We start from the raw sequence: 110978 nt of genomic DNA on the forward strand, positions 1-110978 counted from the left end.
CAGATGATAGATAGATAGACAGACAGACAAACAGACGATGATAGATAGATAGATAGATAGATAGATAGATAGATAGATAGACAGACAGACAGACAGACAGACAGACAGACAGATGATGGACGGACGGACGGACAGACAGACATGATAGATAGATAGATAGATAGATAGACAGATGGATAGATAGATAGATAGATAGATAGACAGACAGACAGACAGACAGATGATGGATGGATGGATGGATGGATGGATGGATGGATAGACAGACAGACAGATCATAGATAGATAGATAGATAGACAGACAGACAGACAGATGATGGATGGATAAACAGACAGATGATAGATAGATAGATAGATAGATAGATAGATAGATAGATAGATAGATAGATAGATAGATAGATAGATAGATAGATAGATAGATAGATAGACAGACAGACAGACAGATGATGGATGGATGGATGGATGGATGGATGGATAGACAGACAGACAGATCATAGATAGATAGACAGACAGACAGACAGATGATGGATGGATAAACAGACAGATGATAGATAGATAGATAGATAGATAGATAGATAGATAGATAGATAGATAGATAGACAGACAGACAGACAGACAGACAGACAGACAGACAGACAGACAGACAAACAGACGATGATAGATAGATAGATAGATAGACAGACAGACAGACAGACAGATGATGGATGGATGGATAGACAGACAGACAGATCATAGATAGATAGATAGATAGACAGACAGACAGACAGACAGACAGACAGATGATGGATGGATAAACAGACAGATGATAGATAGATAGATAGATAGATAGATAGATAGATAGATAGATAGATAGATAGATAGATAGACAGACAGACAGACAGACAGACAGACAGACAGACAGACAGACAAACAGACGATGATAGATAGATAGATAGATAGACAGACAGACAGACAGACAGATGATGGATGGATGGATAGACAGACAGACAGATCATAGATAGATAGATAGATAGACAGACAGACAGACAGACAGACAGACAGATGATGGATGGATAAACAGACAGATGATAGATAGATAGATAGATAGATAGATAGATAGATAGATAGATAGATAGATAGATAGATAGATAGATAGATAGATAGATAGACAGACAGACAGATCATAGATAGATAGATAGACAGACAGACAGACAGACAGACAGATGATGGATGGATGGATGGATGGATGGATAGATAGATAGATAGATAGATAGACAGACAGACAGACAGACAGACAGACAGACAGACAGACAGACAGATGATGGATGGATGGATGGATGGATGGATGGATGGATGGATGGATGGATGGACGGACAGACAGACAGATCATAGATAGATAGATAGACAGACAGACAGACAGATGATGGATAGATAGATAGATAGATAGATAGATAGATAGATAGATAGATAGATAGATAGATAGATAGATAGACAGACAGACAGACAGATGATGGATGGATAGATAGATAGATAGATAGATAGATAGATAGATAGATAGATAGATAGATAGATAGATAGATAGATAGATAGATAGATAGATAGATAGACAGACAGACAGACAGACATATGATAGATAGATAGATAGATAGATAGATAGATAGATAGATAGATAGATAGATAGATAGATAGATAGATAGATAGATAGATAGATAGATAGATAGATAGATAGATAGATAGATAGATAGATAGATAGATAGATAGATAGATAGATAGATAGATAGATAGAAGCAAATGCAATAGTACTTCAACTCATTTGACACAACTCAACGATGTCATTATTTCTCAGTGTGTTTATGCTGTTTATTACAGCATAGATTTCCATGATCTCAGGGTTGTTTTTGTGTGGAAGATATTTCTGAAACCCCAGGAGCGTATAGAGGAACAGAAGAGCGATCTGAAGGACTCGTGTGGCTGGATGCTGTGATGTGAGGCTATAGGGGATAGAGGTCAGAACAAAGCCTTTGTTCCAGCGCTCTGCGTCGTACCTGCGTCAGTGCTGTTTGTGAGCATGTGCCCTCCTCCCGGCTCCAGGAAGAGGAGAAAAGCTCACGAGTCAGGGTTTTGTAAACATTGGCTTATTGTGCTTCTCTAATAGCAGGGAATTCACGTGGCTCAGAGGCAGCATTTCATTTTGTTGACATTGAAAGATGTGTCACTGGTAGATGAAACAATGCCAAAGGGAAAGAACTTGAAAATAGATAAGGACTATAAATATATAAATAAATGTGTTGTGTGTGGGTTTTGGCTGTCTTATTGTGGGGACAATGATTAGATTTAGGGACAGATTTAACTAACATCTTGCGCCTGCGCAAACCCTCTTTTGGTGTTAAAAAACTGGTCAGGACTTACTAAAGACACAGTGAAAAATCAGTGCTTAAAAGGCGTGGACAGGGTTATTTTTGCGGCTGAACTTATTGCATATGCATTTGTAGGAGTTTCCCTTTCAGGCGTTACATTTATGGGAAGAGAGTATTTAAATGAATCACGCAAGGTGAGTTGCTAAGGTTTTGTAAGCAAAATTATGTCTAAAAGACGTCTTTGTCACAAAAGTCGTATGTTGAAAATACTAATAAAAAAAAATTATGACGTCTTTTCTTGACGTGTTCTGCGCGTCTGATATATACGTTCGTACAAGGTTAAAAACTAGTTCAAAGGTCTCATTTAGAGATAATTTATACTGTTTCTGGACCAAATAAACACTCTCAGGATGCATTGAATTAAAACTCATGTTTATTTCAATGTAATTTCCATGTGAAATTGCAAAGCAAATCACAGACAGTTTGTGTTTGTCCAAAAATCATGAACATAAAGGAAACATCTTTAAATCACACATCTTTGGATCATGAGAGAAACCAGATCTGAAGGAAAGACTTTCTGGCTCAGACACTTGTGCTGTCCTTAATCACAGACAAAAAAAAGAAAGAAAAAAAAGCTAACGCAAAAAGAAAGGGGACCAAGAGCCCAACTAAAGCAAACACTGATCACCACAATGGTGACTTCAAATGAAACAAATATCAACATCTAAACCTCTGTTAATTCTCACTAAGATCTTCTAATGTCTGACAAAAATAGTCAATTTATCTGTATTTTATGTTTGTGATTAAGTGTCTGAGCCAGAAAGTCTTTCCTTCAGATCTGGTTTCTCTCATGATCCAAAGATGTGTGATTTACAGATGTTTCCTTTATGTTCATGATTTTTGGACAAACACAAACTGTCTGTGAATTGCTTTGCAATTACAAATGGAAATTACATTGAAATAAACATGAGTTTTAACTCAATGCATCCTGAGAGTGTTTATTTGGTCCAGAAACAGTATAAATGATATCTAAATGAGACCTTAAATGATGTTGAAAATATGTCCGCAATGACCACATTTGAACTAGTTTTTAACCTTGTACGAAGGTTCCATGAACATATGTAAAAAGTGAATAGTTGGATCAACTTAAAAAAATTACTTCAATTGGTAACACCTAAATAAATTAAGTTTTCTCAACTTAAATTATCGTGAAAAACGTGATAATTTAAGTTGAGAAAACTTAATTTATTTAGGTGTTACCAATTGAAGTAATTTTTTTAAGTTGATCCAACTATTCACTTTTTACAGAACACGTAAAAAAAAAGACGTCATAAAAATGATTTATTTATTGAATGATAAAAACTATTTTTGTGACAAAGACGTTGAAAAGACGTCTTTTAGACTTAATTTTGCTTAGTTGTCTGTTTAGTAAATCTGGCCCTTATTAAAGACCCATATGCATGCAGTTGCTAGGATGATTTGGGTGGTTGCTAAGGTCTCCATATGGTTGCTAGGTGGATGCTTAGTGGTTCAAGTCCATCTACAAATTTCTATGATATTTGAAGTCTGTAAATAGATTTTCTTAGGCTACTCTTGGTTTTGTCTTGTTTTCCAGTAGGCCTACACATATTTACTGTAATTGAGAATCAAAATGACTTGAGATTTTTTCTTAAGATTTCTTTCTGAAATATTTATCAAAATTAAGTGAGTTTATGCTACTAATGTGAGTTTATACTACTAATGGGGTCAGAAAAAGAAACTTAAGACTTTATATCTTATGTCATTTTGTTTCTCTCAAGTAAATGAATCTTGATTTAAGAATTTTTAGATATTTGTATTGGAAAAGAAGACAAAAATAGTGAGGAAGAAAATCTCTCTTTTTTGCAGTGTATGGCTCAGATCCTTCCATCAGTGTAAGTCTTTGTAATTTTTTTCTTCGTTTCATCTTCCGCCAGTAAAAAAAACACATAAATATGGTTGCATAAACTAAAACTCGGGTCGCCGGCAGCGCAGAAGCCAATGAAGCTGTCGGCTTCAACCAATAGCCACCATTGTATAAAAAAAACACCCTCAACAAACACGTCACCTTGAAAAAATCACATCACCCGGAATCCATATGTTTTGTTCGATGCACACAGAATCAAAGAGTAGCCGGAGAAACAAGTATCGCCTGAGGAATCTGAAGTCAAAGGCCTGACAGCTGAAGGAATTCATATTGGGAACAAATACAACAAACCAAAACACCACCATCCATGTTTTCCAGATGTACTGTAGGCATGTAAACCGTAATTGAGCTGTGCTTGTAAACTTCTTCGGTCTCGTATTGATTTATGGCTGACGGCTACTGTGACCCCCACTGCAATTCAGCAAGAGACTTGCATACAGAAATGTGTGCTGGAAAATAATAAATGAAACATCACAAAACATCTATTTAAGACTAAATATCTATCCTGTTTTGCTTTTTCACTCCTCAGACATTCTCAGGATGATTTGAATAAGCTTATTGATTTACCATTATCTTCAATGGGAATGAGAAATCCATAGCTTTCTCTTTAAATAACCATCAGACGTGCTCAAGCAAATGTGGAAGATGTGCAGTGGGAATTGCAGTCAATATAACATGTGATACTCTTATCAAATGTGGTTTGTTTGAAACAAAAACAAGATTTGACCTCTGTGACTATTTGCTTATCTTCAGTTTATTCGTAAACAAACTAATTTTAGTATGTTTGTGGGTCATACATAAATGAAACATAAGACATAAACATAAAACATAACATTTTTTCTAAATGCATGTATTCAAATTGAATGAGAACAAATCTGTTCATTGTGAAAACAATTACATTTATTCCGTTAAAAATTATGAATGTGGTTTAAATATGGCTAGCTGTGGAACAAGCAAAATTCAATTAGTTAAAAAGTATAAGATTGAAAGAAATTGTATTTATTGATGATAATATATCAACTTTTGCGCTTTTAAAACACATTCAGTTTATTCAGTTTGTTTACGTGAGTGGCAAATATGCATCACATTAAGTTTATTAGTTTATATTAAAACTGTGTAATCCAAATGAATGGAAATTTTAAATGCAATTCAAATTCCTAAATCAAATTATTATATTGAGTGAGTGATTTTATGCATACATGGTTCTGGAAGCTTCCAGCTAGATCAAGCAACTTCATTAAGCTGGAAAAAGCTATTCTTTGTATTTGTGTGCAATTGTACTATTTTACATGTTGGTGCTATGAAGAAAAACTGACTTGTCAAGTCACCTTTATTTACTGTATATAGTGCTATATACAATACAGATTGTTTCAAAGCAGCTTTACATGGATAAACCAACACTATCTCACGACCAATTCGTACGAATTCGTACGAATGATAAAAAGATGGCTAATTTGTACGAATTCGTACGACCTCACTCGTACGAATTGTCTAAACCCACGTGATGGGTAGGTTTAGGGGCGGGGTCAGGGGTAGGTCATTCGTATGAATTCATACGAATTGGGCAATTCGTAAAATATGTACGATTTTGCAAAAATCTTACTAATTCGTACGAGTGAGGTCGTATGAATTTGTACGAATTAGCCACCTCGTAGAATTTGTACGTTTTCCCGTGAGATCGGGTTTGATAAACATAGGAAAATAATTATTCAGTGATTCAAACATAATTCAATTCTGCTGTAAAGCAGCTCTAAAAAGACAATAGTAAGTCATTATTCGGTTGAAATCAGTAGTGTTGATTAATTTCAGTTCAATAGCTGTGTAAAGTTCAATAATGAATTGAGTTCAGTTCATCTATAAATCAGCTCTGGAGATGATGTCTTCATCCAGCTCTCATCCAATAGCGTCAGAGCATTCAAGTCAATAATACTGCAGAATATAAAGTGTCCGCCATCAGGAAGCCAAAGGGCGGCAGTGGCAAGGAACACAAATTCCATTAGGTGACAAAAATGGAGGGAAAACAAACATGATTAATTCCAGGCTGCATCTCAAGTCAGATTGTGGATTGATATCATTCAGAATATGCCATCCAGCTCCTTCTGCTTGAAGATTGGGATACAGTACATTATTTGCCAGCATGTGGTGGGAGGGAGTTGAATCTGGCCATATAGGGTCTGTGTCGAGGACTTGTCTGGTTCTGGTGGTCTTCGCTGAGGATATGTGTCTCTAGGGCTCGTCTAGTGATCTTTAAAGTAAACCATTTGTGATTTGCTTAAAAAGAAAGGAAGACAATCTATTCCTGCTTGACAATTCCAAATTCCACTGTCTTCATTGTAATTCCATGTGATTGTATCTTTTCAATCACAGTTTGAAACAAAACACCCCCATCCAATCACCAGCACGGGCTACTCGACATTCCCTGGCAGATTCCCACACGCCTGCATTTCCATATAGATGGAGCGCCACATTAAACTGCATTGTATTGTCCATTTATCCTATCACCGTTTGTTCCAGATATTCTTTTTTAATATTCTTCATCTTCCCCACCCTTCCCTGGCACATCCACGATCGTCCTTTTATTATGTGTGTGATTGGTTTCATCTGCCCAATTGAATGCGCTGTGCTGTAACCTCGGCTAAATGGTTATAGGGCACCGAGAACTCAAGGTTGCAGTGTGGAATAGCTGCATTGACCCTGAGACCGGATGGTCCGCTGTCAAGGCTGAGGTGGACAGAGAATCCCTTAAGCTCCGCTGCCAGGGAAATGAGAATTAAAATGCAAGGGGAACAGTCAGATAGTCTTTCCCGAGAGTCACGGAAGAGAAGGGCAAAGCCAACTCCACACTTGTATTGTACACATTTGCCGGTCTAGATTTGCATGTCACTGCCCAGGGGAACATTTTATTGCTCAGAGGTTGCAGGATACTTAATAGAGACCTCAGTTATGTTTTATTTATGTGTCAACTTTGCCTGCTGTGAGAAATTCCTTTGGGGAAATCAATGCAATTGAGACAATCATTGGCATGCTGTAAGTGTTTTGAGCTAAAAAAGACTTTGGGATCTTGGCAAACATAGACACAGTTTGAGATGTTTTTGCTCTTCAGATAGAAACAGGTTAAATTACTGTAAATAGTTGTAACCTAAATTATTGTAGGCCAAAACCAGGAAACGGGTTAGCATTTTAGCACTGAAGTCAATTGGTTTTTTGAATGGGTTTTTGGTTAAAGGCTTGAAATAAGGTCTGGGGTGAACACAATCTCAAGATATGTTCATGTTTTATTCTACGATATATAAATACATCAGTGTTACCCTCTTGTTATTTTACTGTGCTTACTGTACTTGTCTTGAAAAAGGTGGTTGTTAATTGGGACTACAGAGGTTGTGCAAACTATTATAACTTGAACTTTCACAGAAACTGTTTCTAAACAAAGACTGAAATAGTTGTCGGAAGCTTAGTGGTGACCTTCAAGTCATGTGACTGTGGTGTAGTTCGTTCATAGCCTACGTTTAGCTTTTGACTTCTGCCGATTGTATTTACGCTTCAGAATTCATAAATGTTGTGTTCATCATTATCATGATATCATATCTTTTGTGAGTCACAGCCCTTACTTTCTGCAGTAATCCAAAAGGGTTTTTGGCGAGGGAACCAGGGTGATGCTAACTTCAGGGTTGGCCTATAAACATGTCATATCTGCACCACTCTATTTCTAAATTGACTGTAACCCAATATTCAGGTTGATTCTGTAACATCAAATGATATTTTTGACTAAAGTCAGACCAGTTCATTTAGATGTTACCATGCATATGAGTGTATTTATCAGGACAAACATCTGAGGTGACTTAAACGCTCTTAAAATAAAGGTTCTTTACTGGCATCTATACTGGCAAACCTTTAAATTCAATTCCCATTCAAATCCCTCTTTTTGTGTGTGTGTGTTCTGTGGAACACAAAAGACGATATTGAACAACATTGGTCCAAAATTTTAACCCCTTTGACTTAAATTGTATAGACAAAAACACTGAGACACAATACCTTCTTTTGGTTTAGAACGACATGAGGGTGAGTAAATGATGACAGAATTTTTAATTTGGGGTAGGTGATCCCGCAACAGTCTCCATTTGATCTCCATTTAATCTAATTGCTGCATCTTAAAAATAAAGGTTCTTTATTGACATCTATGGTTCCATAAAGAACATTTAACATTTATGGAACCTTTCCACTGCACCAAAGGTTCTCTGGATAAAGGTTCTTTAGATTATAAAAAACTGTCTTTGCACTAAGAAAAAAATGTATATTTAAAGAACTGAAAGGTTCTTTATAGGAACCAAAAATGGTTCTTCTACGTCGCTACAAAACCCCCCTTTTGGAATCTTTATTTTTAAGGTGAAACATGGGATATCTTGTATGTGATTTTTCTTTCCTACGTGTGAAATCGCCAGCATTATTTTCCATGCAGAATCAAAATGCTGCACAACGGCTTTGATGGCGATCAGGCCAGCACATATTCAGCTGTCCCACCACTCTTTATATTTCTTCACTGACAGACAGTATACAGTATTTTAAACCAAAGTCAGTCAGCGTAGATGGATGGTGAAGAGAGCATGCTTCAGTGCGTGATACAGTATTGACAGGTCAGCCACGGCAGTCCTGCCAGATCCCAGTCTGCACCCTGGGGAACTCCGCTGTCTGTTTTGGGCCCCCTCCCCCTCTGCCGACAATCCCAACCCCCTTTCATGTGCTCTGGGGGAAGAATAGCGGCACGCCATGGTACTTTCTGATGAGCCCGCAATTCCTACCAGCGATGCGCATGACAATGACATAGTCATCTTGATAATTGATAGAAGACTAGATTAAAGTGCAACCAGAAAATTAACCGAGACACTATATTTTATCTGACCAATCATGTAATAATTGAAAAATAATGGAAGTTGAAGCTCGCAGCACTGGGAGAAAATTACATGGATGCATTCTGACTGCATGCATAAAGCTTTGCAGCGCTGAAGAGTAAATTGGAAATTCATTTCTGATGTTATCTCATTTCTCTCTTAAGGCTTGTTGTGTGGAAAATCTTGATTATCATTAAGTAAAGCAACATTGCTCTTGAAAAGAATGCATATTTAACTTCTTCGAAAATGTATTTTCTGTCAAATTGCATGCAGTTTTGTACCAGAACTTAATGAGCTCCCACTGAGCTGAGATAGAATGCCTGTAGGCCCCTCTTAACATTTTCTAATACCCTTCCAGTCCTCGACCAATCCTCTTCCATGACCCTTTATAGTGGGATAAATGAGACGCTTGGTTGGGCAATGGAGACTACACTTATAGTCTGGCACACACTGTGCTCTCTCTCTCTCTCTCTCTCTCTCTCAATCCCTTTCTTTCTTTAGCGCTTTGGTGCCTGGCACTCAATAAGTGGAACCCCTATTTTGGGTGTTCTGTGAATGAGATTCCATACATGGAAAAGCTCTGCAACAATCACAGTTTAAGATCTCTTTGAGAGGTTTCCATCCAGTCAGCTGTCTTTTGCTGCCAACCGGAGAGCTCTTGAAATGGTTAAGGTCATTGTCATTATCATGAGCTGTGTCTGAATTCCTGTGCATGTACTGAATTTGATAAACTGACTTCTCGACTCACTAATGTATACATGCAGGTGTGTATACTGCATCCGCCATGTTAGTATTGTTGTTCTTTAGCCATATGGTGCTTTGACCTGTGACGAATGAAAATAATTTACTCAGGCTGTGTTAAACAACAGAACAAAAGTGTCCATTTTAGTTGAAAATATAAGTTAATATAATCTCAGTATACTACGTCATCTCAAAATAGCTACTGTTTCATACAAATCCAGATATACTAATTTGACAGACTGCTTTTTGAATAAGCTATACTTTACTGCTCTTGAATAATACCTAGGTAAATATGCATATTCAGATATAGGGACTCATTATAACTTTAATTGATAACTTACATGAATTTGAACAGATGTATATCTGAGAGAATGAGAATTGAGGCTGACCAAAAAAATTAACAAAAAGCGTTTAACAACACTGAATTTGTTGGATAAAAGTGTGCAGCTCCAAATATGTGTTAGATTCTTCTTCAGTATCACTGTAAATGGAAGATAATTACGGCATGCTGTTGACTAAATGAGTTGAATACTGAAAGTGACAGCAGGAAGTTGTGGCTGATTTATTTTAATGCTGTGCATGATGGACTAAGATTGCAGGCATGCTGTGATTTTATAGGGTTCAGTTTTAACCTTATGTTAAATTATACTTCATTTACCTGTCGTCGATATTCACATTACAGCAGGTGTTGAGCAACCAGTCTCTGTCATTAATATATTCAATCATTTTCCACTCTCTGTTTCTACGGCAGCAGGGTGTGTTTCTCTGAAGAGAAATGCAGCGCGACGATCAATTTCTCTTCGTCAAAACACACCTTTTTGCTCAAAAATTGTGCCACATGGTGTGTTTTTGTGTTAATATTGTAATTTGTGTGTGAAAAAATGTAATAAACCCGCAAGAACACGATATATTTGCCCTTTCTTTTTCATGGCCATATATGGAGCTTAGATTGGCTGTTGACGCTTCAACCTCATTTTAACCCTTTAGTTGCTGAATTTTATTCGCTGGTAAAAAATAATAATGCAGATAAAGATGTTAATTGATGTACTTTAGATATTACGTTTCAAGGAATGTAATTTAAAATCCACAGCTGCTAAATTTTGCCTCATATTTCCGCTTTATATACAGTTTTAGGCAATAAAACTGCATACATTAGTTGTAGACTGTAAAAAATAGGTGTTAATGCCTTCAGCTAATGAAGCCTACATGCTGGTCGTGAAAGAGTGGTTAATTTACCTTCTGGTGTTAAACTGGGGTGCCTTTAATAGAATATAGCTCGTTCAGAGGTGTATATTTGTTTTTTTTGTCGCTATATTTGGCCACTGTGTGCGTTTTGCATGGTAAATAAAGAAGGAAAAGTAAAGTGTATTTTGGCGTGGCATCCCTTGAGGGGGGCGTCTAAAAATGTATACAACCCTTATTGCTTCAAGTATAGTGCATTGCAGATGATCAGTAGCTAGGCTACAACATGTTTCTAATGCTGTGATAGATCGAAAATAGCCTACACAACTTTTTGGTTATAAAATGCATGACAACTAAATGTGATTGTGAGACTTTAGCGTTGGATAGATAGATAGATAGATAGATAGATAGATAGATAGATAGATAGATAGATAGATAGATAGATAGATAGATAGATAGATAGATAGATAGATAGATAGATAGATAGATTCAAAGTGGCTAGTGCGATTTTTTTAACCAAAGCAAGCTTGTCAGTATTCATTCAGGCATATTTCCAGGTTCTTAATTACAGCAAGCAAACATCGTTTACACACACTACTGCTTTATATTCGGCACAGTTCTTGTCAACCCCCTCCTCGCGTGACGTCACGCGCCTGCCTTGGCTTATTATTGCATGAACTATTTTCTGTAGTAGCAGCAGCACTGAGCTTTTCCAGTGCCCGCCGCTTAACGTGAAGACAAATACGAGAGAGAGAGAGTGAGGGAAAGAGGAGGGGTGAGTGAGGGACAAATTAATCTTGGGCCACAGCGGTGGCAGAAGAACGCGAGACAGTAAAGCGTTGCAGACAGTGAAGATTTTATTTTGCTCGTTCGCCTCAAACGGGCGGCAGAGAGACGGAATGGATCTACCTGCCGTCGGGGAGCACGTCTTCGCGGTGGAGGGCATCGAAAAGAAGCGCCTACGGAAGGTAAAACAGCCGCGAACTGGAACTACCGTAAATGGTGCAGAGGATATATTTGTTGTTCCTGTGCTGTACCCAACACATTTTCATCGTTTTTCAGGGCAGAATCGAGTATCTGGTGAAGTGGCGAGGATGGTCAGCCAAGTAAGTGTTTAATTGGTTTATAGGCGTTATTTTTTTTTTAGACACATTAACAGAAAATGCCGCGCGATGTTGGTCTTGTTCGTCCGGTAACGCTAACGTTACCCCACATCGGTCGTTTAGAATGGATTCCATCACAATATGTACCATCGTTCTGCCATCGTACTGACATTTTACTTTGTATATGTAGTAAAATCGTATATTTATGGCTCGTATGTTTACATTTTCAGCAGGCTACTAATGTATTTTGTTCGCGCACTGATCTGCTTAACATGTTACGATAGCTAAATTTGATTGCAACATTCGTTGAATTTAACATGTGATTTATTACAATATCATATTTTCCCGTCAACGTTGCAGATATAACACATGGGAACCCGAGGAAAACATTCTGGATCCGCGCCTTCTTGTCGCTTTCCAAAACAGGTGAGATGGAGGACGAATAACTGAACTTGTGGTGATGCCCATATATGGTCACGGGAGGCGGGGCCAACTCCCTGCACTGTGTAGCTGAAGATTAATGGTAGCCCCATGGGTCAGGTCTGCCTGCTACAAAGACTCTCTTGATGCTTGCCTTTTATCCAGTTTTGGAAACACTCCATTGTTATTACCCGTGCAAGTCGTACAAAATGAACGTGCCATTGTACATTGACCAATCAAGATTTAATTTTATTCCGGTCAGTTCCAGGGCAGTGGTTCTCAACTAGGGGGCCATAACCCTCTGGGAGCCTTATCAAACTTGTCAATGCATGGTGACTTATATTTATTTTTAATTAATAATTTAAATAACTGTATAAATATGAATGCTCCCTTAACAACTGTTGTTTTTTATTCAAGAACACACAGTTATAATAACTTTTGTGATCACTAAATTAATTGCACATTTAAATTTGAATATACAGACATTCCTAATTTTTGAGAACAGAGGACTTTTAATATTGTCTTAAGTCAAAAAGTTTGAGCAGCACTGTTCTTTGGAACAAGTTTGCTGTTCTTTGGAACAAGTTTGAGAAGCACTGTTCTTTGGAACAGCGCAACAACTTTTGTTTTGGAACAGCTTATATCAAATTATTTCATTCATACATACATACATGCATATATGAAAAATACATCAGTAGCTGTGTTCTCACAAGTGGACACTCATGTCTATGATCTAATCTGCTGTCAAAGGTCTTGTGATGTTCACACACCCTTCTGAGCCCACTGTTCTGTTCTTAAGATAAAAGTAGAATGGGTATCAAAGCATTCCAGACACTAAAGGAAAAGAATTGTTAGGTTCAGATAGCAGTTTTCGCAAAAAATTTGTTGAGTTTCACTCTGGTTTAAAAGTGTGAGAGTGTCGTGTTACCCGTTGTGCGCTTGTTTTGTGTTGTAACCTGGTGATCAAAGAGATTGTCTGTGGCTTGAGATCTGAATCTTGCACTGCTGTTGTTGAGAAGAACACTCTTAAAAATAAAGGTTCCAAAAGTGGGTTTTAACAATAGAAGAACCATTTTTGGTTCACCTTTCAATTAACAGTTCTTAAAAGAACCACTTTTTTTCTTAGTGTGAAGAACATTTTAATAATCTCAAAAACCTTTACCACTATAAAGAAACGTTTGTGCATTGGAAAGCTTCCATTGATGTTAAAGATTCTTCGTGGAACCATCAATGCCAATAAAGAACCTTTATTTTTAAGAGTGAAAAAGAATAATGGTTCTGTTAACGGATTAATGAATGTTCCTTTAAGCATTTTAACATTGTAGCTTTAGTTTTTCTTATAACCCAACAGTTTTGAGAATGTTAAATATGTTGTGTTGAAAACTGTGGATTTATATATATTTTATGCACTGTTTTCAGAGAAAGGCAGGAGCAAATGGTGGGATATCGAAAAAGAGGGCCTAAACCCAAACACCCCCTGGTCCAGGTACATCAGCTTTTACAGCATGTGTTATTCCAAATGCAGTTTTTATCTTCCAGTCAGTGCATAAGTTGGTGATATTTTTGCAGAAGGTTATTCATGTGCACAATCTGAATAAAAATTCCATTTCATTATGAATCAATAAAAGGCTCCTTTCTGTCTGCATGCATCTTGATGTACTGAGGTCCTATATGGCTTCAATTAGCTTCAGCAGTTGATTTTACCTATAAAATATTCATGAGAATGGCGTTTGCAAGCTCAAAACATAAATTCACATAATACGACTGCCTACACTATTAAAATAAAGGTTCCAAAGGGGAATTTTCCATAGAGGAACCGTTTTTGGTTCTCTAAAAGATGAACCTTTCAGTGAACAGTTCTTAAAATAACCATTTTTTTCTTAGCTTGAAGAACATTTTAATAATCTGAAGAATTTTTCCCACTATAAAGAACCTTTTGTGGAATGGAAAGATTCCATGGTTCCAAAGGTTCCATCAGTGCCAATCAAGAACCTGTGTGAAAACCCCTAGAGTAAAGCTAAATGTGTTGTAATATAAATAACATATGATGAACTTCCAGTTCATTTGAGATGTCAATAAATATTCTCTCTTTGTCCCTAGCTTCCTGCGTTTGCTCGTAGATCAAGCATCCTGGGTGGTCTTCAGGACACATCATCACTGGATGAGGAGAACCAACCCAAAGTGGATTCCCTCCAGATCCGCTCGCGGCCGCAGCACTACCAGCTGAACAGTAAAAAGCACCATCAGTACCAGCCCAGCTGCAAGGAGATATCCTTAGAACAGCATTTGAGCGGGAAAAAGAAACACTTCTACCAGCTGAACAGCAAGAAACATCATCACTACCAGCCGGACCCCAAGATGTATGACACGCCACTCACGGGACCCAAAGAGGTCAAGGGTCAAGACCCCTCCAACAAAGGCTGGAACCTCCCTCCAGCCTTGCAACAGAAGTGGATTCGGAACAAAGACACTGGCTGCTTGAGTAAAGTGAAAGATCTGTCTATCGAGCTCAAGGGTCTGCCGGATGATGATAGCAGAGCGGAGCGGGCACTCAAAACCAGTGCCAAAGAGTTTGCCCTTCCTAATGGCATCAGCAGCAAGATGAAAATAATCAAGAACAAAAACAAAAACGGCCGAATTGTCATTGTGATGAGCAAATACATGGACAAAGGTGTGCATTCCTCCAAAGTAAAAAACAGGGATGTTTCTGACGTGGAAGCGCGACATAATGAGGGATCTACAATGATTAATACGGACAATCTGTCTGATGGGGAAACGGCAGATCAAGGAGAAGGCGGTGAGAATGGTTCTACTGAGAAAAATAGGAATCATTCTTCAGCTAGCGAATGTGTTCCTGAAAAGCCCCTTGAAAATATTGAACTTCCAAAAGACAAGCCTGCAGAGACTGAACCAAAAGCGATGGATATATGCGACCAGCCGAACTCCTCACCCACGGCAGCAGAGAAAGCTGTCCCGTCGAACACTGATGCCAGCACGAATCCCCTTAAGAGGAAGCTGTCGGAACCCAGTGAGGACGTGAGGAACTCTAAGCAGTTCTTCTGCTACAGGAGCATCAGTGCGCCAAACACAGTGCTTTCTTCCCCTCAGAGAGAACCCATAAACCTGCATTACAGGGGCAGTCACGTCGCCAGAACGTACAGTTATGACTTCAGCGACACCGTTCCTGAAGAGCCTATTGATTTAAGCTGTGGTCCAACCAAAACGCTAAAACGGTTTCCCACCGGGGAGAAGACTTCAGAAAGCTCAGTGCAAGTGGAGAAAACAGACAGCCATTTGAAACCGTTTGTGGGTAACGTTATAATCACAGACATCACTACGAACTGCTTAACTGTGACCTTTAAGGAGTACGTGCAAGGAGAATGACAACAGTACGTTGGGACTGTCATTTATTCATTTGAACAGCTCAAAGATGATTCATTTCAGATGCACTGATCATAGCCATTCCTGAAGATATATTTACACATTTATTTAAACACATAATCCATATATAGAAACACCATATATATGTAGGGTTTGTTTGTTTAGATACCGGTTGTATGTTTTTTAACACATTAAATTGGGATTTCGCAGCTGTTGAAATAGAATTTAAAATCCCATAACTGTATAGTGTGTAAAACTGTTTATAAAACTTTGGATAATGAATTTTTCTACCTGAGAAAATGTCTGCCAATTGGAGTAAGCACACTGGTGGATGTGGAAGAATTCAGTGAAGATTGATGTTAAATGCACTTACATCTTTCAATGTTCATGTCCATCGTGGACCACGTTTTCTTTCTTCCAATGTTTTAAGATTTTTTTCATTTGTACATATTGAGATCTATACATTCTGAGTTGCTTGGAAAGGTGTCATCATAATGTACATGAATGTACCTTAAAAAAAGTATTTTTGGATATTAGCGTAACTGATTTTGTTTCGCTGAAACATTTTACTTGACTGGATTTCCAGATGCTGTTGGCCTGTGAGGTCTAACCGTGTGCAATGCTAGAAAAAAACAACTGGATTGTTTGATGTTCCCTATCCGTAAGACGTTTAAGCTGCACTTTATCATCTCCTGGATCTCTTTTGGTAATTAATTCAATAATAATAATAAATCCTTAATGCAGATCAATTCTGTAACAGCAGTGTAACTATGGCCAGAGATCATCAGAACATGCAAACCGTTACATATGACCAGAAAGTAAATGTACGATTGATGCTTACATTGGACAGTGTAATGCTATAGATTTTGTATGTATTGGGATCAATTTACAGTTGACGCAATGTACGCAATGAGATGTACAGAATGTAATGTACAAGTTACACAATAATGCCATCAAGGTTCAGGCCATTTATATGCATAACGGCATGTTTTATGCACACATTGAAGAGTCAGTTTGAAAATGCTTCTCAAATCAATATTAAACTCTGTTCAATAATAAAAACGAATGATTTGTTTTATAATGTGTCAGTCTGTGTTCAATTTTTTTTTATAATGATTTTTATTAGGTCATATTGACTGCATATATAGACTTAAGGAAAACATAATCGGCAAATTTACATTTTTTCTAATATGTTATGCACTGCGTCCGAAATCGATACTTCCCTATCCCTACTATGGTATGCGAAAAACTACACCAACAGAGCAGTATGTCCGAATACATGTTTGGAAAACAGTTGGCAAAAGAGAGTTTGGAGTGCGCATTCAATGGACACTTTATTGTCCCATGAGGCCAAGGGAGAAGCTTTATGAATGACAGTGAAGCGACGCAACTGACGCTGGTAGGTCACGTGACAGTAACAACGTGGCGGATGTAGCCTAGTACGTCCAGATTACATTCATATAGCCTACTACTACCCATATTCATAGGCCCACTATATAAAACGTACCAAAAGGGACTTTGTAACGTACCGTTTTAATGTTCGCTGAAGTAAGCTCAAATTCAAATGTAGTTGGCTTCCTACTCATTATGCAATTTCGGGCATAGCAAGAGGCTCTAATAAATTAGCATTTTTCTTCCTATGCTTTTATGTTCACACTGTTTTATTTGGTTGAATATTGTATATGGTCTAATGAGATTTCCAGAGCTGTGATTAATGAAATTTTGCAATGCTGCCTCCTAGGTGCAGTACTATGTTCATAAAGCACTTATGTCTGTATGACCTTGTTCACAATCACAGCAGCGCCATCTTTGATTTTTAACGGGAATGAATCAAGCGAGGCTGTAAGTGAAATGCATAGCATAGGCTACGTCTCTTCAGTGGGTTGTACTAATATTTAATGTGTTTTTGGATTGTTCTGCTGACGAAACACTGCAAAAATAGGCTCCAAGAGAATTCAGTAGGCTAGACAAGAAACTCCAGCCAACACAAGCTGTGGAAAATTATAAGTGGGTTACCATTGAAAACACGGTAAGTGTATCCCTCACAGCCTCGCTTTCATACCTGTCATGGCGCTGCAGTGAATAAGGTCTATAGACCAGAAAACCGCACATCATAGGCTCGTTTAGGCCTAAATAATTAATGGAAAGTTAATTGATTGCTAGAAAATGAGCTATCTAAAATACATGCATGCCATCTTTCTGGATGACTTAAATAAATCCTACTGCATTTTTTTTTAAATCAAGAATAGATCATCTTATTAACAGGAAAAGTGGAACCATGGATCCATAGGCTAATGTCCTCTTGTGAGTTGTAGGCTAGATGTTGTCATCATAATTCTGCCCCAAAATCCTGTTCCAATAGCATATAATAATGCATTGAGAGAAAGGGGGTGTATTCTGCTTTGCTTGACGTATTCTATTCTATTCTATTCTATTCTATTCTATTCTATTCTATTCTATTCTATTCTATTCTATTCTATTCTATTACTAGGTCTTGTCAACTGTTTCCGACAAACATCGAATGAGTTGAAAAATAAAATTATGCTAAAAGCAACAAAATATACAAATTAAATGACAAACAAATTAAAATTATTTCCCCCCGAACCTCTCTCTATGTTTGAGATTTAATTTATTAGGCTATAAAATAAAAAATATGTAGGCCTATTAAAAATGTATAATATGATAATTAGATTAAAACAAATAATTATAATAATTATAATAAGGACTGTTTAAGATCTGTGGAATTAACCACAACGAAAGCAATTAACGCTTTAATTTAGCTATTCAGTTTCGTTGTTTATTTTTCGTGTTATATTTTATAGGATGAAATCCAGTTATTTCCCGTTGTTTGTATCACTGTTTAAAGACGGTAAAAAATAAGCTAATTTACCATTAAATTTAATTTGACACATTGTCTCTCTTTTAGCCTGAATTTAGAACACTTCATGTCATTATTGTCATTATAATAATAATAGCCTAGAATTTTTTTTCGATTTTTTTAAAGTCTTTAAAAAAAAATCTAATTGATGGTGTGGTTTCTTAGGCCTATTTAAATGCGTAGCCTAATAATAATAATAATAATAATAATAATAATTATTATTATTATTATTATTAAGGATGTTTTTTCCGATTAATTTGAATTCATCGAATCGAAACAAATAAAAAAAAAACATGGAGAAAACGGAAAACAATATAATCTAATAAGTTTATTATCCATTGCATCGAAAGAATCGGATTAAAATCGAATGAATCTTTAAAATCAATAAAAGATTAGTTGCCGTTTATCAGATCGCAGATCTTTTCCACTTTAGCACTGAACACAATAAGGCTTTAAATGTCACGTGTGTGTAAAATATAATTTAATATTTTTATAAAGAAAAACATATTGACTGATTTTTTTAAAAAATTTAAATGGCTTGATAGTCAAACGACGGGCTTAAAATAAAAACCACTAAGCCTACTGTTTGTCCGAAACAGTCAAGTTTATTGTTTTAAAATAATTCTAATTATTTAGACTATTCTAATTATTTTATTAGAAAGAAAGAAAGAAAGAAAGAAAGAAAGAAAGAAAGAAAGAAAGAAAGAAAGCTACACATTTGTAATTTCCAAATTTCGACTGAAGCCAAGCTTTATACCAGGCTATAGCCTATTATTGATTTGAAATCATTATTAAAATCTTAAAATCGTTTAATAAGGATGAGAGCCCTGTGGTTTATTTTTTATTTTTTTATTATTATTATTATTTTTACAATAGGCTATATCAAAATTAGGCTATCTGCCAGCAACCCGAATATATATGGACAAAATGACCTAGACTATAGCTATATTTATTTTCTTGCCTGCAGATTCGGAGCGCGCGGGTAAAATATCGATACGCCGCAGCACGCTATGGATTCATAACTAGGCTACAACTGTTATGCATTTACTTTTATTCTAATTTTTTATTTCGTTATTTGTATTGTTTTTAAACGTTTTTTCTACTGTTATCTGACAGGGGATGGCATGACATGGCGGGGAATACGAAGCACAGATTCGATTAGCCTTTTTGCGTTTCGTCCGTGTGCGTTTAAAATGAAGAATGAGCGTGCGCATGTGCAGATTTCAGTCCTATTAAATAAATAAAAAATATAGCCGAAATAAAACTCAACAATAGGCTATAGACTCGCAACACCTGTTGTTTTGACATCGCAAACAAGAAACCTGCCGTGTCTCTATAGACGCCCTTTCTGCTAAATAAATATGCGACTAATAGGGGACTTATCAAAAAAAGCCCTGACTCCGGTTAGTCTAGACTAGTATACGAAATAAACACGACGTATTTGCTTTCAAAACAACACTCATAAATGACACTTTATCCGTGCTCGCCTCGTCCTCTAGTGAGCTCCGCGATCACATGACTCCTCCTCCCCGAGCGGCAGCTCCACTCACATAGCAGAGCCGTCCTGCAGTGCCATGGTAACAGTTTAGAACGTGATGACGTCTCTTCGGATAGAGTATTATGGGCTATCGGGGATTATTCAGGCTGAGGCGAGAAAAATAGCTGCGAGGTTGAAGTAAACATGGAGCTCTCAGCCGTCGGGGAGCGGGTCTTCGCCGCCGAATCCATCATTAAACGGCGCATAAGGAGAGTAAGTGTCATTACCAGCTTGCTCGTCGGGGCTTCGGCTTTGTTATAGAGGCGCCTGGTTATTTGTTTATGTCCGCCGAAGTGACATTTTATTCGCGATAGGTTAGCTTAGCAGCGTTAGCTTGCTAATCTGAATCTCCCTGTGCTTTTACCCGCAGGGCCGGATGGAGTATCTGGTCAAATGGAAAGGCTGGTCTCAAAAGTGAGTGGTAATGACACGTTAACGGCAGCTGTTGTAACGGAGGGAGCGGTTTCAGGCTCCCCGAGCTCGCTGAGCGTTAGCACGGCTGCAGCACGGACTGTGTAACGGGGCTCATGAGAACGTTAGCTGACAAGGCCAGTGATGGGAGACAGTCAAGATGCAAGCTTTATTGGCTGGTTAAAACGGTTCATATTGGGGAAATCACGGATAACATATGTTTATGTAACAATACGTTTATTTATGAATCAAGAAATATTATGCATGCACAGTAAAAAAAAAAAAAAATCTTCTGAAGTGATAAGAAAATGCACTGATTAGTAATAAATGTTTTTAAAAATGCAATTTGAATTGTTTTTTGGTCGTTATGATTTGCGAATAATTAAACATTCAATTATTGGTGCAGATACAGCACCTGGGAACCAGAGGAGAATATTTTGGATGAGCGTCTTTTCGCTGCTTTTGAAGAAAGGTAATTTAATTTTTCCGTTAATTCTGTAATTCCAGTAGACAAATTGAATGTTTTGGATGTTGTAAAATAGCATTTCTTTGATTTCTTATTTTATTCTTTCAGAGAGCGTGAAAGGGAGATGTATGGTCCAAAAAAGAGGGGACCCAAACCAGAAACATTTTTAATGAAGGTGAATTTTTTTTATATCTTTTTTTTTATGTTTTTTCTTGGCTTTCTGTTTAATGAAGTGTATAACTTTTTTAAGTTACTGATTTTTTTTTAAATGTTCTGCATACATTTTTTTTTATCACATTTGAAAATTTTTATAGGCAAAAGCTAAAGAAAAAGGCAAAAACTACGAGTTCAGACGAGAGATGTCTAGAGGAATACAGGTGTCGTTCCCGGTAGCAGAACCGGTTGTGACTCCCAGAGCCCGTGAGGGACTGCGGACTGTTGTGCCAACGATTTTCCCACCGAGCACCGTCAACAGAGGCGAAAGTGTTCGTGTGCATCCACCAGACCCTGAGAGAGACCCACTGATGACGCCAGTTCACCGCCCGCTGGATTTTGCCAGCTCACCAAAAAAGCGAGGACCAAAGCCAAAGTTGCGTCCAGCTGGAGGTTCATCCAATGAAGGCGTCAAAAGAAAGGCAGATGAACCGTTATCTTATCGGCCTTCCAAAACCGAGAGATCAGGAGAGACCTCTAACTGTGAAGTCATCCGTTTAACCCAGAAGTTCCCAGCAGAATCCCGCCTCGTTCAGAAGCAGATGGGAAGCAGGTCGAGTGATGTTAAATTCACACACGGTGGCACCATCTTAAAAGCTGGGCTTGGTGTTTTGGGACATCGACGGAAGGAAAGCTCAAGTGGTGTCACAAACCAACCACCCAAGATGAAGCATCCTCCCAAGAACAATGTGTTTCGATCCACCGATCAAACCAGAGAGCAACTGTCTCTGAGTTTTGTAGATGAAACAGACCAGTCCTGGTTGCCTTGTTTGAAGAATATGGAGAAAATCGTTGTTACTGACGTAACAAGTAACTCCTTGACTGTAACCATAAAAGAGAGTTCAACGGACAAAGGTTTCTTCAAAGAAAACAGATGATGTGATTTTTAGTCTATGTGTGTGTATGTATGAAATATTGTAATCGAACTAGAAACGACCTACATTTCTATATCATTTGTAGTCTATAAATGTAAAGTCTTGAAATCATGTACATAATGCAAAACAAAAAATATATATATAGAGTCTATCTTTAGCCTACATTTCCATTCACATTTTCTATGAAAATGAAGCTTATTTTTCTATTTCCCAAATTTTTATGTAACGTTGGTTTCTTCTTTTGGTTGCCTTCTTCAGCTTTATTATGAATGTAGGCATAGATGCTGTTAACACATATTAACGTTTCAACTTAATGCACCTTTTTAATGGACACATCGTTTAGTCCCTCTTTTATGAACTTTGTATTATTTTCTGGTTAGATTTTGTATATATATTAAGGTCCAAAAAGTAAAGCACACCATTTAAAAAGAGAGAAGGGAAATAAGCTATAAATAAAATTACGCCAATTTTAGGCCTAAATATTTAAGGCACAATAATTCAGGCTCTAGAATCGTATTTCGTTATTTTTCGTTTTTCTGTTGAATATATAATTGATGTGTCTGTTCTGTGTCTTAATATTTCATTATAATGCTGTTTTTAGGCCCCGTCAGAAACGAACGATTGTTTGATTGGTACAAATCATTTCTAAATTGCTGAAGTAGGCCTACTCAAGTAAGCTTGCAGCCATGAAATAAAATAAAATAAAAATAAATTACAATTATATGATGTAAACTTGTTCAACGGGTAAACTTGTTTAGTTCAGCCTTTTTGCAGAGAGGACTGTGTATCAGAGCTCAAAATCGAAAATAAAAATGTAATTTAGCGGTGTCTAGGAGCCTTTTCCATTATTGATTTTAAACATTTTTCGCGCAAAGTAAATCCGCGTAGCCGTAGACCGTTTTTATCTAGCTTTATGTTAATTTAATTAACTAACACATATTGTTATAAAAACGGAAAGCTCTATACGTCGGGGTTTTCATTACAGTCTGTGCCTGTAAATAAAGACTAAAGACCTCATAGTGAACCGATAAATGATAGCTTAAACAGCAGTCGGCCTATTTCGACACGATTAGATCGTATTTACCGAGAACCTCGCGCGCTTTTAACGACTTTCAAAAACATTAAACATTGCTTAAGTTAGGGAGTAAAAAAAAAAAAAAAATTGCGACTGGTCAAAACTTACCATGTTCATTCGTCGTCGTAAGCTCACATTATCTATTCTGAAACTCCGTGTCAGCCTTATTTCTATTGTATTATAATCGATGTTGTCTTAAACAATACAAATTTATTTGTTTTATTTTAGGAATTGTATTATTAAGAATAAAATGCCACCGCACTGCCACACGAGTGTCGCGTTAACAAAAGAAAAACATTTGTAGGCAATAGCCTAACTACAATTTGTAACTTCTGGATTTATTTATAAAATAAATTCTTTATAAAATAGGCCTATAATGGATTAGCGTACATATAATGGACATTATCACTAGGCCTATATTTCCAGTAATGTCACAAAAATTTTAATTAGCGAGATGATTTTAAATTGAAACGATAATAAGCGCTTGGTGAGGAAATTCAGTCCACCAAAAGCCACAAGATGTCGCCATGAATGAACTTGATACAGCAGATCTAGTCCAATCCTCTCGATAACACGTGCATCACTGATATTGTGATTTTTGCGTCAGAATTAAATGTTCAAGAATACACTGATATATAACAGTCACAGATGTTCGATGTGTCAAATGTCGCCGTGTTTGTAGGCCTATAGGCTATACTGTGTATTTTCATTGGTTTAATTTTGGACTTGTCAGTGTTTTGTGTTTTATAGTTCAAATGTAAAATAAATAAATAAACGCTTCTGAGGCATGAGGATTCCACAGTCAATATAACACTTGAATAAATGTTAAAGTTTGAGTTTTTAAATGAACATTTGTAGGCTAGGCTACTTGTTTTGTTTTTTTGTTTTGTTTTGTTTTTTTAAGAAAAAAGCTGCGATTTTTTTTTTTTTTCACTTCAATGTATAGCTTGTAGATTTGACAATATCTTTGCACTTTACGGCCCCTCCACCAATTGATGTTTCTTATCTTATGCAGTGACAATCAGACATTTTAAGCGCAGCTTATTTTGCCGCTTCTATTGTCGAGAATTTCAATAATAAAATCACCGCTATTCTGCCAAATCAGAATTTCAGAAGGGTAATAATATTAAGATTATATGTCGGTATTTAGTTTTTTCGAACACGTTTATAAGTTGTAGCCTACGTTATTTCAAGGACTTAGGCCTATGGGACCGCAGAGCGCAATTAATGTGCGCGCACTCGTTTGATAGGCTACTCTTTTTCTTATTAAATAGCTTTCAATATGAAATTCAATATTTATTATTATTAAAATAGTATTAATGTAAGCTGACCTTATTATAAATCTATATTTATATTTGAATATATATATATATATATATATATATAGCCTATATGTATATGTTATATATATATATATATATATATATATATATATATATATATATATATATATATATATATATATATATATAACATTTTATATACGTTGTTAATAGGGCATTTATATTTTGAAATTGATAATATTTTAATGTGCACAGGCTATGTCTTATGCATTATTTTATTTTGTAAGAAACTTAAAGTGTTACTCCACATGTCCAATTCATTTACTCAGCTGATGACTAACCTAACTAACTAACTAACTAACAGACATAAATGGCAGGGTCATCACCTTTGACATGGTGCTTTGAAAGGTTCCCAAAATGTGTTCATGTATAACCTGTGTTAAATCCATGTTAACAGGCTCAAACACGTACCACCACTTTTGGTAAATAGGTTTTTATAAAAGCATGGGACTTGTTTTTATATATTTAGTAAGAACCTTTTGAGCTCTCCAAATATGTGAAATCTGTAAAAGAGACGTGTGTTGAAGCGTTTTATTTAATTAGCTATACTGATTAATTTCAACACATGGATAGAGAAAAGCATTCAAAATAATGTGCATGTATGACATAAAGCAATAGAGTGTGTAGATTAAAGTGTGAATATCATTTATTTGATTATATTAGAATGAACACTGCACATACATTTTCAATTTAAAATGTAAAATTCTAAATATTAACTGAACATCCTTTCCACATATTTCTATCTTCTCAGAGCAGGATTTACAAATGACTATTAGGCCTATATCTGGTAAAGAAATGTGAATTAAAAATTAGATACATTCTTAAAAGAGGAGAATTAACAAAATAAAAATCGAAGGTCTGTTTGAAAGATGTACTGAATATTACTTCATCAGTAGGCGGGTATTGTTGTCTCCAAGTAACAACCTGAGAAAAAAAAAGTGGCTTAATAAAATCCCTTAATTCAGTCAAAATGGAACAATATGTCTGATGTTAATGAGGATTTCAGTTCTTTCTGGGGAAATGCTTAGTAATCTCACCTGACTAATGCAGCAGCAATAAGGCCTCCAGTAAGGGGTCCTACCCAGTAGATCCAGTGGTGAGTCCAATAGTTGGTCAGCACTGCAGGACCAAGCACTCTTGCAGGATTCAGACACGCACCAGAAACATCACCCCTGAAGCCCACAGAAGATGTTAATCTCCAGACCACACACAGGAAATGATGTATCACATAAACAATGAACTCACCCCGCGAGCACGTTAATAATGACTGTGCAGCCCACCAAAAATGGAATCAAAGGACTCTTGCTCTTGGCATTAACTGCACCCAGCAAGACCACCAAGGCAACTAGACACGTCATGGCAATCTCTCCAAACAATGCCTTCACGATATGGTCATCAGCCTTGAGAACCGTGAACGCGGCACCTTGAGCCTTTGCATATTTCTCATTTGAGGTCATTCCCTAAAAAGAAATCCAAATCCATTGAAGTGTGACTGGTGAATTTAATGTTGCATGCAGGAATGGCTCAATGACACATATATCTCACCTTGGCCATGACTGCACCAAGTAAACCTCCGCTAAGCTGAGAGATCAGGTACGGTGCCACCATTTTCAGCTCCATTCCACCACAGAAGTAGACGGCTACGGTGAATGACGGATTGAAATGAGAACCACTGTGTCAGGGGAAAAGATCATTGCATTATTCATCAATAAGCAGATGCTTTTTATCCAAAGCAACTCCCAGGACATGTTTAGTACTGGCAGAAACCCCTGGAGTAAACTGACCTGACTACATCAGTCAAGACACAGCAACCCAAATGTGCAGGTTTTCAAAGGGGGTCCCTGGTGGTACTGCAGTGGGTCGGTGGATTAATATTTATTATATATATATATATATATATATATATATATATATATATATATATATATATATATATATATATATATATATACACACACACACACACACACACACATTAAAGTATTACATTTGTAATTATGATATATACATGTATATAGCCTATATATATTGCATATAAAGTATAATTTATATAGGCCTATATATACACACAATTACATATTCAATATTATATATGTATATATGAAGAGTTCAGATGCAAAAGCCTCTTAAGTGCCATCTGGAATTTTCTTCTAGAATGATCATTTTTATAAAGCTTGTATATTTAAGTTCAGTAATTTCACTTAAATGACAATTAATAGATAATTTGCATTGCCATTTAAGTGAAATTATTGAACTTAAATATACAAGCTTGATAAAAATTATCATTCTAGAAGAAAATTTCAGATGGCACTTAGAGGCTTTTGCATCTGAACTCTTCATATATATATATATATATATATATATATATATATATATATATATATATATATATATATATATATATATATATATATATATATATATACACACACACACACATTAGAGTATTACATTTGTAATTATAAATATAATATCAATTTAATATAATAAAAAATTATATATACATGTATATAGCCTATATATATATATATATATATATACACACACACACATATATATATATATATATATATTCAATTTATTATTTATTGAAATTGAAATATACATTTAATAAAAATTTCAAATATATTAAAAAATATTTTATATACATATATATAATTTAAATGTATTTATATATACAAATATGTAATTTATATTTGTATATATGCAATTAATATTAAAATATAATTTGTAAATTATGTATGTTTAATAATGTATGTGTTTTGTGATAGATTTTTTATATTAGTAATAGTAATATATATATGGAATGTTCTATGAAGAGAAGGGATGAAATGTTCATAACAGTGATTAGCTTTGTTTGAATGTAAATCCACGTAAGTCTATCCAACATAATATATCCATGAGTACAAAAATACATTTCTTCTCACCTGATCTCTGCCATACATGCAATCAGTACCGCCACTGCGAGCCCATGAGCCAGCGCGGGCTGGAGTCTCCCGGCATCCTCCACGTTTTCAATCACAGACACACATCCGATGAACACAAAGAAGGTGGTCCCCACCAGTTCAGCCACACACGGCTGGAAGACCCGCTCAAATAGGTTCTGCTCTCTCGCAGTATGTTGTCCCACCTTATCCATCAGAGCTTTCTCCATGTTGTGAAGTTCCACTTTGCCTGCTTCAGCCATTCTTTCCGAGGCACGTATGTCTCTGAGAGTTGTGTCTCACATCTTAGAGGCCGTCTACTCATCGTTTAAATGTGAGTGTCATAAAGCTAGCATTAAACTGCTCAATGAACTTTGAGGGCAATTGATGATTGAAAAGACTAATAGTAAATGTAAAATGCTGACCAGTGGTAAAGAAAATAATACTGAACGAGATTAAAATGTAACATGCTTCTGCACTCGGCTAATTTAGACGAACCTGGAACTATTTAAACGCCAGAGAGTTTAACCTGTGCTGCAGCATGTCCTGGATACATGGATTACAAGGGAAACTAGCTCAGGTTTAGATAATTACCTGACACAGTAACTTAATAATGGAAATGTATTTTCCCACCAAAAATAAAAATGAAAAGTTAAAGGTTAACCAAATAGTTGAGACTAAAAGTCAGTTACATTTACATTTTTAACTACTAGACCATAGCCTATGTATATATATAATTCTTTATTTTTTTAACATGAAAAACCCTGAAAGGCTAAAGGCCACTCAGCAGCATAAAAGTCTAATCAGTGGTTCCACTAATTCCAGTCCACTGAAACATTTGCTCCCTAAAAAGTCCCACAATGCACAATAAAAACCAGGGAGCATCGGTGCTCACTATGGTTGCATCCGAAATCGCATAGTAGGCAAAAAGCAGTATGTGACAAAAGAAGTATGTCTGAATGCACAATAAAAAAAGAGTAGGCAAAAAGTCCCCGGATGACCTACTACTTCCAGTGAGATTCTGAAGTGTGCATACGATGGACACTTTACTATCCCATGAGGCCACAGGAGAAGATTTATGAATGACGGTGAAGCGACGTATAGCCTACCTGACGTTGGTGGGTCATGTGATAATGACAACATGGCGAATGTAGAATGGCATACTACACACATTCATACTATATAACATACTTTTTTGGCGGCAAGTAGTCGGTTAGTAATTAGCTAAAGATAAGTAGGCTATACATACTCAAGAGAGTATGCGATTTCGGACGCAGCGCCCGTGAGTGTTTAGCGTGTCATTTGGGACAGGGCCTCCAACTGACAGAAAAGTAAATCCATATCATATATTATCATATCATATATTATATTATCATATCATATATTTTAAAGACATCTTTTAAAGAAAGAACATTTTCCCAAGAATCAACACAGACATTAGAAGTTGGGGTATTGACAAGAGAGAGTGCCTTTAGTTCGAGTGGATTAGTTTATGGCAGATATTTTCCTTAAGCCTCATTAAGTGAATTATCAGATGTGCAACCCACATTTAATATTTTATTATTAAGACACTTTGTTTCTGCGGCCTGAACGGAATACAGAACGAACTTTAAATAGTTGAAAGTGAATGTGGACCCCAAACAACAGAAAACAAAATGGCATGCATTGGACTATGAGATCCCCATTTATTTCCACATATAAACTTTTTTCTAAACCAGTTCTAGACTGCACCATTGGTGTTAATAATATTATTTTAAAAAATGGCTCAACTTTTAAAGATTTAATATTGGGTATTTAGTACGTTTAAATTATTATTTTTTTAATAAAATGTGCTACGTATGAGAACAACTGCAAATGTGAAACTTAGCTTTTGTCAGCTATTCCGCTTTGGACTGAGGATGGCGCTATTACAGAGGAAAATAAATAATGTGACTTCATTAATGCATCTTTAAAGAGCGTGAATTAGCCTATTATTTGCATTTTACAATTACACTTTTTTGTCCAATAAACAAATTCAAGTTATCATTAATCTTAGCCTATAACATGATTATCATTCGGTTATTTGAACCAGAGTTTTAACCATCAAGTTTAATCAGACTCCTTCAGTCAAGAAGGTGTCATGTGTCACTGTGCTCCACAATAGGGAAGTGACCTGCACTTCCTATTTCCTCAGTGTTACTGCAGCCCACTGACTAAACCAGAAATTGAGAGGATGAGAAACGAAAGGAACACGCTTGACGCACGGTTTATAAATGAATACGAGCAGTAAATGACACAAACTCTCAACTTCGGATCCAGTTGAGCGCGCGCAATGGGAGCGTCGCGCGTGCGGGCGTCAGTTTGAAATAAACAGCGACATAAAAGTTTTATATGTTGGTGGATGAAGAAGAATCAAGATGAAGAAGCAGTTCAACCGCATGAAACAGCTCGCCAACCAGACTGTTGGGAGGTTAGTGTGTTATATACGGATTATTTTGAATATTTCTACTCTGGTTCGTGTTAAAAATGCACACTAAAGTTGGGAGTGTCACTGTATGCGCGTGCACAGAGCAAAAGGAAGGTCTGATGTGGTCAAAGTTATAAACTACACATGCTGTTTGGTCATACATTTTATTTTCCATTGATTTGACAGTTTGACGTTATGTGTAGAAGTTTGGATTGTCTCCCATGTAATTGCAGAACTGAGATTGAAACATTTTGGGCTTCTGTATTTTAGGGGCATATCTCTATTGGGACCATCAAACATCTATTTGACTGAAATAATACATGCAAATAAATGAATTGTATAAGTGTAAATAAATTAACTTCATATAGGTGGTTAGATAATTCTGTATACCCCTTTAGCAGTTATTAAGGGACATTTTATTAGGCTAAGGTAGCTACTATAAATTAGTAGCCTACTGTGATTTTGCTCATTCAGCAATTGGGATGCACCATTATATTGAAAAACTTACAGATAATTATTTCATTCTATGGACAATATATAAATACTAGGCTACTTTGTCGCTCACTTTATTCCTTTTCTTTGTCAATTTCAAAATAATGTTATGCTTAAGTGAATTAAGGTATCACAACATAATGTACAGTATAAAATATGGATTTAAAATGAGTAGATACTTAGAAAGTTAAGATGAGAAGGTTCCTGTGGTACAGATTAAAGTGACTTAAAGTCACCATGAAATCAAAATTGACAGTTGTTTATTTATGGAATATAGCAGTATTTATTGATTTATCTGTGCATGCCATTATTTAGTTTTGAATTCATGTGCCCTCATAACCTTTAGTCAAAATAACTTCCCCTCCCACATCTCTCCTCCTCTGATGTGTTAACTGGCACAAGGGCGGGATCAACCTGTCACTCACACAAAATCAACCAATAGCAAACCACAAACATCCAATCAATTCCACATGGACAAAATCAAGCCCCGCCCTACATTTGTTCTTGTTTGAGAAGCCATTTGACGATATACTTCAGGGAACTTCCATTTCATGCCGACTTTACATTAACATTTAATTTTTTAATCTAATATCAAAAAGTAGTTGGAAATGAGTGCTCTTAAGTTAAATATAATTAAATAACCATATTAGCCTTTCCACCGTTGTGCCAAACCGTTGTCTTTGCTTAACCGTTCCGTTCCGTGCCGATCCGGTCCAGCCAGTCCGGATATGGTTTAATTTTCCACTGTGAGACTGATAACGGAGCTCTTTCGAATGTAATACTGTGAGTTGTAAATATGAGTTATACGCTATAGAGGACGATTAGATATTTATTTAAATTTTATTATTAATTTGTTTACATCGCTCAAATAGCGAGCTTGGCCAGGTATGGAGTAACTGGCAGCCAGGCAACAGGCAAGTGACCAATCCTGGGCTGCGACGTCACTACACGCATTCTACCAGCACTGTTCGCCAACCGTGCAGAGAATTCAGGGCGGAGAACGGTTGATAATCCTGCCGCGCTCAACCAAGCTCAAGTGGAAACGTAACTGGAACCGTTCTTAGAACTGTTCAGCCTGATGGTGGAAAAGTAGCTATTGATAACCAATGTTTTATATATGTTGTGCATTCCTAGCAATAATTAAATATAGTATTTTTACATTTTTATGTTGAAAGTAGTTGCTGGGCATTTTTACGAGGTTCCTAAGGGTTTCTGCTATGTTTTGCAACATGGTTACTTACTGTTGCTTGCCTTTTTACTGCATACAGAAGCATTCTGTTGATCTCTGCAGAAATCACGAAACAAGCTCGCTCAGAAACTCCCAAGAGGAACTTTGAGTTGACTTGACTGGTTTCCCTGCAGAGATCTTTCAAGGGCCTGTCAGAGAATGACCGAAGTTGCCTTCCCTTGCATATTTACTTGTACAGGGGTGAAAGGGTTATGTTAGGTCAAAATATCTTAGAGGCTTTTCATTATGTTCATATTGAGCTTTTTTTTGTAAACATTACATTTCCATATTGTTTTTGCCAAGACATTGTTTTTACAATGTCTTTATTTAGATTCACTCTTCATCTCAGAGTTAAACATCCGAGGCAGCTGGTAGATTCATCACTCGCTTGTCACAATCTATCAGAGCGTCTGATGCAGAATGCAGATCCGGGGTAATCCAGAGTCGGAGGTATAATAGTCGGGCCAGCTTTCATGGCGGCTTTCCAGGCCAGAGAGACGCCACGTTTCGATACAGTCGGTTAGGTTACGGCTCCATTTAGTTTGGCTTCTGCTGCAAAGAATACACTGTCAGAGATTTTACAATGCTTGAAATGCATTGGAATTGCTCTGTTTTCTGTGATTTATGTAAAGTTTCTGATATTTATTTCAACTCTGTTAACTTTTAGTCATTGTTATAGTTGGAGATAATCTGCGTCTTTAGTGAGACTTGAGCACAAAGTGATTTGTAGTGAAGTTTTAAACTGTGGTGCAAAAATCTAGTTGTAATTTGTAAATGTAATTGATTTTGTATCAGATGCAAATCAGAAATGGCTTAAAAATACACAACTGCATCCTAAACATTGTACTCTGAAAAACAAAAACAAATGTTGGTGCAGACAGCAAGGCTCTACTCATCAAAACTGTCCATTTAGATACAGGATACTTTTAAACATGCTGATGAACATTGAATTTCCTTCTTTTCCTGAAACCAAAACCAGATGTTCAATGAGCTGGTCGGATGAAAATCATGGCAAGAGTCACTCTAGAGTCTAAAGAGTCTAAAGCTTTATTATATGTCATTGAACAGTCGTTTAAAGTTTTCTGGTCTTTAATAATGTTCTCAAAACGTTATACCATATTCATGAAAAAAAAAAAAACTGAAGCATTTTAGTTGGACGCCCATCTAACGTTTTTTAAATGTTACTACTCGTTTCAGAATGTTCAGAGAACTTTCAAAAGTAACATTCCCATTCAGAAATATTGTTTTCATAACTTAAAAGTTTTTTGTTTTCCGCGTAAAACCGCTGTATTGCTCATGCCAGGCCAGTGGTTGGCGAGGTCACTTTGTAAAGAAACACTTGACTGAACATGCATGCGCATGACGTCACCGTTTTCACAAATTCACGTTTTTGTAGTTTATGTGGAGACGATAACGGTATCGTTTTCAAAAAACGTTTTCAGGCCCCCAAAACGCCTTCGTTGTGTAAATGAACAGCCAAAACACATAAAAAGTTCTCAGTTTTTAGTTGAAAAGGGTGTCATGTAAATGACCCCTGAGAATATATTTTGTTAGCTGGGAGTTCTGGGGCCTCATTTATAACCATTGCGTACGCACAAAACAAGCCCTGAAAAAGTAGCACGCCACTTCCGACGCAAAAGTTGTGATTTATAAAAACAAACTTGACAGGAAAATTTGCGCAAACCTCCACGCAAACTCTGACCCATGCGTATGACCAGGAGCAGTTTGGCGGGGGTCAGCCCTATGTTCCCACAACCCTATGTTCCCACGGCCCTATGTTCCCACATTTCTAAGAATTGTTTTTTTTTACGATTTGTCTAAACCCTAGTTACGGGTAGGTTTAGCGGTGGGGTCAGGGGTAGGCCATTTGTGGGAACATAGGACTGTGGGAACATAGGGTTGTGGGACCATAGGCATGATCCCGTTTGGCGATAACCGTTAAACATGTTATTATGTGGATGAATATAATGCATATGATATCCATAATAAAACTAGGCGTTATAAGCTCCATATAATGATTATTTAGGGGAGGAGATGCATGTGGACAGTACACAATCTTCCGCTGACTGGGATTTATAAAGGGAATTCAGTGCAGGTACTGGCGTACGCACGGCTTTATAAGTCTGAATATTTATTGTCGTACGCCATTTTTGCCTTTCGGGCGCACGCACACTTCTAGTAAGGATCCTACGCACAGTTTTATAAATGAGACCCCTGGAGATTCTAGTGCAAGCGGTTTTTAGTTTTGCTGGGTGACCAAATACCAACTAACAGAGATTTTAATCTTTTTAATTAAGCGTATTGCTTATTAAACCTCTTGTTTTGTCGGGCCAAAAGCTGCAACGGTCTGTTAGGGATAATGTAGAGCACCGTTTTGCAAGATTTCAGCTCCAGTGCAGTTGATCAGATGCTGTATATTTACATTTAAGGTTTCAGATTCTGCTTCACTATGATCACAGAATAGAATACATTACTTATTATGATTCAGTTCACCTTGTGCGAATCAAATTACTTAGAGATATTTTTCTGTTCCTTAAAGGATGTTTTGATGGGCTAAAGCTTAGATCTTCATAGATCTTTATAATAATAGTGTCTAAACATGTTAGCTGGGTGTTGGTCTGCTGTATTGTCAACTTTGAATGTGTGTGAAATGTTAGCTGTGGTATTTCTGGAGGTTGATACCCAACCCCATATGCAATGGCTGAACACAAGATCAATGCTAATTCAGTATTGATGGAAATCTAAAAATTCTCTCCCGCATAATGTGAGGTCATTCTCAGCCTGTGTAACGGGATCTTGGGGATATTTTCTCTTGTTACATGACCAGTTTTGTGGCTTTTTTCTAAGTTTTCTGTGCTGAATGTGGTTTGCTCTCTTTTAGAAATAAAATGGTGTCTGTGACATTTAAAATTTAAAATCTATTGAACCAAAAAAATCACCATGGTGCCCTTGAGAAAGGTCCTTATGCCCTGATGGATCGTTTGTGCGTCAGTTGGTGCCATCACATGAAAGTTGTAGACATAAATAACAGTTGCGCTGGTTGTGTGGTGTTAAAGATTCTATGCTATAAAAAAGATTAATGTTTGGTTTTTTAACTCTAGTTCTGACTGATCTTCACTGCTGGCTCAGCAGTTTTAGCACATGGGAAAAAACACTCAGCCTTCCAGCCAGTTTCTGAAGTAAAACTATCCTAGTTTTTGAAGGCTAGCCATATGTACACCTTTTTAACAGACAATTATTCATATTAATAGTATTATTATTCAAGAAAGGAATCTAAAACAAAAACTTTTACTTGTTGAAATCATAACAACTTTAACTAAAATAAAATATTTAAAATGTATATTTTATATCAGCTAGTTGACAAGGCAACATTTCCCATTTTCATTTAGTTTAACTTGATGTACTAAAAAACTAAACTGAAGTAAAAAATCTGTACAAACTATAAAAAAATTATAAAAATGACAGAAACACAACAAAATTATAAAACCTTTAACTGAAGTTAAAATGCAAAATATAAACATAAAATATAGTTCAAAATATTAACAAAAACTATAATATTATCTCAGTGAAAGTCAAATAAACTGATAATAATAAAAAGGCTTATTATTATTTAAATTAACTTGTGAGAAGCCAAAATGCAAAAATCGCATCTTTAAGACATTATCCTTTTTCTTGTTTGAAGCATAAACCGCAAATACAAAACCAATGGAACAAGTTATTTCAAAATAAAAAACACATTTTTGATAGGATGCTACTTCTCATGCTACTTTTTCTTATTTTAAGGATATTTCGATATTTTTCCTGGAATTAAAGATTAAAGGCCTGTTCACCCCAAGAACGATAACTATAACTATATTCGCGTCCACATGAGCAGACAATATTGTTCTGTTTATTATTAAGGCGCACTGCAGTTTTTTCGTCTGCCGCTTTAAATGCTCTTCTTTAAAGCAGGATGGATTCTGATTGGCTGTCAGTGTTTTTATCGTTCCTCAGCTGGAGACAATCGTTCTGAATAGGATTCCAACGTAGCCTGGCTAACGTCAGACCTCTTTCTCATTGAGACGTGGTGTGGGAACCACATGTTCATTTTCTAGTATTTGAGGCGTGGTTTACGAATGCCCAGAGCCGTTTATTGGGCGCTACGAATGTCTATCAAATGCGCTGTACGTAGCTCATAGCCAATCGTTTCAATTATACCAGATGACGTATGTAGAGCGACAGAAATTCGACGAGGTAGAAGACGAAATAAACTTGCGTTCTAAACTACTTAGAACACTATCTAAGGCTGCATCGAAAGGTAACTTCGCGTCTGATGCCATGTTGGATCTATAGATATAAACAAACTGCTTCGGTGTGTCGCATAGACGTCATCATCGTCTTGCTGTTCGCTCCCCGTTCTGTGTTTGGTTCCCTTTTTGAGGGGAAAATCTGGTCCATGGTGTCCAGGCTGCCTAGCAGCGTGAATAAAATCACGCTAAAATCGGCAGCATGGGGAAACCCAGGCTAATTCCAATGATAGTTAAATTTAGAATTATTTTTAGATCTATATCTCTCGTTATCGTCCTTGGTGTGAACAAGCCTTAAGACTTTTTTCCAGTGTAAAGGGCATTTTCTTTTTTTAGCTCTGTTCAAAATAACACGCATAACTGTTACACATAACTTTATATAAATAAATGGAAAATGCTATCACAGATCATGCCATGTGAACGTTCAGATTGTACAATGTCAAACGTGGCATAATGTGTAATAGTTTTATGGTCTCTCTCTGGTCAAAGGGAGTTCCTACTCATTATTTATGAAGCTCCGCCCTCTTCTGCTGACAAGAGTGTGTGAACCCTAAGAAGCCCCGCCCCCTTTACTGCCGTTGCCATAACAAACAATGTGGAATGCAGAAAGCAGGAAGTGGATTTTTTTCTTTTTCTTTGGAAGTGTGCCAAATCAATCGTTTGTTGACACAGTTGGAAAAATAAATGATTTTCCATTTAGAATATTGATCTGCAATGGGTGTTTCGGATAATTTGTTTTTACATGTGGAGTGAAGGCTTGAAGGCTTATTTTGGTTTTTTGGTTTAGCATCTTTTTATAGTGATACTGGCCTAACCTGCTTTCACAGTCAAGCTGAAGAACTTAAAAAAGCATTGCTCGTTATGTAGTCTGTCCTTATAACCAAACACTTTTTCCTTTCTTTTGTTCACAGAGCAGAGAAGACAGAAGTACTGAGTGACGACCTTCTTATGGTGACTATTTTCTCCCTCCATGACTTTATCACAACCATGAAAGACTGCACAAATCATCTAGCATTCCAGTGTGATTTTACTATTATTTGTATTTCATTATTTCATTTTATTAATATTTTAAATTAGCTTTTATTTTGACATTTTCAGCTTCCATTTTAATTCCAAATACATTTTTAATAATTTATTTTTTTCCACTTTTTAGTTGTTGTTTTTTAAATGTCACTTTTTAGGTTTCATTTATTTTAGTTTAATTTTTAGTTTTAGTTGGTAACATTTTTAAGTGTCATTTAATGTTTCATCTAACAAATACATTTAATTGTATTTCAGCTTTATTTCAATGAACAAAAAAGTTTTTAATAGCTTTGGTTAACGATAATAATCCTGGAAGCGACTACATTATTACTTTGGCCAAATGTAGACACTAAGCATTACTTTAGAAAGTAATAATTTGGGGATCATGTTTTATTTTACGGCTCTCTTGAATACCTGATTCTGATTGGTCCATCGCCACATTGGCCGGTCAAATATTTTTGTATACTACTGTATATAATGGTGTATAATATATATAATTAATCATTGTCTCTAGCACATGTCATTTGATGTCTCTCATGTTACTCCACAGACTTTTTTCTCACACATAATCTCAAATCAATATTTATGTATTGGTATTTTAATATTTATGTCCATTTATTCGATGAGTAGTTGTACAATAAGCAGGATAATGTACAGCCAACCAGTCATTTATGGCAAAACAAATGATTTCGGAGTGAAACAAGACTATATTTTGTGATATAGACCAACTGACTGTACATTATCCCTTACATATATTCTGTATGTATTCATATGGTATCAATATTGAACGTATATGAATGAATATTAAGACATATTGTGCTCTAGCATCACATAAGCTCTTATTAATTGTTAATGGGTGGATTCCCGGGCGTGTGTCTTTTGCTTTCAGTAATAGAAATACTATTTGAGTTGAACTTTGATCCTTAACATTCATCATCTTCTTTCCCACAATCTCTCGTCCTTCACACCCCTCCCACTCCTTTTTTTTCCTGGCATCTTGAAGATAGCAGAAAAGCAACTGACTGTCTGAGACTAATTGATCTTATTTAGGCATTTCTAACGTCACAATGGCCATGTTTGCACGAGTATGCACACAGCTACGGCTGCTATGAACAAAAAGTAGCCTGAAATAGCTCGAAAAGCACCAAGCGCTAGCAGCTTTGTGATGGCGTATGTAGATGCGGGTCGTTATGATTTTAATTTCAATATACTGCATGACAGCCATAATCTTCCAAAGCAAACAATCTAAAAACAAAACAAATCAGTCTAATCTGTCACTACCTCATTGTTGAAAAAGCCTCTCATGTTCAGACATGTCTGTGCACAACTGAAAGGGAAATCATTGAGACTCGACGGACTCTCGCCAGAGCTTTAAATGCTGCGCCTTCACCTTCATTCATGCATTCCATGTCCAAGGGTCAAAGTTTAACTGCCTGGTTGCTCTACGTCTTGCAGGAGGGAAAAGGAACATGATAATGGGCCATAAACTCCCTCTTGAAATGTCTCAGACGGAGTGGTTTGGAATGCTTCCTGGGTTTTGAAGGTCTGCCAGATTAAAAGGCAGTGGTGTTGGCAGACGGCCCGTGTTAAAGCTGGTTTCCCTGGTCGTGGTTGGAGTTCTTGAGATCCAGCGTTGGGGAATAACACTGCGAACTGCTCTATATTTTTCAGTTGCTGGTTTCAAAACAAAAACGAGCTGCTTTTTTCGACCAAAGTTAGCAGTGTAGCTTCACTAAACGGTGCTTTTATGACACATTGTATTGCATAGACAGCTCTACAACGGGTAGTACTAAAGCAATAATCATACACTCACCTAAAATATATTTTCTCTCTTATATAGTATTGGAATGTCCCTTTTCATTTTAGTTTGGATGATTCATGCAAATGAATTGGTCAAAAAAAGATTCATAGATTAATTCCATTACGTCTCTGCTTTGCATTTTATGTCTTGTTTTGTAGCAAAATGTTTTAAAAGTCCCCTTTACATGTTTATATGTTTGTTTATGGGGTCTACTACTAGAGTAAGTTTACATCATTTAATGTTCAAAAAACACATTTTTTTTTTTATAATTTACATTGTTGCAGCACCTGTTTTCACCCTTTGACTGAATGCTCAGTTTTAGTTTCGATTTCTTTAAATCCCGCCTTCCGACAAGTGCAGTCTGCTCTGATTGGTCAGCCAGCCCCAGTCTGTTGTGATTGGTCTGCCGCTTAGAGCGTGTCGGAAATGTAACACCCCTTACCATAACCTGCGAGTATCATCTTTGGAAGCTTCCTGAGGCGCTGTAAACACTATAACTACGCTAAATGGTGTCAGTTTTGTCGTATGAGTCCGATAATGACAGTCAGGAAGAACAAGCTCATAAATCCAGAACCACTTTCGCAAGCACAACATTGTAATGTAAAAAAGCATAATGGGTTCTCTTTAAAATACTGTGTTTTTAGTATGCAGTTTCACACTATGCAGTTTCCGTTTTTCTCAAACAGCGCCCCCTAGAGTCGCTGTGGAGTACTTGTATTCAACGTTACTGTCGTAAATACCACTCACCGTCTCTGCACTCTTCCGACTGCGCTTTCTTCGTCGACTCTGCCATGATTCACGTCTGAAATGCGTGCTAGTGTCTTCCACAGAGACTTCTTCATATGTTCTTGATGTATGTGACGTCGTGCCGTGCCGTGATTCTCGCGAGATTTGTTGGGGCGCCACCTCTCAAACTTGCATTGCTGGTTTTGCCAGTGGCGTCCCCCCCTGCTTTGCTATCGGGATGATTCGCCCTACTACGAGTTAATTTACCATCAAAATGATTTCGAAGCTGTTATATTAAGGTACAAATCTTGCATAGTGTGCCTTTAAGTCTAAAGTGTCATCCATTATTGCAAAAAATAAGAGATCATTTATATCTGATTAAATATCATCTATTATGTATGTTAGTGATAGGCCTATACATCATCCCCTTAAATGGCTTCAATGTGGTCATTAGTAGGTTGCAGTGTATCCGACTACTCATTTAACAGAATAGCTTGACTGTAGTTTAAATTCTGAGCAGCTTGACTAACGGCCGTTTCAAAGCCTTTGAGGTCTTGAGTCACTCTCAGTTAGTGTGTTTCGACCCCTGCTGGATGAGTTGCGGCCACAGGTCGGTGTGGCCTCGTCATCATTTCCTGTTTGTCTCGTTTGCTTTGCTTGGAACTGTGGGGCTCTGATCCGAACATCTGTACTGCAGCTCTTTTCCTCTTAGTTCTTCCTTTTTCCTCATTCCATGTACAAACCTGTATCTGAACACTGATAACTGGTTGATGGGAAATGAGTGGAATGTTACATTTAATATGCAATTTTTAGCAGGAACCAATTTTAAGATGTATGTGTGTGTGGATGCCAAGACTGTTTATTTGATCAAAAATACCGAACAAACTTTCATTTTGTAAAATATTATTACAATTTACTATTAAATAACGTTTTTCCATATATTAATATATTAAAATGTAATTTATTTCTGACTGTGATGTTAAAGCTGAATTTTCAGCATCATTACTCCAGTCTTCAGTGTCACATGATCCTTCAGAAATCATTTTTAACATTTCTTATTATTAACGATTTTAAAAATGGCTATGCTGCTTAATATTTTAATATTTGTTGAAACAGATAATTTAATTAATTAAATTCTAAGTATTAAGTATTACTGACCCCCCAAAGTTTTTACCCATGTATATGTGTGTGTGTTAATGCAATAGGTATCTTTTTTTACAGCATTTATTTCTCTAGGTTGCTCTCATAAATATTCTATTGTTAATTATTTTTAATTATTGTTTATTCAGAATGCATTCAATTAAATAGTTCAATTAAATGTTAGTTTATGCTAGCGTATAATAGTGTGTGATGAGGTAGAGATTAGCTAATGTTAACTTGTAGAACCTTGTGTAAAGTGTTACCAGATCATTGTTGTTTTCTTTGTTCTGCACTGTTGCAAGCTGCCCTGTGCAAACTGTGACGGGATTGTGAAAACAGCTTTAATTCGGTGCCCATGTTTGCAGCATAAGATGATTGGCATGATTCCTTTAGTGAATGAGACGCTAAAACACACAAATTTTGTGTGCAAAATAAACGGTGCGATTCTAGGTCTAAATGAAGGTTGCATATATCGGTTCTTTTCTATGCAGAGAGACTTCTGAATCGGGTGTCTTTGTGGTGAGCTTTTATAGAAATGGGTTTGAGTTGCAAACAGAAGCAGCGTGACTGAGATGCTGAAAGGAGCAGTCATCTCACACGAAGGGTTTCAGTTCCACCCCGACTGTCTGAAGTTATTTAAGGGACTGTCAGGCACACTTTGAGGATTCGCCTCTTATACACGTGAGAATGAGAGAAAAGAAAAAGTCTCTGCAAGAAAATACTCAGCCAGTTTGGCAGCTTTCTGTTCCCGAAAACAGAGAAGAGAAGAGAGATGTTTCTGCAAGAGGGAGGGGAAGTTGCTTTGATTAAAGATTGTGAGGACACAAATAAAAAAGAAAGAAAGAATGATGTGCATGGATAAATCACTTATAATAAATACTGCAATTTCCATAAAAACAAACCAGAATTGTCCGTGCGTTTTGATTTTATGGTGAATTTAAAGGTGTTGGTTAAAATGGTAGATGTATTGTTTTTTTCCAAATAGGTTTCCCCAAAACTTCAGTGGTTGGACAAACAGACTTTATGCCGTTGGTTGAGCTGACATTGCAGTATGGGGCTGATAGGGATGCTCAGATATTTTAATAGTGGCACAGTTGTTCAAATTTACAGGAAATTCAACCTACAATTGGCTGACTTATAGTTGTCTCTTATAGTTAAGATTTAAAAATACATATCACCTCTGCACACAGAGCTCAGGGTTTGAGGAAGAAAAGAACCAGATCAGATAGAGAGTAGGAGGTGTGAACTGAAAATACATTTGACAGAGTTTTTCTCATATTGAAAGATGTAGGTAAACAGCCAGCTTTTCTCTAAGCTCCAGCCATTTGTATGTGCTAAAGTGCACAATTTGCTGGCGCAGTGCAGACATTTTTCTTGCCTGGTTCCTCATGTTCACTGTAACTTTAATTCGTTAACCATATTGTCCTCTTAAAAAGCTTTTCCAGTCCAGGCTCTGCTGTAGCCACTGTTTATGACTGCGGGTCAAAAACATAAACTGATGGCCAACTCAATGAAGAAATAACTAGAAAGCACTATTTTTCTGGAGATGACCATACTTTTCATAATAGATGCACAAAAGATTTTTGTTAAGTGCCCCTATTATGCTATTTTTAAAGTTTCTAATTGATCTGCTACAATAGGTTTACATCCATCAAAGGTCAAAAAACACTTTGATTTTGCATTATATACATTGCGGCATCATCTCTTTTCTCACAGTGTCTGAAATGGTTTGATAAAGGATTTAGTCTCTAAACCCCTCTGTCTCAAGAGCCTACTCTGCTCTGATTGGTCAGATCTGTTGCACAGTCTGTTGTGATTGGTCTACTCTGCTCTGATTGGTCAGATCTGTTGCACAGTCTGTTGTGATTGGTCTACTCTGCTCTGATTGGTCAGATCTGTTGCACAGTCTGTTGTGATTGGTCTACTCTGCTCTGATTGGTCAGATGACCCAGTCTGTTGTGATTGGTCTACTCTGCTCTGATTGGTCAGATCTGTTGCACAGTCTGTTGTGATTGGTCTACTCTGCTCTGATTGGTCAGATCTGTTGCACAGTCTGTTGTGATTGGTCTACTCTGCTCTGATTGGTCAGATCTGTTGCACAGTCTGTTGTGATTGGTCTACTCTGTTCTGATTGGTCAGATCTGTTGCACAGTCTGTTGTGATTGGTCTACTCTGCTCTGATTGGTCAGATGACCCAGTCTGTTGTGATTGGTCTACTCTGCTCTGATTGGTCAGATCTGTTGCACAGTCTGTTGTGATTGGTCTACTCTGCTCTAATTGGTCAGATGACCCAGTCTGTTTTGATTGGTCTACTCTGCTCTGATTGGTCCGATCTGTTGTGATTGGTCTACTGCTTACAGCACGTGCTGAAAAAAGAAATGCCGATTACCATATCTGAATTTCAATTCAGGATCTTCCTCAGCACTTGATGCATAGTGATATGAACAGTGACAATGGTTTTGTTTTTATTATATCAGTTTGAGCACGAGTCCTCATCCTTTGGAAGTACAGCATAGTGCACTTGCTTTTGAAGAAATCAGCGTCTTCTCGACATGTCGACGACACAAACCAAACTCTTTCAGGCCTCAGCTACAACTACAGTGTTTGAGGGTCAAAGTAGGCATTGTTTGCGGGCAGCCAATGAAGATTTTTTTTTTTTTACAAAACTACATACAGTAGGTTCAAGCAGAAACTGAGACTGGAATGACTGATGACTCATTTCAGGTAGTTCAGATTCGGTTCTTTCTTTTGGGAGATAATAACTCCATTTATCATGCAGTTTGATCTTTAAAACTTTGCAGACCTTTTACATTCACAAACAGCAAACATGCATGAAATCAATTAAAAGTGATACTAAAGACATTTAAAATATTACTAAAGATTCCGTTCTTTCTATTAATCGAATCCTGAGGAAAATATTAAGCAGAACAACTGCTTTCAAAATTGATAATATTCAGAAATGTTTCTTGAGCATCAAATCCTCATATTAGAGTGATTTCTGAAGTATCATGTGAAGACTGGAGTAATGATGCTGAAAATTCAGCTCTGACATCAGCGCTTTGCCAGAATCACAGTCCAGATGAAATGACTGAACAGGCTTTTTGCACATTTATAAGAACAGGAAACTGAAGGGTGGTGATGTACAAGACCCACAATACTTTGCAAAGACTCAAGTGGTAAGCATTACAGGAAATGCAGAACAGGTGTGCATGCAACCATGATAATGGAACATTGTTGAATGGAACTTTTGATGATGGAACTGGGAACTACTGAAGTCCCAATACATTTTTAATTTGAATCAAATGTGTGCATTAATACAGATTGAGCGGCGCCTGGAAAATATGCGATTGGTCTCCCATAATGCACACAAGAAGATGACCATGTGTCTGCAGGGTAACATGGGCACAGATGCAGAGAAGAGACATGTAAGTAACAGCTGCTTTTATATTTTCAAATGCCTCCTCAGTACACACTTCTGAATTGTTGTTTTTCTCCTCTTAGAAAAAGCTTCCTCTTACGGCCCTTTCACAATCCATGGTGGATGGAGGGAATCAGCTCGGAGACGAGTCTTTTATCGGGTGAGTTTATTAACTCTTTGACTGACAAAACCATCCGCCTGATCTGTGATTCATACTCATAATGAGAAAACTTTGAATGTGGCCAAACATCCCTGAGTCATCTGTTTTTTCAGGCAGGCGGGTTCATTTATGGTCATGATCTGTGAAAATACATGGAAGCATCATGATTATCCAACAATATTTGTTATCCCAGTAAACTGCATAATAGTCTGGTGTAAAATGCTAAATTATTATTGTTCATGATGGAAAATGTGACCTCATGCTGCTTGACTATGATTGGTTCATGTTGTTTTTAGCAAAGTTGTTTTTGAATTATGCTAGATTTGTTTGATATTATTTTAAGGAATGTCTTGCAACCATTGTATTTTTCCCCGGGGAGAGATGATATTTTTGTCCATATCGCCCAGCCCTATTATTTAGCATCGGTTAATCCATGCGACCAGGCAGCATGATGTTAAGCATGTTTGTGTCTACAGGAAGATGATGGAAGTCTGTGGAGAAGCTGAAAACAAACTAGCCTTTGAGCAGAGCCAACATGAAGTTCAGCTGGAGAGAGATATTCTAGACCCGATCAACCAGCTAGCAGAGGTACGTAACGCCAAAGACCCGCAAATAACCAGATTTTTGAACAGGCAATGTAGGTTATATCTCTATGTTTGTGCTTGAAGGTGGATATTCCTAACATCCTGAAGCAGAGGAAACATTTAGCCAAGCTTGTGTTGGATTTTGATTCTGCGAAAGCCAGGTGTGTATATATACTACTGTTCAAAAGTTTGGGTTCAGCTTTTGTTTTGTTTTGTTTTTTTTCCGGAAAGAAATGAACACCTTTATTCAGCACGGATGCATTAAATTGATCAGAAGTGACAGTAAAGACATGTATAATGGTATAAAATATTTCTATTTATCATATTTATCAAAGAGTCTATATTTATCAAAGAGTCATGAAAAATTGTTACAAAAAATAATATTAAGCATTGATATTGATTATAATAAGATTACGAATATTAAGAATATTAAGCATTGGTGTTGATAATAGTGCAACTGTCGGGTTCTGGAAGTAATAAGGAAATTGGTTTTGAACGATAACTTATAAACCTTTAAAAAAAGCCTTACTGTTAGCTACGAGGTTGTTAATCGATGGTATTTGCTTCTGTTGAAGCCGCCAGCCCGCATTATTTCAACTTAGTTTTAATCGTGTTTAACAGCGGAGTTCATGGTGAAAAACTACATTAACCATGATGCTGTACAGAAAATTACACCAATCAGAGAGTCTTTTTATCAGATTTTCATATATGTTTTTGCTTCAAATCAAAGTTTGTTGTGTTGTAAATCACCTTGTAGCTGATTGGCTTGGTTCATGGTTTATAACGCTTTAATGAAGACTTTAAAAAAAAATCTAAATGAATGGAAAAATACTTCCGGAACCAACGCCACAGAAAAGGGGGATGGGCGCTTATTCAAACTTCTGCAAACAATGCCGGAACCAGTGTCACTGTAGTAAAAAACAAATCTTGAGCATCAAATCAGCAGATTAGAATGATTTCTGAAGGATCATGTGACTGAAGACTGGAGTAATGATGCTAAAAATACAGCTTTGATCAGGAATAAATTACATTTTAAAATATATTAAATGTATATTTTAAATTGTAATAATATTACTGTTTTTACTGTAGTTTTTATCAAATAAATGCAGCCTTGGTGAGCAAAAGACCCCTTTGAATAACATTAAAAAAAATCTTACTGACCCCAAACCTTTGAATGGTTGTGTAAATGAATGAAACTATAACCACACCAGCGTCTGCTGATTATCTTCTGGTGCTTTGAGACATTTGATGAAATTGCAATGCAAATTGCTTGGAATAATTGAGAAAACACTTTAAACTCCTGTAATACAGGTATCACCAGGCTTCAAAGGCATTTCCGTCAGCTGCAAATACTCAAGCAATGGCTGCCAAAATTGACACACTTAAGGAGGAGATGGATGAAGCTCAGAACAAAATGGAAATATGCAAGGTATGAATCAGATTTTATTGAGTTTCTGGGTGACTTTAGGTAGCACATTGAACCTAGTCTGATCTTGTTTTGTCTTTAGGATCAACTAGCAGCTGAAATGTACAACTTTTCCTCCAAGGAAGGAGAATATGCGCGCTATTATGTGTTGGTAAGTCATTTCTATGAGCTTTAGGGAAGCTTGAACCACACAAGAAAAATGATATCTGATAAGGTCGAATTTATACTGAAATAATAAATTTAACTTGCAAATTTATTAGTTGGAAACTGGTCAAAGTTCAGTGGTATCAAATACTTTAGATAAAAAAAGACATCGAGAGGCGTTTCAAAGATGGCCGCCGACTGAAATGACTTGCCTGAAATGTTTTTTTGTGTTATTCATAGATTTTCTTACTGTATGCTAGTAGTTAGCATGTCTAACCAGTAGAGTCAATTTAACTGTACAATATTTTACAGTATATACCCAGTCAGTAGATTAAAGGTCATTTAGTCACAAACTTTTCTTCCCTCAAAACAAAAATAGAAAAGTGAGGCTTGTTTTTGTCTTGACAGTTGTTAGAAGCTCAAGCTGAATACCACAGAAGAGCCTTGGCGTCCATCGAGAGCGTCCTGCCCACCATTCAGTCACAGCAAGGTGTGATATTTACTCTTCACTTCCTGGACAGAGCATCGGCTGGATAAATGTTTCATATGAATCACTCACAGCACTTATGAAATCATGGCCTTATTAAAGGGTTAGTTCACCCAAAAATAAAAATTCTGTCATTAATTATTCACCCTCATGTCGTTCCAAACACGTGAGACTTTCGTTCATCTTCAGAACGCAAGTTAAGATCTTTTTTAGTGAAAAATTTGAGAGATTTCTGTTTCTTCATTAACTGTCTATGCCACTACCAATTTCAAGCCTCAGAAAGGCTGTAAAGACATCATGGAATTAATCCATGTGACTCCAGTGGTTTAACCTTCATTTTATGAAGCGACGTGAGTGCTTTGTTTGCACAAAAAACATAATTTACTACTTAAAAATATTAATCTCCAACGTGCGTTCACAAGAGCACCACAACGCATATGTGTTGTGTTGACACGAGAGCAGACGTGAACGTGCGTTGGATGAACTAACCCTTTAATAACAATTAAACAGAGTGTATTATGGAGTGATGTGTGTGCTGAAACAGAGTCAACAGTTATCTGATCTCTATTTTGTTCAAACTTTCACAACTTATAAACTAAAAGGGTGAATCTCACAAAATCTGACCAAAACATTTTTGCTAATGCATATTTTACCCAAAAATAAGTAAAAAAGAAGGAACAAAGAAAAGTACGCTTTTTTTTGTATTGTGACATTATTGTCACAATAATATTAAAGGGACACTTCACCCATTTGCATCAAGCCTTGTATCGTTAGAAACCCAGTCATATTTTTGAATGGTCGTGCATTATTCCCTTATTTTCCCCTGAGACGGGAAAAATAAGGATTTCAGTGTTGCAGTTCCTGCTTACAATGACGCAAAAATCATCATTTTGCGTCATTCTAAGCAGGAAGTCCCATATCTTTATAGAGGGGGACATTTTCCCCTCCAAATCTTATTAGTGTAATGCAAATTAACCTCAGTAAAATATATATATAAAGAATGCTTAAAATTATGCATAATAAATAATTATATTGTAAATTAATATTAATTTATTATATTGTCAATTTATTAGTATATATATTTTTCATATCACAGTAATTGAATAAAAGCTTGATTTTATTTATTTACAATATATAGAATATGTCTGAGTCATATTCACTCTAATATAGCTTATATTGCCTAAATAAAGTTAGCTTTTTTGCATTTGTGACATTTATTTTCATGACAGTTAGGCACATTTTCCCTCAAAATTCTTAGTCAATTCTTGTTGTCATTTGTTTAGACATTTTACTTTTGATTCTATTTTTTACATTGATTATTGTCATTACAGTATATATTCTCATAATGAAAAGCTTTAACTGCACTGGCAGTACTTTGTTGAAATACTGTATATTTAATTTCTTATTAGAATTATTAATATATTTTTCACATTACAGTAATGAGAATAAAATTCAGACAGATAGGTAGATAGGTCGATAGATAGACAGACAGACAGATTTTCTTTTGATTTTGGGGTGAAATACGACCCAGACATGTTCTTGACTGGTTTTATGATATGCACCCAACGATCTGGCCAGTCATCAAGATATGAATCATTCTTTCTCTTTCAAAGCTTCCTGTTGGCCGGCACTGTAATGTATCCTGTTTCACTCGGCAAATCATCCTGTCTAACAGAATCAGTGTTACACACACACCTGGTGATGATTCTTAAATGTATCCTGCCGTAACTCAAATCATTCTCACTCTGTCTCGTGATCTGGCATAGATAAATGGATAGAGAAGCCAGCGTTTGGCACAGCTCTGGAGGAACATCTGAAGCGCACTAGCCGAGAGATCGCTCTGCCCATAGAGGCCTGCGTCATGATGCTGCTGGAGACCGGCATGCAGGAAGAGGTATCTCACACTGTCAAACAACACATGGGAACCGACAGATCAGATGACATGACGGGGAAGTTGATGCACATTACTGCATACACAGTGGCAGAGAGTGGTCATTTTCAGGGAAGGGCTCAATCCTTCTGTCTTTCAAATATTTAGCAAAGGGCACTTTATACAGAACCAGTTTTAAAAGGATGAGTGACATTTATTTGACATGCATTTAAAAAAACAAAGTTGCACAGTTGTCAGAATACAAATGAAGGAGGGTTGCAAGTTAACATTGTATGAGTTTAAAAATATCAAGCCTTCCTTTTTTCTCTGATAGATAGATAGACAGAGAGATAGACAAGCAGAGAGATAGAGAGACACAGTTGGACAGAGAGAGAGATAGAGAGAAATAGCAGTGTATCCGTGTTACAGACGTCTATTTGTTCACTTCTCCTTCTTGGCCAAACCCAGACTAATAATAGCAGTGAAAGGAGACAAACGTTTCCCTGCGAAACCATCACTGACACATCCGAAAACTGTGTTTTCAGTCATTTTCACACAGAAGCAAATCAGTTTATATTTTACTGTTCGCTGCAAAGGTCTTGTGTGTTTACAACATTTGCTGTCATGCCAGGGTTTGTTCCGTATCGCTGCTGGAGCCTCTAAACTGAAGAAGTTAAAGGCGGCACTGGACTGTTCCACTTCCCAACTGGAGGAGTTTTACTCTGACCCTCACGCTGTCGCTGGTACAGTACATGCCGTTTTTCAGAAATTGAGTTGTTGAGGTACAGCTAGCTAAAGAGCTTAAATGTCATTTCTGCATTTAGAAGGACTTCCCAAAATGAAAACAAGACTTGATTTGTTTTATTTTAAACCATGCTTGGTTGTGTAGCTGATTATAAAAACAGGATATTGGCACTGAGCTATTTCTGTCACCAGTGTTAAGAGTACCACAACTAGAGCCATATTTGTAACAAAATGTTCAAACACAATCGAGGGCTTGCAAATGCATTTGATGTTGGGTTTCTTTTCTCATGATTATTTAGGAGCCCTCAAATCTTACCTGAGGGAGCTGCCTGAACCTCTGATGACCTACCAGCTGTATGAAGAGTGGATTCAAGCCTCAAAGTAAAGCACATTCACATACACCAATGTCCATGACCTCAGAAGAAAATAATGTTTTTTTAAAGGTCCCGTTCTTCGTGATCCCATGTTTCAAACTTTAGTTAGTGTGTAATGTTGCTGTTAGAGCATAAATAATATCTGTAAAATTATAAAGCTCAAAGTTCAATGCCAAGCGAGATATTTTATTTAACAGAAGTCGCCTACATCGAACGGCCCGTTTGGACTACATCCCTCTACTTCCTTCTTTAATGACGTCACTAGAACCGCTTTTTCACTAACCTCCGCCCACAGGAATGCTCCCTCAACTCTACCGAAATTCGTTTATGTACTTGCGCACTTCTTATAACTTACTGTGTTTACTCAGCTCTTACGGTGATTTTCTGAAGTAAAACTGACGCTTCATCTTTTGTGTGATGTACAATAAACTTTATTAAACTCATCAGTATATGTTTGATCATCATTCAGACCTGGTCCAAGACAGCAGACTTGTAGGCTATTAATAATGGATACATACAAGCAGATGACAAATACGTTATAATAACCGTAATTAAACTACTAAACTATACATGTTCCATCTCTATACAGCACTCTGACTCTGTAGGCATTATTGTCCGACTCGAAATGAACACCGTTACTGAGAGTTTCTGATATTATCATCATTCCGTGAGATGAAATTGTCCTGACAGACTGAGCGCGAGCTCATGAAGCTCCGCCCCCTGTGCCGTCCAGCAGCAGCTCATTTGCATTTAAAGGGCACACACTGAAACAGCGCGTTTTTCTGAGCCCCAAAAACTGACAATTTGAACATGCTGTAAAAAATGATCTGTTGGGTATTTTGAGCTGAAACTTCACATACACACTCTGGGGATATTAGAGACTTATTTTACATCTTGTGAAAAGGGGCATAATACGGGACCTTTAAGTGAATCTCTCCCAGTTTTTGAAATCCCATTCTTTGAATGGACCAATATTCCAAGTGCGGTGTCCATAAACATAACAGAAGTCCTCAGGCAGCATTCAACGTTAATCAACAAGAATCATAAATAGGTGACATGATATAATCATTTATATTCGTACCTCAGAAAATGAGGTAGAGGGGGGAGTCAAGTAGGGTAGAGAGTTGACGTCAGCAGTCATAAGCTCATGTGTTCGATTTGTCCTTTCAACTGGAAGACGATTGCTTTGCAACTGGATCTGGATTGTAAAGTGGAATTATCTTGGAAGTGTCTCGGTGTTTCAAATGATTGACATCAAAGTTTTCAAAGGCTGTCAGGCTTGAAATATGGCCAAAAGAATGTGCCCAGTTCTTGTGAAATTCAATTCCATCTCTAAATCCTAAAGAAAACGTCTATGAAAAATTACACCCATGCTAATGTGATACTGATTAAACAGTATGGGAATTTAAGAGTGTTAGAAATTATATTGATGAAGGTGTTTCAGATTTGAAACTTAGTTTTTATTGTGTACATTCTCTCTTGTTTTTCTCTCGTCTGCAGTATTTCTGACTCTGATAAGAGGCTTCAGGCGCTGTGGGTGGTGTGTGACATGTTACCAAAGCCCAACAAAAACAATTTTAGGTCTGCTTGTCACTCCATCGAACTAAATTTCAGCATTGACCTTTAACAAACTATTATGATGTTAACATGCTAATCCATGTCTGTGAAGGTACCTGGTGAAGTTTCTTGCCAAGCTTGCTCTGGAAAGCGACGTCAACAAGATGACTGCGAGCAACATCTCCATCGTACTGGGTCCCAATTTGCTGTGGGCCAAAATGGAGGGGTGAGATTCGCACGCAATGCTTTCCCGAATTGCATTGTTTATATACAATTGTTAGGATTAAATGACCTTTTTGATGCTTCTTGTGGAGCAGCTTGACATGTTCCAGTTTTTTTTCTTCTCCTAGAAGCCTCTCTGAAATGGCAGCCACTACTTCCGTCCATGTCGTGTCAATAATAGAACTGATGATCAACCATTCAAGCTGGTTCTTTCCAGAAGGTAAGTTCCAGAAGGTAAGACTACCATTGATTGTAGCTCTGCTCAGTTTTCAAATTTTGTCTTAGACTATGGGGGCCTAAGAGTCAGAAAGGTTGAGAACTGCTAGTTATTTATGCAGTCAGGCGCCTTACAAGACATCCTAACTGTGATGCAACCTCATAAGAGACGCACTTCAGACTTGACTAATGCTCACAGTTGTTTCCGATTTATGCTGCATTCCATTCCTGCCTTTCCAGCTCGGAAATTTCAAACCAGGAATTTCCAGCTTCCTACTTGAAACCTAAAGTGACACTTAAAGTTGGATTTTCTAACCTGACTGTAAATTATTATGTAAATTATCATATACCTGTAAAACATATTCAGCGAAGTAAAATTTTGCAGCAATGGTCTAATATGAGCATTGATCTCACATGCATGATCTAGCATGTCTAAACTAATGACTTGATGAGTTCATAAATATTACATTTAATCATTAAAAACTATTTTATCAACACTTTTCAAAACTGAATGAAACATATCGATAATCAACCAATGCTTCACCACTTCATTCTCTTCATCTTGGGTAGAATGAAGATAATGATTTTTGCTGAGATTATTATTATAGTATTCATTCATACTGTGAATCAACTTTTAGTTTTATACATTTACATTTATGCATTTAGCAGATGCTTTTATCCAAAGCAACTTACAAAAGATGAAGAAAAGCAATTTGTAAAATAGCCAACATTTGTAATATACAATACCAGGTTTATCAGATCATTTATTATTAGTTTTTAAAATATTTAATATATCTTTAGTTTTAGCAATTTCAGTACTTCAGCTTAAACTTACTGAACTAATTTCCATTCAAATTTTTAAGTTTAAGTTGTTCATCTAATATTTTATTTTGTCTGCTCCATTATTTAAATTACCAAAAATGTTTTAGTTTGTAGTTCCAGTTAGCTATAACAATGCATCATCCATAAAACCTTCAAGCAATATTGCTTCAGATTGGGTCAAAACAAGGCAGCATATTTTCCCCGGCTAATTTTGGCCTAAAATGTCTAAAAATGTTGCCAAAATAGGCAGCTCACTAGGGTTTGGAACTGAGCTTGTCCTCTTTAAGAACTCCTTACTTTCACTCAGTCATGGCTGTTTATTCATAGCCTTTGCTCTTTTGCTCTTCAGAAGTGGACTTCAACGTTTCAGGCATGTTTTCCATGCCTGGGTGCCCGGGTACCCCTGACTCCGAAGCCGGATCCATAGACAGGAGGCGCCCAGGCAGCCAGAGCTCGTTCGATTCTGACACTCCCCGCAAAGACAGGTACAAGTCTTATCCTCGCGTTTACAGACATGACTCCAGCTCCACAGTAGTGTCCGCCTCATATGTAGTGGCCAGTGAGTCCGTCACAGTCCAAGCAGAGCTGGGGGCTGTTTAGACCTGTTCATTTCAAATGACACATGCAACTTTTTCTGTGTTTTTTCCTCATTTTTTGGTTTTGCTTTGCTTTTCTTTTGTTTTTGTTTTTTGTCAACCGTTGCTTATTTGTATGCTTTCTGAAATAAATGTATGCTCATAGCTATGTATAAACGCATTATTGATATATTTCATGATCATGAACTTGGTGCCAAAATCAGAGAAAAAAAAAAGTCAAGTTTTTGATGTGGTTTCCAAAACACTAATTCAGCATCTGTCGGAATAAAAGGTTATTATTTGTATTTCAGTTATTCCAATTTTAGTTATCCAGTGAGTGTATGAGCAGAAAGTGTTCAGACCCGCTCTTATAAGCTTGGTATGTTCAGAATGAGTCAAACAGCTCCTGTCTTGTCCCGCTGGCGATCATGCCCAAAAAATTCTGAGCTTGAAAATGTGAATGTTCTTGTGCTTCAGGTACAGGACAGTCCTTTCAGGGGAATGTCACAGCCTCTCTAAAAGAGATTTGACTGCTTCATTAATAAACTAAATTAATGTCAGTGTTATTTAAGTATTATTTCTATACTAATATAGCACTTCATATTTTGAATTTAGCTTTTCTGTTTTACTTTTAGTCATTTTGCTATGCACTACTTAGTTTAATTTTTAGTCAATTTGCTATGCGCTTTTGTCATTTTTATTGTTTTGTTTATTAAATTTCAGCTTTATTTCAAAAAAGTTTTTTTTTTTATTGTTCTAGTTCACAATAACAAAATTGATTAATGCTTCATTAATGAATGACTGCTTCATTTTTGCACTATGGTATAAATCTTAGCATGCAAAAAAAAAAATTAAGCTAGGTTTTGAAATTAAATTTCGTGGAAAAATACTTAAATGTGTCAAAGTTTGTGTCATTTACTGACGTAAATATACCTTATTTATACAGTTTTTGGTAACACTTTACAATAAGCTTCATTAGTTAATATATTTACTAACATGACCTAACAATGAGCAATGCATTTGTTACAGTATTTATTAATCTTTGTTAATGTTAGTTAATAAAAATACATCTGTTCATTGTTTTCTCATGTTTGTTCACAGTGCATTAACTAATGTTAACAAATACAACCTTTGATTTTAATGACGTATTAGTAAATGTTGAAATTAATATTAACTAAGATTAATAAATGCTGAAGAAGTATTGTTCATTCTTAGTTCATGTTAACTTAGGTAATTAACTAATGAACCTTGTAAAGGGTTACACTTACCCAGTTTTTTTATTTTATTTAAGGATACGACATTACATTGCATAGTGTGTATTGTACTCAGTGGTGGACGAAGTACACATACCATGTACTTGAGTTAAAGTAAAGATACTCAAGGTAAAATATTACTCGAGTAAAAGTAGAAGTGCTGCCTTTAAACATTCACTTGAGTAAAAGTACAAAAGTATTTGCCTTCAAATGTACTTAAGTATCCAAGTACTATGATTTTTTTTTTTTTTATGGCTATAATGTCCTATTATGATTTTTGTCACAAGACTTTTGCTTAACTCAGTCTACGTGAAGACTCTAATGTCACTCTTGGCACATCAATCTATTAATAAAATGACATTAATTAGTGTATATATATATATATATATATATATATATATATATATATATATATATATATATATATATATATATATATATATATATATATGTATATGTATTTTTCACTAGCGTCTAGGGTCATAATTATAAACATCCTAATGTTATGATACATTCACATAAACCTGCACAATGCCATTAAATACACACACACACACACACACACACATACATACATACACATGTATGTATGTATGTATGTATGTATGTATGTATATGTATATATATATAAAATTAAAATTAAACATCAAAACGTATTAATGCAGTGTTTCTGCTACTCCCCAGAAAAAAAAAATGCTATTAGGCCTATATGCAAGTAATTTTAGTGTCAACGTAATAAGCAATGCTCTCTCTGCTCTGCCCCGCTTAAAATCATTGGCAAAGCGATTTGTTTGGAACTACTGAGAGCTATACACGAATCACGTGACCGTGCGGCGGCGAGATCACAGTAGGCTTGTTCGACTTGAACTGGATTAGAGAGTAGATGGCTCTGTATGCTTTTCAATCACTCTCGCGATTTCGCTCTTTACTTTGATGTCATAAACTGATCGGTCTGTGCAGCGCCGGTTTAAGTCGAACAAGCCTAGTGTGTTGCAACCTCTTATATACTGTCTATGGTCGCAACTCTCATATTTAACGGCTCTGGGGTGCGTTTCCCGAAAGCATCGTTGGCCAACTATGGTCGCAAGTTCATCGCAATGTCCATTGAACTCTATTGGTAACGAGGGAACTTGAGACCATAGTTGGCTAACGATGCTTTCGGGAAACGCACCCCTGGTTCGCGCTTAGTAGATAGCGTCAAGGCAAGTTCAAAACAAAGCGCGCACGTTGTAGGCTACTGTGATTGGTGGTTCGTTTGACAAGTTAAGTTTTTATCCACTCATAAATAAAAAGGAACGACTGATTTTGAAAATGTAGTAGAGTAAAAAGTAAGATATTTGACTTTGAAATGTAGTGGAGTTAAAGTAAAAGTCTTCCCAAATTGAAATACTTCAGTAAAGTACAGATATGCAAAAAAGCTACTTAAGTACAGTAACGAATTACATTTACTTCGTTACTGTCCACCACTGATTGTACTATATATTGGCTATTTTTGCTCTGTCAACAAAAGTAGTCCCACATGAAGTCAACCATTGTGGGTCTCCGGGCAACACAAAGTAGTGGCGATCCTAAATGAATCCCCGTTTTTGAACGAATTGGTTGAGTGAATGATTCAAATGACCTAGTCATAAAGACTTGTTTTGCTCCTAAATGAATCCATGTTTTTTGAATAAATTGGTTGAGTGAACGATTCAAATGACCTACTCATAGTCCTACTTAAAACCTACTGACAAAATTATGCAACTTATTTGTATAATTAATTAATTTGATATATTTTTGAAAAATGAATTTAATTTTAAAAACAATTTAAAATCTTAACCATTCCCAATATATCTCTCTGGTTGCTGTCCCAGTGGTCAGGTGGTGGTCCTGTCCTTCTCCTTCTTCCCTTCTGTGGAGACTAATACCCCACTGTCCTTCTCTAGTGTGAGTGTTTCATACTGTCTCCCCTCTTCCCTGTAGCCCTGCTAACAAACAGCCGGAAATCATCCCTCGTAAAGCTGGCACAATATATAAAAAGCAGCACTCCACGCCTAACTTCCAGCCCCCTCTCCCTCCCATTGACGCCGGGGGGGTTCCCGTGTTTGAGCCCTCCCCTCAGTCGCCCAGTGGCAGGGGTCTGGAGGCTGGGCAGGCGGGAGCTGTGGTGTCTCAGATGCTGCAGCCTTTAGTTCAGCAGAACCCTGCTGCGGAGAACAGGTAAGGATTGGTGCGCCCGTAAAGTCCCTCTACCTCACCATGCCATCCGCTGCCAGATGTCAGGAGCCGCCCGCCAAAATCTGTGTTCTGTGCACATCGTTTTGTGCCGCTGACTTGATTATTGCTTCAAAACGCTGCTTTAAAAACAATCGAATTGGGTACAATCACAGAAGAAGGTTTGCAAACATTTCAAGACACCTGGGTTGGCAATAATCAAATGCCGTCATTTGTTTCTGTGTCATGCACATTGACTCTTTGTGAAATTCTCATGTTTCTTTATTTGAAACGCTTTTAAAAATCAGAAAATTATCACTGTTACAGCTATAAACCATTAGTCTGGCTATCACCAGATCAAGCTCAATCATTGAACATTGGTCTGGAGAGTCTGCTCTGTATTTTCTCCTGCACAAGAGGCGTGATCAACGGGCATAGTTCAAATGACTCTGTACGCAATTGGATAGTCCTTCAACCAATCAGACCAACGATCCGGGTGACGTACTTTGCTGAACGACGCGAAAACTCCAAGCAGGAAACGTGTCATAAAACATGTTGGTTTGGAGCATTGATCTGCGGTTTGCAGAAGCAGAAATGGCATCGAGCGATTTTTGCAGGTTGTGCAAAAAAAAAACAAAAAAAACATGAAAGTTAGTGGTATTTACACCTACTCGAGCGATTTGTTTACTAAAAAGAAGCCATTGAGCATCGTCGACAGGTTAAAATTGGATTGGATTAAACCCACCAATAGCGTGCTAGGTGGAAAAAGCCAGTTTGTAACAGAAGCAGGATAGAATAAACTATCACACTTGTACCCTTGGTCCAGACATTTTACCCTGGATTTATCCTGACAGTGTTGTCGCGAAAATACACAAAGGCCCGGGACAAAATTTTCATGGGTAGCCCTCAGGCCCAAATAATAGGCTGTATGAAGGCTTTCTAAACTGGGATGAAGAGGTTACAAGGGGGGTCTGTTCCAAGAAAAATAGTGTTCAATTATTCAATGAAAAATTAAGTATTGTGTCATTTATTTTATTCAATTCTTTTTTATTCTGCTTTCTAAAGACTGGTTGGAAATCATGTGATTAAACCGTTATTATTGGTTATAATTTATTATTGTTTCCCCCCAATATTTTATCCATAATACTTTTAAAAGAAGAGTTTCCCCAACCTAAACTGATTTTCAAATTGGAAGGATTCAAACAAACGCCTCTCAAAATGCAAGTCAAGGATGATTCTTCACACGATCATGCCGTCACAGTATTTCATCCTGGTCAGGGCAAAAATCCTTCTAGTCTTTCTCTCCATATCTTTTCTGTAGAATATTCTCTGTTGCTCGAGTTTGTGTGTCCTGCCTTGTCTTTCTCAATTGCTTATTCTTCTGCACTGATGAAGATGCACTGCATGCAGAAAAAAACACTTCTAATTATGCTAACAGTTTTTCCTTATGGCATCAGTATTAACTTTTCCGTGCAAGTCATTAACTCAACTTGGACCACTACATGTTAATTCCCTGCATGTTAACTGATCTGTAATGTAATCCCATGATATGAGTTCCCTGCTTTTCTTCCCTCCCCAGTAACATGACCCGAGAACCTGCGACCACACCTCCAGCCGTGAGGAACGGACCGGGAGGTTCGAGTGGGACACCCGCTCCGCTGAATGTGGGGACCCCTACCTCAGGTCCCAAGGGCCCCAGTCCGTTCATGGTGCGCAGAGGTGAGTCTTAATCGCCCTTACCCCAGATGTCAAACGTTTTGATCACGACGTGGCCTCCTTCAGCGCCGAGGTCATGTTGTGAGCAAAACATTTCTCGTTTCTCAGTAAAGCTGTGGTTTTTATCTCACATTTGCTTTTTTTCACCTTAATAGTGTGTGGAAAGTAATTCAAATGAACTAAAATGCATGTTGTTATTGTTAACTTTGTTTCAGGTACAAAGAAACAAGCACCTGCACCTCCCAAACAGACCACGTCTGCCACACCTCAGAGCGTAAAGACGGCTCCTAACCAGCCCACGCCAGGCCAGCCCTCTGTCCCGAGCATCGCACCCCGTCGCAACAACCAGACCCCCATCCAGGCCCCCAGTCACCCTCCTCCTCAACCTCCTCCCCAGCCTTCTCCCCAGAGCACTGAAGAACCAGACCCGTCCCCTCCCAGAACCCCCACCCCACCCGGTACACCGCCCCACGACAGCTCCCAGACCCCCCTCACTACCTACCCCTCCGGCTCCCTACCGCGCCCCAGACCCACCCCTCGCACGCGCCCCAAACCCTCCGGCCCGCCACCACCCCAGCCAACGAGCGACGGGGCCAATGGTGTCTGTGTTTCTGGATCCAAGATCATCTCGGGTAAGAATAGGCACTTTTATTTTTGGCACTATATCAAATATCTCCTTTTGGATCTGTATTATTATTACTATTATTATTACAAGGTTTATTATTGCTCATACTTGAAGTTAGTTGAACAAACGTATTAAAAGTATTCAACTTTGGAGTTTGATGGAAATTAATGAAAAAGAACAACATTGTGGCATTTTTCCACAGGCTGGCAAATAATAATAATAATTATTAATAATAATAATAATAAATAACAATGGAAATACTTAAATTATTTTATAAATAATATTATATAATGTTTATAATTATAATTAAGAATTTGAATTCATTATATTTAAATATAAATATTTAATTTAGTGTTTTATATATTTTTATTCAGTTTTATTTATATTAAATATGACAAAAATGCTGTGCATTGTATAGCTAATATAATTATAATAAATAACAATTTAAATAATAAAATACATTTATGAATAAAAATAATATTTTTTTTTATTTTTTATTTATAAAATGATTATTTCATTTTATTTCTAGAAAATAAAAGCCCAGCATATGACCAAAATATTGTACATCATGTAGCTAATATAATTATAATAAATAGTAATGAAAATAATTACTTTTATAAATAAAAATAATAAACTTTTTATTTTTTATGTAAAAAAAAAGGTTATTTCATTTTATTTCTAGAAAATAAAAGCCCAGCATATGACCAAAATATTGTACATCGTGTAGCTAATATAATTCTAATAAATAGTAATGAAAATAAATAAAAATGATAAATTATTTTATAATTTAATTCTATATTATATATGTACCAGAGATAACTTTATCCTTTTCCTGAGGGCAAATGCACACAACTATAAAACAAAAAACAATTCAACATGTCCGTGCAAGTGTTATGGGAATGTCAAGCGGTCAATGGATGCCGCTTACTCACTTTATGACATCTCAATCAGCTACAACTAGAGTGTGTATAAAACCACAGGTGTCCAGTGTCCGTACATAATGTCCCTCATTAAAAGCTCATTATTGGGCAGGAAGCCCAACGCTAGCCCCTGCCAAACAGCTGCCCTGAGGGTTTCCCTCCATTAGGATCGTTTCACATGACGAAAGAACTTTGTCTTAAGACGACAGTGTCCATGCCAGGTCATTATAGACGAGAGCTGCAGTTTTTAAACAACCCCAGATCCAGAGTTAACAAGCTGTATTTTCACCAGTAGGTCTGACAGGATGAATGGAGTACAGAGTGTTCAACAGTCTTTAATACAGGCCAAAACATATTTGTTTTATGCGTTATGTAAGGGATAATGTATAGAGAGGCGGTCGTTATAGCGAATAACAACCCCGACAGGCTGAACAGGACCAGGTCTTGAATCAGCCTGAAGGGGTTGTTATTCGCTATAACGACCGCCTCTCTATACATTATCCCGCCTATTACATGGCTACCTACAAAATAAATAAATAATTTGACACGAATTAAAAAGGAGTTTATTGATTTAAAAACGAACGTATTGCTTCCGCCAAAGAAAATAGTCCGTTCCGCGTCCATAGCAACGCGCTGTTTTTCATGGCAACGGTCTGTTATACTTCGCAGCGGTCTGTTATCAAGAAATATTACATGGCTTGGCTGAATTCCAATGTAGAATGCGGTCTGTTATTTCTTGATAACAGACCGCTGCGAAGTATAACAGACCGTTGCCATGAAAAACAGCGCGTTGCTATGGACGCGGAACGGACTATTTTCTTTGGCGGAAGCAATACAATCGTTTTTAAATCAATAATTCGTGTCAAATTATTTATTTATTTTGTAGTTAGCCATGTAATAAGCGGGATAATGTATAGAGAGGCGGTCGTTATAGCGAATAATAATACATTATCCCTTACATAACACACCGCATTCTACATTAAATTTCAACCAAGCCATGTAATAAATACTGTATAGTTGTGTCTAGTTTATATTTAATATTTACATTTAAATATGCAATGCAAAGGTTGCGGAATTATTTGAATGTTCCGTGTTAAATAGAAGTTAAACTCCATAGACAGCATCCATGGCATGTAGAAAATAATATCAAAATATTAATAAAATGAAATATAAAACATTGGTAAAAACAAGCAAAAATCTTGTTTACGGTAATGCACTTAAAATGGAAGTTTCTAAATTATTTCTAAATTTCTAAATAAAGTTATTAAATATATAATAGATTCTGGTTCATTTCTGCTGCTTGAGGAATGTCAGAATGATTTTCTGTGATGATCGACAGAATGTCAGATGTTGTTGATTGAGCTTAACTTGTGCTGACCCTTAAACATTCCTTTAATGTCTTGTGATCGAATATTTTACATATGAATCTCAGATGATCTGTTTTTCTGTTCATCTTCCTGACACAGAACATTTCTGAAAATCAAACACAGTTGTATCCAAAGAAATCAAAGCAGGACAGAGAGAAAGAATCTCGAGTCCTAATTTAAAAGATGAGTTCTGTTCCTTTAAAACGGAATTTTCCGTGACAGTCAGTGATCATCATTCGTCCTTTGTTATGTTTAATTATCCATCGGTTTCAGCTCATGGCTGAACACAAATCTTTAGTTTCTTGTGTTTAATATTGATATTTACTGAACCCTCTTTCAGTCACACACACACATCTCCTTATCTGGATTTCACATTTATCCCTTATAACAACAGATGTCATCATTGGCCTCTCTGTAGGATGCGTCGTGTGTAATAATCTTAGTCGTAAGTTTGGGTCAGTGAAACCACATGCTGCGATAGATGAACCGTTTCCAGTGGTTGTGGAAATATCAGCAGCTGCCCAGAGTCTTTCACAGTTTGGCGTGAGGTTCAGGATCTCCTGGTTTACTGCATTGCTTCTGCTGCCACGTTCACGGCGGACGCTTCAGTGACATTCCCACCAGCGTGAATCATGCATCAGCACTGTTTAAAGAAATCACCACTTCTAGTGTTTAATGACACACTTTCTGATGGTTCATCGGCATCAGACCTTCATCCGAAAAGTCAACATGAAGTCAAAATGCAGCCTGTTTACTTTCCTAATACACGTTCCTGGTCTTAATTAGCACTTTGCACTACAGGTCAAAAGTTTGGATTTTTGAAAGAAGTCTCTTCTACTCACCAAGGCAAAATAGAGTAAAAACAGCAATATGGTGAAATTACCATTTTAAAATAACTGTTTTCTATATTAATATACTTTAAAAATGTAATTTATTCCTGTGATGGTAAGGTTGTATTTTCAGCATTATTACACCTTCGGTGTCACATGATCATTTAGAAATCATTCTAATATGATGATTTGATGCTTAAGAAACATATTATCAATGTTGAAAACAGTTGTGCTGCTTTAAGATTTTTTTTCTTTTAAAATTTTTATATTTTTATTCAGCAGGGATGCACCAAATTGCTCAAAAGTGACAGTAAACACATTTATAATGTTACAAAATATTTCTATTTCAAATAAAGGCTGTTTATTGAACTTTTTCTTCATTAAAGAATCCTGACAAATGTATCACGGTTTCCACAAAAATATGAAGCAGCACAACTGTTTTCTATGGAAGCTTGCTTCTGCCACAGAATAAAACATTTTAAAAGATAATTTGTGACTTTTTTTATCTCACAATGAGCAACTCTTGAGCATCAAATCATCATATTAGAATGATTTCTGAAGGATCATGTGACACTGAAGACTGGAGTAATGATGCTGAAAATTCAGCTTTGCCATCACAGGAATAAATTATATTTTCAAAATATATTCAAATAGAAAATAGTTACTGTAAATTGTAATAATATTTCACATTATTGCTGTTTTTACAGTATTTTAATGTGCATTCCGTGTCGGAATGTCTGTTTTTGCTTTGGTCTGTGTGATCCTCGACACCACGGGTTGCCAGTTGGTGGAAAACACTGCATAAAAACAAACTGGGTCAGAGATCACAGATTCCACCGGACCTATAAACTCTCGGCCAACATCTAAAAATCTTTATATTCGGAGCGTATTAAACCGCGGATAAAACAACTCAACTTGCCTGCCTTCCCATTGTTCGTTGTGCTCTATGTGTCCTCAATCTGGCAACCCGTGTTGAATCTGAGGCTATTGTGAGTACCCATTTCAGCCACTAGCTGGCAATATTACACACTGCACCTTTATTTATTCCAAACTTTTGAAGTGTACAGTATATTTGCAACTTTACATAATCCACTTATTTTGACAGAAGTAAAATGAGTTGCAGACCCATTCATGTTGACTTTTAAAGGTCACTAGATTGTGATTGATTGTGTTTCTGGAAGTTCACAGCCATCTGAATGATGATTGGCTTCACTTTGCTGGTGGTTGGTCATCATCAGTGATTGACTTTGAACATGTTGTGACGTTGTTGCACTGTTACAGATGTGTGATCTTCTGCCTGTGAGGTGTGGTTTGAGTGACAGGCGATGGTAAGAACTCTGGGCGTATCCGTCGATGTTTTCTGAGCTCAGTCTGTGTGTCTGAACGCTTTCTGCACAGCAGCCGCAGCCGTCCCGGTGGCTGTTTAACCCGACTAACAGCAAGTTAATGCATGACAACCTGCCTAACCAGTGTGCCAGCACATGCTTTCTGCAACTAAACATGAACCTCGGCTGCTTCTGCAGGGTGAATGTTAACTGTGCCATAGATACTGTTATTTAACTTAGTTAAGTTTTTTTGTTTGGGGTCAGTTTTATTTATTTTTCTGCTAAAAGAAATACCTTTTATTCAGCAAGGTCAAAATTGACTAAACTCTTTGTAATGCAAGAATACAAAATATTTTTTTTCAATGAAATGCTTATAAATTCTTTTGAACCTTCTATTCATCAAAGAATCCTGAAAAAAAATGTATTGAATAAAACTTCAAATATATTAAATATAACTTTTCAACATTGATAATAAAAATAAATGTTTCTTGAGCAGCAAATCAGCATAACAGAAGATTATGTGAAACTGAAGACTGGAGCAATGATGCTGGAAATTCAGCTTTGATCACAGGAATAAATTATATTTTACACTATATTCAAATAAAAAAAGTTATTTTAGATGGTAATATTTCAGTTTCTAAAGTTTTTTTGTTAAAATAAATGCATCCTTGGCGAGCATGAGACGTAAAAAATCTTACTGACCCCAAACTTGTGAACAGTAGTGTATATTTGATCATATTTGTATATTAAAGATGTATAACATTAGTATTGTAGTTGGTTAAATATAAACGGGCTGTATCACAACTAAAAACAATTTTCATAACGTTATCATTCAATAAAATAATATTAATATTGATGTTAGTGATATAACAAAATACATTCAAGTGCTTCTTGTTCAATTATACATTCTTGGTTTCACAAATATAGCTTATTTTCCCTGAAGGGCAGGTTTTAGGTGATAAAATATTTTCTTTTAAAAACCTAAACTATGCATTATGATTGCACAGATGGAGATGGAGAGGAGAGATGTTTTACGGGACCAGGGCTGGATCTTGTCCCGGAGCTTGAGGAGGATGAACCCATGGAAAAACTCTCAGAGGATGAACACCAATCAGAAAACACTGCCCTGTGAGGTGGGCGGAGTCAAGTCTTCACACAGCCAATCGAAAGCTATGTTCGTAATGGAATACTAGCGATACTGCACCGTATATTCCTACCGTTTTGACGTATCCATCATGAGACAAACATTGTCACATGACCTCTTTATATACCGGTTACCTCATGAATAAATAGTTAAGCATTCTTCCAGTAAAACTTGTCTTAACTTTTGGAAACGTGATCAAATAATGAGTCATAACAGTTCTAGTCCAAACGACACTGGAAATGGAAGGTCAAGTTGATGCATTGCATTATGGGATATGGCACCCAGCACAGTGTGCATATATAGTAGGTCATCTGGGTATATTCTAAGCATACAGAAAGTTTGCAAAGTATACATACAGTAAAAGTAGTATAGTAGTATGCTATTCCGAACATAGCCACTTTAACCTTTAGCCCCTGCAGAAACAGTCCCACTTACACAAAATACATGAAACAAAAACAGTCTAGAAGCTTCCTGGAGTCTCTCTGTCCTCACAATGCTGGCTCATTGTAACCGTAAGCCGGGAAGAAATCAGTACGCACATATTAACATGCTTCATTCACAAATGGTATAAATCTGATTTGGGTTCAAATATCAAAAATGAATGTCTGAGTTTTGTGTAACGAGCGACATATATGTGCAAATCACTGAGTTTGTGTGGCTGATCTTCCACACTTCACTTCATGTTTATGTTGGTTATCATGGTGAATGTCATTTATTCAAATGTATTTTAATTGTTCCTTATCTCTTTTAATACTTGTGTGAAAAAAAGAAATAGAAAATTTGGATTGAAATGAGGTTGACGCAATGAAAAATAATGATTATCCAGATACAATTCATTTGATACGTGTGATTTGTATTAAGTATTTGTCCTGGGGTGCAATACTGACTGTATTATGGCATTATAGTCAGTTTTCTATTAGTTTATTTGTTTAAAAAAATAGTAATTGTGTTTCACAAGGTTTATTTTTAGTGGAGGATACCAATATCAATTTATCAGATTCATCTACCCACAGTTTTTGATCCACTAAAATAAACCCTGCACATATTTTCATTGTCAAAATGACCAAAGACGCTCTTTAAAAAGATCCTGTGTCAGAGCTTTAGGGGTTTGTTTCATCATGTTGTATGCAATGCACAAACAGCACTGACAACATTAATGTGAACGAGTGAATGAAAGGATATATGGATCTGTCAAGCTCAGGAACCGTCAGCTAGAAAGCCAAAAGTCGTTCATTCCTTTATGCAATTTATTTCTGTGGTTGTTCTCTTTAATGTGCTTTCTTAATTGTACATACTGATTTTTTTTCTTTCTGTTTATCATCCTTTTGTATATCTGTGTGCACATTTCCTGCCTCTGAATTCTTGTTCTTCACATTCTCCAGTGCCTCAGATGAACAAATGTTGTAAAAATTCATTTTTTTTCCAACACAAACCTTTTTTCTGATTATATATCTAATAAAATGCTTGATTACAGAAGCAAATTTGATCTGAAAAGTTGTTTTTTAAACTGTTTAATTTACAGAAACAAAGGACAAAATAGTTTTCATATTAGTTAAAGCTAGGGTAGGCAAAGTTTTTCATAAACACTTTTTGTTATACTGATAGAAACTCTTCACATCCTGATAGCAATCAATAATAGAAGTGGTCTAAATATTAAATGTGGTAGATTAATGTACATCCAATTATTGTGCTTTGAGACATGAGGTAATTTAACGGTGATGCTTTGCTCTGACCCAGACAGCAACATAGTGTCGGCCCAGATCCGGGCCACATCTGGTACATGTGGATCCCAGGCGTACCGGATGTGGGCCGTATCTGGGCGACACTATGGCGTGGCTTTGGAGACGCTCTGAAGGGAGGGTGGGATCTCGTGCTTTCACAGCTAGCCTCTCAGAAATTGCCTACCCTACCTTTAAACTGTCATTTAATGTCTTTATCAAACAAGTAAAAACTGATTGATAAATAAATAAGCATAAGCAATTATTAATTACATACACAGCGAAGATTTACTTTTACACCAGTCACACTAAACAATCCATGATAAAGTGACTATGCCCAGTAGGCGATGAGAAACACAGCCAGTGACATACAGACGATGAGGTTGGCGTTTACCAGGTGTTTCATGCAGGGATCTTCCTCGAGGGAACACATCGGAGTCTCTGGAGGAGGAGATATGGGCTTCCCTTCTTTCTGCTTCTCCATTCCACAGATCCAGAACAGAGCAGATTTGAGTTTAGAGGAACCTGCTTCACTGGACACAGACCTACAGGAGTCTGGGGAGAAACACGGCGCTCAGAATTACATGTAAACAGATTCAAACTAAACATTTCTGAAGTGTGACCTGCATGAATATACATATACATGTATTAAGTGCATTTTATATTGCCTGCCAAATGCATTTAGACACTTGCATTGCCCCAAAAAATGGTCCAACGCCATTTGTTTGCAGAAGCCACTTTTGTGATTTCTATGTAATGCAATGACGGTCAAATATTAAGTGTTATGTCAATGTTTTTTGGAGTTAAAAGAATGAGAAAAAGTAAAAAAATATGAGATAGAAAGTTAACTGAGACAAAAAGTTAAAACTTTGACATAAAAGTCTAAATTATGACATAATTATGAGATAAAGTTAAAATTATGACAAATTAGATTGTCGAAATTGACACAAATTACTTTTTGTCTTAATTTAGACTGTCAAATTTACGACTTGGTATGTTTTAATTGTAACTTATCCCATAATTACAACTTATATCATGATTTAACGAGATTATGTTCAAATATTAAGTGTTATGTCAATTTTTTTTGGTGTCGTGTGCTTATATTTCACGTTCAAATTTTTCACATATCACTCAGACTTTTTGTTATTTCCTTGTTATTTAAAAATTATCAAATGACTTTGTCTCCCTCTTCTGGATAACTGGACTATTAAAGTCAAAGAATTAAGACTTCTCTATTCCTGTTTAATTAAAATCACAAAATAATGCATGTGAACTGGAAAAAGTACCTTCTTTCATTTGATATGCATCATTTTCCATGTCTTTTGTGTTCTGTGTGGCGCCTTCGATCGTGTAGAGATCTGAAGCCACGACCTCTTCGCTTTCTTTCACAGGATCAAAGCGCGTGTACCACGTCAAACGACTGATCTGCAAAATAACAAACCCTTTTACCGGACGTGTGTGTGTTCTCAAGGTTTGTGAAAAGACATTTAAGTACAAAGTATGTTTTTTGTGAAATTGCAAACTGTGTGTGTGTGTGTGTGTGTGTGTGTGTGTGTGTGTGTTTACCTGCTCTGGTTTGGGCTTCTCTGTGGCCAGACTAACACACACCACCACGATGAGTGTGAGGAGAGTGAGGATGATGGAGAAGTACAGGAAGTGAATATATTTGATGATGTCAGGCCTGGTGTCGCTCTCATAGCACTGCGGTGTAGGATAGACGAAATCCAGGATCATCCTTATACAGCCCACCAACATGCCCACTATCAGACCCCAGAATGCACCCTACACCAACGTCACAGGAGAAAAGAAATCAGTTAATGTGTTTATTATTTATTGATAATATATATTAATAAAATACCTCAGAAACTAATTAGGAATGCACCGTATATAAAGTGCTGTATGAGTGTGTGTGACCGTATAAAGTTAATATACTAGACAGAAGAGTACATAATGGATTATCATAATTATGAGGGTAAAAGGTCAATAATAACATAAGTAGAAATTATGAGACACTAAGTGAAAATTATGAGATAAAAAAGTTGACATAATGACATGCTGTCATAATTATAGGATAAAAAGTCATAATTATGAGATAAGTTGACATGACAAATAAAGTAGAAATTATGAGATAAAGAGTCTAAATTGTGACATTGTCATAATTATGAGATTAAAAAGTCGACATTGTGACAATGTTGTAATTATGAGACAATTTAATTATGAGATAAAAGGGTAACGACTTGCTGTCATAATTATAAGATAAAAGCAGAAATTATGAAATAAAAGAGTCTAAATTGTGTCATAATTATTAGATATACCGCCGGTTTAACAGATAAGGCTTAAGCTAGTTCCAGTTTTTTTTTTTTTTTTTTCAAAAGGTACTTTTGTCCTGTTTGAACTAAGGCCTAGTCCTGGCTTAATCTAAACCCTGTCTGTGAAACCAGGACAAAAAGTCAAAATTATGACAGTCGATTATGAGATGATGAAAATGAAAATTGACATTATGAGACAAGTCAATTAAAAAAATGTATGTCAGACTTTTTGTAATTTCGCTAACCATCTCATAATTATAACCTTTAACTATATTTATGATTTTCCAAAGCATTTTTTTTTTTGGCAGAAATGGGCTTCCATATTACACATTACATAGTATAAGTTCATAGTGTCATTTGAGACACAACTACCATCTATATGAGTGAGTCATTATATATTCATTCACTCAACTGACTGTTCAAACATTGATTAATTCAGGAACTCACTCCTGCCTGTTGCGCAGCACAACACTTCTGCTGTAGCTTCGCTTTTGAACTATTTTTGTTGGTGGAGCAAAAATAGACAAAGCAAACGGCAAAATATCTTTAATACCTCACACTATCAATCGTGTTGTTGGTCTTGATATCCACTGTGATTAATATGGCAAAATCTCAGCCAACAGTGGCAACAATAAAAAGGAAGAAAAAAAAACCCCTCTCAATGCTTGATCGGTTTTGTACCTTCTCATTGGTCCGTTTCCAGAAGCATCCCGCAAGGAAGACGACCGTTATGGGGGGCTGCAGGTACATACTGATGGATTGGATGTAGATGAAGAGCTGCCCACCCTGACTGGCCTGAACTAGAGGAATCCACAGCACTGACACCACCACTAACACCAACACAAACACTCTTTGACATGGAAACACACACACATACACAGCAGTTGAAACAGCTGACTTTACCAGAGAGCTAAATGTATTAAGTATTTGTAGAATGACAATACTAGATTAATTTGCCAAAAGCAAAAGCTCGACCAAAAGAGAGTTTTACAGGTTAACAGATTCTAACTATTCAGTGGGCCACCAACATTATAAGACGTTAATATTTGGTTTAATTTAAGTTCTGTTCAATACCAATTTGACAAAGAATGCAGACACAGCTGACATTGGTTTTAAGTTGTGTTATTAACTCTTTTCCCGCCATTGACAGAAACTTCCGGCTTTCCGTGTTTTCACTGTTATACGGTAGGGGGCGCTATTACGCATCTTCTGAAAGAGTACAGAATCAGAATCTCCTGATAAAAACACAATATGTAAGCAGAAGCATATGTAAAATAACGTGATCATCAATATTAAACAGTATATATATCAAAACCACATAGTGCTACTGAATGAAATGTCATTGTCGACCCAGGACTAGGTACTGTGAAGATTTGGGGGTGTTGATGGACTCGATCTATTCCATCTATGTTTTGATCATCGTTCTGAATCTGATCCAGACGTATTCTTTGACAAAAATGCAATTTCTCAATTTTTTGCTCAAAATGTTACTTTTTTATGAAACCTACCCACATTTAAGTGTTGATAAAAAAGAATGCATTAAGCTAGAATAAAACGTTTTTTTTTGTTTGTATGTTTAAAAGCAAAGGCACTATTGTTTTGATATATTGCATGGTCAGATATTCAAACAACAAAATATTCTGGGGGCCATGTAACTTGTGAAGATCAAAAAATGCTGGCGGTGGCTGGCAAGTTTAAAAAAAAAATGCTGGCAGGGAAAGAGTTAAGGAACTAAAATTCAATGACTGATGTCAAACACAGACAGTCATGAGGTATGTTAACACAACATTAAATTATAATATCAGTAGATGCTGATATTTCATTGGCGTCAAGCCAACGTTGGGTTTGGGCATCAACACAATTTTCAATTTCAACCAAATTTTAATGACTGTCTAATGTTGGAGTCTTTCTGACGGCCAATTACTTTTAAATACAAATAGGCTCTTTACAGGCTGAAGAAATTGATGAATTTGCCTTTAAACTCTAATGTGTGTATAACAGCTTGTTGATGTCACACCTCCCCACAATCATGAGCTCCCACTCGGAGGCAGTGCGGCGGATGTTTCTCCACAGGTCCATGGTGAAAATGGTGCTGGAACTGTTGAATATGGAGGTCAAAGAGGACATGAGAGCAGCCAACATCACAGCCATCATTAAACCCCTCAAACCTAGACAAACACACAAGAAAAATGAGTTAGCTCAGCCAGCTGATCTAGAAACTGAAAAACAACCAACATACGTAAACAAATCAAAGAATCTCGCTGATACCTGCGGGAAGGAGCTCCATCACCAGTTTGGCATAAGCAATGTCCGAGCAGCCCACAGGATTCCCACAAACCTGTTTACACACTTCTGGGTCTCCACAGCCCACCTCGTCTATAGTTCTCACACACGCACGTTAATATGCATTTCAATACAACAAACCATACATTTAGAGGCCTTAAACTTTGGTGTTTGTTTCAGTGGTGCACCTGGGTAGAGTATCCTGCTGATCATGCCTGGAATCACCATCATGAAGAAGGGCAGAACTTTGAGGTAAGCGGCGAGCAGAGATCCTCCTTTAGCATGCAGAATGTTCTTGGAAGCAAGCGAACGCTGCACTATCACCTGCACACAGGAGCAACAACAAAATATAATCAACAATCTAAATATAAGCAATAATCACCAGCAGCAGCAATCTATAACAGCAATAATCAACAACAACAGCAGCAGAGTTGTCATGATAAATATGTTATGTAATGTTATGAAGGTATGTTGTTCCTAGGCAGTTGCTAAGATCTTATGGATGATTACAAGGTGGTTGCTAAAGAAGAGTTCTATAGGGTTGTTCTAAACTAGATAGAAACTAGTTTAGAACTAGTCTAGAACGACCCCTGTGAAAAAGAAGTATGCTTTAGCTACATTTAAGAGTAATGTGCACATTCAATATGATTAAGTGCACTATATTTTCACAAGAGTAGCTAGACAGAAAGAACTAGAACTTCTAGACAGATCAAGAACTTCAGTCTAGCAATCTAGAACTTCAACTCTAGCTGGATCTAGACCTTTACAAGTAAGAACTTAGAGATAGATCAATATAGAAGCCATCATACCCATCATGGGTAATGTGTCTTAAATAAGTTCAATCAATACTACTGGTCGCTCACCTGGTCAGAACACCAGTACCACATGGAGGGCATGGACATGCCCAGGATTACTCCCGGCCACGGCAGGTCAGAGGTCACAGGGTGACGGAATATGTGAAAGGCATCATCACGAGGGATTCCGCAGGTGGTGTTGGGCACTCGGATGGAGGGAATAGCTTGAGGATACTTGTCCAGGACAGCCTGAAATCCCCCAACCTCTGCAAAACCTGACATCAAAAAAAATTAAAAAAAAAAAGATTGTATTATTATTGCATAGAAGCTTCAGAATTTCCGTGAACATCATTGTTGTAGTCACTCACTGAAGCCCATGAGGATCAAGGCTCCGACCACCATGATGACAGTCTGAACCGCATCGGTGTAGATCACTGCTGCCAGACCACCTGTGAACAATCAGTCAAGATATGGTTTAGATAGAAGATTACAAGACTTCATCATTTGTAGGATTAAAGGGCCGTTCACAACAAGATAGATAACCAGAACTAGTGATGGCCACTTTCAAGACACTGCTTCATGAACCTTCGAAACGTTTGCAAATCAAATATTTAGAACCAGTGATTCAGTGTTTCAAACTACCAAAGCCACATGATTTCAGTATATGAGGCTTTGTTTAGTCGTAACTATTTCGAAACCTTTTGAGATGTAGCTAGATAGACAGAACTAGAACATCATTCTATGTAGTTAGAACTTGAACTCTAGGTATATATAGACATCTAAAGCGAGAAGTTAGAGAGAGATCTAAAACTTAAACCTACTTAGACCTATAATTTCTTACTGAATGGATTGATATAGATACTAGAACATCAATATAGATAGATAATCCATATACAGTAATATGATAGGAGGACAGTTTTGAAATGTCGATCTCTGTGGACCCATGAACCAGTGTTTATAGTTTTTATCTGATTTCGGATCAGTTTTATAAATTTGATTTACCAAACCCTCCATAAAGCAAACGAAACAAGTCCTACAACTGAATAAAATAGCATATTATACACGAAAGACACTTCATATTCCATGGTATAAGACTATTTGAGACTACACTTTCAATAAAACATTTGCATTTGGTTTGTAAAAGGTGTTTTTATGCGTGTTTGGGCTGAGTTTTCAACGCAACCTTTCTGGGGTGCGTTTGCCAAAGTAAACTATGGTCGCAAATTCCTTGTTACCACCACAATTCAACAGAACTTGCGACCATAGTTGACTGCATCACCAGCGTGTGGCATTTCGAGCTCTTCGAAACAGTAAATCAGTTTGAGAAGAAACTGGTTCAACATTTGAAGTTTCGAAAAGCTTCGTTTCTCCTATCACTAACTATAAATAATCATTCTAATTCCATTAGAATAGAGATATCCAAACCATATCGATAACTACATGAGGGAACGATATCGTTGGTTTCACTTTCAGAACTGAGCGATCAACAGCCAATCAGAATCCAACTAATTTAAAGAGATTAAAAGGGTTAGTTCATCCAAAAATGAAAATCATCCCCTAATATACTCACCCTCAAGCCATCCTAGGTGTATATGACTTCTTTTGAAGCCCAAAATAGCACATCCATCCATCATAAAAGTAATCCATACGGCTCCAGGGGGTTAATAAAGGCATTCTGAAGTGAAACGATGAGCTTGTATAAGAAAAATATCCATATTTATAATCACTGGCTTCCAGCAACGGCCGTACGCGAGTCGAGTTCTGGCGGAAGAGTGATCTCTGACTCTAACACCCTTTAAAGTGGCAGATGGTGTCTTTATGTTGCCGTGCTTTAGTGTGAACAGCCCTTAAGAGTAACAAAATATCTGACCTGCGATGGTGTACAGAGCCGTAATGCCGAGAAGCAGAACCACAGCGAGGTAGATGTTCCACTGCAGAGCCTGCTGGATGAACACAGCTCCTGCATACATGTCCACCTGCACACAGACACTCATTCAAAGCTGAACTATTCAAAGCTGATTACCAAGTCAGAGTCAAGTTTATTTATCATACTTACTGATATTTTGGTGAAGATGTAGATGAATAGATATAAAACACAAAGAAATAACTGTATTCTTATGCCACCAAATCTTTTCTGTAAATACTCAGGCATTGTTGTGACCTGAAAAGAAATGGAAAAGAATCCTAATTTACATCATTTGTATTTAATTCACACTAATTGCAAAAACAACTATATAAAGACAGTTGCATGTGTGTGTGTGTGTGTGTGTGTGTGTGTGTGTGTGTGTGTGTGTGTGTGTGTGTGTGTGTGTGTATACACTTCAGTGCAAAAGTTTTGGGTCAGTAAATACAACGTTTAAAGAAATTATTCAGTACGGATGCATTAAAATGGTCGAAAGTGTCAATAAAGCCATTAACAATTAATGTTACAAAAGATTTCTGTTTTAAATAACTTTATTTTCATCAAAGAATCATCATAGTTTCCACAAAAAATATGAAGCGGCACAGCTGTTTTTAACATTGATAATGTTTCTTAAGCATCAACTCATCATAAAATAATGATTTCTGAAGGCTCATGTGACACTGAAGACTGGAGTAATGATGCTGAAAATTAAGCTTTTGATCACAGGAATAAATTACATTTTAAAATACATTCAAATAGAAAACAGTTATTTTAAATGGTAATAATATTTCACAATATTACTGTTTTTACGGTATTGTTGATCAAATAAATGCAGCCTTGGTGAGGAGAAGAGACTTCTTCAAAAACATGAGAAAAACTGTACCGACCCCAAACGTTTTACGGTTTTAAATTGAAAAAACATCCAATCTGTTGCTTGAGATCTGTTACAGGGACTCTAAATGTATGTAATACTGTATCAAATCTGTTGTTTTCTCCATAGACAGTAAAAAATGTTGTTTTCTCACCCTTGATGCAATATAGATGGGTAAAAACAGCCAGCCCAAGAGCAGCACCATCAGCATGCCCTGCAAATGAACATGAGACATTCACTTTTTCCATAATGCACTCTATAATGTGGTATATTCAGCAAATCAATGTACTCTCTATTTCTTAAATTGTATATTGTGTGCTCACGTTCCATTCATAAGCAGTGGCACCGATACCAGCCGCCGCCCCAGAGCCTGCGAGCCCAATGAAGTGCCCACTGCCCACATTACTGGCAAACAGAGAGGCGCCCACCTGCACATGATAGAAGATGGAAAAGATGTGAGCTGGAAATTACTTTTGATCTGTGAGGGGCCGTTTACACCACAACTAAACAGAAAACTTTTTACAAAGTGACATCGCCAACTACTGGCCTGGAATGAATAATACAGCTGTTTCAAAAAAAAAGCGATTTCAATACTAGATTTATTTTTATCTAATAAAAAAGTATTTTATAACATGAATCTCTCCAGATTCACGCCTAATTTTCATGAAAATAATGTTCCTAAAAATAGGCTTAATGTTTTAATGCAAAATGTAATTGCTTGTTATTTTGTTTGTTTGTTGATGTTTTCTTTTGGAGACAACATCACTTTTTTACTCACCGGCCACCAAGTCATGGTTTTTCCGGCCAGAAAATATCCATCCACTGTGCTCCTCTTGGTCTTCCACATGGACTGTTGGGTGAGCAAAGGTTATAAATATGCCATATACAAGATGGTAAGCCATAAATGTGATAAGTAACACATTTACTGGAGTAACATTTTGTCACTGTGAAATGATATAGTAGTGCATTTTGTCGTTTTAGTAAACATACCCACAAGCCCACAGCCATAACCAAGAGGAAGTAGATAACAAGCACCACTATATCTGTGGTGGCCAGGGTGGTCGGCGGAGATGTGACCTCAGCGGTGGGGGAAGGGGACACATCGGGATGCTCGGTGGCAGCCATGAGGTCAAAGGTCAAGGAGTTTCTCAGCTGTGTCACTTTTAAATAACAGATAGTGGATAATCTCCCTCACATACACGCATTCAATGGAATGATGTCCAGACGTGACTTTATGTCTTAACTGATTATACATTATCTAGCCTGTATTCTCATGTTAATGCTTTTTCTGTCATTTAATAAGATACCAGGTATGTTACAACAGAGGAATGTCAAATGTTTTTTTCTACACAATATAAAACTAAAAAGTTAACTTATAAGAAAGGACCACAGGGCAAATATTTCATAAAACTCATTTCATAAAGCACAAATAGAGACAGCATTATACTGCATAACTCACATTTTCTGATTTCTCTTCAGATCCAAATTTGATAAAGAACCCATACAAAAGACCATGTTTACTAACAGATGTGATTTAATGCGTGGATTAAATTGGTTTTACTCTCAAAAGAAGAGAGAAATACAGTAAATGCAAATATGCAGACAGCATTTTTCAGGTTTCATTAAGGTGGTATTATGTTTGCATTAAAAGAGTTCCCACACATTTTGACCAATGTTTTTTTAATGAGCATTACAGTTCATAATATTGAAAAAGGAAAGATAAATAAGATTGCAGTTACCCATACTAATCAATATCCAAGTATTTATACTAAATAACATCATATGTATATATCATAATGGATTTAGACAGTTTTACTCTCATTAGAAGAGTAAACATGCAACTGACAGCAGCCTGAATTAAACCTGAAAACATCTAGAATTACTGAAGCCTGATAACGCCATTGTAACACAACCACCAATGACGTTCAAGTGCACAAAATAGGGGCTTGGCACTTATGAAGCCATCAGAGAATAACTGTAGCTGGACACCACTTTTCAGCGTAGAAAAAATGATAATAAAGCCGCGAATCTCTGCGCTTATGAAGTAGCAGAACTGAGGCTGAACTGTGCCGTTCAGGCGACCCCTCCGGCCTCATCGTTTAAAGGCCCCCCTGTAGTCAATAACTTTAACCCTTAAAACTAATTTTTGATCACCAAAATTACACATTTAAACATTTTTTCCTCAAAAAAAATTATTCATGCCTTAAAATAGCTTTGAATGTAAAGCCCAATTTATACTTCTGCGTCGAACTCACGCCGTAGCTACGTCATAGGCTATGTGTTGCCTACGACATACCTTGACGTGCACCTCTCCAAAAATGTAATAACGCGTCAATTCTACGCGGACCACAAGCATGTGATTGGTCTGCTAGAACCCCTCCCTCGGGTTTCACATGCACCCATGTGTAACTGCACATCAACGCAGACAACAACGCGGAAGTATAAACGAAAACCAATGTGTAGCCTAAAGCGTAGAGGCTCCGGCGTAGGTATAAATAAACAATGCATATGTATAAATCAGCTTTACCTCTACACCCTTGCCTCATTTAGCATTCGCGGTTCTATGAATATATGCAAATTAGCCCCGTCTCCACTCACTCACACCAGCTCAGAGATCCACTTGTTGAGGATCATATGTTGATGTGATTGGTTACAAGGTAATTTGTGACGTCAGAAACACCAGCGATTCCAAACCGTGGTTTTAAGACTGTCTCAGGTTCACTGCAGTTTTAAGGAGAAAATACTCAGCAATGGTGTTGACTTATGAATTTTCACATAGCTTGTCTTAAAGCATTTTAAAAACACCACGTAGACATATAAACAACATTAAAAGTTTGATTTTCACCACAGGGGGACTTCAACTGAAGTCAAATAACGCTTCAAGCGGCATATCAAGCCGCTGTATCTACAGTGACATGGAAGCAGTGAATCCCAGTTTGCTAACACAGAATCAACTGCAGTTGAACCATGCTGTGTCAGGGGCCTAAACCTAAACCACTGTAGCGACAATGAAATAAATATGAGGATAACATAACATCAGATGTCCCTGCTGTTTCAGAGCTTTTACTTAGCTGCCCTGCAATGACAAAAAAGCCGAGTGGACCTGGTTGAAACACCATGCCCAAGAGAAGGGGCTGTGCCTATCCGTCCACCGCAAGCACATTCTAAGATGATAATAACATGAGCACTTATGAAGAGCAGAAATAAACAGCTGCTGACAAAACAGTACTTTATGGGCTTCCTATAAAACTAGCTTTCCTGCACTGACAGGATCCGCGAAGCTAGCGAAGAATCGTCAGATTATAGAATCTGTAGAGTGGGCTCGAACACCTATAGGGCATTCCATGTTCTGTGAACTGTAAGCCAAAGCCATCGCATCCGCAATCCAAAGGGATAGACTCTGCTTTTAACCAACAAATCTTCAGTGTAACTCCAGCAACAGGTTCACTCAGTGCAAAAGCTGATATAACCTGGGCTCTGAACAGTGTTGAGAGCACCTTAGGACCATAACCTTTTCTTGGTTTGAGAGGAACTCTACAGTAACCTCAGGCCAAAAAAACATGCAGGACTCGCTGACTGAAAGAGCACATTTTCACGAACACGCTTAACTCATGCGAGTGCAAGCAAAAGCGCCGTCTTGAAAGAGAGCAGTTTCAGCAATGCCGAATGGAGTGGCTCGAATGGAGAACATATAAAGGCTTTCAGAACTAAAGCCAAATCCCAAAATGGGCTAGATGGGCAAGGAGGGTTTAGCTGATGTGAGAGACAGGAACAACAGAGCGGACAGTCTTGCTGTCGTCGTCATGAGTGGATGAGAGCAAAGTGGCAGTACAGTAATGCTGAGTTACCGGATCTGGTTTGACACCGCGCCTGAATGACAGGAAAGCAACTGCAGTGTTGGTGCTTTACAAATCACATGACATCAACATAATGCCCAAATATCAATAAGGCAGCAATCATGCCGAGAGTAATTATAAATTGGGAGTGCTCCAGTGAAAGGTGGGCTCACATCAAAATAAAACCCAGTTCCACTCCCTGGGGCAAGCACACAGCACAGTGGAACAATCATAGCACAAAGACAACTAGGGATCTCAGCTTATATCTCTACAGTATTGTGGTTGGAGGGGGCTGCGTATATCTGTAGTGAGCTCTGAACACGGCAGACCACTGCTGTGAGACAGGGACTTCTTATATCGTGTGAATGAGCAAACCAATGGGATATTTTTTGCTTTATACAGGGCAGATTGCCGCTTCGAGGTGGGGGGCGGTGTATATGGACTCCTAAGGTTCACTGCAGGTCATACTCATCATCATCTGACATGCCAAAAGAGACCAGGCCGTGGGCTCCATAAGAGGGGCGGAGACTGTCCCTGGTGAAAATCAAAATTAGTTCAGGTGGAAGCGAGGCCCACGGATACTGACTTGGCGTGAGCTCGTCCCCTGAATGTCCTGTCTCAGCTGCTGCTGCGTCTTGCTCTGTGGCTCTTGGGTGGCGGAAGCAGGAAGCCAATTTATCATCAAAGATGATGTCGATACAGAGATGAAGGATCCTGACACTCATCACTTCACAGTGAGGACAGCCATGTCCTTCCAAAACTGAAAGAAAATGTCATACTCACCGGAACGCATGCAGGGGAGCAGCAATCCAGGTGCCGTCCGCTGGTTAGAGTAAATCTCATTGGCAAGTAGTAATTGGCTTCTTAAATACAGAACAGCTGTCTGAAGGAGAGATATTGCCGCCTTAGAGAGCTTTCGCATCCCTATTTCACACGCTTGAACGTCATTGGCCGTTGTGTTACAATGCTGTTATTCCAATGAGGCTTCAGTATTTCTAGGAGGAAGGTGTTCTCCCCATAGGGTCAGCACTGACACAACGTTGAGACCGAATTGAAAGGGAATTGTATTGAGAAGTGTAAAGTTGCAAATAAAGTCTGCAAACTTGTTATGAAAGGTGTTTGCAAAAAATAATTTTAAAATAAAAGTTACAGCATTAGTAGTAGCCCATTACTAATTCTTCTTACTGACACTAATATCCATTAATGCTCATGTATTTCACATTAAATATAATGAACCCTCACCAAAATAAAACAAACAAGCATACTAACAATCAAAAGTGCTTTTTCAGCCTAAAGAATTAAACAAAGCTGAATCAAAGACTGCAAACACTTTTTCAAGATGAGTACACTTACTTGTACACATATGGCCATTACTACATAAATAAAAATAAATAAATGAACAAAACTAACCTGAATAACGGGTCAGAAACAGTCAGAGGTCTCTATCCTAGACAAGGGACCATTCAAACAGGAATTTACAGGGTGTCCAGTGAACGAACCCAGAGTTTCTCTCAGTACTGTAGAGATGATCCCTCTCCGATCAAAGGGGTCAAACTCCACTTGCCTTCATGTAACACTACACGCTGGTTAAAATGTAAGGGCGTTTTATTACCAAAACAGTAATGACAACAGAACGATGTTGCAACATCACTTATACAGAGTTACTTAGTAGAGGGAGGCGCCAACATTTATTATACATGATATATTACAAAAGAAAGGAAAACAAACTCTGAAATAGCCATCATGTAATTTCTCAAATAAATAAACAATAGTAAAAGTGCTGTACTGCCCTGTAAATGATCATAACTCTAGAAGTTTGTATATTTCTTGCATTTATTACCGCCAACCATTATTTCGCCTTCTTTGGCACTTTAAAGACGAAGGGCCCTATCATACACCCAGCGCAATGCAGCGGAGAGCGTGACGCAAGTGTTTTTTGCTAGTTTCAGCCTGACGCAGTTATCATTTTCACATCCTGCGCTACGTTGTTTAAATAGCAAATGCATTTACGCCCATGGGCTGCTGGTCTGAAAACGAGGTGCGTTCAGGCGCATTGTTGGCTGAAACCTGGTCTAAAGTCAATGGCGCAGTATTTATTTTGTTATTTAAAGAGCGCGTTAGTTATGTGCACAACGCGCGTACACTCTGCTTATTACACACACAGGGACGCGCAGCAGCACGCAAACATGCCAAATATTAAAAATAAAAGGATCACAATGTAAAAGATTAATATTGTGTACATAAAGATATTGTAAAATCTGGCTTGTCCCGTAGATGGTCTGCTCACACGCTTTAACCTTGTGCACAAGCAGATCCGTTTGCGCTCTGGAGAAGCGTTTGGTCTTTCTTTGTAAATTCCGTCATGTAAATAGCAATCTGCCATGGTGCGAGTGCAACTGGCTTTTATAGGGAATGGGAGATGAGCCTCTGATTGGTTTATTGCACGTTACAGCCAAAACACACCCATTACTCATTAAGAGAATAGGAACAACCATTTTTCCCATCGTTAAACTAGCAAAAGTGCACTTGCGCCCTGCGCTTTAGACCATGCGCTTAGATTGTTCAAATAAGTCGATCAAACCTAAAATTCTTCGTTGGGCTGTCCTATCCATGATGAGAGCACGAAAAAATTAGCTATTAACACTGTGAAACAAGCCCTAAAAGAAAAATTCTAAGCATGTAGGAAACTTTACATGACTGACATTACAATAAATAACAGTAATAAATGAAAGCTATGAAATGTGCTTTGATTATAAGGTACAAATATTTTCCTTACATTTAGTTTAATTTCAACCATGATGCAATTAAAATGAATTCACATGATAAATATTATATAAATATTTGTACATCTGGGAAACCAGTCAACACTTAGATGAAGGCTCAACCACGTGTGATTTTTCCACCATTTAGTTTTTTACAATCGGACAGTTTAATACAAATCAAGTCCAGTTTAATGTTTTTGAACATTCAGAATAGCACTTAAAAGAATGATACAAGAACAATATGATATGGTAATAAGGAATTAAAGCAGATATAAAGCAGCACAAAGGTTAATTTTTAATAAAAAGTTAATATTTAAAAATAGCAATTGCATATAGTGAAATCATAATCTAGCTCAGCATTGTTTCTGTAACTAGTAAAGCAATAGGCCTATATCAACTACAGTAACTGCCTCTCTTGTAAAATAATATCTCTCTATCAATGCAGTTTTTTTTGTTGAAAGAAATCATCATTAATAATTCATAATATATTGCACTTTAACATTCTGCATACCAGGAATTACTTTTTATCGGTTAAGACATTAGTTTAACAAAATATCTGCTTTACAGTACAATGACCAAGAAACAACTCCGCACCAAGTTGTTTAAATACATTTAAGACACATTGTTAAAGCACTTTTCTCCTAAACAACACTTTTATTAATATATCAAGTCAGCCAAATAAGATGCTCACAGTCCTAATTAAACTTTACATTTAATATATCTTATCTAACTGCACTTATTAATGTTTACAAATCCACTGCAAAAAGATTGGCGGCAATTCTTGCACCAACTTTTGGCTCGTCCATTTACAAGAGGCAAAAACATCCCGGTGTTTGAGTACCAAGAACAATCAAACAGTCCATCCTGTAAATAACATCCTAGAGCAAATGTTTTTAAGCCATTTATGATCTTTCCCTGCACTATTTGCTCCACAACAGAAACTTTCCTGTCCGATCTGTGCCCGAGAGTTCACCTGTACAACTCACCAGGACTCATTATATTGTTACTGTACACGTGTCCTTGAATTACCGTAAGGCTATCACTAAATCAGACTGGACAGGTATAGGAGTGTATGTAAGTGAGCGTTTATGTACTGTAAGTCTGTGTGCCTCATGTTGGGTGGTTTCGTCACCAGGCTACAGGAGAGGCTGTGCGAGGGCTCCTGGGGCTGCGCGGAGGGTTTTCTGTGGTCTGGATATCACTCAGAGCCCTCTAAAAACAACAACAAACATATTGAAATACACATATAATACCGACTCCTCATCCAGACTTATAGACCAGACTAGAAATATCATAAAATCTAATCATTTTCACTATTAAGTCAAGACACTGCAGGCAAAAAGATTTTGTCAAGCATTGGTCAATTTTGAGCGTTTGGGCTATTTGGCGTTTGGGCTAAGTGTTGTTTCATACTAGTGGAAATAAAACATTCAAAATACACTTTTAAGTGTTCGTTTTTATTGCACTTTATTTTCATGTGTAGATTTTAATTAAAGTATATATTTTATGTCCAGAGCTGTGCCAGAAATGTCTATTTCAGTGCACTTAATGTATATTGTAGATACACCAAACTTTACCGTTTTATTCCTATCTATATTCTGAAGGTTTTTACAGAGGGGTCTGTTCATATGTCATTTACCTGATTTTATGCAACATTTGTTTTGTTATAACATTTTTCCCCTGTTGAGCGTATTTTCTAATTTATGATAGAGTTACCCAAAAAGCCCACCGTAAAAAAAAACTTTAACTCTAATATGTCGAATTTTTGGGGAACTTTAGTGTTTATTTAAATAGATTTTGAAATTTTGTAATACAATTTTTTTTTGCAATTCTTAATCTCAGTCAACCGTGGAAGTATGGTGATATCTCTTAATAACATTTTTACGTGATTCATTTTGGGTATCCGTGCATCAATAACGTTCTTTGTGATAGTCTGTTAACAGACATTGTTAATGTTTGCTAAAACATTAGCGAGTAGAGAATGTCTAAAAACAGCTCTCGAGTGAGCTCAGATGAGGGAAGGATGAGTGACCTATTTTTCCACCTGTCTGTGCTAAAAGCCTCAATGCATTTCTTTGCTAGCATTCACCTCATTTACTAGATTGACATGCAAATTGAAAGATCAATATCCATCAGGTTGTCTAATACAAAGCTTACCTCAAATTTGGCAATGAACTCAGCGAAGATACCAAAGAAACTCTCAGTGGCGGTGGTCTTTCCATCCTCCCCGAAGAATGAAGCGACTTTGCAGAACTCTTCCATCGCCAGCTGCTGCAGAGACTCCAGAGACTGCACTGCGGGGTGACTGTTTTCCAGAAATCCCTACATGCAAGTAGTTAAGGTGGTTTGTGATGAATTTGGCAAATATCAAGCATATTCCATGGTCGAAATGTTCATATAATCTTGTCCTGCTTGGTATCTGACCTGGATCTGCTTGGAAAAGTTTAATACAAAGTGTCACTATTTCATTTTTGCAACTATATCTACATCTACTACATCTACTGATGCTACTAGACACATCTTCAATGATGTTCCTGGAGTCATTGGGTGTTTTAACATCATACACCCTCACCCAGGCGACCCAGCTGTTGCTGATCAGACCCCAGCTTGTGTCTAGTTGGCAAATCTAGCAACCCTGCCCACATAGATCTCCTCTCTTGAGCCATAGCCATCTTGAGGCTTTCTCTGCCGCTTCAGTGGTATTGCGGATGGCTCTTCTCCTCCTCACTCCTTCAATGCCTAACAGACTGAAGGCTCTGGACAGGGATTGGGCTCAAAAGCCCCTGCATCCTACCTCTATTGGGAGACACCTTGCTCTCCATCCGGCTTGTCGACACTCGCTGACCAATCCCTCATACTTGGCAAGCTTCCTCTCAAAGGCCTCTTCCAGGCGATCTTCCCAAGGGACTGTAAGCTCCAACAGAACCACTTGGTTGGTGGACTCAGACAAGAGAACGACATCTGGTCTTAAGGTGGTGGTTGAGAACAGACCTTAAACTTGAGTTGCCACTTTGAGCAGCAACTCATAATGTGATCTAGGGTTCCACACTGGTGACTCCACCTTGCCCCATATGTGAAGGTTTGATGGGCTGGGAAGCACATCGTATTCCGCCTGGATGTGAAACTTGATCCGCTGTGGCTCTGCCTTCCACAGCTTCCAGGGGCGGCAGTGGCTCAGTGGTTCATGTAGATTGTCTACAAACCGGAAGGTTGGTGGTTCAATCCCCAGTTCCACCTGACCAAGTGTCGAGGTGTCCTTGAGCAAGACACCTAACCCCAGCTGCTCCCGACGAGCTGGATCGCCTTGCATGGCTGACACCGCCGTCGGTGTATGAATGAGTGAGTGAATGGGTGAATGTGAGGCAATATTGTAAAGCGCTTTGGTGGCCATTGGGTCTGTGAAAGCGCTATATAAATGCAGTCCATTTACCATTTACCATGTCACCTTCCTCTCGATCCCATCGTGTCCAGGCACCCTGTTGCCATATTCCTACTGTCCTGCAGGTTCTCTCCTCCGCGACCACTGCTCTCACCTCCTCGTGGACTAGGCAGCGCTTTTCCTTCCCTTTGGTGGTGTCCATGTGGGGAGTTGAAAAGGAACCCAGTCCAGCCCTGCCTCTTGTTACCACCCCCACCAGCCTTTTGTGGTGTAATCCTGCCTCTGCTTGTCGAACAGCCTCCTCAGCCTTCTACTTCCGACCAGTCCTCACTTCAACTCCAGCCGTTGCCACCTTTGGGTCACTTGAGTCTCTGTAAAGCAACACTTCCCTAGCTCTCGTTACCTTGAACTCCTCTTCCAAGGACTTTGGTGGAAACCTAGAGTTTCTACATGTCAGAGAGAAAACATGTTGCATCTAATAGATGCTACAGGTGTATTAATGGTAAATTTGTTCAAATTAATGATTTTTTTTATTATTTACATCAAAGTTGCATGTACAATACCATTAAATACCATCATATTGTACAATTTACATTAAAATGTAAAACAATTCTATATACATTCATCTTCATAAATTTAATAATAACACACCTAATGCACTTTAATCATTTTGTGAATGTGGTATAAAAATCTAGCTAAATTCTAGTTGAAAAAGGTACATCATTATCTCCGACCAAAGATTTATTTGAATGCAGCTGACATCATAATGACTTCCCAACTGGTAAAAATGAACTTCCCATGTGGACTTGAATGCACCATAAGATTATATCTAGCCATTTTAGATATTTTGATGGAGGATACACTCATAACAACAGCAAATCGATCCTCAGCGGCGGCTGGCATCTGCTGGCAGGCTAACCGAATGTCCTGGATTGTGGCATGTAGGTCGTCAAAGTCAGAGGTGATGTTTCTCTGATTCACTGTGGAGAACAAATCAATGGCAAATATTAAAGAGATCTGCAGCACCTTCTATGGAAACCAACATTAAATGGGAATGATGATCCATGTCTTAGACATAACTTGATTAGGATCACCATGGATTTTGTAATCAGTGTTTGTATGAGTCTTTAGCCTTCATCCATGAAACATCACTAAAAAACCGAATGAATTCGGACTGCATAAGAGAAACGTCCTGAGGAACTGGACTCAAGTAGATGTTTACCTTTGGCTGCTTGTGGCACCGTCATAAGCTCCTTCCTAAAGTCCAGAACCTCGGGAAAGTGCTGGCACAATGATTTCACCAGGATATGAAGAAATGTTGACTTTCCATCCACTGTTTTGGTGGTACTGAGCTTCAAGCAGAAAAATGGAGAATTGCAGTTATATAAATGTTAAAAATGAATGCTTTAAATAAACTTTTACGAATGAAACCTAATGATGAACCTCATGAATTAATCTGCAAAAGATGCATATACAGCGACAAGGCTTACTTCAGTGAGAAAATTGATCTTAAATCCAGTCGTTTTATTGGTTTTTGGTTGGCCGTTATTCAGATAATTCCCCATAGCCAGCACAAACTGGAAAAAACAAACAAATAAGTTCTACATGTCATGATAAGAAGGTCATTTTTATCCAACAGTATTCAGTGTGTATTATGAACAGCCTGCCTTAAGAACATGTCAACAGTCTTTTATCTGTGAATGATTTTCTTTGTTTGATTGCGTGACCATGCATGTATGATCATGCATGCCTGGGGAGAAACTAAATGACAGAAGGAATTATACCTCCAGAATCTTGGCCAGTTTTTTGCTATTCTTGAGCTCCATTGAAGCTTGGAAAATACAGTCGTAGGCCCCTCTCATCTCCTCTGTTTTCTCTTGCAATGTAGTCTTAAAATGCAGGCTTTTCAAGCGGGTCTTATACTCGGGCACCGAAAGCATCTGAATATATACAAAAGCACAAATTGTTAAAATTATACACACACAAAAAATTACACATATACCAACATATAATCATAGTATTTGGCGCAACAAAAAAATCGTAATGATAAATATCCTGCTAAAACAAAATAATCATCATTTATTTATCAAACTCTATCATTACACCTCTTATTCATCATGTACCTGTAGGACAAACTGATCAGGCTCGCTGAGTTTGCTTGGGTCATCACTGTACTGCTCGTACTGTCTGACCTCATCATCATCTGGGGCATACAGGAGCAGTTGTTTAATATGTGGGGACTCCAAGCGTTCGCTTGACATCGTCATCAGCACCTGGTGTAGCTCGCCTGGCGACAGCTTCAGATGGGCAATCAAGATTGCTATAAAAATGATAGAAGAGACGATAAAGTGTGCAAGGACCATGTGCTTGCATGCTAATGGCTAAAAGCTAAGATGCTCATCGTCTAACATTTGGGATGGTAAGCGAAAAGAGCATGCTGTTATCAAGTCTAATTTAAAACCAAATATACTGTGACGAAGCAAGACAAAAAAGGACACGGTCATATATAAGTATATACTTGAATGGGAGGCACACATGAACATCATCTAAACAGCCCGAAAAAGGAAACCGAGAAAAATTCTCTGACTTCAATCATTGTTTGTTACTCACAAGCATTGTAGGCTTTCTTACGGGACAGAATCTCCACCACATCTTTCTTCTTGAAAGTCTCCACCTGAGGTGAGAACTCTGGAAGAGAGACTGAGACATGAATTGTACCGTGAGTGAAAAGAACTTATAAGGGTAAACACTGATTCAATTGTTAAAAAAGAATAGTCATGTCCTATTCATACTTTGCACGTGACGTCACAAGTACTGGCTGGTGGGCAAGAACGTCGTTCTCCAGCAACGAAACCCAGTAAACTAATCAAGGATCTTGCCAGGACGTCGCCAGTTGTACTATACAAAAGTTGGTGTTTTGAAGTGTAAACGACATGCCAGATAGTTGTTGGGCAATTGGATGCACTAACCGCAGATGAGATAAGCAACCTTCACAGTATAATGTTACACGTCTGTGCAGTGATCATTCCATCACTCCATCAAAGGTAATTTCAACATTTGTTTGAATACAATGGGTGTATGATCATGTAATTAATCGTGTCTTTAAGTTACCCTGTAGTTTCGGCGAGTCAGCTGTTTGTGTTATGAGTCTAAGCTAGACTAACTGTACGTTCTGTACACCGTACAGTACACCGCCGCTGGCGAGAGCGGCACTGACTTCCGTGCACTTTGACGCTCTCGCCGGTGGCGTTGTGAACACACAGTAACAGCTGTCGTCTTTTGCTAACAACAACAAAAGTGTGTGATAGGTTGTTTTGAGGTTTGTGATATCTATGGTTTTCAATGAGAACCAGATATGACCCAACAGTAGAGCTAGATTATTTACGGAGGAATTATTACTGCTCGATTATCTTAAAAAACTTGTCTGCTTTACACAATTTAGCTACCTTGGAGTTAATCCTAGTCCATAGTTATGCAGCTAGCTCGCTAACAGACTTGATAGCTACTAGAAAGACCTGGAACTACAGGACTCTACGTTGAAAATACCAGCTTGCTAGTGAAATTGGTTGGAAATGATAGGAAAACATAGATTTGTCACACAAGCCTGCCTCCTCATAGACTGGAGAAGCTTTCTGGCAAGCTTTGCCACCATTCTTCATCCACAGTAAACAAAAAAATAATTTGTACAGCCAACATTTACAATTAAAACTTAATTATGAACAATCCCATTTCACACCAAAGTCTGGGTGTGAAGACATTTACCACTGGCACCACAACATCTTTCTGACATAACTTGAGATGCTCAAAAGATTAAAGGAATCATTTCCCCAGCATATTTCTTTATTGGGTTTCATATAAAATAAAATAAATAAAAATTAAAAACAAATCAAAAACCACTTTTCCATTGGCGGGCCAAGAATTCCATGCCGAAAATGATTGGTAATCCTGCTGTGCCGAACCAAGCTCAAGTGGAAATACAACTGGAACCGTTCCTTACCGTTCTAAGAACCACTCGGCTCAGCGATGGAAAAGAAGCTAAATGTTTTATGGATTTATATTAAAGGTCAGTGACAAACAGCTCATTGGCCCAGAAGTTCAATTTTCCATCATATAAGACCTTAGAATCTCCCTCTGTCTTTTTGTCTTCCACAAGATGTGCTATAAAGAGATTTTCTCAAGGTCTCTCAAGGTGAGAGTCCTCCCCATTTTTTTCTTGCAACCCTTCAGTTCGAGCTAGATTCATGATATGTGCAAGCTATTGTTGTCTCAGTCAAGGACTGTAACTCCTTAAAAGCTGCCGTAGGCATCTTAGTGTCCTCTTTTACTATGGCTCTTGTTGTCTGAACACTCGGTTTTCAAGGACAGCCAGTTCTGGGCAGAATCACAGGTGTTCCTCATTTTCTCACTTTAAATTATGGACTTTACTGTACTTTTAAGTATTAAAAGACACAGAAATATTCCATTATCTTTGTTCATTCAAAATGGGTTCAGTACACTCTACAAACAACAAATGTTGCCTACTACCTATTCACCGCACTGTATCTTTCTCTTTTAAAGCAATTTGTGATTGCTGGGCAGCAGCTTGTTTGCATCAGCCTGGAAATGAGTAATACATATAACGCTTCTCAAACTTTACTCACCAGGGCTCTTTTGTGTTCCAAAATGAAGCTCCAAGTCTAGGTATTTCACCATGTCACTCAGCTTGTCATAATCAGAGTCTTCTTCCAGCTGCAGTGAGAAAACACATCTGTCCTTACACACTTCATTCTAATGGAATAAGACAAACACATGACAATGGACCTCATGAAATATTCCCCATTGACCTCAATATATGTCTCATATGGTATACTACTTCCTTTCAAGGTCTCCTCCAAATATTAGAGATTTGTCAGTTGTGAGTGGTTTATGCTCTTTTTCCGGTTTGAAACCGCAAATATAATAAACAACCACTTGAATCAGATATCCTTAAAGCTTACCAGAACTGCTACCAGAACTGATGTAGAACATTGTCTAAATTTATTGAGTCAAGAGTAAATGCTGTAACAGGCTGGTTTCAAGGCAAACTACTTTACCTGTCCCCAAATGGTTCCCTCAGAATTTTCCACCTGTTCCCAGCGTAGCCTCTTTACACTCATATGACTGGAATCCGATTTTTGCGGTGAGGCCTTTGGTAGAGGAGGAGGCACGCAAGGTGGGGGTAAAGGTGGTGGAGGAGGTGGCTCTACAGTGGACCCTTCAGTGCAGTGGTGAGTTTGAGATTGGGGTGTACTTGGTGGTTGTGTTTGGGACTGGGCTTCATGGTGGCTATGATGGTGGTGGTGATGACGATATTCGTGATACATGGGTTGAGGGCTCTGCCTGGCCTGTGCAATGGGGGGAATCTGAGGGGTTGAGCGATGCTGTTGCTGTTGCTGAATCTGTTGTTGCTGCTGAACTTGCTGCTGCTGAATTTGCTGTTGCTGAAGCTGTTGCTGCTGCTGAAGCTGTTGTTGCTGTTGAATCTGCTGCTGCTGTTGAATCTGCTGCTGCTGATGAATTTGCTGCTGCTGTTGAATCTGCTGCTGCTGAAGTTGTTGTTGCTGCTGCATCTGTTGCTGCTGAAGCTGCTGTGGCTGTTGCGGCTGTTGTATAGGATGAGGTTGGAAGGTCGACAGAATCTGTTGGTTCTGGTGAGTTTGGTGGGGCTGGTGGATCTGGTGGTACTGAGGAGCAGACTGGATGGGCTGAACCTGGTGTATGTGTTCAATCTGGTGAATGTGGCGGCTTGGCGGAAGAGGCTGGGTGGGTGGGTAGGCTTGATGAGCTTGATTCATCTGTTGGAGATACTGTTGCTGAGTCTGCTGAGATGGTTGAATAGCTTGAGAAACGGCTTGAGCCATGTGTGCTCTGTGCATTTGTCTATCAGCCCTTTCCAATCTCTCAATTCGCTCCAAATTCTCCAAGCGTTCCATGCGCTGGATGTGCTCCAATCGGTCAAGTCTATCCATAGAGCTTGAGAGGTGGGCCTGATGACTCTGATGCATCTGATAAGCATGTTGTATTTGTTGATCTGAATGCAAGGGTTGGGGCTGCATCTCATAGATATGTCTATCCGAGCGTTCTTTTCTTTCAATCCTATCAAGCCTATCCATAGAACTAGAGAGTTGAGTCTGAACAGTCTGGTGTGAGTGACGGTTTTGATGCACTTTGATAGACTGAGATTGGCGAGTTGGTTTGTTTTGATACATTGGATGCATCTGGTGATCCTGTTCCATCTGGTGGTGTTGATGAACCTGGTGAGCTGGATTAACCTGATGGTGCGTCTCGTACATTGCATGACTGGGGATGGATGACTGGTTTATTTCTGGAGAAAGCATAGGGGGCAGAGATTGGTGCATCTGCTGCTGAAATTGCTGAGGGTGGCCAGCTGTTGGTTGAACTGGAAGTGAGTGGTGCTCCTGAAGGACTTGGTGCGGAGTCATCTGCTCATCACGTGTGGGCAACACCTTGTGAATGGACTGTCGTTTTGGAGGCGGGTTAGCCCTTGGCGGAGGCGGAGGAGGTGGTCCAGGGTGGCGACGGATGGTCAACTGTCGAGGTGTGTGATCAGGGGTGAATCTAGCAGGTGTAGGCTGGTCGTTGAATTGGACAGGGGGAGGGGGAGGAGGAGTCAGAGGGTGTGGAGGAATGTGCTCAGAGCTGGAGGAGTAGGTTAGAGAGCTGGCATCATCGCTGCTACTATGCACTTCGCTTGGACTGCTTAACTCGGGAGGCATGTATGGACCCTCTTCCTCCTCTTCTTCCTCCTCCTCCTCCTCTTCCTCTACCTCCTCTTCCTCATCCTGGAAAGTCATCTGGACAACATCCTGGTTTTATTTTTGAAGCAAAACATACAAATGGCATTTAAGATTAGCCACTGTACTTGTCAAGCCAATGAAGTATTGCCACAATAATAAAAAGCAAATATCAAAGCAATTAACCATTTTAATATACAAACCTCTTCATAGTCATTCTCCGGTGACAGGAAGTCATCCACAGATAACTGCTGTCCAAGCTGTTCACTCAGAGCCTCCATGAACAGATCTGTGTCTGGGGTACGGGGTGGACGTGAGAAGGTATAGCGCTTTTTGCGAATGGGTGGACTAGGAGGGTAGTCGGGAGGAGAGGGTGGAGAGAGAGGTGGGCTGTCTAAACTGATGTAGGGGTTGGACTCAGCACTTGTTTGAGAGGGAAGACCTGGAGGGTAACAGGGGCACTGAGGGCTGAGGGGAGGCTCCTGCATCCAAGAGTCAGGCTGTGGAGGAGGTGGAGGTGGCGGAGGAGGAGGCACAGACTGCGCTGATGTAGATTTGCGGCTACCTGAGAGATGAAGACGGAAAAACCAATGGTTCGGAAGATAAAATGTCTCTGACATTAGACTCAGCCTCAAATGAAATGTCCACCTATTACACAGAGAAATGACAAGGACATTCTAGAAAATCAGAAGCTACAATGCACAATGTACCTGAAGTGGCCCGAACAGATGGAGAGGAAGAGTGTGCCCTGACAGACTGTGAGGAAGCGTGCGGGAAGACATCCACGCTAACCAGAGAGTCAGGAGCAGGAGGAGCTCGAGTCTTCAGGGATTTGGATCTCTTCCCGGCATAGACATTCTCCAGCTCGGCATACACAGCTGACAGCTAGACAGAGCACAGGGACTGGGTTGTTAATATAAAGACAGTGCATTTGTGTAATTTCTCAACCGTTTCAGTGTTTGCAAACCTGTACAAATCAAAGCAGAGCGCTCACATTAGTCAGATTGTTGGGTGTCTCTGGTAAGGATGTTCCATCCCCTGATTGTCTCTCTCCAGGAGTTAGTCTCATAGGCGCCATTTCCACTGGCTCAGTGCAAATTCCTTATGACGAAAGAAAATAGCCCATCAACTATTTTGGTTTGCTAAGAAAGCTGATGAGAAATGAGCTCCAGGTTTCTACAATAATGTCTACAGTGCTGTTTTCATGATCTGTAATGCTAATTTCGCTATATATATATATTGGTTGTGTTTCATGTGTAAACGTGTTTCATTTGAACTCATGCCAGCATGCCAGACCTCCAGGTCCTAGGGGGTCAGTGGAAAAATTATAGAGAATTTTGTTAAATGTATTTCTTTAGGGCTGTCAAAGGTAAACGACACGTTTAACAGCAATTTTTCAAACATACTTACCAATTTTCTTTTGTAAAGGTTAGACGGAAATCATGAGATTAAACCACTATTTTGACTACAGACAGTCCTACTTTTTAACAGTAAGATAAATCATATTTGGGGGGCATTGGCATACAAAAGATTTTGAAAACCACTGTCCTATGCTATATGATGCAGTGTAATACAACATAGTGTTTGAAGACAGCCTACCCATGCCCAGGTGAGTGCCGATAACCAGATCATCTGAGCTGCGTCCCCTCACACTGCTCCTGTAGGTGGTTCCTGTCACCTTCATAGAGCTGCTGCGACGGTGAGGCTCATGGGCTGGAGGTTCGGGATCTGCTGTTGGCACCATCAATAATAAGTACATGCAAGCATACATGCATACAAATATTCTGTACAGACTGAAGAGGAATGACCAGAAAGTAGTGCTCACGTGTAACTTTATAGCCAAGGAAGCGGGAGATCTTGTTCTGGCAGTGTTCCTGCTCCTCATAGGTCAGCAACTGGTAAACGAACTGCCAGATCACCTGTTTTGCTGGAGTATCCAACACAGGGAAGACGTCCACAATCAAAGTGTCTACATTTCTGATGGCACGGAAGAAAAAGTGAATCAAATCAGGTTTCACACAAATGTTCTTAGAGAAGCAACGTAACATTTCCATCTGAGAATACACTGGGCATGTCCTTCACCTGTGCTGGAAGAAGGCCTCCAGGGCCTTGCAAATGGTGTATCTCTCCTGAAGCGTGAGAAGGTGCTCGAGCTGCTGGCTGAAGGTGCGGCCCTGTACGCGGATACTGGGAGGCAGGATCTCAGCGACCCACTGCAGGGAGCTGAGCACCGGAGCACGGGAGCGGGGGGAAATCTCCACCTGCTCTGGTTCAGCCATGGTGAAGGCTGGCGGGCCATCTTCAACCACCAGGCTTGGCATTGCCCCACTCCCCTGCAGCATAGACACTACCTTCTCATGTGAACAGCTCCTGAGAAAATGAACAAAAACACGACACACATACAGTGTTATCTTACAGGATTATAAACATGCAAAGAAGATTCAATGTGATCACAAAGGGTATTTATATATTAGTGGAAATTGACCAGATCTATTCTAACCAATAACCAACGTATCAAACAGAACTGAATCATCAAGTACTGCGATGATACAGTGTTGTGCATTGCTGCCATGGCACTGCTAGGTGGATGCTAAGGAGTTCTGATTGTTAGTTGTTGTGCTCCTATAGGGTTGGTAGGATATTCTGGGTATCACTATGGGGCTGTAAATGGATATTAACTGGTCAAAAGACCCCACCCACCCCATATTCTGGTCTCTATGGGACTATTTTGCCTGTTTTACCATCCACCAAGTCTGATGGCTTTGAGAAGTACCAGCACACCTTTATTTAACAAGGCAGATGATTTGAGTATATTTATTTTCAAAATGATGTAGAAAGTTTAATACTTATGTTTAGGGGTTTGTTCAAATATCTAACCCACCCTATGCATCAAAATATTAGTGATGCTTGCTTTAAACTCTATTGCAGTTCCACATTAGGATAAAAGCAATCTATTCCAATGCAACCCAACCACAAGCCTCACCTCATGTCCAACCCATTGAGAAACAGGATGCGATCTCCAGGTTTGAGACCCGCCTTCTCAGCAGGGCTGCCTGGAGAAGGAATGGCAACAGACCAAGCAGAAAGTAACTACTGACAGCAGATCATGTGTGCTCCAACTGAGATTAAGCTGTGCTCAAGATGCCCTTTGAAATGACGTGAGAACTATAAGTCAACACACTGCAGCTTGGGTGTTTGTCACATCCTGCTCAAGAATGGATGCCTCTTTTTGGCTTTTGAGTGTTGGTTGTGGGAAAAGTGTGAATCTAAAAGGATTTGTGCTAGATGAAAACAGAGCTCTACCACCTGTGCCCCTCTGAATCAGCCTATGGAGAGTCTGCTGTTGTGTCTTCTCGTTTCTCTTTCTATCGTCTCCTGCTGTTCTTGCACACTGCCAGCTTTTGCCGCCTAACTTTTTAATAATGGCCGCCATGAGTCAGAAATGACAGAACTTTGGCATTTACGTCATCTGCTTCAGTAATATGTCTAATAATTGACTCCCCTTCACTTGTTTCATGTCCAATTTTTTTTTTTTTTTTATATATATTTCTAAAATAGTCTTGTTTTGTTGTAGGATGTCAGCTACAATAAATGCACCACAAGACACAAGCCCTTCCCTTATAAAGATGAATGTTCAACGTTTGAAAATACTACTCTGTGAATAATTTTGAAGAGCAACAATAATATTGCTGTCATACAACAAATGTAAAAAGGAAGCTTTTTTTTTCATTTATAAAATCCAAGTTGTTTACATTTACATTTATTCATTTAGCAGACACTTTTATCCAAAGCGACTTACAAATGAGAACAATAGAAGCAGTTAAACTAACAACAGGACAACAACATGCTATGACCCTTCCCAGTTTAATCCAACGTAGTACATGTACTTTTTTTTTTTTTTTATAAAGGTAATAGATATAGAATAGAAGATAAAGTGTTAGTATTAATGGATCAAGTGTTGTCGTTCACAAGAAAAACAATATATATATAACAGTGAAACCTTTAAATATTAAGGTTTAATCAAATGCTTTAACATTGGCACAAGACACTTTACTTATAACCATAACCATTTTTTTCATTTCATACCTGGTATTACAGAGTCAATCCAGACTGGAGCATGGCCACGCAGAGTAAACCCGAAACTCTGGTTCCCTTTGTACACGCGTACTGTCCTAATGAAACACAATGGGGAAAAGAAATAGAAAATATCTTTAAAAAACAAGATGTCTAAGTAGAATATCTTGATTATTTATATAATGCAAGCTGACTTGTTTATTAAAATAATATGAATTTTATATTTCTGGAAAATATGATATAGATACTACACACACACAAACACACACCGTGTGTGTGTGTGTGTGTGTGTGTGTGTGTGTGTGTGTGTGTGTGTGTGTGTTCAGTCTTGAGCCACACAGAGAAAGCAAATGAATACGGATACATTTTGCTCATGTACCACATATATGATTCTGATTGTTGTTTTCTTTTAAGGTAGTGCTATTAATAGATAATGTCAAATAATCTCTTTGAATTTCTTTCACTACACTCAGATTACCGCTGCATATAAAGAGCTCTTCTTTAACAGACTTCATTTGCTTTCCCTGTGTGGCTCAAGAAATCTCCATTATGCATATGCTGTCATTATGTAAATACGTAGCTAGCAATTCTCCAGTGAAATCACACATTCAGTCTTACCCACGTTATTAAAAAGAAACTACACCTGCATTCCCGGCGACATTTCATTAAATGTGTATTGTACTAGTGACTGACAGGATTTCACATCCACCCACCTTTTCCTATTTATGTATCAGACACAAAATTAAGAGATAATTAATTCATACTTGCGAAATACACTCGTGTAGTAAAGTTTAAAGCATAATATTGGGGACGAATCTTAGTGATGTGTCATATTTACTCTCTCACACATACGCAGGTGTCAAATAATATGACTAAAAATAACATGAATTATAAGAGTGAAATATTGCAGTGACATAAAATCTCCAGCCTTTACAGACTACAACAGTTGTGAAAATTGGAAATCCAACAAGAAGGTCTATCTATCTATCTATCTATCTATCTATCTATCTATCTATCTATCTATCTATCTATCTATCTATCTATCTATCTATCTATCTATCTATCTATCTATCTATCTGTCTGTCCATTCATCCATCCATCCATCTATCTATCTATCCATCTGCCCATCCATCCATCCATCCATCCATCCATCCATCCATCCATCCATCCATCCATCCATCCATCCATCCATCCATCCATCCATCCATCCATCCTTTTATTCATCCATCCATCCTTTCATATACCCATCCATCCATGCTTCCATCACTCAGCATTATATTTACATGAACCTAATAATGTAACAAATTGCAACTATTTTCCAAAAAAAAAAAAAAGAAAAAACAAATATAGCAAAATAAAATAAAAGCATGAAATAAAACTCCTAAATAAAAATAATAAGAATAAATAAAATTAAAAAGCATAAAAGTAAAATAAATGTTAAAGGAAATCTAACTGATTTATTGGAATCTGAAACATTTCAAAATACAAAAGCAAATGGCAATTAAAATTTCTACCACATCAACAATAAACCACAGGGGAGAAAGAAAAGTGTGTAATTCTTCTGAGAGTGACACTGACCTGCGGGTAGAGAAGGAGCTGGAATGGCCTGCGATGAGAGAGGTGGTCTTGCGGAGGCCGCGGGCAGGAGGCATGACCACATCCTCAGTTGAGGTCCGGGGCACAGAACTGGCTCTAGTGGACACAGACAGCAGTCGATCGGGGTGGTCTTCGCTCCGGCTGCGCCGTAGGCGGTTGTTCCTGTGCTCGCTGAAGCTTCGGCCCCTCAACCGACTGATCAAACTCTGAGAGACCATCTCATCAAAGCGTTGCCTGTGCTTCTTAGGGATGAAGATCCTGACAAACATGACACACACACAACAGACGGAGTCACAGAGGAGAAACTGTTCAGGCGTGTGAACACTTCCATGCCTACTGAGACAGACACTGGATAGAAGACAAACAGGCAAAGATGGAGGAGGAGGGACAGCTATGAGAAAGAGTCTGCTATAATTACACCAGATTATGGAGATGTTTGTGACCTGCTATGAAAAAAAAGAGGGCTCATGTGATGCAATGAAGCGCTTTTTTTTTTTTTACTCTCCTGTGAAGAGGTGCAGGTAAAAATATCCTGTTTGATCAACTTCAAAAGCTAAGCAGGTAAGCAGGTGACTTCTGAAAGATGTCTGATGGGTATTTTGAAGTTCTGGGAGGATAAATAATTAAAGTGAAAAAGAGAGTGCTTTTTATCCCTCTGTGATACAAGCCGTCTCTGAGTTTTTAATTCTCACCATCCTTTAAAACCAAGTCATCCTCATTAGCTTCTACCAACCCTAGATACACAAAAATAAAGCTGTGCCTTGATATATAAATATGCCTGGGTCATATTTTTCATCTCAAAATAAATAAAACACATGAATGATTTAGCCTATACAGAAAATTAAGCCTATACTAGGGCTATTAACATTTTTGCATTGTTTTTATTTTGCAATCTCATTATTCTCAATGATTATTGTCATTTCATTCTCATTTTTGTAATAACCATTATTATCAGTAATAATCATTTTAATCAGTAATTGAATTTACTTTGTGCAATATATCATTTCTATTTTTATCATTTATTAAATTTAATTATTCCTCATTTGGGTGAAAAAATTATCTATAAATATAGCAATTGTGAGTTTGACTTAATTATAACAATTCAACCACAAATAATACATATTTTGCATGCTGCCTGTCAACATGTCACCAGTAATATGCTTATGAGTGGGTTTTGTGGGTTCCAGTGTGGGTTTTTAATATATATATATATATATATATATATATATATATTAAAAATATGAATTATATTATAAACCCACACTGATTCTGTGGTGAAGTAAATTCTATATTAGTACTCAATTTAAGCTTTTAGAAATTAATGTGTAAATATCAACGTTATAGAATTAAGTAAAACTTTCTGATACTGGTGTTCCCATCATGCACTGAGGAATAATTAATAAGATTGCAATTTTCACTGTTTTACAGCTGTATCTAGGATGTTTTATCATTGCTTTTGTTGTTAGGTTTAGTTACTTGCTATTGTTTGCACTGACATTTGGAGTTCATTTTCTACTCAAAATGACACATTCATACTCAAAAATTATCCATTGAATGTTACCGTTATTGTGTATTGTGTCCCAAGTATTGAGATCTCAGTGTTTGGATGGGTACCACATTACTTCTATTACACAGTCATGTTGACTACATGACAATGTTTTAATTACATACACTTTAAAAGCATGGCTTAATTTAGTGTTATATTGTTTGAGAATTTGTACTTTACACAGAATATTGCAAAGTAAACTTATTAAAGTAGATATTACTCAACAAAATTTAACCGGCCAAATTAAAGTTACTTATTTTCTTTGTCAATTTTACTTAACTTAGTTAAGTAGATTTTACATAATTCCATATATGAAATTTACTTGAAAAATATGCATGCAAAAACTTTTGTATATTTTACTTATTGTTTTTTTCAGTGCACTAAATGTGCATTACCGACGATATCGCATAAAACTGAACGAACCCATGCATCATCAAGGACACTATCACAATTCACAGCATCTGGGTTAATCCTCCAGATGCACTCATCTCAAACACTGCTTCAAAACTAGTTTAGCTGCAGGACACAGATTCTACTTTGGGCAACAAGTAGAGAGACAACATGATACCAAAACTGTGTACAGTGCAAAAGTAAACATAAGGTCCTAAAAATAAAATAAAACTATAAAATTGATTAATATTATCATGAACAGCATAGACCAAACAATCAGTAAGATTTTAAGTAATAATTTTAGTCACCAAGTATGCATTAAATAGATCAAAAGTGACAGTAAAGACATTTATAATGTTACAAAAAAGCTGTTGTCAGGGATATGTTAATTTGGTCTGTTTCTGTAGTACTTTGAGTTGGTTTGTCCCTGTCGTTCATTGTTTTGAGTTGTTATCCTGTTATTTGGTTTACTTTGCAATGTTTCTAGATTTACCTTGTTTCTTGCCTGTGCTTGCCCTGTGTCTATACAGCCCTCAGTTTGTTCAGTTCTTTGTCTTGTGTTGTTTATGCTGCCATGTGTTTTCCTGTGATCTTTTTCGTTGTAGATTATCTTTTTTGGAGTGATGGTGAAATTAAGCTTTGCAAAGCATCGAGGCTTTCCCCTCAACTGTATCGTAAAATGGTTCGACATCTTGTGGTCAGAAGGTGGAAAAGGCTGCCTTTGCGTCCCAGGCTTTGCCTACAGGAGATACACTTTACTTCAGTACATTGAATATGCATTGTGGATGACTGGATCTCCCCTTACAGTTGAGGAGCCTAAGGAGGACGCCCACTCCACACACGCCATGCTCATCCCAGCCACGACAGTCCATTGTTACTCCCACCCAGACTCCCTTTGCAGCCTCCTCTATCCAAGCAGGCCAGTCCTTCGGCCCCACCTCTGCTGGCTCCTATATTGATGCTGCCTTGCAACTCGGATCCACCTCAAGTCTTCCAGTCTCCAGCTCTACCTTTGCAAGTGGATCTCCTTGGCTTTACCTTGGCCCGTCGACCATTTGGCTCCACCTTGGCTTCTCGTCCCCTTTGCTCCACCTGGAACCGCCGTCGTTACCGCTCCAACGAGCTACCTCGTCCCTCTGGCTCCGATTGGTCAGTCGTCGCTCTGCCTCCACCACGGATTTCACCTGCGCTTCGTCTCTCCACCCCTTCGGCTCCGTCAGGCTCCGCCTTGGTCGTACCGGCTCCCTCTCATTCCTCCAAGACCCTGGCTCCACCTCAGTAGCTCATCGCTGCAGTTCCGGCTTGGCCTCCAGTGTCGTCTTGAGTCGCCATCTCCTCAGCTACGCCTGGGTCTCCAGATCTCCTGGCTCCATCACTGGTGGTTGTACCGCTGACTCCACCCTGGCTCCTCCTAGCATCGGTCCTGTCGAGGGCCTTCGTCTTGGTTATTCTCTGGGTTCCCACCTGGCTCCTCCTGCTTTTATCTCCTCACTGGCTCCTTCAGCCATCATCGCCTCCCTGGCTTCTCCTCTGTCATGGGTTGTCCTGTCTGCTAGTACTGCGTCCTCTTCCCAAGCCCTGCCCACCATCCTCTGTTGGACTGTTGTTTTGGTTACAGCGTGAAAACGCGCCGTCCCGGGGATATTTAATGTCAGGGATAATGTTTAGTTTGTCTGTGTTTCTGTAGTACTTTGAGTTGATTTGTCTCTGTCGTTGTTTATTGTTTTCCAGTAAGTTGATCTGCACTGTTTCTAGATCAGTTTCCTTTGTCTGTGTTTATTAGTTACCATGGTTTTTGATTTCCTGGCAGTGTAAATATCAAATACTATTAAGTGATTTTAATAATAACAATAATGCACAGACCTCAACAATAAAGGATATTAGAAGAATTTTGTCTTCTGTAAAAGTTGATAAGCCTGTTTATTTATTTATTTGATTAGCAGCATTTTATTACTTGCATTTAGCATAATTTGTAGCATCATCTGATCAGAACAGATCTGCTTGTATTTGTAAAAACTGAATTGTTCCTTGTACTGTATCTAATCACAATAGTACTGAGGTGAAGATTAGATTATAAACTGCAATTGACGCAATTGTAACTGCAATTGTACATATAAATAATAACCTCATATACATGAATGCTTTCACTCTACATTACAGTACCCCTGTTTGTATAAAGTTGTTGTATTCCATATACAACATATGTTGTTCTTCTAGCCTCTGAAGACCTCAGAGACCAGCAATTGTGAGACATTACATTCCAAGCAAAAACAAAACTAATACTAACTTAAAACTAATATTTTTTAAGATTCATGTGTCATTCATTCACACTTACTGTACCCAAGTACAATTGTGCAGCAGAACTCTCTTCAGTGTATTCGTTCTTAAAAGTTTTCCCAAAAACTCTTAATGAAACTTAAATCCACATTTCTCTCAAAGTTAACTTTTATTTAGTTCAAGATGCCCTCAATTAGAAGGAGGTCACACTAAATCTAAAATTAACCCCGAGTCAGAGAGGGGAGGGAACGCAGATCAAGGACACACTTTTCAAAATGAATGAAGGTGGGAATGAAGAACATCTCAATTATAAAAGACATCTATTAACATATGTGAACTCTAAACCCATTTCAAACTGTTTTAATTCCTCTTTGTATAGTTATAATCGACAAAGCATGCCATGCACTTTACAAACTGATGAACATCCCCCTAAGAAGTCCTCAATCACATAAAATGATGGAAAATGCATTATTAAAGAAAGCAAGCTCAAAGCTTTAATCTTTTTTTTCTACTTGCTCTCTAGATCTATGATCTAATAATGCTTGAAATGGCGTAATTGACTAAAGAGTTATAATTTCTCTAGGAAATGAATCAAACCCCAACTTCTGAAACTAGTTTCTCTGAGCATGAGAAGGTTCTCCTTACCGAAAACGCCTGAGTCCCATCTCTCCTTTACATTACGTCTCAAAGAAACAATGAGATGTTCTTGATCTCAGTGCAGGATTCTTCATAGAGCTGAAATAATCATTCACTGAATAAAACAGGATAGTTGGAAAAGCCATTATGTCCAGTAGCCAGATGAAGAGATGCTTATTAGCGCCAACTTGAGGAGCGATGACGTTGCATGTATGAAGAAGGAAACTTCAGTTCACGTCATCATCGAGTCAGCTTTGGCAAGATCGCCTACAATGCCATGCAGGGTTGCCTTGGGGAGTTTAACGTTAGAAAGGAGTCTACATCCAGAACTGTAGACCAGATGCCTTCAACTGCAGACGAGAGGCAAAGTTGCAGCTGCTTCAAAGGTGAAGAGAGAGAATAGAATAAAAGAGTGTAGCAAGAACAGAGAGAGAGAGAGAGAGAGAGAGAGAGAGAGAGAGAGAGAGAGAGAGAGAGAGAGAGAGAGAGAGAGAGAGAGAGAGAGAGAGAGAGAGAGAGAGAGAGAGAGAGAGAGAGAGAGAGAGAGAGAGAGAGAGAGAGAGAATAGATTCTCTGTCCCACTGGATATCTAAGGCAGGTCATCATGTAGGAGAGAGTTATTCAATCCGATCCACATAATGCATAAGTTAAGATCCTTGAAGTATCCAGGTTCACAAGGACAAAAGCAGAAAACTCTTGAGTTTGCACAACCGACACCAACCAGATAAAAAGTCGTAGTTGAATGCAAAACATGAAGCCACAAAGAACTGATTCTTTTAACATTTAAGGTAAGATCCCTAAATCTAGTTAGCCAGATCTCTTTACCTCAGCCGTAGTTTAAATCAAGAAAGTTGTTATGTGGATTTTGTTCAAACTTCTGGTGCGTCATGGACCTAAGAGAGATTTATTACAAGAAGTAGGCTGCATAAAAATAGGGAGGTTCCATGGGGAGAACTGGGCAAATTTTTGCAGGGACAGAGCGCAGCACACAAACTGGTCAGCGCTCGAGTCCACTGAAGGACAGTGAAAATGCAGTGGTATCAATGAGGAAAATGAGCTAAAAATCTCATGCTTTCACTTGTGTCTGAACTATCTTTTCATTCAATTGAAAATCAAATGTGATCAATATTTCAAACAAACACCAACAATAGTATTCTAATACCAAAACTCCTCCTAAAGACATGCAGCAATATCCTATAAAAGAGTAACTTCCCTCTGAACAATGGAAAATGACAGCAAACTGAAGCTTGTGCAAATACAAAAATGTTTCTTACTTGCTAAAAAAGGCTTTCATGGTTCCTGATAATACAAGGATAGGCTTATCAAGACTGTAATCAGAACAAGCTGATGAGAAGTGTGAATCCAGGTATCTGGAGCATGCTGTCCTTCTTCATAATTCACTCTTCATGAAGGTAAGAGCACTCCAAAATAGTTCCCATTTCTGAGAGTTTAAACTTAAATCATAACATCTTTATATGATAAATACTTGATGAAACAGTATTTTATCTGGTAAACCTCACAGGGATAATTCCTCACTGGTAGCCAGAGGCGGTTGCTGTTAAAACTGCTCCGTTAGTGAAACTGAAAACCTTTCAGCTGTGAGACGAGTCAAATTCTCCTGACAAAAACCCTCATCAGCGAGTTATTACTGCAACAGAACCGACAAACCTAAGAGAAAGAGACATTTCTTAGAGAGCATATTTATTTTCACAAAATATAATATTAAATCTAATTATAATAAATAAATGATAATAAACGTCTCTATAATATCAAATAATTAATAATAAATCTAATAATTTAATTATGTAAAAATTAGACAGGCACCGACTATTGGCCAAATATTGGTATCGGCCAATAAAAGCAATTATTGTCACTATTGGCCATAGGCTAATTGATCAGGGCTGATTATATCCTGTCAATCAAAAGGGTTGGAAAAACATGTCAGACTGCAAAATGTCTCTTGAGTTGAGTTGAATTAAAAGCTTTTGAAGTTAACATGACAATGATGCATTGATGCTTAACAGCGCCGTTAAAGCAGGATCTATTCGAATCTATGCAGTTCAAGCCAGGGTTGCCAGGTCCGCGGTTTTTCCCTTAAACCAAACATTATTTGTAGCGCACTTCCTATCCAATAATCGCAAAGAGCTTTGACGCTTTTAAATGTGACGTGACAGATCGCTGTAGCGCCTCAGTTCAAGCGGCAGCGCGAGTCTTTACTTCAATACACTTCAATACAATAGCACGAAAAAACATGCATGAACATCAGAAGGTATGTTGAAAGATACAGACCAACTTACCAATGTAGTCGCTCAATCAGTATTTCAATTGCGGAAAAGGTATTTATCGATGTTATAGAAGAGTTATATTATGTTATGTGTACTGTAAAGCACTTTGATTAAACTCATGTTATTTTTAATTGTACTCTTTGAATAATAGAGAAAAGTTGAGAACCGCGGAAAGACGTCAATAAAACAGCTTGTGCACAGTGTTACTTAACTTTGCATTTAGCCAATGTTCACATTTTGTTAGTTAGCTATAAAACACTGAAGAAAAGCTCATCTACTGTTAATTATATATGTATGATTGAATAATTTGGTAATGAAGATAAGTGTTTATGAAATCTACCTTATGTGCAGCTGAGTTGTCTACAAATATTTCAGTTTTTATTTGAGTGTAATTATTATACCTGAAAATAAATAGCAGTTAAATATAATAGTTTGGGCTCTGTTGCAAATTTTAACCTCTAATATTATAGTGTACCAACTGAGAGGGTTCCCTGTCTAGATTAAAGCATTAATTGGGAGATTTTTTTTTTTCCTTAAGAAACAAAGTATTGGTATTTTGAAAAATCTGCTATCTGTATCGGCGGAGACAGTCTTGGCGCATCCCTAATTAAAATCGAATAATAATCTGTGATCTAATTGTTCATGATGATAAAAATGCTAAGGAATGATGAAATACATCATCTATGATCAAAGGTTTTATATATAAAAATATGCAAAGAATATTTTGCATTAAGCCATTAGCATGTTGGAACAAACTAAAGAGTCAGATAAAGCTAAACTTAGATAGCTGACATGATGTTATAGGGCTTATGCCAACTTAACTTCCGTAATCGGTAAAACAGATCGCATCGCTTCTAGTTCATGTCTTTTCTATGTGTTACGTGAAAACATTTTCTGTTTTACTCAAGATAACTTATTAATAAAAAGGAACGAGCAAAGATGAGCATAACCAATGTTCCTCACATGTGCAGATTGCTATCTAAAGTTTTATTTTTTTCATTTTTTCTTCTTCACACTAACGTTTAGATATTTAGATATAAAAATATATAAAAGATTTAGAATAAAATGCCGATAGCAAAGTGAACTAGGTAGGTTAGCTGATATCGATATCGGCGTCAGTTCAACACTTTCTCTGACAAGCGGATCCGATGGGACCAGTGTTCCGGTTTGTCACCCCACAAAGAGTTTTTAAATAATGAAGGGAGAGAATAGCCAGCCGTCCATAATGACAACATGGCAACTTTTACATGAATGTTACATAAAGCTGCTCTCTCACTATTTCACTGTACAACAAATTGTTCTGAAATATTTCAATCCACTTTGAAAGAATTATTGCAGCTTTTAACTCATGGATCAGATCAGGTTAGATGACTCAGAAATCACCAGAAATGTAAAATATCCAAAACTGAAGCATAAAACTAACAGGGAGACTCTGAAGCTGAGCATCAGAGGAGAGTGTTATTAAGGAGGTATCTTTTGTGCGAGGACGTGGTACAAAACAGAAGATGCAAAGAAATACAACACTATCAATGGCTTTGATTGAAATACAACAAATAGCTTTCTTAACCACTGCTGCTTATGTGAAAGTGGATTGATCCAAGTTTCCAAGTGCTATAAAGATGGTGTTACACTCATTTTAATGAAAATTCTGAGAGAAATGATCTCTAATGAATGATTGTTATCCTAATCAACACCTCCTCTATTGTTAGATAGGAAAAGACATTATGAAACATTATACAGAACTAATCCGAGAGGAACTAGAAGAGGTAGTACTACATTCAGTAAACAATTTCTTAGCACCATTCATTTCCACTACAGGCAGGACAATTCAGATTCACAATATAAAACAAAAGCATCCAGTTCAATGGCTGTCCTCATTGTCTTAAGGCAAGCTCACATTACACAACTTTGGTGGATTCTGCGGTTACAGAATGATTTCCAAAGTTTGCAACAAAACCCCCGGATAGCGGCCAAATCGGTGCTCTCTGCAGTCGCCGATGTTTGTTAAGTATGAGCAGGTCAGCAACGCGATCTGTGCCCGTCTCGAGACACTGCGATATTTTCAAATCTTGTAGTATGTGCAATGCAAGACAAGGTGGAACTAATTCAGCCAATAAAATAAAACTCAGCATTGTCTACAATCCAAACACAAAGAGGTAACTTATAATGTAATGAGTTGGAATTGGTAAAAAAAGAAAAAAGGAGGCGGGTCATATAACAGGGTTCATTAAAAAGTTTATTGGTACCTGATGCTGTCAATCAGCTGCTGATGCTCCTCGGTGAGCAGTATTTCTGGAAGTGTGGACGCCAGCCCTTCAACATCCCTCTCATTTGCATACTGCTTCAGCAAATCAAACAGCCTCTCTTTCACCTCAGGCTCCTCCCCTAAAATCTCCTCGACCTATAAAAATTAAAAACAGACAATTTTACACACACACAAACACACACTTACTTTTTATACTGGGGTTTGAAACGCTGTTGAAAATATAACTAACTTTTGGGGGTTGGAGTTACAGTTGAACCATTTTTACATGCCTTCAGGACTGACCTTCTTGTTGAACTCCAGAGCTTTGTGCTTGCGGTCATGCCTCACGATGTCTCCGCTCTGATAGGTCTCCTTCATGCTGCTGCTGGTGCGCTTCTGCCAGCGGTTAATACGGAGCACGCCGAGACGCAGCGTACGTCCCTGAGAGGCCTTGATCATGGCCGCCGCCGTCTCGTGCTGTTTCACTGGAATCCCATTCACCTCCATCACATAGTCCCCCGCTCGCAGTCCACTCCGGCCCGCTGGAGAGTTGGGCATGCAGTTCTCCACCAGCAGGGGACTGTCTCCCACTATGGTGAAGCCGAAACGACCATCAGGCCCTGGGGCAATGTCCAGCTGTGGTGGTTAGTTTTTGCAAAAGGAAAAAGAAGAGAGATCTGAATTCTCTTTTAGACAACAAGGTTACCTTTATTCTATCTATCTATCTATCCATCTATCTATCTATCTATATATATATCCATCCATCCATCCATCCATCCATCCATCCATCCATCCATCCGTCTGTCTGTCCGTCCTTCCGTTAATCCGTCTATCCATCTGTCTGCCTATCCATCCATCCATCCGTCCATTCATCTATCTGTCTAATATCTGTCTGTCTGTCCATTCATTAATCCGTCTATCCATCTGTCTGCCTATCCATCCATCCATCCGTCCATTCATCTATCTGTCTAATATCTGTCTGCCTATCCATCCATCCATCCGTCTATCCATCCATCCATCTAACATCTGTCTGTCCGCCCATCCAACCATCCATCTATCCGTCCGTACGTCCATCCATCCATCCATCCATCTATCTAATATATGTCTGTCTGTCCGCCCATCCATCTATCCATCCATCCCTCCGTCCGTCCGTCCATCCGTCTAACCGTCTATCTATCTATCTATCTATCTATCTATCTATCTATCTATCTATCTATCTATCTATCTATCTATCTATCTATCTATCTATCTATCTATCTATCTATCTAACCATCCATCCATCTGTCTGTCCATCTATCCATCCATCCATCTGTCTGTCCATCTATCCATCCATCCATCCATCCATCCATCCATCCATCCGTCCGTCCATCTGTCCGTCCATCCGTCCGTCCATCCATCCATCCATCCATCCATCCATCCATCCATCCATCTGTCTGTATGTCCGTCTATCCATCCATCCATCCATCCATTTAGTTATTAACAGTAAAATATAACATCAATAAAAAACAAACTGACCTGTTCAATTCTAGACACGACTCCGATGCTGGGCGGCACAGTCTTGAGGGTCTGAGCAAGAGCGACGAGAGCTTTGGTGCTGAGAGAGGAGACGTTCTGCCCATCGATCTCGAGAACCTGGTCACCTGGCTGCAGCCCGGCCATGTAAGCGCTGCTGCCCTCCACCACAGAGAGGATGTAACTGGGTCCATCTCCACCCAGCTTAAAGCCAAAGTCCTCTGGCCAACCCTGGTTATTTGCTGGAAGGCCCAGTTCTGGGAAAAAGTCAATAAATTATGTATATGGGGGGGGGGGGGGGTGGAATCAGTGTGTGGTGTGTCCAGCAGCTGCTTTAAGTCCTACAGTGCATCTCATCCTCATGGACTGCAGAAGATCTGCCAGTTCATGTTGTGAGATGTTACTACACTCTTCAACCAAGACATCTGCAAGTTCTCATATTCATGGATCAGCTGTCCTTTCTCTGGGCATCTTTCTTCAGAGTCAGTAGAAAGGTCTCTTTAGTGTCCTACATTGTAACGGAGTCTTCCGCCTGTTAACTGTTAGTGTCTGATGGACTGGTCCACTGGGGCATGAGCAATAATTGTTTTTGCTTCATTGTACAAGCATGTAAAACATAATTTAAACCCTTTCAAATAAAGAGATGTAAAGTTCAAAATTACCTTTGAAATACAGTATCTTGAAAAAGGGACATAAACACACACACACAAAATACTCAACAATATATCTCAAGTAAAATCTAAAAATATAGAATTCTAACATTAGAATAATTAAAATATTCACACCAAAAGACATCTGCCCAAAACCCATCCATCCATCCATCCAGATTTAAGTAAATGAAAAAAATAAAAATGTTGGAAGACTGTCAAAATCCACACATCTATTAAAATTTATTAAATCTGATTTGTGTGACCTAATAACAGATGAAAAAGAAAAGAAAAAGAAGGTCAAGCAATTACTTTACGCACCAATATTCAGTGGGAATTCTCTCAGCACGTTAGGGTTTGGGTCTGTGGAAGTGAAGAAACACATTAATTTGTGTATGTATGTATGTATGTGTATGCATTATATTCCATATTATATAAGGTAAAATGGCATAAGTATTATCTACACTCTAGAGAATTTTTTTTTACTATATATTTATATATAAATAATATACATAATATAGTATATATAGTGCATCTAAACTATTTAATAAAACATCTATAATACAAGAATTTTTTTTTCAAGTAATGACTCAAAGGTAATGACTATGCAGTCACCGCCTTACAAAGCTCCATGTTTTGCTTTAGGAACTTACAGAAATCTTTGGAGGCACTGCGGGATCCCGATCGGCTTTGGCGAAGAGAGAAACGGCCCTTCTGGCTCTTCAAAAATCTTCTCATCATGGCTTCTGGGTCTTCTGAATGGTATTGAAGTCAAGCTCAACGAGGTCACCTCAGGTCAGGTCATAACCCTCCTCAACAAGTCACTGCTCCATTTTTTACCAAAAAAGCCTTCAGTGAAGGAACTGATCCAGCAGGTTTAGCCTCCATCGATGAAGAAATCAGTCCAGTGAAGATCAAGAGAGCGCTGTCAAGCTCTCTACAGCCGTGGCTCTACATCTCCACTAAGTTGGTCCAGTCCTAACTCTCATGCAGAGCACCGAGCAGAAATCTGGGACAAGCTAGCTGGGTCTTTTAATGATTCTTTTGCAAGAAAAAGGTACAGTGAAGCCCCATTTTTCTATAAATACCTCCCTCTCCCTCTCTCTCTCTCTGTGTGATGCTGGTGGTTTGGGCCCTCTCTCAGGGCTGAGGACTGACCCAGAAACTGCCTGTCAGAGCAGCAAAGGATGGCGCTCCGATTAGAGATCCTCAGAGATGCTGTGGTACAGTTAGATATAGTCTGGTACATTTAACTCCAATTCCCAGTCTAAGAATCTGATCCATTCTTCCAACTGTTCCTTAGAAAAACTGTTCCAGCACAAAAAAACAGTCTCAGAACAGCAGGAATGGTTAACCTCCAACACTGCAGTGAGAGGTATGATTTAATATGATATTAATAGCATTTACAGCATGACGTCAGAAAGTAATGAGGAGATCTGTGGCACTCAGGGCTGGTAACCAGAAGGTTGCTGGTTTGACCTCAGCTAAGAAAAAGAAACAGCACATCACAATTGTGCGCTTAACCTCAGGTTGTAGGGAAGTAATTAAAGTGCAGTGAAGTACTTAGTTTACTTGCATGTAAATAATTATACTCCAATTATTTAAATATTTTATTATTATAATTATTAAACAAATATTTAAACTAAAATAAAAAACCTAAACTAAAAAAAAAAAGAACAATACATTTATATATATATATATATATATATATATATATATATATATATATATATATATATATATATATATATATATATATATATACAGTGAGGAAAATAAGTATTTGAACACCCTGCTATTTTGCAAGTTCTCCCACTTGGAAATCATGGAGGGGTCTGAAATTGTCATCGTAGGTGCATGTCCACTGTGAGAGACATAATCTAAAAAAAAAATCCAGAAATCACAATATATGATTTTTTAACTATTTATTTGTATGATACAGCTGCAAATAAGTATTTGAACACCTGTCTATCAGCTAGAATTCTGACCCTCAAAGACCTGTTAGTCTGCCTTTAAAATGTCCACCTCCACTCCATTTATTATCCTAAATTAGATGCACCTGTTTGAGGTCGTTAGCTGCATAAAGACACCTGTCCACCCCATACAATCAGTAAGAATCCAACTACTAACATGGCCAAGACCAAAGAGCTGTCCAAAGAACTATAGACAAAATTGTACACCTCCACAAGGCTGGAAAGGGCTACGGGGAAATTGCCAAGCAGCTTGGTGAAAAAAGGTCCACTGTTGGAGCAATCATTAGAAAATGGAAGTAGCTAAACATGACTGTCAATCTCCCTCGGACTGGGGCTCCATGC

General features: G+C 37.9%; 6 protein-coding genes across 10 annotated transcripts; 3 read left to right on the forward strand and 3 right to left on the reverse strand.

Annotated features, from left to right (window-relative positions):
* The first annotated feature begins 11734 nt into the window (after positions 1 to 11734).
* Positions 11735 to 17069, forward strand: cbx4 (chromobox homolog 4 (Pc class homolog, Drosophila)). Its single transcript, XM_081389018.1, has 5 exons — positions 11735 to 12055; positions 12150 to 12193; positions 12551 to 12616; positions 14030 to 14096; positions 14711 to 17069. Exons 1-5 carry the CDS (start codon positions 11987 to 11989, stop codon positions 15992 to 15994), a joined length of 1530 nt encoding a protein of 509 aa, XP_081245144.1. The 5' UTR covers positions 11735 to 11986; the 3' UTR covers positions 15995 to 17069.
* A 3300-nt stretch (positions 17070 to 20369) lies between these two features.
* Positions 20370 to 24659, forward strand: cbx8a (chromobox homolog 8a (Pc class homolog, Drosophila)). The gene is made up of 5 exons (XM_081380952.1): positions 20370 to 20619; positions 20777 to 20820; positions 21224 to 21289; positions 21392 to 21458; positions 21598 to 24659. The coding sequence occupies exons 1-5, from the start codon at positions 20551 to 20553 to the stop codon at positions 22372 to 22374; spliced, it is 1023 nt and encodes a 340-aa protein (XP_081237078.1). The 5' UTR covers positions 20370 to 20550; the 3' UTR covers positions 22375 to 24659.
* Positions 24660 to 25419: 760 nt separating this feature from the next.
* aqp8b (aquaporin 8b) lies at positions 25420 to 27976 on the reverse strand (the record flags this gene model as incomplete). Its single annotated transcript, XM_081374821.1, has 5 exons — positions 25420 to 25713; positions 25827 to 25961; positions 26035 to 26249; positions 26335 to 26461; positions 27717 to 27976. The coding sequence occupies 5 exons, from the start codon at positions 27974 to 27976 to the stop codon at positions 25671 to 25673; spliced, it is 780 nt and encodes a 259-aa protein (XP_081230947.1). The 3' UTR covers positions 25420 to 25670.
* A 1831-nt stretch (positions 27977 to 29807) lies between these two features.
* On the forward strand, positions 29808 to 66317 carry arhgap17b (Rho GTPase activating protein 17b). 5 transcript variants are annotated; one of them, XM_081380889.1, is made up of 22 exons: positions 29808 to 30162; positions 37077 to 37116; positions 43972 to 44031; positions 44176 to 44280; positions 44357 to 44433; positions 44910 to 45021; positions 45102 to 45178; positions 46329 to 46446; positions 46526 to 46594; positions 46996 to 47077; positions 48841 to 48968; positions 49576 to 49687; positions 49988 to 50069; positions 51563 to 51643; positions 51732 to 51845; positions 51970 to 52061; positions 53229 to 53364; positions 56670 to 56906; positions 58480 to 58619; positions 58832 to 59248; positions 63640 to 63686; positions 64691 to 66311. In XM_081380889.1, exons 1-21 carry the CDS (start codon positions 30110 to 30112, stop codon positions 63645 to 63647), a joined length of 2340 nt encoding a protein of 779 aa, XP_081237015.1. In that variant the 5' UTR covers positions 29808 to 30109; the 3' UTR covers positions 63648 to 63686; positions 64691 to 66311. The 5 variants fall into 5 exon arrangements, with proteins under 5 accessions (XP_081237015.1, XP_081237018.1, XP_081237016.1 ...); XM_081380891.1 differs by having other exon boundaries at positions 30100 to 30162; positions 43977 to 44031; XM_081380892.1 differs by lacking the exon at positions 56670 to 56906.
* A 559-nt stretch (positions 66318 to 66876) lies between these two features.
* On the reverse strand, positions 66877 to 75830 carry slc5a11 (solute carrier family 5 member 11; the record flags this gene model as incomplete). Its single annotated transcript, XM_081380937.1, has 15 exons — positions 66877 to 67100; positions 67832 to 67970; positions 68112 to 68327; positions 69536 to 69702; positions 70870 to 71022; positions 71123 to 71230; positions 71326 to 71461; positions 72001 to 72206; positions 72300 to 72380; positions 73802 to 73907; positions 73988 to 74092; positions 74860 to 74919; positions 75029 to 75133; positions 75484 to 75555; positions 75696 to 75830. The coding sequence occupies 15 exons, from the start codon at positions 75828 to 75830 to the stop codon at positions 66877 to 66879; spliced, it is 2013 nt and encodes a 670-aa protein (XP_081237063.1).
* Positions 75831 to 81457: 5627 nt separating this feature from the next.
* Positions 81458 to 109404, reverse strand: grid2ipa (glutamate receptor, ionotropic, delta 2 (Grid2) interacting protein, a; the record flags this gene model as incomplete). The annotated part of the gene is made up of 24 exons (XM_081380876.1): positions 81458 to 82515; positions 83461 to 83625; positions 85544 to 85662; positions 85905 to 86034; positions 86173 to 86259; positions 86467 to 86622; positions 86806 to 87002; positions 87293 to 87382; positions 89323 to 89410; positions 89755 to 91527; positions 91659 to 92020; positions 92166 to 92340; positions 92450 to 92556; positions 93055 to 93186; positions 93281 to 93432; positions 93538 to 93825; positions 94439 to 94508; positions 95542 to 95627; positions 97108 to 97383; positions 106506 to 106660; positions 106808 to 107140; positions 108020 to 108273; positions 108985 to 109026; positions 109317 to 109404. The coding sequence occupies 24 exons, from the start codon at positions 109402 to 109404 to the stop codon at positions 82432 to 82434; spliced, it is 5409 nt and encodes a 1802-aa protein (XP_081237002.1). The 3' UTR covers positions 81458 to 82431.
* Positions 109405 to 110978: the final 1574 nt, after the last annotated feature.

Source organism: Scardinius erythrophthalmus (assembly GCF_964197995.2).
Source record: "Scardinius erythrophthalmus genome assembly, chromosome: 1".
NCBI lineage: Eukaryota > Metazoa > Chordata > Actinopteri > Cypriniformes > Leuciscidae > Scardinius > Scardinius erythrophthalmus.

Excerpts from the sequence above, each read along its gene's own strand:
- cbx4 (XM_081389018.1), top strand. The coding sequence starts at position 11,987 with ATGGATCTACCTGCCGTCGGGGAGCACGTCTTCGCGGTGGAGGGCATC. Across the intron at positions 12,056-12,149 it reads AAAAGAAGCGCCTACGGAAG|GGCAGAATCGAGTATCTGGT; the intron begins GTAAAACAGCCG and ends ATCGTTTTTCAG. Across the intron at positions 14,097-14,710 it reads CCAAACACCCCCTGGTCCAG|CTTCCTGCGTTTGCTCGTAG; the intron begins GTACATCAGCTT and ends CTTTGTCCCTAG.
- cbx8a (XM_081380952.1), top strand. The coding sequence starts at position 20,551 with ATGGAGCTCTCAGCCGTCGGGGAGCGGGTCTTCGCCGCCGAATCCATC. Across the intron at positions 20,620-20,776 it reads TTAAACGGCGCATAAGGAGA|GGCCGGATGGAGTATCTGGT; the intron begins GTAAGTGTCATT and ends TTTTACCCGCAG. Across the intron at positions 21,459-21,597 it reads CAGAAACATTTTTAATGAAG|GCAAAAGCTAAAGAAAAAGG; the intron begins GTGAATTTTTTT and ends AAATTTTTATAG.
- arhgap17b (XM_081380889.1), top strand. The coding sequence starts at position 30,110 with ATGAAGAAGCAGTTCAACCGCATGAAACAGCTCGCCAACCAGACTGTT. Across the intron at positions 37,117-43,971 it reads TGAGTGACGACCTTCTTATG|AACAGGAAACTGAAGGGTGG; the intron begins GTGACTATTTTC and ends CACATTTATAAG. Across the intron at positions 45,022-45,101 it reads CGATCAACCAGCTAGCAGAG|GTGGATATTCCTAACATCCT; the intron begins GTACGTAACGCC and ends TTGTGCTTGAAG.